Raw genomic sequence first — 116,695 nt, 5'->3', positions numbered from 1 at the left:
TATGACATTGTCATTTTCAAAGCGCCACTGCACAGACCTCAAACAAACTGGATGCACTGCAAAGGAACAGTAGTAAAAGCAGTCCAATAGATTTGAGATGGGGCTGTAAAGTAACCCAGTAGATTAAGATTGTTTTTAGCAGCTTTAACAAGGATTTCACTGCTAATACCTATTTGTAATGTGTCATTCTGCATTACCCTAACCTTGTTGCATTATACATTGTTGAATAACTCCAGCTCGGATGATGCAAGGTCCTGTGTCTGCGGCTGTTTTATGTATTAGAGAAATCGGAGACCCTTATGTAATATTGAACAGTTTCCCATGTGGTAAAAAATCCAGACCTCTCTCTATTATAGTTCACAAGGGCAGCGTCTCCCCACCTGTTCAGCAGGACAGACTGCAGCTCAGGATCATTCAGACTTTCCTTGCTCTCACTGGAAGGTATTTCTTTTGAATTGGCTTACAGTAGCCCCTTTATTTGCCTCAAACAGGGCTTTTGGTGGATTTTTTTTTCTGCCTGCAGTTTGGATGAAAGAGAAGACGAGTGGATTCTCATACAGACCCGCTGAGGATCACCAAAAGGTATGGTTGAACAAAAAAGGGATGCAAATGGCCATATAAACCAATGATTTTATTTTGCAGAATGTTTTTTTTTTTTTTTTTTTTTTTTTTTTTTTTTTTTTTGTAGGCTGACAACAGAAGGGGCAAAGAGTTGAATGCTGAATTCACTGAAGGTATTGATTTCTGTTGTCTGCCTCAGCTTTTCTTATTCAGCACCAAGTTGCCTGCATAATAAAAAGCTAAAGCTGCATTTTGGCAAGGGTGGTCCAGTGTGGCAGGTAGGCTTGAAAACATCATTCCAATAAAGGGATCACAAAGCCATTATGAAAAGCAAGCCTGACTCATTCAGCTTGTTTTTATTAATCATGAGCACAACAAAAGGTGCTTACCTGGATCTTACACGGGGCCAAACAGGTAACGCATGCAAGTCAAGCCAGCTATATAAATATATTAAAAGCACTTCAATCAAACAGGTTCTTTAGGTTTGTGAACATGGGACACAAATATATAACATATAAAAAAGGACTGTATTATAGTGCTGCACTTAAGGAAATGAGGGGGGACTATGATATAGGCTGTGTCGGTCCTCCAATCCAAAATTTCTTGTTCTTGCTTCTTTCTCTCCAGTTTCCCAAACTTTTAAGGGCCAGGACCCGCAGAAATACACACTACACTAAATCACACACATCAGTTTAATAAGATTTGTGCTGCAACTGAGAATATTTAAGCTGTACATTCAAGGCCTAATATTATGGCCTCCCTAATATTCCCTTTAATTGTGCTTTATTCTAAGTGATGGTGAAATAAAACCTCTGAGGGGGTTCAGCCTGCCTGGGATTCCCTCTCATGGGACTCCTGAAGGTCCTTGAACCCCCAGTTTTGGGCATCTCCAGGCGCACTGGCCCTTTAAGGAGCTCCACTTGCGCACTCGCTTTTTTTTTTTTTCTCCTCCTCACCAGTGTGTCATTTTTCACTATGGCGAGGGAATAAACAAATAGAAAGAAGCGCGTAGCAGCAGTAGCGGTGAATACATCTCTCCTGTGCGCTTGGTGACTAACTACGCCATTATTAATAGTCCGTTGACCGGCGGTGTTTCAGCAGGGTGTGCTCTTGTTTTTCTCTTTTTTTTCTCGTCAGGACATGGATGCTGTCAGAGGGGAATAGCGATGAAAAGAGCGAAAATAGTTTGCCCGTCCACAGCCAGCACCTCTGTTGTAGCAGCCGGTGATACAGGCTAGCCGTACCCGGACCTCTTGCTCTTTTAACGGGGTTTTTGTCGCTAGAAAAAAAAATGGAAGAAGGCGATAACCGTGCGCCCCTTCGATAATAACACACTCCAGCTGCTTTTTTGCTTTTCCATATAGTTTTCTACCCTTCATTTCATTGTTTTTTTTCCCCCGAGCAACTCGAGTCGGCTATCATCAAAGATGCTTACAGGATCTAAAACCACGTTCAAAGTGAGGCAAATGGTCCCAGATATGAAGGTAAGCTCAAATTTGACACATTAGCCATTCAGCAGGGCTTTTCTTATATTGTTATCACTGTCACTGTGAAACCCATTGGTGCTTAACTTTAACAAAAAGGGCAACTAATTCAATATTGTGGCTCATTCTGGTGAAAAAGTACAGCTTTGATGAGCCAGCTTTTACAGTTTTTTTTTTTTTTTTTTTTTTTTTTTTTTGAAAATGCATGGCTGTTTTCTTCACTGTCTCTATTTATGTGCTGGAGGTTTACTAAAGCCCCCTTGTCTTCCTCTGTTGAGCCACCAAAACACCCCAAAGCGTCACCATGAAGCACACACAAGGCAAGTTATGATTTGTAAGGAAGTGGAGTGAAATGTCAAGTGTATTAAGTTTTCCGTTTTGTGATAAACTGTGTAACTCATCAACCACTCCTCATGTGATTAGAAACCAGGGTGGCCAGGAAGCAAGTAATGATACAGGAAGCAGCTACCATCATTCACTGTGCAGAGCTATAAATGCAGACAGTGAATTCAGGTGGTTTGCAGCGGACAGGATTAGAAACCTGCGGTCTCTCACCAGAGATCCTTCATAGAGAGAGTTTTTCAGTGTGGTCTCTCTCACTGTGGACTTCCCCGTGATATTTTTGTGCCCAAAACAGAATTGCAGCTTTACAAGGGAAAAACTGGGCCATGTCAGGCTGGCTGCAGTTTTATTTTGCCTGGAAAATAAAGGAGAAAACAATGCCACCACTATGTAAATGGAATCTTTGGCTCTATGGCATATTAATAGTGAAGGGTCGGTGAATGTCGGTCACTTCCTGTCACCTCTGATGGCCTCACTTGTATGAAAAGGTGGTGAATATTTTTAGCCAGTTTGAGCAGTTTCACTTCCATGAGCTTTAAAGGTTGCAAAATGTCACAGTGTGTTGCTCTGAAATGTCAATACGACAAAATATTTCCGCTATTGAGTTTCAGATGACTCTCCTGGTTGAACAGCACCTGAAAGGATACAGGTTAGGGCTCATTAGTTTGATAGACAGCACAAAGCAATGTGTGTTATGTGAATTCTTTCAGATCTGCCAATTCCTCTGGGCTCTTAGCGCTGTCTTTGTGTTGCCTGGATTTTTTTCCCTCCCTGGTTATTTTCAGCAGCCTCAGGGGGAAACGGTAACAGATGCGTCTTTACTCCACCCTCGGGCGCTGCTTGCATGTGGAGTTGGGGTGATGTGCACAACATCTGGCTGTCGCCATGGAGACAGCAGCGGGGAGGTGCAGGAGCTGTGAATGTGATTACGTCAGAATAAGATGTGCAGGTTTGCCTGCCCGCCTGAAATCATCACAGCCCTCCTGCACTGGAATCCCAAGTGCCCCGGTATGAGCAGTATGGCTGTGCCTATGATATGGAAATGTGGAGTGCTAGGCTGCACATATGATATGCATGAGCCACCCACACACTCTCCAGAGCTTCACTTTCATGAGCTTGTGTTGCTTCAGAAAACTGAATACAATCATAAGCTGAATTCGGACCAGACGACTTTGCGTCTTTCATGTATTTCTGGATGTTCTGTAATGTTGATCTCAGCCCTTTTGGGTGGCATAAACTGTGATCCTGAGAAGCGTAAAGGTAAAAACAAAACAGCAGTAATGCGTAAATGTAGAACACAGATGGTTAGGCCTAAAATTTGACAGTACAACCAGGCTCATTCAGGCTTATTCTGGCTGTTCCTATCCCCTCGAGTTCACTCTATCTGCATCTTTCAGCTGCCTTTGAAGCAGTCGGCATGAAAGGCTCCCAGCACAAAGCTCTACAGAAGCAAAAATGCCAGAGGAGGGCTCAGCTGAGCTCCATTCAGAGTGGCTGGAGATCCAGCCCTGATAGGAGTGGGCCAAAATGGTACAGACACCCACACCCGCTCCCACAGGACCTAGACGTCACATTCAGTACCGGCCCCTGCGCTGCCGAAGCTTCCCACACTGAAACTGACCACAACAATGGGCTCCTCTGAGCGCCAGAACGGATTTATGTCCCTTTTAGAGGGTGTATCGATCTTGGCGTTGGCTGATAATTAACCAGCGGCGCTATTCACTAGAGAAAGGGCTTGTTCTCACGGGGATAGGCTGTTTATCTGTTCTGAGTGTATGAAAACCCAGTTTACTGTAACTGTGCTGTCAGAGTGACTGACTGTCCAAACACAAATAATATCTCCAGCCTATTGTTAGCCCCAGAGGATGTCAACCTTTAGCATTAGATTTACATTTTACCCATTTAGCTGACACTCTCATCCACACTGACTTACAATTAGAGAGCGAGTATGCCCGTTTAGGCACAGAATGGTCTCTTTAACCACCGGCCCTCCCAGCTACGCTTTTAAAACAAGAAAGTCAGTGTCAAGTATTTCTGGACTCCACGAACAGGCGGCATACTGACTGACTGACTGATGAAAACTTGCTGTCAGGCCACTTTGTGTGTGGATTTGAGCCTGCGTGTGTGTGTGTGTGTATAATGGAAACAGTTCAGCAAAGTTCCAGTTGCGTTGCACTGGTTTCTTCTTCCTTGGCTTTTTCAAATCCAGTCTTTACAGTTCTACCCTCTGTTTAGACTACGGTCCCAACGTTCATCAAACACTGACACACCTTTTCAGCCGTCAGAGGTCACTCAGTCGACCTTTGAACCCTCCCTGCGCTGATGTCACTGCATCGGAAACTGCACAAACGCTCATTTCATTTTAGCATTAAGGGGAAAGGATAATGGCAATGCAGATATATAATCAGACATGAATTTTAGATCATTCAGAAGGGATATCATTAAAGCTGTTAATTATTTGTCTGTTGTGGGCCAAGTCTAGACCAATGCAGTTATAATGAATGGCTAACAGTATGGGAACTACTATAAATATTCCCCTGCCAAGCATTCAGAATGGGTAAGAACTTACAGTAGGGAGAGTTATGCAAATTGCTGCAGGGTACTTTGGAAAAGAGGGTTAAAAGCTGCTTATTCGCATGATGCAATAATTTTTACATTAAGAATTATGCATTAACCATAAGTATTCCCGCTTCATAAAACATTGATGCATTACTTTCCACTATACAGTATGTCTAAATCTGTTTCGGTCCTTGTGTTTTGCTCATATTGAGTCTGAAATGCAGCCCGTGGTGGAATGCAAGCCAATTATTGCATTTTTTATGCAGCTAGTAGGTAGTTACTTGTATATTTCCACTGAGTACCTCATTCCATTGTGAACTGTTGATTACAATCAGGCCTTTTTTGTTCTGTCCTTGGGGTTTTAACTCTCTGTGCAAGAATCTAGGCTATTTGATGTCAAGTTTACTGTTTCTGTTCTTGCAAATGCATTGCATCACTGGAGGCTTTCTTTGAGAGGAAAGAGAAGGACTAAAACCAAAGCCACAGGTCGCAGCTATCCAAAAACAGATTAGGGTTTCACTTCATCTTTCAGAAAAGAATTTGCAATATTTCAGAAGTGGCTCTGAAGAAAACGCTTCACAGTGAGCCCATCTTTAGCAAAACTACCTCATATCCTTATTTGTTTTTCTGAAGTCAATTCACAGCACAGCATGACTTTACCCATTCATGTGAGGAAATGAACAGCACAACACAAATAAACAGGCTATGAACCTTTTCAGTACAGCAAACAGCAGCTAAAGGCGCATGTGTACTTTACAAGCCCCGAGGAGAGCATAACTCTCTAACTAGCTTCCAAAACAGGCTCATTCTTGTCCTTCTGAACAACGGATGCTAAACCTCCACTATGCGCGGTTTATATGGTTTTGGGATTGCACTGCAAAAAAAAAAAAATGCCCTTCTTTTGAAGTCACTCAGCCTTGTTTGGAGTTTGAAACAGATCGGCCCAATTTTACGATATTTCCTCTGGAAAATTGTTTAAAAACTGATTTGTGGTGAAAACAAGTGCAATTATCTCACATTTTTGATTTGTCTCAGGTAGAATCAGATTTTAAGACACAATAGGAGATTAAATTATGAGATCGGGATGCAACACGAGACTACAATTCCTGCTGTGTGCCACAGAAACTTGGCCTAGTTCTTGGGGAAAGAAAGGTATGTTCCAGACCCAGGAACATGCACGCTTACTGCAGAAGTCTGGCCGCAGTAGCGAGGGGAAGCCATGAGCAATGGAAACTGCAATAGGCCTTGGCTGCCGTCCCTGAGGAGGAGGGGGTTGGCGAGTGGAGGAGGAGGGCAAAAATGAGGCAGGCATAGGGGAGAAGGAGGCAGTGAAAGTGATAAGAGCGGTGCAGCCAAAGCTACACAATGAAGCAAAAGTCAAATAGTGAAACCTCAGCAGAAACACAGCCCGAAAAATGTGGTTGTTTAGTGCTCTGGGACGGTGAGAGGTTTGGGGACAGCCTGGTTTGACTTTGGCCTCAGTTTTAGGTTTTGTCTAGACATTATCTCATTCCCCTTTCCTTATCTCTCTTGTCTGCTTGTCTGTTTTACCTGCGTAACGGTTTTAATGTCTTGGAGGAATGCCTGCAAGTCACCTGGATCATTCTACTCCATCCCATTTACTGTTCACAAGTATCACGCTCACTAATTTCACTCCTTTCACCCTTAACAAATTCAGTATAGCCTGATCTTCAGCCCTTCAGTGGTACTTCAGCTGCTATCTTGCGGTGTTATCTGGTCTGCTCACTTACCACCCAAAACCCTGAGGCACAGGTTTGTCAGCCTTGGCAACTTTCAGAGGACAGATCCAAGGAACTTGACTTATCAAAAGGAATAACAGCACAACATCTGAATCACCTCTGATGTTCTGAAGAAAGGGGATAAGGAATTCAGCTGTGGGTTTTCTGTGGGTGTTGATGGAGAGAAGGAGGGAACGCATGAGGCATTTAAAGCCAGATGGAAATAAAATGAACAATGCTCTGGCAAGCAGAAGCTAAGCCTTGTAAAACTTTAGTGTCCTGCCTTTATAATTTGAAAAAAACAGCAGCTTGTTTTTCACCGACGAAATTGCTAACTGAGTTCACGGGGCCTTTTCATTTGGTCAGTAAAATTGTTGGGATCACAACCCTATCCTGACTGGCTCGGGATAAACACAGCCTAATGTCTTCAAAGTGTATGATTTGAGGGGGAGCTGCACAGCTAGGATTGGCTAATCCCTGTAGTTTTATTACAGACTTTGGCGTTAGTTGACAGTTTGAAACCATTTTACCATGAGGTATTGAGTCAGATTTAGAAAATTGCCCTCATGACTCCATGTAGGAGAGCTTGTTCGTATCATCCGAGTGTAACTAATCATTATGATTGACTAAAACCCCTCATAACTGGTTTTATTGATTTATCCATGGCTTAGATAGCCACATGGGAAGGGGGGGGGGACCTTTTATTTAACTTTGCTTCAGCCAAATTCCATTGCATCAGCATCCAATTGAAAATGAAAGACGAATACAAGCTGACAGATATATGATTTCTGGAGCTATTCTCTAAATTATGCTAATGTGCTATTAAGAGAGCGTCAGCAGCAAACTGAAGAGTCTCTTGGCTCCTTTTATGGAGCAGCCAGACACTTTCACATGCAAGGAAAACAACCAGCTCTGAATGAGTGTGATTTTACTACCTTTTCAAGGAGCAAAGGTCCTCTTTGTTTAAATATAGCCTGTTTTTTTTATGTAGAGAGAACAGGCTTACAGTCTCAGGTTTTTCATTTGCATGCTGCTAACACAGAATTCAGTGCCGCCACCACTAAATTGGTAGGATAACATAGGCTTCTGAGTGGATTCATTATTGTGTTCACACATCCTTGCTGACTCAAAGAAATACCAGTATTATATGATAAATCGGGTGCCTGAAATGAAATATAATGATGAATAGCTGCATTGTGGGCCCAGAAGAATTGCTGAGAGAGTAGTTTGAGTCTCCGTAATGTACACTTTTCTTGGATGTGAACTCAAGGCCGTGTCTCTATTTCTGTACAAGGCTAAAGCTTGTTGACCACCTGTATAATCACACCCTCTTTTCACAGTGCATGTCTTGGCGTATTATGTGATTTCAGCCCGATAAATGTAAATGGCGTTCAGCGGGGGGTCGCTGCAGAGCTAAGTGGATCCATGTGTGCCAGTAAGCTCGCAGTCTGGATATCGTAACCTCTGTGGTTCTGTGGGATTGGCCTGTGCCGGCAGAACAGACTGAAGTACTTGAGACTTCATGGCCATCATACAGAAATGAGCAGCAACATGGAAACTGCGAATCATGGAGCATTGTGCGGTCGGCTTTGTCTTTGGGAACGGGGCCGCTGAGAAGACCTAGGCTTTGATGAGAGAAGCAGGCTGGGACGACGAACTCGATCAACAAGAACACATATGACATGCATATGGCTTTGACCATGTACTGATTTAGTTGCACAGTCAACCTCTTGCATAAACAGTTTGACGTGCTTGTGACATAGGTTAAATACTTCATTTCAAAAGACCCTTGCTTAAAGATTCAGGGCAAGATTGCACAATTCAGCGAACTCACTCAAGTTCCATCAACTCTGTCTCTTTTTTGGTACTGTTACAGACTTTGCTTTTCACTGTCAGCAAAAGTTAACTTGGCTACTTTGTATAATGCACTATCAGCAGTATGTAATTTGCTGTGAAGAACAGGATGGCCCCGGTTTTCATATGTAAAATATGATATGTAAAATGGAGGAAGTCCATTCTGAAATGAGGGCTTAGGCAATGCTAACCTCAACTCTGTTTCCGTCACAGGAGAGGATGCTGAGTCAAAGTGGGCTAAACGCAAGGAGCCGAGACATGTTCGGACTACGCTGCCTGCCTGGTAGGAATACACATATTTGAGCTGACATATTTGTGATATATGAGTGTTTTTAAACACACCCTTCAGATATAGTGTAAGTCCTTAGAAAAATTCTTTGGGTGGTAAATAACTGTTTTATATGTTTACTCTGCAGAAAGGTTAATAAACTATTCAAAATGGCTCTAAAGCACCTCTACCTCCTAATTCTCAGTATGTGTGGATCTATAAATATGTAAATTTGCAATACCCTCCCTGCTCCCTACATCCCCGACTGCCTCCCCTCAGGTAAACTAGCTGCTAAACACCACGTCACCCCGTGATGACAACAGACAACATTGGTGAAACACACAGCGATATGTTTGAGCCTCAGTCAGACTCTGACTCAGGCCGTGTCCACACTAAGCTGGTTAAATCCAAAAATGCAGTTTTGTCCTATCCACATCACAATTGCGTTTTCACACTTTTGCAGACCTTTCCTCAAAAACCCACCATCCACACTGAAACACCTGAAAACACATATGCATAAGCATTCACTAGATCACATGATGATCTAACGACATCGTTTTCAGAAAACCAGGCCAACATTTTCAGATTTGTACACTTTGGAGACCATTTATGAAAAGCTGCGTTTTCATGGGCAGAAAATGACGGTTTGCTGTGGATGGAAGATGAAAACAGAGGAAAAAAAGACATTCGTTTTCAAATTTGCCCGGCTTAGTGTAGCAGCAAAACACAGCAGAGATTGATTGATTGATTGATTGCTTGATTGATCTTTATTGTCATTGTATCACAATACAATGAAATTTTGTTTGGAGAAATCCACTCCAGATAGCAGCAATAATAAATAAATAAAGTGCCATAAATATAAATATAAAAGGTGAAACAGTGAAAAAACACAGCAGTTATTACACAGAGTCCTGCAGTTATTGCGTTATTGAGTCCGGTGTTGTGCTGAGACATGATAACTGTGTGTGTGTGTGTGTGTGTGTGTGTATGTGTGTGTGTGTGTGTGCGTATGTCAAGATTTCTGCAGTGTGTCCACGGCTCTGGGGAAAAAGCTGTTGTGGAGTCTATTTGTGCATGTGCTGGGGGTTTTTAGACGCTCACACTGAGCTGAAAGCCTTTTGTCTTTGCTTTAATGCCAATCAGGACTCAGACAAACCAAATATTGTCTTGACATTAGCAAAGGCGTTGGCTATTGGGGATCCCTCTGAACATCAGTGATGTCATCATCTGTCGGCACAAGCCTCGTAGATGATGATAGGTTCTAGGTTCATTTGTGATGTTGTAAATTGTGCTTGCATGTGCATGGCACAATACCAGATTTCAGAGAAGCAAGGACAGGCCTGCCCTTCAGTGGAGGAATGTGAAAACCGTGCTTAAGTGGCAGATTTGGCACCAGTACCAATCTGTAAAGTCAAGGCCGAGCTTCCAAGAGTATTAAAACAAGAAAGAAAACCCATTTTTGAGTAGAGACGGCCTTTTAGTAAGAATTGCCGTGCCGTATCATTTACTGCTCCACAAATCCACACACTTTGGCCTTGTGTTGACTAAACTGGCTGTTGCCGGCGTCACTTTTGATGAGTCTTTCTTAATCGGTGTTTTACTGCTTCACACCACATGAATCCAATCAGACTCAGCCAAGGATATCAAACATGTCTGGAAAAAAAATTGCATCTGGCTATAATTTCCAGTCTTTAGCTAGTTCACATTAGTTTTACACCGATCTGAAATCCTGCTACCATCCGGGACTTGAGCTTAGCTTAAAAAACCCAAAATTTTAGTCCTGTGCTCTGGGCTCTGCAACCGTCCCAGGTAATTATCGACTTCGGCTCCGATTTGCAGAGGTGTGAACGGGTCAGCTGCTAAGTTGCGACCTGTAGGTGCAATGCTACAGAACATGTTCTGGATTTTAGATTTTAAACTACCAATAAATCACAATCTCTTGAATTGATTCTGCTCATGCAAACCATATCAACCATATCCTGTCATTTTTAAGCAGATAGTCCCAGGTTTAAAAACAAAAACAAAACAAGAATAACAATATCGATAATAATAAGGGGCAAAATCCACTTTCTAGGTGTACACATGGTTTAAAGGACAGTTTGGATTGGCATTAAAATCATCCAGTGTCATCTTAGCTGGCACCCGTAAGAGACCCCCCCCCCCAGGTTTGGCTGCCTTAAAAATCACACCTCCTTTTGCCCAACTATTAATAACCCTGCTGCAGAGACACTGTAGCCAGCGAAGTCTGCCAGAGGTTAGCCTTCTTAGCCGAAGTGATAATCTGCAGCCCGTGTGAGAGCAGTGCTGGTTCACTACAGAGTGCAGGGTTACAGATATTCGGTGGCGCTGCAGTGTAGGCCGGGTCCTCAGTCTGGCTCAGGTCTTACTCTTGTGTCAGCAAGACGCTGCGGCGGGAGCTTTACCAAAGAATGCCGGCAGACCAGCGCGCCCCGTCCCGAGACAAGCTAATCTTTAACGGCGCATATCAGCAGTTATTCACAGCACTCCGCACCAGAGCTCAAGTGTTAGATTATGTGCAGATTTGAGTGTGTGTTTTTGGTGGAGGACTGGGTGTGAGGAGGGGTTGGGGATGACTCTTTGACTCTTTTCACTTTCAGTTCACCTCCACCTTGCGGCTGCTCAAACACTCACTCACACACACGTACACACACACACACACACTTCCTTCCCTACTTCATTCACTTACCCAGTCTGATTTGTTTTCCAGCAGTGTGTTTTTTATCGAATATTTTCCAGCCTCTGGTGGACCTTGACAAGGCACACAGAGATCCTATTCTTAGCTGTTAACATTTCCCTGTGAAATTTGGACTGTCTTTATTTCTCCTCTTTTCCCCTGCTGGCTTTCAACTCCATCTGCATTACTCCTCTGTTACCTCTCTCTCTTTCTTTGTGCCTTTCTCTCTCTCTCTGTTTCTCTCTCCCTCCATTCCAGACAGATTAGAAACACAGCTGTCCATGTGAACCTGTCTTAAATTAAGGCAGAGAAGAAGACAGATGTGGATCGGCGGCTCTGTCATGCTTTCTCACAGTCCTCATTGCCAGTATGCATTGAGAGTTAATGGCACTGTGATTCGTCTGTGAGATAAAATGCATATCAGTCTGTTGACTGTGTGTTCCATTTCATTGTGTTGGATGCCGATTCCTGGCGAGCAAAGCCACCCTTTGCCTCTGAGCACATTTTGTACAGAGGCGAAGTCAAAGTCAGAGTGTTGTGGCAATTTGTGAGAACACGTTCACTTTCACAGACACAAAGGAGCCGTGGGTCATTATTACCGCACCGGGCGAAAGGGCTCACGTTACACTACCTGTGGACTCTCTCCCTCGGCCTCTACTAAATACACACATGCACACGCACATGTAGACACTGTTAAAAGGCATGTGTCATGTGTTTACTCTGTGGAAACACGCGTATGTTTGTATTTTTCACATTAACAAAGACTCTTATCGACAGTGCTGTTGTTGACATATGGTTTGACGTTGCCGGTAACGTAAGTTGTGTTTAAAGTGTCCCAAACGTCAGCTGTCCCAGACTGCTTGCACGGATCCACTGAAAACAATTATTTAAGAATACACGTGCAAAAATATATATATGTGCTGAGAGTAGCTGCCGCCCTCCCGGTGTGTATGGGTGCTGCCTGACGTTTACCGCGTTCTCAGGTGACATCGGGACACAGGACCGCAGAAACCGAGCCGGGCTGCGGGAGGGCAGACGGGTCAAGGTAGCGCAAGCAGCCATAGGTAGATCATGTACCTTTTGAATGCTGCTGAATGGGTGGGGGAGGGGGTATACTGCCAGGACCCCCTTCGGAGCGACTTCACAATCCCCTTTCGCCGCAGTCTTATGTTACCGCAGGATTTAACGGCTGTCAATCACTTGTTTGCCTCGTCGAGTGATGGACATGAGACGCGAGCATCAATGTATACTTAGGTTTCGATTTTGACTTTGAAAGTGGTGTTGGATTTTCTTCGCCGTTTAGATTTTGAATGGATTTTAAGGCTTTGGAAATGTATAGTTCACAGAGGGCATGACCCTGCTGTTTGGAGCGTCATTTGAAATGCACCGTCCAAAGATTTACAGCTTAACTCAATGACCTGAGCAAAAAAATAAATAAAAAAATTAAACTAGCGAAGCAAGTTGCCAGCAGAGTGATTTTGAAATAAGTTGATTGATGAATCTCATTCTCAGATATTTTCAGCGAGATGTCTCAACCCACTTGAAGATTTTTTTTTGTCAACTTTTTTAAAAGAATACTTTGGCCAAAAACTATTCTTTTGCATCATTTGCTTGCACCGAGTTGTCTTGAGTGTCTGATGAAAAAGGGGAATGAGGATTTCAAAACCGTGGCCACTTTAGTTAGCGTGGAGCTGACTGGTGACTTCGACGAACAGCAGCAGAAAGGATATGAAAACATCTGTTTCAACTTCTCAAACTGTTTTTGCGTAAAAAAAAGACATAATATGAGTTGAAATGACTCGAGACAGGCTTTTTTTTTTTGCAGTGTATATATATGACTTGACCGTACATAACCTCCTCCAAGTCGCCACTCTCCCTCCCAATCGGTCGAGGAGGGCAGAAAGCTCCAGCTCTGCACGCATCCCAGATGAAAATGAGGACCAAATGTGGACGAAAACAAATAAAACGGAGTCTGAGAGCATGTGGTTCGGATCACACTCATCTGTATTCGCTCAGGCTGATTCTCCAGGTCGCTCACTCCTCATTTCCAACAGCCACTGACCACAAAATCAACAGGAGAAACTGAAATGCTGAGGAGGAAACTCAAACTGAAACTTAGCCATTAAAATGAAGAAACCTATATGCAGACCTACAGTATATAGGAATGTTTGGTAATGGCATTTGAAATAGTGTTGACAATCAATACATTGCAACTGGTTTTCATAGGCACATATGCTAAAACAGTTAATTGAATCCTCAACGATATTTGCAATATTTGACCTGACAGGCCCTTTACTCGGCACGTTTACGCAATCTGAACTGTGACAGGTTCTGTCTCACTGCCAGGGTCCTGCTCTCACTGCACACAGCCTTCAAACTCGCTCAAGAAAGACCAGCATCATTGTGTATTGATTTATGTCTTAAAGCTACAATATCCAGGATTTCAACTTGACACAGGAAGTGTCCTGTCATTTCCGCCCTCTTTCCCACTAGTTGGACAGCTTCCCAGCCCGGCGCTTGTCAGTCATTTTGATGAGCCGTCTACCTTGAAACAGCTTCTGTCCTGAGGCTGAGGGAACCTGCGCGTGTAAAGCCACCGCAGCTGCTGAGGGAGCACACAGCAGACACAGGGAATGCTGATGCTCACCTGTGTTTTTGAATGGGTTTTGTCAGCTGCATGTTTGGCTCCACTCTTTGTCACCTCTCGCTGTGCTTGATATCCTTGTCTATATGACGCACACACACACTCACACAACAAAAGGTGTGGGTTTGTGAGTGCGTGATCAAATTGTTCCAACTGTGTGAGGCACATGCAGTCCAGCTCAACTTTAATCACCGCTGTAAACTCATACGCTAGCCATTACCAAGGAGCCAACCTTTGTAACTATAGCAACAAACAACTTAGGCATTAACTTGTGTGAAGTGAACTATATCAACCATTAGCCACCACACCCTCCTCCATTTCTAAAATCCCAGTTTCTTCAGAACTGTTTTCCTAGAAATTAACACTGGCAGAACATTAACACCAACGCTGAGCTGAGCCAAGCAAATTTTTGTGCAAACAGACGTATTCGATCCATTTCTGCAAATGCACAATCTCTGCTGCTTGATTTAGGGGAGCATAGCACTCCCTAAATTAATTATCTCTCCACATTTTTTTATTGTAGTCAAGTGGCCATGGTATAAGCAGTTTAATCCACTCCAAGCTGTGTGATAAAGGGTTTTATCTCTTACATAATATATCCTATTTATTCTTATTATCAAAAGTTGCTTGTAGCAGCTTTTGATAATGGGAAATCATTATAAGTATACCATAATACGTTGTTAGTGGAGAGCACATTGTCGCTCCCCTGGGATTGGTGCGGTCTTAACAAGATAATAAAACAGTTTCTGCCATTAAAGGACGCCTGTCTTGTTAACACTTGTCCAGCTGACTCATGCTGTATCCAACTACCTGCTAGAACCAGTGCACAAAGTGCCAGAAGTCTCCATTCCACAACTTCCTCCTCCTCCTCCTCCTCCTCTCCTCTTAAGCTCTCTCCTCTGCAGGCTGCGACACCCGAGGAATGTTTTCGGCTCCATCGCACCCTAGGGAGACATTAAAACGAAGCATGCAAAGCCACAGATTGTTTTTTTCTGGAGAAACAAGCGCACAACAAGATTTCACTTGTTCTCTAAGTCTGCTGTAAGCATCTTAAATATCTGTGCCTAGCTCATGTGTGATGTCGACTTTTAATTGATAAGCACAAGCCCAAGGTTGTCTCACTTGGTTTTAGAGGCTGAGGTCGGCTTAAGTATAATCACAAGACACACCCAAAGACTTCTCTTTATGCTGTAGCTGTTTTTCCCCTAGGCTTTACATAAATCTCTCCCTTTCTGCTTCTTGTGTAATCGGTAAAATTATGGTGATGGAAGCAAAGGCTCTCATTGCAACCACACTTCCTTTTTCTCAAACAGCATAAACAAGCTTTTCATGTATAAAATGACTGTTTCCTGTTTGTACTTTCGTTATTCCCCCAAAATAGTCATCTGGGTAAGAGTGAAAAGTAGCAGCCTGCAGAGGTCCAGCTCCGCTCCGAATGGTAATTGAATTTTTCTGTCATTCTCAATTGGAAGGACTTGCTCCTTCCTCCCACATTTGCTGTGAAGGAATTTCATGTTTCTGCAGAATGTTATTTTGGTTTTGAGCCGTTTTCTGGCGTTCCGTGAGTGAAATGAAAACATTTTTCCCTGTCATGCGTCTGGCCAAACACTTCTCTTGTCGGGGACAAAAAGGCCATTTTCTCCACCTCCGCTCTATCCCGGACTCTGTTGCCATGACAACCCCCTGTCTAGCTGGCAGAGGCTTTGTATTCCTGCGGGAGACCGTCACAAATGTGCTGTCTCACTGCTGCGTGCGTGTGTGTGCGTGCGTACACACACACACACACACACACATTTTGATACTTTTTTTCCTTTGAGAATGTTTATGCCCATCTCTGTTTGTGTGAGAGAGATCTGTCTGGGTGAAGAAGGTTTGTTTTTGGAAGCATTGTACTGGAATTCTCAACGCCTCTTCAGTTTTCCTTTTCCACTTTACCAAGTATGAGGATTCACTCTGAGCAGTGTCAGTATTCATGATGCGTCGCGTGCCTACAGTACGTACAGCAGCATGTCAAACAGAGCAGAAACACAACCGCCCCCTTGTTTTGTGGCCCAGGTTGTGAAAGGGAATTTCCCATTTACTCTCTGCACACACATTTCAGAAAATTCCAGATAAAATTTCAATATAAAGGTTGCTCTGAGTGATTTTTTTTTTTTTTTTTTTTTATGAGTCAAGGCAGCAGTGTGTCTCTGCAAGCTATTTCTAATGGATTTCTGAAAACAATTGGAGCGTGTGAATTCTGGGAGGTAAAGCAAACCTGCAGTAAGACAGACTCTTGACCGTAGCAAATACACCGATGGCTTCAGACTCCTCATAGACATTAATGGGTTCACCCTTGAAGTTGCAATGGAATGAAAAACGTGAACGCAAATGAATTGACTAAATTTCGATTTGTCATTTTTTGTAATGGCAAATTTCCACTATTTACACATCCTGGAAAACAGTGTATGTTAAATGGTGACTTCATGCTAAACCAGTAGCAATAAAGCCATCACATTTTCGAACAATCCCACCTCCAGCTATCAAATAAACCTGACCTTTCTCCATAAATGATCTCCTATTAGTTTACACTAATTTAAGGACGCAAGAGCCTCTTAAAAATGCCTTTTTTCATTGATTGACTGATACAGGAACACATATAGTCAGCCTGATAGCTCATGATAAGTCTGCAGGCCCTTAGACCATTAATAATTATGGCTCATAAAAAAAAAAAAAATCCCACAAGAAAAATGAATAGTAGATTTTCTTTCAGAGTGTTGCATTATACAGCAAACATATCATAATATCATACAAACTTTGGTGTAATGTTGATTCAGAGCATTTAGCCCAAGTTACTGTCAGCCCTGAAACGGTGCCTTTCTTTTCTGCTTTGCTTTCCGTTTGTTGTCGTTCTTTGTGAGACCCCGGCCTCAAGTTTCCGACCACGAGCAGCATTCAGTTCTCACAGTCGTAAAACCGCTCATCCACTCGACTTAAGCCACTGGAGGGACATAGTTTCAGCTGTTTAAGGGTGTTTGTTCCACCCACTCCCAATCCTCTCCGTAAACATCCACGCTGAGGTTTGTCTGCATTTACACTTCCTGTTATATACACCCACTAACACTCCCCGCACATGCAGACACACGCTCCACCGCATAGTTTTACACAGATGGTCGTGCAAAAATGCCTTGATGAAACATGCGCCAACCCCAAGCCCACCAGCCGCTCACCGCACCCCAAAACCCCATCCTGTCGCCGTAACCTCTGCACTGCATCTCCCATGTGTCCCCGCCAGGCGAGTGTGTGCTCCAGAGGGCCGTTTTGGTGAGGAAGAAGCTGACTGCCAGGGAGGGAGGAGGCTGGCTGGCCGGTACCCTCTTCTGCACCCATTTCAGAGTGGCCTTCGTGCCCCAGGACATCCCCAAACCTGACGTGAGATTACGATACATGACATTTTGTTATGGTTGTATAATGACTGTCTGTCTGCTTTGTTCTCACTGTCTGTGCCTGTGACTGTGACATTTTAGTGTAAAATACTGGCAGGACTGGTGTGATACATCGATATTATGGCTACAACTGTTTATATATTAATTCATTTATTTATTGGCCAATTAGGATATTATTTTCTGATAAATCAATCAATCATTTATGTGAAGTAATAATAACAAAGGCTTATAGTCCAAAAAAACAACAAAAAATGAATTGTAAAATGATATGGACGGATCTTAGTGAAGCTGTCAGCAACAAATTTTTGGGACATTTACTCAGTAAACAATTAAAACAATTATTAAATTGAGCAGAATTACATTATAATTGGTAAAATAAGTTGGCTAATTGATTAACTGATCTGCAATAATTGATTTTGTGATATTAGACGAGATATCATCTGTGATTTTGGATATCATAATATGGTGGTTTAGTATAAGCACTGTCTCTTTTTGGTTAAATTACAGTAAAGTGATTCAGTTTTCTAAATGTGTAAGGCTGTAGTGTCTGTTCTGCTTTTTGCCTCTTTCTCTGTAATCATCATATCCACATTACTGATGACTGTATATAATATCTTATGAATTGGGAAGGCCCTATGAAGGCACCAGTAATCATCCCTATCATCAAAATATCAATGTTGAGATATTCAGTCAGAAAAATTTGTGATAATTGATTTTGTCCATGAAGCACAGAGTTAAGTCTCTGTACTTTCTTGCATATTATACTAAGCATTGTCAGTGTTTCAGTGTTCATAATCTCAAAACTTATGGATTTATATTCCCTCTGAATAACATTCACGATGCAGGACAACGCCGACCCGGTGCTGTTGGGGGATCATGATGTGGCTTTGGCGTCCATAGAGAAGGTCGTGGCTGGTAAGTAAAACCTCATGCTCACCTCTGTACATGTGACCAGCTGTGGGATTTTCATTCAATATCTGACCAGAGGTTGTCAGCTGATATTGATCACAGTTGCCTCATTTCCCTGTTTGCCAGTGAGTGTGTATTGGCTAAAGCTGAACTGGTGGGTCCGTGTCAACATCCCTATTTGTCCCTCACAATCCAAGAGTGGACATGATTTCTGAGCCTCTACTGGCCTGTTTTGAATAATTGATTTTGACACAAGGGTTTGGTATTATGAATATAAACCTGATTGGTCCACCGTAGCGCCACCACTAGGCCAACAGGGCCCTTGGGTCTTGTTGCAGTATCATTTCACTCAAGGCACGATCAATATCTCAGACTCTGCTGGGTCAGATTTGATGAACTATTGGGCAATATGATGTTTTTACATTGATTTTTAACTTGTAAATGAAACTGAGATGAGGTTGCTTTATATTTGAGATCTGGCTTTTTCCAAAATCACATGCAAAAATACCCCCCCCCCCCAAAAAAAGACAAAGGTTATTTATTTGCCTATCAGCACAGTTAACAAGATTGTGCCAAGTTGTTCCTCCATCATTTTTGACATTTATGAGTTATAATGAAGATGCTGGAATACTGAAGTGAGGCTTTAAATTATTTATGTGTTGTGGTTGTGAAGTCCCAGTGCAGCATAATTTCAGACTGATTGCTTATATTATCAGCGAGTGGTCTTGGATCCGGAAGGGCTTGCTGTTTTTGCCTGGAAATGGTGGGATGGTTAAGCAATGAAAGCACTTCACTTGGATCATGACTGAAATTCAATTAGGCAGCATAATATGAGGATGCTTCAGCAGCACTTCAATGAGAAGGCATGTTGAGTAGTATTTTGGCTCCTTGCAAACTTAATGAAAACCTGCTTAGGCCCCTCTGGCTGCCTGCCCGTTGGTCTCTCTCCAAATGGGTCTTTTTTTCATCCTTGATTAATTAGAGTCTTTAATTCCCTCTGTGTTGCAGTGGGCCCGTCCAGGACCAAGCTGGTCACTCCCAACTCCTCGCTCAAGTTCACTCCGGAGGAACTGGTGCTTTACTGCAGGGACCTGCGAGTCATCTGCTTCCTCTTTGACCGACTCACTCCTGAGACACAGGCCATAGAGGTGTGTGTCCGTCAGACAGTTTTAAGGTTTTATTGATCATGTGTAAAGCACAGCTGGGTCAGGACAAAAGCTTCATCACAGACCTGAGGACTAAGTCCGGGGTTGTTGTTGTCCTGTTTGCTGTAAATATGTGGGCATGGAAAGCCCTCTGTGACTTTAAACAGTGATATTGAGCTTTAAATACACTTGAACTTGAAACTGAACTTGAACTTCACCGTCCCTTATGAGCTGAAGTACAACCTGAGATCCTCAGGCAAGGCCGTCCTGACCGATCTGTCGTCTAGGTTTTAAGTAATTTGCTCAAAGAAAATCTTGCTACTGTCTACCACCGGTTTATAGAGTACATTAATTAATTCATGCCAAATTAATTAAAACTTACATTAGCTGTTCTAAACACCTGGTGGCAGGAAGATGTTACCCAGGAGAAGTATTCTGGTGCACAGGAGGTGATGTGTTATACATCTCCAGCAAAAGCACCTGGAACATCTAGCCGTTTTGAAGGGAATAAAAAGAGAAAGCACTGTGTTAAACTGAATCCCAGCACACTTCTGGGCAAGATATTCCAAGAAGTGCAAGTGGTTAGAAAAATCACTGCACCTCCTGCCCATTTGCTAAAACAGCCTTGGTATGACAGCTGCAATCCCCTGACCCAACCCAAACACGAACTTAACTCTTGTGTGCCTGTCTTCCTCACAGCTGTATGGGGATTCAGGATAAGACAGAAGAACTTGGTAGAAAGCTTATTTTGCAGTGATACTGATGGAAAATGAATGCCTTTATCACCAGAAAATCCAAGCAAAAGTCTGGGAAGAATAGTTCAGAAACATCACAGGGAATGACCAAAGATGTTGTCAAAGTAAAAAAAAAAAAAAAACAGGATTGTGTGAATTACCACTTTGACTGAAGTTAACTTGGGTTTGGCCGTCAGGATACTGAGACTGTTGAACACTCTGCCTAACTGGAGCTGGCTAATTTGGGATTTTCAAATTTACAAAAAAAAAAAAAAAAAACTTTGACTTTGCAATGGAATGAAAAACGTGACTTTATGGTATATTTGATCTTTTTGTAAAGCACAAAATCTGCTTTTAGAAAAATCACACATACTGTACGTAAATAATTTTAGTATTATTGTTGACGTTATACAGTATGCGTGTAGTAGCATCGGGGCTGGTGTGTGTGTGTGCGTGCAAGCCTATCTCTCAGTGTGTTTGTTTAGGCTAAGATCCAGGGCTTTGGTTGCTGTCATACATCAATTCTTTTGTAGCCTGAAGCCATCTGCCCAGAGAAGCTGATCTGTGCCATACGCCATTGATCTGGCATTGGAGGGCCTCGCGCTGAAAGCTGATGACTTTTGTCATGTTGATGGGCTCACTGTCCTGTCCCTCCTCAGATAACCTACACCATTGCCAAGACATACCAGCCTCTCAAGCCAGGGACTGTCCTGTCCTTCCAAAACGCTGCCCTTGGGAGTGTGGGTGAGTAGCTTAATGTATGCACCGACATGCACACAAATCCATCTGATCCACCAAAGCACTGATAGACTATCTGTCTTATCAGTCTGTCTGTCTGCCTTGTCTGCCTGTCTATCTGCAGCACTGGTTCTCAAAGAGAGGTGCGGAGATTCCAGACAAATTAGGGATAGTTTAATTTACAGGCCACATATTATTCTCTTTTCATGCCGTAGTTTTTAAATATGTTAGGTTTTGGTGTAAGAATAATGTTTTTCCATAACATTTTGCAAATAAACAGGTTTATTAGATGAGGGTGCATGGCAGGGCTTTGTGATAGAGAAGAGTCATTTTTGTTTTGCACACGGGACTTTTCTCGTCTGGCCCTACCACACCTACTGATAATGTCTTCCTTATAATCCCATCCCAACAGCAACTATCCCGTTGTCACACTGCATCCCGCTGACAATGGAATTGCTAAACCTCAGTTGCCACACCCTGCGTCCCTGTGCTGGGTGCTGATGGCTGCATTTTGTATTGCGTGCCTTTGATTGATGAAAATACAGCCCTAAGTCCTCACAGGCAGTGGGTGACAACAGCAGCTACTCTTATTCAAAGGAGGTAAACCTGCTGACTGGAGGCTTCCCATTGGATGTATCAGTTCAAATACTTCCCAGAATTGGGGGATTTTAGCAATTACTTAGAGTCAACAATACCATTTTTTAATCAGTGGAACCTTTAAATTTAATGACTCAAGCCAAATAAAATTGAAGCAATTTCCACATTAGCCATACTTTATCATATATGTACATAGAGGAACATTTGCTATAGCAGTGCACCTTTAATTTTGTAGTTATTATGCCAGGCTGAGAATTTATAAGAATGGGTCTTTTAATCAGAGATTTCAATCTCACCACTATTATCTTGCCATATGCATTGTAGGCACTTACAAAAGTCAATAAATCTTTCCATATGGGTGGTCTTTGGAGAAGAAAAGTCATCATATTGGATCTGTAGTCTTATGTGGGTCTGTTTGGTTATTTGTGACATGAAAACATTTCCACAGTACCCATGAGTCAATCTGCCGGTCTGTCTTTGCCGTTCTGTTTATTTATGCGCATATTTTTGATCTGTAATAAATATTCATTGAAACAGCAGAGCTCCTTGAATGTGAGGACCAAATGTCCACATGAGTCAGAGATGCAGCATGTATCTGTGAGTCATGCGCCCTGCCTGATTTCTAAAGCCTTCATCACTTCCCCATGTGAAAGCAAGTGCAGAAACTGCAATGCCTTGCTCCAAAAACAGTTTTATTTAATACAGAATGATCACTGCTCTCACTTTAGCTTTCACCCAATCGAGCTCCAGAGATGTCCCAGAAACTCTACTCATTCAGCATTCATCATTTCTCATGCCACCATCCCCTCTCATCTATTTTTGTTTCTGTCTGTGTCTCTCCTCCCTTTCATTCTGGCTTATCATCAGTATGCGATCTTAAAACTTTAAGGCAGGGGAGAATATTAAACAGGAAATATCTTGGTTCCTTTGTAGGCCATAATGAGCTGTAGAGCTTTCTGGCTGGCAAAATTAGAAACATTCACTTTCATGATGACGGCATGAAAATGTTCTCCTGGACTGAAACCAGGGCCAGATGTGAGAAAATCTCTTTATTTATGCAAGCTTATGAAATCCAGGCTCACAAAAGGCTTCAGTGGATGATCTTGACAGTAAGTGAAGGGCTCAGTGTGGGGGAAGAAAATCAAGCCATAATTAATCATTTTAACTGTGATGTCAATCATTTGGTGAAAGGGGCATTGTTGAAACTCTGTGATTGCAACAAATAGGACACGCTTAACCAAAAATTTCTCTACAAAGAAGTCAGGAGCTTAACCTCTCACCCTTACAGTTAGTTTCAAACAAGTCTCTTCACTGCTCACTGTTCACCTGGATCATATAGAGAAACGTGATCCTATCCGTACAATGCATTATGCTATGTTAAAGCTACGATCAGGCTGTCGGTGGCTGTCAGCTGTTGGATAAATAATGCAAACCTTTCTCTGAAACATGTCGCCACTTGACCCGCAGCTCAACTCTGCCCGGACGGTCAAGTGTGTCCAGTGTGTGGTCAGTGCTGAGCATGCAGAATATACACGCTGCATCGCCGCAAGATATTCATTTCCAAAAGATTTCATACTGAGAGAAGCAGGCACCTCAGATGTGATTTTGTGCGTCACTGTGTCACTGAGTATTTGGCAAGTGTGTATCTGAATATATATGTATACATCTGCAGCAGCAACACAAGAAAACTCTTTAACATTTAGTGTATTTAGCGAATAAAATGACTCTGGCTGTGATTTGGCTGGATCATACCATTTTCATCTCCACCCAGATTTTGTGTCAACGAGATGGAAGTAGGAGCTCAGACTTGATTTGGCAGCAGCATCTCACAATCTGCTGCGCCTGCATTTGGTGGTAGTCTCTTAGTAACATACGGGAGCAATATCCAGCAATAGCAAGCTTGCTGAGCTTCCCCTTGGACGTTTCATTGTTATTTCACACATTTTATGAAGTGCATCTTCCTCAGGGTGCACAGGACTAATCACTGGTCACTCGCTGATCTATCTTTTACAGCTGTAACCAGGCCGTATGCCAAGCTTACTCACTGCTAAAGATTATTGAGGTTATGAATCATCCCAAGCTCCTTCAGTTCAACTTTTTTTTTTTTTTTTTTTTTTTTTTTTTTTACCTAAAATGGATAAATTGTATTTTGGAAAGACCCTTAATATGCTATCATGCAGGAATGATGGCATAAGAGCAGATAAAAAGAGAAACCCTACAAATGTAGGGCTCACAGTCAAATTAACTGGCCTGTTTATTCATTATAGGGTAAAAACTATCATCAGCCTCCAGTGGATAAGACTTTATTCTTTCAGAAACTAGTGAACACAAATAAAAAGTCTCAAAATCACACCAGCGTAACCGTCTCCTCGGTGCTGTGTTAACCAAAGCAGCAGTCACACTCTGACTGCACTTTCCTTTATTTACAAAAACCTCAGTTGAAGTGTTTCTGAATGCCTGTGTATCGCTCTCCTCCTCGAGAAATGAAGCAGTTCCTTAGCAACCGTCGCAAGGACACCCACATGAACTGGTTTGAGTCTGCTGCCGACTGGGAGCAGGAGCTGGAGAGGTGCGGGGCCGCCGGCTGGAGAGTCAGCTCTGTCAATGATCGCTTTGAGATGGCCACCAGGTAAATTCACAGCCAAGCATCGGACCTGTTCTGACACGTCGTAATGACACAGCTGTCTTTTAGCCGCTGGCATTCCCTCCAGGTTTGCCTTGTGGGATTTTAGTCCGAGGCTTGAATGTGGGTTGTTATGGTATAATCAGTATTCTCCAGTGTGGGATGTCTCCTTTCATAGAGTTGTGTAGTGTGCCCCCATATGAAGAAAACACTTTTTGGTTTTTAATTGTCCTATGTCATAGAAGAAAGGTGTAAATATGGCTCTTTTGATCATAGATCTCCCTCTCCTAATGTTTTATCTCTCAACCAAGAGCATTAACAGACATAAAGTTATGCACTAAATCACTCCCTCACACAAATCCTATCAAAAGAAGTTCCTTTTCAAGTGTACATCAGTTTGAATATCATTGACGTTAGAAATTTCAGGAAGCCCTGTTATAAAACTTAAAAAAAAAAAAACTGTTCAAAGCCAATAGCTAAGTCCCCATAAAAACATTAAGGAGACTATCAGGTATTCAGTAAATGTGCTCTGTAAGGTCAAAAATGTCTGCATTTTGACCTTTCACTGCTCCTGCCGCTCTGTTTATACTAGCAAGAACTGAACATCATTTTTGTTTCTGTTTCCCGTCAGTCTGCCCAGGTTCAACGTGGTGCCACAGAAAGTTCTGGACACTGAGCTGAAGAAGACCTTCGCCCATTTCAACGAAGGACGCATCCCTGTGAGTGCATTTGTTTTAGAGCGGGCCTTATTTTCACGAGGCCATGTGGCAGCCATAAAACACAGTCAATGGCACAGGGCGCACAGGGTGTGGCGGCTGACTTTTGGTATTTCTGTGACCAGAGGCGTGTGGCGCACAATCAAATCAGCTCCTCTCATTGCCTTTAAAAGCAAACACACTTCCTGCCATGGCACACTGACAGTTTTGTAATGGAGAGGAAAGTCAAAGCAGCTTCCACCTCAGGGAGTTTTTATGTTGTGCACATCATCCGAGTGGTGGACAGGCTAGATACTATTTGTGAACTGTGTCCAAACCAGAGATCTAAGATTCAAGTTTGTAATGTCATCTGATATAAACTCTGAAGCTGCTTCATAGTGAATGAATTCAAAAAGCAAGTAAAGGTGCCTGAGGGAGCAGTCCGATGTTTTTTCTGGAGATAAAATCTCATTTTTTTGGTTTGGAACTGAAAATACAGTCATAGAGTAAAAAAAAGCACATTTGTGTCTTAAAAACTCAAACAAATATTCTGACAGTCTACAAAATCAGTCTCACGTTTTTTTTTTTGTTTTTTTGTTTTTTTTGTGTATGAAGCAACACACGACTGAATACCCGGTAACATCAAAAGTGTGACTTCTCTGATTTTTGCCTTTTGGAAAGAGATGCTCTCATTCAACAGCAGTGGGGCTGTTGGGAAAACTGAAAAGTCTAAATTTATGAAATGAGTGGTGTTAAAGTGTACTGTAGTATGCGTCAGATCATGACCTTTCAACTGCACTCGTCTCTGAGAGGTTGTGTGTTCACTGCTTATTATCATTCATCCGACGTGAATCACAAGCTGAGCACGTGCCTTCGGGGGATTTGGACTGTATAGAATCTGCTCCTCCAGCAGCTCCTGTTGGAGCCGCGTAAGCTGAGACTGTGTTTTGTGTTCCAGCGCTGGTGTTGGCGACACCCTCGAGGCAGCGACCTGCTGCGAATGGCCAGCTTCCAGAATAATATCTACCACGAGAAGGACGACATCAGGTGTGTGTGTGTCTCCCGGGGTCCAAGCAGATTTGTTTACACGTGTCTGTTAGTGCGTGTTTGTAAGCGTGTTTTGACATGGTGTAGGACCACGCTCACATTATCACCCATACCACAGTGTTGACTCTGGGCTATAATCATCACAAGGCAAACCATGGATTACATCACTCTTCAGTATACCCATAATGTCTGATGTTTTGTTTCATGAGTTAATGTCGGCTATCCACAGGAAGTGATGAATCAAAACTTAAGGGTGAAATACAAATAATTTGCTAAGTGGCAGAAAATTAGTTAGCCGTTAATGGAAAACTGGATTCCTAAACATTAGATTTTCTTGCCTCCAGTCACTTTGATAGATCTTGTTGTAAATCAGTCACACCCTGGTAAACATGAGTGTGCTGTGTGTGTGATGTCATGTATGATTATTGAAATTTGATGTTTTCAAACAGTGTAAATGAATGAATGAATGAACCTTTACTGCCCCAAAGGGAATTTGTTGTAGCACCACTGAGACAACATGGACCCACCAGGTCACTAACAGGTCGTCATGGTGTCAGACACTGTTGCTGCCACATTGGAGCCACGAGTGTGCAGAGTTACTCGATGCAGCTTTATTTGCAGCTCGCCTCAGTGTGTGCTCACATCACCACCCACAAGCCATTTCTGGAAGTCCAGTCATTTTCTGCATTAAAAGAATCATCTGCTGATGTGTCTCCTGCGAGTATTGTTGTGGATGAACTTTCAGAAGACATTGCTCATCAACCATCACTTTAACACCCTTTGCACTGCAGCCAACAATTACCATACTGAAATCATGCTCTGCTGTAGGGAAACGATGCGTCTGATATCGGAGCACAGGAGGCCTAAAGTCCAAACTGTCTTCCACTGAAACAGAAGTTAGCCTCGGGCTGAAGAGGTTTGGTACAGCAGCTTCAGGCTCCAGTTAAAAAGTAATGGAAAGTGAAGTTTGGACAGCAGCCATGATTTTTCAAGCAGTGCAACAATGAATTTTTACAAGAAGCATTTTTCACATTTTTCCAACTCTGGCAAGTTTGAACCCATCTAGTCTATCAAAGTTGATGTTGTCCACTTGGATAATCCTCCCAAATGCTTGTGATTTTTGCTCTGCTGAAATGTCCTGTTACCCATTTCAGACTCACCCTGCAGTGGTCAAAGGCAAAAATAACAAAGCTGACATCTCGCTGGAAGCAACACACTAGCAAGTTTAGGATGAAAACTGAGTTTTGTCCTTAAATCAAAAGCACTTTCCCCTGCAGCACTATGGTAGTGATTGGTTGCTTGATAAACTCACACAGGTCCAACTGTGTCTCTATTCACTATCTGCTGTGTTGTGCAGTCTTAACAACTGTCTGTGCTGCTGTGCAGGAACCTGGAGCTGATCCTGTTTGGCGGCCTGTCGCTGTGTGTGGTGGTGGAGCTCGGGGAGGAGATGCCCTCACCTGCTGACATCCAGCTGGCACACAGCCGCCTGCGCGCCCTCTGTCTGGGAGGTGGGAATAAAACACATACACACACAAAAACACATGTTATAAAAAGAAAATGCCTGACCGCTAGCTAACAGCAAAGTAACTGGGGTTGAAGCTGCGGCAATCAAAATTGCTGATGGATGATTTAAGTGAGGACTGTTTACACTCAGCTGACAAACACTTGGAATAAGCAAGTTTGCATTATCTGTGTCACGCGACAGACTCACCAAAAGTGCAGGAAATGACCAGAAAATTAGTTAAATCTAACTGACGGATGGTTAGAAAATTACACAGTGATGCTTTAACTAATCACACACTATGATTAGCTCGCTAACAAGCTGCCATGATTAAAACCAAAAGCTGATCCAGAGCGTTTGTGGTAAAATGTTCAATTCACAGTCAACTGAATCCTGTTGAGACAGCCTCAACAGGTTAATATGCCTCTCTTCCACACACCTGTGCAAGCTCTTGGGTTGCTGACAAACCATTTAACTTCAGCCTGACCTCCGGCCTGCATGTATGCACTCACCCTGAGGGCTGGTGGGCATGGAGGGCTCTCCAGCTGATATAAAACAGCGTTAATCCGCTGCCATGTGGTCCACATTACCGTGCCTCTGGGACAGAAATGGGAGGAGAGAAGAGATCTGAAATCACAACCAGATGACAAGACCTCACAGCGATGGGCCTCGTCTTATCACCGGTCTGGATGGAAGCCAGATGGATCATAAATCAGAGGAATTAGCTGCTATTAATAAACTTTAATAAACTGCTTTATTTTTTATGGCATTTACAAACAATTAAATCATAATAAATTAAATGTAAAGTAATGATTAACATGACTGATTTGATTTAAAAAAAAAAAAAAAAAAAATAGGATTACATGAGAAAAAAGAGACTGAATCTAGTTTCAGGGTAAGGGTTCCCAATCCGGGATCAAGGGACCACCAGGGGTCTTTGAGGCAGGCGGAGGGGGTCCCTAGCAGAATGAAGACTGATTTAATTTCACTGTTATTTCGTTCACTAGATTTTAGCTTAATTATAGAAGAAGAAGGCTATTATGCCTTCCTTCACCTATACACACACAGACACAGAAACCCTTTTTAAAGTGCTGAGGTGTCGTCTCTAGTCCATTATCTCGGCTGGCGACGAACCCAGTTCTTTATACTCACTTGAGATGCTCTAAAATCATTACAGAGGAAGAAAATTGATGGGTTTTTTTTGTCTTTTGTCTTTTATTTTTGAATTGGGTCTATTATTTCCGAGCGTGTAATTAATCTTGCCGGGGCGTTCAAGCACCCCCTCCTCCCCCTTCCTATTGTGGCAGGCCAAAACAGGCTTTGAGAGGTGCTCTTATTGTTGTTTTTGTTGCGTAGGCACACACAGCACATTCCACGGCTGGGTAAGAGCAGGGTAGACAAAGCCCGCGGTCGCCTGCTGCTGGCCCTGAAACTGTGAAAATGCTTGTCCATCACACACACACACACACACACACACACACACACACATTTGTCAGTTCACACAGGCTGACACAGTTAGGGTCACTAACTATCACGGCTCACACATTTCTTTCTTTCTTCCTCTCACGCTTCATGTCACACTCTTGCTCTTTCTGTGTCTCTCTCTCTCTCTTTTTCGCACAGTCGCACGCTCACACGGTTTCAAGGTTATCAGTTCTCGTGGCTCACACATTTGTCAGCCGTTGCTCACAGTGTTTTGTGTTTTGTGTGTCAGTCCTGGAGGATTTGGCCTGCGAAAACACCCGTTCAGATGTCTTTGGTCAGCTCTCTGGCAGGGGTGCTTTGTGTCATCCTAACAGTGGAGTAGAAAATCAAAACAGAGATCGGGATTCTATAAATGGCTAATCCCACCGAGATCATGTGGATTTCACACTTGACTTCTCCTTCAGGGTCTGGATCAATTCATCTTTAATTAAGTCTTTTCAGTTGGTGGCTGCTCTTCAAAATTCAATTAGAAAATCTTTCGACATAAAAACATTGTGCAGTTCAGCTTTTTAGTAAACGATGGAGACTTCTCTGTCCTTAACAAAGAAATCACAATTTCTGTTTCCTTGCCAAATTTCCTAAAAATGATTTCTGGGGGGGGGGAGCAGTTTGGATGGAGGGAGATGATACCTATTCTTTCAAAATGAGTTTAAAGTGCATTAACATGTTGTTATGTTGTTTGTTATGCTCACAGACTGGCTCCTCAACATTTTAGACACTGAATGACCAACTTAATGTCATGTTTTTTGTTGTTGTTGTTGTTTTATTCTTAGCAAAATGGTCATGCAATATTTCCTAAATCACCTCTTTTGCTCTCTTTCATTCACTCATTTGCAGTGATGATGTTTGAATTTGATCTGATAAGTGTGCTCTCTCTGGGTCTTGTTCTGCAGATCTCTCCACGTCTGTGTCGGTGCCTGATGACAAATGGCTGTCTACCCTGGAGAGCACCCATTGGCTGGACTACACCAGGTAACAGCTCTGATTGGCCAGTCTACGGCCAATTAATCATCCATTCAGAAAATCAATCAATTAGGTTGTTTCTATCCTATATCTGTCTCAAGTGCTGCCTGAATCCATTAACCATGAGGACTAACAAGTGTCCTGAGCAGCGTTCTTACAGGCCGGTAATACAGCCTTGTGTGAGTGGCTGTGAAAGTACTTCATATATGAAATATGGCAGCTAAAATATTTCACCCCAAAACATCAGATTGCCTCTGAAGCTCTCTCCACCCCCAGAGAAGCACTTCACATCTTAAAGAAAACCCTCCTGCAGATTTGTGTTGATGCAGCAAATGATTTCACCACAAATTTTTGACTTTACAAGTTCATTTCAGAAACTTAAGAGTTGAGAAATCTTGCTTGACTTCTGGCTTAAAGAGATATTACACTGCATTTTTCGTAGTAGGAATTGCCACCATTTTTTGCCAGTATCCAATATGCCGTTTAAAGTCTGTATTGACCGATACCGATGTCATGCCAAGATTATCGTGCATCCCTAATCTATATCATACCAACATGCCACAAGGGTAAACCAAATTGCTTTTCACACACAGTGTACTATTTATCTATACAGTCTTGATGGGTAAATAGAGACAGATGATTCATTTTTGCCACTTCAGTGTCTCTTAAAAGAATAGACCAGAGCCATTCATATTTTCCAATCCCTGCACGTCATAAATCAGACAAAATTAGATCCACACGTAACGGCACCCAGTGTCAGGTCAGCTTTAGGCCTCAGTGACACACTGGGATTATTTTGGGTTGTTTTTGGGTGCTTTTGCATACCTCCAAAATCTTGAAATATGCTGCTGGATAAGTATTCCCATTAACAGACTGTAATTATTATACAGGCATTATCATTAATTATGTCTTTTATTACAATGCTGTTTTTCCCCCCAAACCTAACTTTTTACCAGCGTGCCTGTCTGTCCTCAGGTGCTGTCTGAGGAAAGCTGCTGAGGTGGCGTGCCTGCTTCGCAGTGGTCACCTGACCGTGGCACTTCAAGGTGAGTCACGTGAACCCCCTGCCCCAGCTCAGATTATTCTGCCCATTCATTATTCACACCGTCTCCCTCTCATTAAAAGCATATTAGGGCTTGCCCTGAAGGAGCTTTGCACTGAGGACAAGTACACTCCAGTGGGCTTACATGCACACTGTCAATAAGCCTCAATGCAACACGGCTTTAAGGACGGCATTACAGCAGACTGCCACTGAACTGTTTCATATAGGATTAGAGAGAGGTACCATTTCAAATATGTGACGCCTGCTCTGAAAAAGTGAGCATGTTAAAATGTCTAAGCCCGTCAAATGTTATTATGTCATTATTGAATGTTGTTGGCTTATTTTAAGGTGTTTGCACATAAAATAGTTGCATTTTAGGGGATTTATTCTTCTGTACATACTTGTACTTGTAAAGGAACAATGATTGTCTGAAATGGATATGGAGTATTGTGCAGTGAAACCTTTCAGCCATTCTGTTGGTCATCTCCTGGTTAATGCCAGCAGATAAGTTTCCACTGCAGGAACTGTCCATATAACACAATAACATTTTGAGAGAAAAAACAGGAATGCTTAACCCTGTTTCTGCTGGGAGAACCAGTCCCTCTTTTTGATTGAGTTCCCTGTTCCCAAAATGGTCCCTGCGACCAAGCTTCTCCAACTTTCTCCAGTTTCAGCGCTGAACATCCCTGATCGATTGAATGTATGATGCAAGAAACTTTTAAAAGCAGTGCACTCGACCATGAACTCAAATTATTAAAAGATTGTTCTGTCAAGAGATTCTTCAGCTGGTAATTGAGAGAAAAGAGAAAAGCATACCGCTCATCTCCGTTTGTGATTGTAAACCATGTCAGAATTGATCACCATTACTCTACATAAAAGTACTTTCCTCTTTACTTTTTTTACTCTTTGTGTCTTTTTTGTGTCTTTGCATCTTTTTTGTGCTTCATTGTGGCTGGCTGTACCAAGTAGTGCCTGACCGATATATCAGCTGGCTGATATTATCGGCTCATATTAGCCTATCACAGATCTATCGTTATCATATCTGTATTGGCGAATGTTGGCTGGTATGCTCTGATATACAAACAACTGAAGCGGGCTAAGGAACCCATTGATACCAAGCATGTCAGGCTTAGAGGCTGGCAAGGAGGCTATTTTGCTTAACTCCAAAGTTAAGCCAAATTGTAGCGAAGGGACAACTGCTATTTTCAAAGGGGTCCCATGACCTCTGACCTCACGATATCTGAATAAAAGTGGGTGTTATGGGTACCTGTGGGCCTCCCCTTTGCAGACATGCCCACTTTATGCTAATCCAATGCAGTTCGGGATGAAAGCCGTGCAGCATTTTGCATGCGGTACAAATGCCATATTTTTTATGCAGTTACTTGCTGTTGCCTGTTCTGCCTGTTGGGCCCTAAACAGCCTTGGAGTTGCATAAATTGGGTCTGACTGGAAAGCTGAAACTCATTTGGATTTAATTAGCCCAGTTTTATTCATGTGTGATAATGATGGCCTCCCCGGTAGCAATTTCATTGTAGTGAGCTCATTGTTTTTACTTTCATTGTATTTAAATGGTCAGCAATTGACCGATACTGAACAGTATTGATGTTAATTTGGCTATTTAGTTAATCTTCATTTTCTCTGTTCATTTTAATAATTGGTTGACAATGTATAGTAACGTTGAACATTCTTTTAATCAAGTAGCCTTTGCACAGTCATATCGGTGCAAAATATGTGCACAATCCACATAGAAAAGGTCTAATTTCATGCCAGCTGAAAAAAGTCACAGTATCAGCTGCCATATTGGTGATCAGTGAATTGTTCCCCGGTATCAGTATTGGTCTCAGAAATCCCATATTGACCGTGCTCTAGTGCTAAAAGCAACATTCAGAGTCCAACTTGTTATTCAAAGGTGATAATGCCATTGCTGCTGCGTCAGTGGAGACAGGAGATAACAGTTAAAAGACAGCTGATGTTAGACATGTAAAATATTTTGCAGTACTCCTTAGCCGCAATGGTGTGACTCCATTTGCAGACAGTAGGCTGTTGTTCACCCCTAATCATCTGTTCCTGGCTGCCTGTTGGGCATGCATAAACACGCAGAGGAACAGAGCGAACACTGCATTACTCAAACAAAGGCCGTTTTCAGCCAAGGATGTTTACTGCTCGCTACTGGCCTTTGATTCTCTCTGCCACTCTCCAGCTGTAAGTGAGTAACAGCAGGCCGGCCCTCACAGCGCCTGCTTGGCCGAGTGGCTCATATATCAGGCCTGCTCTCCGTCTCCTCCAAGCCGCAGAGCTGCCACCGGCCTGACCAGCAGTAAATAACCCTCTGCAGGAATGACTCACTCGCACAGCAAAGCCCTCTCTCTCTCTCGCCGACTCCCTTTCCCTCTCTGTCTTGTGGTGTCTGGCGCTGAGGTTCTGTCTCTGTCTCCATCATCATTTCTCTCAGTTGTTCAGTCTCGCTGTCGCTCTCTGTCTCTGTCTCCAGCTGCTGTCTGTTATTGCATCATGTATTCTTGCTTTGTTGCTTGTTGTATTGTTGTGCTATGCTTTGTTGCACTGTTATGTCGTGGGAGCGGAGAGATGGATTGTAGGGGTGTGAGCAAGTGTGTGTGTGTCTGTCTGTCTCTCTCTGTTTTTGAAAAGAAAACAATGTTAAATTAGAGCAGGTCACCCGATGCTAGGCTGTGAATCTAAGGGTGGGGTGTATCAGACGTGCCATAAAAATGAGAATTGCATGACCTGAACAGGCAATGAAAGCATGTGTATCACATTACTTATCACAAAAACATAAAAACATGAAAGTGTTCACACCCTGTGTATTTTTTGGGCGATGCAGGAAAGGTAGCGCCCCTACCAAATGTCACAAATGTGTTCAAATCTTTTGTAGATTTAAGCAACAAACCTGAAGAAGCTCGTAAATGGGCACGACTGCCCATTTACATTCAGCAAAAAAGCTTCCTTATGTGTGTTATAAAATACTGCAAAAGCATGTATTGTGTTTATTCAGTTTAATGGTTTGTTCCCTAATGCGATAAAAACTAAAATTTTGTTTTCTCTTGGCTGTGTCTTTCAGAAACCAGGAAAAAAACAATCTGATATTTTACAGCTTTAATAGTGCAACAGATGTATCTATGTCAGCAGTGTGCTGAGAAATATTTAAATGAGAGTGAAATTTTTGGCTACATATTGTCAGTAATGTACATTTTCAAAGCTTTGACTCCTAGACACAGGAATCAAAGCTACAGCTTCCAAGACGTTGGATGTAACATATATTCCTGCATCCTTGGAAAGTGCGTATACGATAAAAGAAGTAAATCGGCTGCTTTTTCTCTCTTCCTCTGGTCTCCCTCCTTCGCGGGTGCAGAAGCGGAGGACCGGGACATGAGCTGCGTGGTGTCCAGCCTGGTGCAGGTGATGTGTGACCCGCACTGCCGCACCCAGCTGGGCTTCCAGGGCCTGGTGCAGAAGGAGTGGGTCATGGCCGGCCATCGCTTCTACAACCGCGTCAACTACCACCGCGACAACGACAAGGAGGAGGTGAGCGGGCCCTGTGGGATGGAGAACGGTGTCTGTGCATGTGTTCTGTGTGCGCCTGTAGGTACTTTATGTTTTGTGTGTGTGTGTGTCTATTCTGGGCGCTGAGCCCCGGCAGCGTCACATTAACAACCTGAGGCACAGCTGCAGCGCGCTCCCTAATGGCCCTCGCTGGCAGATGCATTTATCAACCCTGTTTGTGCATAATGATGCTGACATTTGTGTGGGGGTATGTGTGTGTGTTTGTGTGCACATTTGTGTGTGTAAGAGAGATCTGCAGGCATTACAAACATCCGAAAAAGTCTTAAATTACTTAAATTTAAGGGCTTAAATAATAAAATGTACTTAATCAAATACCTCGCTTAGAGATTTTCTTTTTTCACCATGGGATGTGGATTTATTTTTTAATTAAATTTAATTGGAGGTAGAGGTGGAATTCAAGGCAGGTGAAATAAAGCAAATGCAGCTGATGATGTTTTCACCAAAATACATGAATGGGACCGACAAAGGTGTTTATTTTTTTAACAGAACAGGTTAAAAGGGATGCTTCAGCCATAATGTATGATTTTTGGATGAAGTACTCACTGTGTGGCAGCAAGATATGAGGGAAAATATGTGTGTTTGGGAAGAACTGAGCATACAACTGGAAACCAGAGACTTGGATGATGCAGCATGACCAGTGTGAGCTTAAACAGAAGTTTTTCTGTTGTATAATTGTAAAATTACAGATAGAATTTTTTTTTTCCATTGCATCAAACGTGGCTAGTGTCATTTGAACATCAGTTTACCATGAAGACTTGCGAGTAAAACTTTCTTCATTGGGGATTGAAGGCAGCACACAGTGAGCACTCGATAGAAAAATTATGCATTATAGGTGAAATATGTCTTTAACACAAAATGCAATATTTTGGACATCATGTCCCTAAACATTAAATTTCCTGGAGTAGTTTCAGGTCATTCATTGGCTGTGTTCAGTCAGAAATTGCCTGTTTTTTTTTTTTTTCCAGCTTTCTGATTTTTTTTTTTTTTTTTTTTTTAATTGTGGTTGTTAAATTGGTCTCGTCTGAATCCAATTCCATTTTCAAAGGCTCTAAAACATCTTACATTTGGCTTTCTGAAGCTAGCAGATCGTCTGGTGCAGGTGCTTGTGTGTGTGTGTGTGTGTGTGTGTGTGTGTGTGTAGGTGTGTCTTTATTGTCCTTTGTATCAGCACGGCTTTGATCTGCAGTTGCTGCAGCTGTGGTTGCCTCCAGGCTAAATCAAACAAAAGCCACCTGCCTCAGTGTTTCAGTACACTTTGTACATCCACCACCATCATCGTCATCCATTCTCTCTGTCACTCGATCTCTCTTTTTTCCCCCCAATCCCTTCTTTTCTCCTGTTTTTCCCCATCTCTCCTTCTATATTCCCTCTCTCACTGCTCCAATCCTCCTCCTTCCCTCTTTCCCTCTCCCTCCATCTCTCTCATCTCCTCTGCCTCAATCCCTCCTTCATCACTCCCTCCCTTCATCCCTTCCTTTCCACATTCCCTATGTTCATCTTTCCTCTCTCCTTCCCTCCCTCTTGTTCCTTCCCTCCCACCTTTCCTTACATTCTTCCTTCCTCCCTGCCTCTAACCTTTCTCTCTCTCTCTCTCTCTCTCCCTCCTTCTCTCCCTCCAGGCCCCAGTCTTCCTGCTCTTCCTGGACTGTGTTTGGCAGCTGTGGTCCCAGTATCCCTCTCGCTTCCAGCTGACAGAGGACTTCCTGCTGGCTCTCCACGACAGCGTTCACCTGCCGCTTTTCTCCACCTTCCTCGCCAACTGTCAGCGTGAGAGATGCAAGCGCACCCAGGTACGGGACGCCTCGGGGGGCCTTCGATAGATCTAGCCTGGCATGAGGAGGAAATGATTTGGTGACTACTGTGATCACAAGGTGTTCTTGTGTCATCCTTACAGTAGAAATACTGTCTGGGCGTTTGTATTCACCCTGAAAATTCGATCAGTCAATCATTTGAGCACATACAGCAGTTTTACGTGGACTAACTTCTGGGTAATACACCTTGAAATTAATTGGACATACAGACTGAAAAGCCTGACTGTGTGTCTGCTGATGCTATAATTAACTAGATACTATAATAACTTTGCAAACATATAATGGAAATGTGTCTAAATATGCTGACGACATTGCATTATTACATCAACCGATGATTATTACTATAAAACGAATATAACGGGGATCTTACATTCTTCTGATTAGTCAGGATATCATTACTTGTAAGTGAAAACTACACTATAACTTATGAAGTAATTATATCGAAGTATAAATGATAAAGGGATGTTATCACATTGTCTGTGAATTTCAGGTATTTACAGGTTTTATTACATTTTCAACCTATTTAGAGGAAGAATTTCTCACATTTTATGACATTATCCAGCATTTAGTGCATTATCATTTGCTCTGTGTCTGTAGGGACATTTCTGGGTGAAGAAACCGAGAAATCTTGAGGATACTGGATGTTTTGATATTATATTTGCTGAGTCTCCTTTCATTGCTTTAAGAAGGGAAAACACAGCAAAGTTTTTGTATTAACTAACATTTTTACATTAATGTTATTAATATCATCTTTTATGTAACTGAGTTGATAACCAATAACAGGTAAATGATACTGAACTCAACCTTCTGTCCTGTTGTCCCCAGCATTTGTCCCAGTCCTACACGCCAGTCAACGGCTGGAGGGACGTGCTGCCTCGGGGCTCGTCCCCGGACCCGTCAGACCCCACCCTGCCCCCGGTGTGGGACTGGGCCCTGCAGTACAGCGGCCAGAGACAGGCCCGCTTCACCCAGCCCATCCCCCCGCCCCCGTCAATCAAGCCGCTGCTCAACGGCAACCTCAACACCAACCCAGACGCTCACAGGGTAGGCCTGCCACCTCTCTCTTGGGGGAACGGTGGCCTGTAGAGGGCTTTTTTTGGCGATACAGGGCTCCCTCTTGTGGCCACAGTAAATATCCACAGCTCCGTGCTAACAGTGAATAGACGTGGATGATTTCTTACTGGGAAGTGATCATTTCATTGTGATACATCTAATTGGTTTTGTGGTTACATGTCAGCTTAAATGGCTATCCAAAATAGCATCTGGTCACTTAACCATCACTATCCACTTGTAAACACATCTGATTTCTGCACTAGCTTATATAGTAGAAACTAAATTTAGTACTGGTAGTGGCTTATAGTTGTATATTAAGATTAACATTAGTTCTCAGGCTGTAATGTGTTGTGTGTTAGAGAGCGGACCAAGAGCATATACCAATACACCAATACATGGTAGTTCACTGTGTAACACTAACTGAGGTTTGGAAGCAAATCTGTCATGTTGGACTATTCACTTTTGCATTACTCAACTGATCTACACCCACATATCGTCAGTCTTTATTCATATCTCTTTTTCTAGCTCAGTTGTATATTCAGACGTTATTCGTGCAGCCTGGCTACAGCCAGATGTGGTTGCTAGGAGATTTGTGACAAAACTGCAAAGCCTCTATATGTTAGAGAGGCAGGTCTGTTTGAAAGCCTTGACCTTAACGTGGGAAGTAAATGAATGAATGTTTGATGTTCCCCCAACAAGTACTGTTGAGGTGTGAGAAAAGCACTTAAACTGCAGTTGCTTCACTGGAGACGTTCAGTGGCCAGAGGGACTTTACTGTAGCTGCAGAGTAACATGTAAAGGTGTGTGCACATAGGAAAATGAAGAAGGCTGTTGGTTGATAATAGCGATCTGTATGTATTCTTGAGATATTCCAGTGATAAATGAGGGCACAAACTAATCATCTAAGTAGGGATAGATCATCAGCAGAAGTGCCTCAGGGTTGTGGAGGGTTTTGTTGTTGGGAAATTGTCTCACCTCCTTACCAAACTGAGCTCTGACAATGCTGAGAACTTCTGAAAGGCCATTGCACCCTCTTGTGGTGGTTATCAATAATGCATATAGTTCAGACTGAAGCACAGACCATAAGATGACCATTGTAGGCATGTAAATCATTAATAAGCTTTAATGACACATGCCTGAAAATCACTGTACCATACGGTGACTTGTTACCATGAATTAAGCTATGAATCTGTTTTTTTAGTTGAGTCGGTATATTTATAACTAGCAGGTGGAGGTGCCATTAATTAAAAATTCCTAATAAGAAACTGTGTTTTGTCACACCCCCTCCCCCTCCTCCACGTCCATGCATCAGCTGAGCGACACCACCCCCGTCTCGGTGTTCCTCCTCTCTCGAGGCGCCTTCTCCTGTCCTGCTAACCTGCTTCCCTGGCGCAGCAGCAGCTCGGGCGTTTACAAGAAGAGCCACCGGAGGGCGCCGTCCTCTGAGAATGTGCAAGCCCTGGAGAGGCTGCTGAAGGCCTGGGCCCTGACTGAGTATCCCCACGCCCTTACTTCCAACTGTGGGCCCCAAGGACCCCTTGACCCCTACGAGCCTTTACTGCCCCTCCTGCTGGGGCCCTGCGTGGGTGTGTGGAGAGAGTGCTACCTCCGGGGGGCGCTCCATGCACAGGTATGTGGGATGGTGTCATCTAGGTGGGTGGGGATAGTTCATAAGAAGCAAGGCATGCAAGAGTCACAAGATCCACCAGAGTAGAAGTGCCTAAAATGTCTAACAACAGGCAACGGACAAAAAACTGATGTTGGTTAATGTTAATGTCAGTATGCCTTTTTACAAGCAAGTATAATGAATAGCACTGAACAGAAAATCCAGTCAGGTCCTGGAAACCTTGTCAGCATCAAAAATCCCTCCCTTTTTTGGCAGCTATGGACAAAAATAAAGTACTTGCTTGCTGTTCCCACTGTTTTAACAAGCACTGTGTGCAAAAGAGGCAGCAGCACTTTAACTCTTGATATGATTTGACTGAAAATATAATCAAATTTGTGATAACAGGCTCCACTTCAGCCTGAGGGCCATTGCCTGAAATCATTTCACATTCAGAGTAAGAGCAGATGTGCCACTTGTGCTAACACTGACCAATAAACAGGATGTGATGTAATAAAGACGAGCGTTCAGGCAGAAGCCGCGATGATTTACTGCTATAATTGGTGACTACACACCGTCATAAATCTACCGGACCATCAAACAGGCAGTGTCATTTACCAGCAGCTTAGTTTAAATGTTCCAGGGCTGAGTGTGTGGGTGCGGACGTGTCACGGGCGCCCTCCTCCATCAGTGTTGTGTTAAATTTGGCCGAGAAAGCTCACAGTATCCGCTCTGAGCAGACGTGGTGCTGCCACCTCAAACCTGTATTTCTAACAAATCTACCTGCTCGATACAACCACGTTACCAGAAAGAGAAGTGCAAGTGTGTGTGTGTGTGTGTGTGTGTGTGTGTGTGTGTGTTAGTGTGTGAGAGGGGTGAGGAGTGGGATAGGGATGCCAAGGTTCCTGCAGGAATTTCTGGAAAGTCTATCTTAAACAGGAAAAGTCAGGGAATTCAATGAATTAATGAGATGTTTAAAAAAAAAAAAAAAATCACTAACAAGTTATTTAGGAAATGTAATATTTTAGCACAGCAACTTTTTTTTTGTTCAGACAGAATTAAACGGAATAATAAAATTAACTAAAACCTCTGAATCTGAAGTAGGTTTAAAATTTTGGTTGAAGAAATACATCAAATTTCACTTATGTAGGTAATGGAAAATCTACATTTTAGTGGTGGAAAGTCGAAAATTCGATAGATTATGGACACTGTGAGAGACGAGGGTACAGGAAAGTTTAGAATAGATTAGGGTATCAAACCACTACACTAACACAGGAACAAAACCAGTATACCAGCAAACAAACATCTAACAAACAGGAAACAAACACCCCACAAGTGGTTTTGGCTTTGACTGCACACGGCCTGATCGTCTGCTTGGTGTCACATCCGTTCACATTACAGCTCCGTGCTCGATCGATGACGCTGACTCCTCTATGTGCAGATAAGCCGGGGCTGCTGATTGACAGGCCCCCGTGATGTGTGGTGCAGCCTCTGTGATGCTGCCTGTGTATTCCTGCCTGTAACACTGTCACTGTGGTGATGCTTAAAGCAGTCTGGTGGTGTGTGGGTGGGCGGGGGCACTCATCTATTTCGGTCAAAGCCGAGGGAACTGTACAGGGGTATTTTGGTAAAACAAGAAAAAAAAAATTCTCAAAAAACTCAACTAAAACAGCAACAGAGACTGAGAAAAACAATGTTTTTCATGCAAACAAATAAGGCTGCATGTTGGCACTGATTTCCCAATTCAATTCCATTCTGATTCATGTGGCACCGATTTGATTTGATATAGATTTTGATTCAATTCAATAAATATAATTACACCTTGCAGTCATTATGTATGTGCAGATTTGTGAATATACAGATTCAGCCCCCACCCACCGCCCTGCCTTCTGGCACACTGGATTATAACTTGTATCGTTTTCTGATATAATGGATGAATGTGATAAACGAGACTGTAAACAGTGATATCGAACTTGAACTTGAACATATTTGATAATCTAACCATAACAAAAAATGTTTTTTTTCAGCGAATCTCAGTTACAATAATATTGTTCATGTGAAGCAGCCATTTCGTCCATTTGGCCGTGTTAATTTTTTGAAAATAAAACACTGATCTGAAAACAGTGAACCAGGAAGGCCTACAGCAACATTTGTTGTATCATATTTGATAATCTATCCAAATAAAACATTTTTTTCAGTGTATGTCTTAGTTACACAAATATTGTTCATATGAAGCAGCCATCTCGTGTTGGTCTTGCTGTTTTTTTGACATTATTTTCCACTCCTATAATTAATTACCTGGATGTGTAAATTATTATTGCAGTAAAATGTCTTGGTTTATAATCTTCCATTTAGTTTGAAAAGTTCCAGATGTCTTAACTTTGCCCTGTGACTGAGTCTGATCATGGTATTGAGGGAAACTGACCACATTGCTGATCGTTCCCAGGCGTTCTCCCACCCCATCTCCTCCAACCACCTCCATCCTGTGGAGCAGCTAGCCTGGGAGGTGCAGCAGCTCAGGGACAAGTTAGCGTTAGCGTCCTCCAAAACGGATGCTAACCCACCTGCCAAGAGAGCCGAGCCCCGGCGGACAGACACCAACCTGAACCAGAACACCAACAACGGCACGTTCCTTTTCCCAGCGTCGAGGCCTCAGGGCCTGGGTGTGACCCGAGCGGCACCCCCACCTACCTCCATCAACCACCAGACCTCCAGGGGCGCTCCGCCCTCCTCAGCGCCCCAGTCCAGACCCAGCCACAAGGACAACGGTGGCAGCAACAAGCACACCTTCCTCTTCGGGCACCCTTCAGCAACAGAGGCCCGGCCTGACCAGCGCTACTACCCAGCGCCCAATAACACAAAGCTGCCTAAGAGCAACGGGCCTTCGATAGGGTCCTGAGACCTGACCAGCCCCCCTTTTGCTGCCTTCCTCAGATATGATACAGACCATTCCACCCAGGACTCGGGACGATAACGAAATCACCTGCCTCCGCACTATGAAGCTGACCAATCCTTTTGCTGGTATCAGATGCTGAGGAGACCCAGATGCTTCCTGTCAGAGCCCATTTTGACTGACAACAGGGTGATAAGAAGCACATCTGGGTGGGGGCACGATGAACTGCAGGTGGAACAAAATAATCAGTGCAAAGCACTGGGCCGCGAATAGTGCTTTAGACTCTGCTTCTTATCATCTGTGCTGTAAAGTATTCAAGAATGTGACAAATATAGTGTATATTTGTGAATTTCACAAAATTTTAGTATGCAGTATTCCACTTATGAAATATATACAATAACATTGAGACCCAAAATGAAAAAAGGGCTGAAGATACTTAATATATGATATGAAATCTTCATAAGCACATCTTGCAGTATCTTAAAATGCAGTAGAGACTGTCTTGACACATTTTTGTGAACATCCTGTCATTCTTCAAGGAAGAAAGCTTTTCAATTACTTTTTTTTTTCATCTCTCAGATGACACACTTATCCAGAACAACTTAGAACCAGTAAGCAGGGCAGGGGGTCGGCGTGTCGCTGTTTGACAGACCAGATGGCTGTTCATCTACGCTCCTGCTACCTACGGGACTGTGTCATCCATTAAGCCACTCTAGCCTAGTAGGCCTAGATTTGTTTTTACATATAGTTTCTAAATCCTCCTGATATTTCATGCTGTTAAAAAAACACATTGAACCCTCTTGTTTACGGCTCAACTTAAAATGGAAAAGTACAATATTGTTCAGCAAATGAACATTAAGAGGGGGAAAAAATGCATTCATTTTTGAACTCCAGGCGCTGTGACCAGTGATTTTTTTTTTTTTTTAATGTGGAATTTAGGGCATGAGAGCTATTTTGGTACTGTTCTCATATCTCCCCACTTCCATGGGTGCTTGGGAGCTGTGAGGCCTATATTCAGTTCAGTGTGTTATATTAGCCTGCACGTGTCAGAATCTGGCTGCACTCACTGAATATTGCAGGATGATTCGGTCCGTGCATGACTGAGATAAACGTGGGCCCACAGCTTTAGTCATATATATATATATATATGTATACACTAACCTGATTTCAAGTTTATTTATTTTTTTATCAAAGTATTTTTGACTGTCGCTCCATTTCTGATATAATGGATGAATGTGATATCTGAGTAGCTTTTCACCAAATTGAGAGTATTACTTTGCTTTTTTTTCCCCATCCTTCTGCGGTGGAATCAAAACAAACTGTCATTTTGCTGATTTATCACCCGACCTTGAGGAGGTACCATGTGTTGGAAGTGAAGGGAAGCTTCTTCTGTTCTCACTGTTTACTTTCATTCCGTCACTTTTCCTGCCTGATGGTGTTATTAGTATGCAGCTAGCATTTAGGTCAAGGGCTTGGAAAGTGCCTGACTGTATTTAAAGCATAGAGGGAAGAATTTGGTCCTGCGCCTTTAAATCCAAACAGGTTGTTGTTGTTTGCATGATGTGGGTGTCAAGCAGATACACTGGCGTCATTCCTGCAGATGAATGAACTTGCGTCGTATGTAATCGACAAAAAAGAAGCATGTTTTGCTCTATTTTTTAAAGTAGGATATTAGTTGACATAGCTGAGACGTATGCCTGATGCTTACCTTCTCTCACGTCAAAAAGGTACCTCACTTGATAGCACTATGAATTATTGAATTGTTGTAAATATTCATTGTTGAATATCAAGGCACATTGATATCGATTACAACTGCAGAGCTTTCTGGATGTGATGCCAATGCATTTGCTTGTCTTCCATGGAAAAACACAAGGCCATTATTATCCAGTTGCATGGACTGTCAAGATGTGGCTCTAAAATTCATGAGAATTTAAAAGCATGCAAGCCTGTGTACTTTATTTGTAGGTCTGTATCATTGTATATTTTAATGTTTTTTGGTACAAATATCACAAATTTGCCAGATGTACATATTTTTTTTTGTATCAGCATGTTATGAACCGGAGTAATAAATGGCAATATTAGTTGATCATCTCTCATGTCTGTATCTGCTGCATCGCTTCAATCAAGCGCTCACTTCTATGAGTCATACACAGCTCACAAACTTTATTTTTTAACAAAATAAATATTTACAATATGATCTGGAACACTTTACAAGTAGCATGGCACTGTACAATAGGACTTTTGAATTAAAACCCACCATCTTGCATGTTATGTACACTCAGCATAAAACAATTCAAGAATAAGGTGCAAATGTCCAATACTTTCACAGGAAATAATACTTCAACTCACAAAGTAAGAACTGCCTGACAGGAACTGTTAAAAATACAAAATGTCTCATGTTAAGTCATGTAAAGCTCTGGCTTGGCCTCTCTGGTTTCCATGTTCTGTTAAGGTAGATTGAAACTCACCATGCGTTAAGGGATGTCTAAACTCAGTTTGTATGTATGGAGGTGATGAAAACAAGGAAACCTGCATGCTATCAAAAATAAGAATGAGCTCTGGATATGCTCTGAAAATATTTTTTTCTTGATGAAAATGTTTGCTTCACTGCAGTCTGGGACAAAAACAGAAGTAAGAAACCTCTCATTCTCATTTACTGATCATGTGCAAGTTTCCTACAGTTTTATCCTGATGGGCTCTGGCACTCTTTAAAACCAGTGGACATTAGTGTCATGCATTCCCACTAGTTTCACCTCACCACCACTGCTGAGAGAGTGAAAGAGACAGCGTGAACTAAAATGGCCATTCGCTGGAGTCCAAAGTCACCACATAGCTATCATGGCAGTGGCAGTGCATAAAAAAAAACAGCCAGGTTATAAGTGAACAAACAACTGCTCAAAACCAGAAGGAAGCTGACAGACTGTGACTGTACATCCCTCCCGGGTTTACTCCCACCGACTTGCATACTCCTTGCCCATGCACTGCTGCTGCAGGATGCTGTAGGGCCCGTAGAAAAAGCCGGAGGAGGACGGCCCCAGGCCCCCGAGCTGACGGATGGACTTGCACATGGGGCAGGGGTAGTCGGACAGGCCCTCGATGTCCTCGAAGGCCAGGTTGACGATCTGGTCGCTGCAGGGGTCGCAGTAGAGGTGGCCGCAGGAGAGGCGTTTGAGGCGGGCCTCGTACGAGATGCAGCACTGGCAGTGGGGCAGGTCGGGGCCCAGGGACAGAGAGCCGGTCAGGGAGCTGCTCTCCAGGCTGCCGGCCTGGCTGGAGCTCAGCTTGGTGGGAGACCTGAGGGGGAGGAAGATGGGGGAAACGGAGGGAAACAATTAGGGTGTGATGTGTGTACTGTAATGAGGATGCTGACGACTAACATCCCCTTGCTGAGAAAAAACCCTAAAATGCTTCTCAGTGGTCGATAAATGGGGATTTATCGTTCAGGGAGCAGTTTGGCTGACATCTTCACAGCTGCAGTGTCACTCTTGGTTACACAGGTTCTGCCCTACAAGCTCCGTCTATAGTGTCTTGTGCCTCATTTCACCTCATTGTGTTAGATTTTGTCCACACACTATTGCATCATTTGTTTTATGACTGATTGTTAATTAGATTTAATGAAGCTTCTTAAGTGTCCAGACCTTTCAGATGTTTTGTGGTGAAGGGGTATAGCTATATCTTTTAAGTAATAGGGGAGGTACTTTATACATGCATAAGACCCCTGATTTTTAAGCTCCCTTTCACATTTAGATTTGTTTACTTCCTTTCAAGTTATACTCGTGTGCAGGTAAATGAAATTAACTAAACTATACAAATAAACCTGACTTGACATGAATGTAAATAAAACTTCCTCAAAAATATACAGCAACTATCTATCTTAGACACACCGAAACAAGGCATGGCAAGTGCTGTGCACAAAACATCAAGAAGGTAACAAAAAGACATTTAAATGCAATTAAAAGACATATAAGCTAAAAAAAAAAAAACAAAAAAAAAACAGGAGACTAAAAGTTACATTGCACAATAAGACAATAATCAAAAGCTCCAAATGTGATTTAATAAAAGGCAGTGGTAAACTGAAAAATCTTAAGACAGCAGACCTGTCCGAGACAATCTGAGACGTCTGCATGGTTCATAAAGTAGCAGAACATCAGAACTAAATTATGGCCCTAAACCACTGAGTGCTTTATAAACCAAGAGCAGTGTTTTAAAATCAATTCTTGGCATACAGGACAGCATTCTGAATTATCTGCAGCGGTCTGATTTGTTTTTTAGAGACCTGTAAAGACAACGCTACAGCAGTCGAGTTTGACTAAACCTCAGTGAGACACAGGTCCTTTAACTCTTGACATATTCTCCAAGGGGGTAGCAGTTTTACTTTGTAATTATCTTAATGTAGCAACTGAAATTCAGGTCTGAGTCCAGGACTATATCAAGATTTCTGGCTTGGTTTGTGGTTTTTAATATTACCGGTTAGCCGCAGGCTGACTTTTAATCATTTTTCCTTGGCTCCAAAGACAGTCACTTCAGTTTTATCTTTGTTTAATTAAAGAAAATTCTGCCACATCCAATCATTGATGGGTTCAGTGAACTTACTCAGTGCTTGTGTGGAGTAAAGTTTGACTTTTCCTGGTTTTCCTGTGCTTACTAAAATTTTGATTAGAAATGTTTCTGATAACTGATCAGTAAATGAATAGGTGGAAGTGTGTATTAGTGTGCATGGGTTAGTGAGGTGGTGTGTGTGGAGTGAAGGGGGCCACAACCACCTCATGTGCATGTAGCCCATAATTCCTTTCTATGGCCCTTCTTGCATACTTGTGTCTGTCTTTGGGGTTTCTTTGTAAAAAAATAAATAAAGAAATAAATTTTAATTTTAATTAAAAAAAAAAAAGGATATCTATCAAATCTACTGCCTGGGCGCTGCTTTTTTTTTTTTTTTTTTTTTTTTACCCTTAACACCCATTAAGGGTTGTAAGCTGCTTGTAATGATCTCAATCAGGAAAATAAGCCTTATTGATAAACTGCATGAGAGAAGCAGATACATTTCTTTAGTGTGAGGTGCATGTTCCAGGCTGCTTGTGAGCCATTTTAATGAGCAGGAAAATCGTTTATGGTAATACTCATTGATCCCCACGACGTTTTCAGATATTCCGTCTCTCGGTTGTATAACATAAATGGCCTTCATTGAGAGAATATGAATGCAAATAATGACTCAGAAAACCTGTTGTCATAACAACTGAAGTGAAGGCGGATATTTTCCCTACAATGCATGTGGGGTGAAAAAAATCTATTGTTGCTATTATTTTACGCAAAGAAGCTGTGGGCACATCACAGCCCAGACTGATGAATTTTATTTTATTTTATTTTACAGCCCATTTCAATTCCACCCTCGTTAAAAAAAAAAAAAAAAAAAAAACATAATTCTTTAATTCTGCGTTAATATTTGCAGTAAGGATGATCAAATTAGGGATTGTGTTTACGAGACGGAGCTACAATTATAATGTATATTTTAGAGAAATGCCATACAAATATCACAGTAAACCTGTTGGAATATTTTATGAATACTGGAGTGACAATTTTGGAGATTAAAAGAAGGTGAGGAGGGGATCGGTGTAAACTCATTGAGAATCGCAGACACGCCGTGAGCCCCCGTAGGAATTTTATAGTCATTTTTCATCACACAGTTGAAGCCAATATGATGCAGAGGAAGAAGAAGAAGAAGAAAAAAAAAAAAAAAAGATGCACGATCACTACTCACCTCGAAGACGACGAATCTTTAAAGCAGTCGAAGCTGAGAGCTGCTAGGATCCTCCAGAGCAGATCCATCCCGGTTCCTCTCATGGTAAAACCACGATCTCATCAACCTGCTTTGTGGGGAGCGTCATATTTTAAAGAGCACGACACCACAGAGTCTCTGCTGGCTGTGGAAGACAAGACAAAAAAAAAAAAAAAAAAAAAACACACACACACACACACACGCACAAAAGCCTCCCCTCCCACCAAACCCTCACACACCATTTACATATGCGTATGAAGTGGAGGTGCCGTCCGGAGGCGTCTGCAGCGGGGTAAACAAGGCGCTCGCATGTTCTCCTCCTGCTCGCTGTTTGCTCGGAGCTGCGTCGTCTCCCCGGCGGAGCGCAGCGCGGCGCACAGGAGCTGAACGCGGCGAGGCGCAGCTGAGGTGTTTAATTTGCATCAATCAGAGGGAGAGACGCCTGACCAGACCTCACCAATGAGCGGAAAGTGGAGCACTAGATTGGAAATAGCCCGGAATTACTCAAATCCGGAGACAACAACAGCGATGATAATGTCACAGCAAGCTGGCCTTTTTGTGCCAGCAGCGCCCTGATGATGACATTAATGAGAAAACACAATAATTTGATTCCTTTAAGTTTCAGATTGCAGTACATATTCCTACACATATTCCTCTAGGCCCTACAGCGCCCTTTCCCTTATTCATGTTTTTAATCTCCTATAGTATCACGATATTATTCTATACAGGGACTTAAACCATACTTCCAATATCAGAACTTTGAGTGCGTCAGTGGTGATCAATACTAGCTTTTACTGACCTTACCTTCTGCATTTTTAATCTTCTAATCTGTATCAAATGAATATATTATTCCCATAATATTATTGTAACACTCCTTGTTTAGCGTTTGGAGACTTTTGATGTCTAGCCTAATGTTTCCATAATATCCTAAAATGGGATTATAGTGTGTCTGTGGCACTCAGTGATGAGTAAATAGTACAAAGTGCAAATATAGTACAAATTCACTTGAAACAAACGGGAATAACCTTCCCGCTGCCTACCTTATTCTATTCTTATACATCCTATGATATCACCAATCTGTAATGTCTCTAAAGGCTGCAATATCCTAATAGTGACTCAACAGTGTGTCTGAGTTACACAATGTTTCCGTGGAGATTTGTAAATTTTGATTTGTGTATGTGCACGTCAAACCGTTATTTCGGGATTCGACTACTCAAGGCTCTCAGTCATGATGATTCGTTTATTTTATTTATTTATTTATTTATTTGATTTATTATTTAACACGCCATTGCTTAAAATGACCACCAGGTGGCGACATGCATCTGTTCTGAAAAAGAACAGCAACCGGGCGATTCAGCCCTCAGACCTTGAGACAGGCACAGGAGCTGACAGTAACATCTTTTATCATTAATTTTATCATTTTTCCATATATAATCCTCGAGAAGAACAACCACAAGGTTCCATGATGAAGTCACTACTGAGTATAAGAAGGAATAGATAATATTATCTATCTATCTATCTATCTATCTGGCTGGCTGGCTGGCTATACACACACACACACACACACCCTTTCTTTTAGGGTCCTGTTGAAATGAAATGGGTTTATGAGTCATATTCTGCGGTGGCTGATATTCAAGGCGATTTTAATAGACAGTAAAGCTACAAGCTTAATTGAGCTGTTCAACACATGTGGCCTCTACAGTTTTATGTTTACACAGAGTAAAGCCTGTGTCTCCGTTTGTATTACACCATTTACGCCTGAAGATAAGGGCATCATTAAACTGGCCCAAGCTTCCTTATTGTGCCCAGGAAATTAAATTATGCGTTAACCAGGCACCGCAAGAGTCTGCTTTTGTTGAGGCAGGTAGAGCGCGCACAGGACATTTTCATTTTTCACAATTAAGAGGCAATTAGAGTCAACAGCTGCAGATAACAATACACCCACCGCCCTCACAGACCTCTGCTCACACACATAAACACACCTTTCATTGTCAGCCACTTGAGGACTGCCTCAATCTGGGCAATTTATTTCTAAGGTACATTTTGGTGTGTTGAGATGATAATCTGGCGTGTCAGGCCTGCAGCCGGGCCAGCTGCCGGATGCTGCAGGGGGAGAGTGTGCAGCTGTGTGGGAGTGTTGATCTGCTCTGTCACTTTAACAGGTTACTCTTCAGGGCTGTGGATGGATAGGTGTTGCTCCTCCTCCTCTGTCTTAGCTGGAGCCCCGGCCATCTGTGGAAAATATCTCAGGGAGTTTCAAGATGGCTAATTTTTTTTTCTCAGGGCAATGTCAAAAAACACCTGCTACCTGTACCTGCATTTGCAGGTATACGAACCACAGTGTCGGAGGGTTATGGGGAAAAGAACGGCAAATGTTTCCACCTTCCGGTCGACTGTTGTGTGTTTATGCACTCGCTGTACACAGCAACATCAGCTGTGACAGTGTGCACACAGCAGCTCCATGCCAGTGTTTATACAAATCCACAACCATCAGAGCTCATTTACACTTTAGAAAGTGTGAAACAGCCACCCTAGAGCCATAACAGAAGTCAGAAATATTGTCACATATGTAATTTTCAGTTTGACTTTAATCTTTAATCCTCACTTAATAATTTCCACATGAAACAAAGTTCTATTACTGTACCTTATACTCTATCTGAAATGCTGATTTTAATGCTTTGTTGTGTCTAATGTTGTATTCATAATGTTTTTTGATCTGTAAGCTATTTGCATGTCACCATTGCCTGTATTAGCTTCTAATTATTTCTGGTGCAGTATATTCATTATATATTGTTCCTGTCAGATAAAGAGATATATACATGAATAAAAACAGACAAACAAATACATACATATTTCTGTGACGTTTTTTTTTAGTCGACAAGTGTTGATTTGAGAGCTGTTTGTCCTCTCATGGAGCTGATATGGCTCTGGGTCAGCTGTTCAAAACCACCTAAAAGTGTTAAATTAACTCTGGTGGGTGCTGAGTTATATAAAAACACTGTATTTTCAGTGTGTTTCTCAGCTATTTGAGCTGCAATTGTGGAGCTACAACTGCTATAAAAGAGAAAAAAAGCCCCAAACTGACACCATGGAGGATCTGATGAAACACACAGTAAATAACTGTGCGTGTTTACGCTCACGGTCCTCTCTGACTGTAACTGTGTGCTTTCTAGCAGCTAGATAGACATGCGAGTGCAAAGTCCTAATGTGAATCTCTCACATCAGTGCCTATTGTAGTGGGTTAAATACCCAGGGAGCCCGGATTTGTTGACTTTCTTCCCCCCTTGCCAGTCAGATCCCTCACCCATGAAAAACTCAGATGTGATTGGAAGTATCAAGTGATGCATATGAACTGCATCATGTTACATAGTAGTAGAGAATCCCTCGTTTTGCTGCTGAAGCTGGGGGAAGGGTGGGGCTGTAACGTGATGCCGAGCACCACACCGCTCCACAGATATTTTTGGATGCAGCAGCAGATAAAACATCAATAAGGTCAGGACACAGGCCATCCTGTCCTGCGCTGGGCTCTTTGTATTTCAGAGCAGCGGTTTTCACAGTGGGGTCTGCGGACCAGTAGGGGGTCCATGAAGGGCCTCCAATATAATCTAATTCACTAGAAATGGTTCTGATACAAAAATGTATGAGTGGTCATTTTAATTTCACCACTTTGAATCTATATGTTAGTGTTTAAATATGACATTTATACAATTTAATACTTGACAAAAACAAGATGTTTTTTCATATCAGGGTCCCTGTGGCAAAGTCACTTCAAACAAATACATACATATTTGGGTCTGTGGCTTAATGAAAGTTGGTTTAATGAGCTGAAGCATGAAAAAATCAGAAAACTCCTCTTTTAGGGCACTTCAGCTGCAGTTAGGAATTTATTTGTGCGTTGTTCTGTAAACAACATATGCATACCTGATTTAACACGAAGGTCAGAGTGCAGGAGCAGGCATGAGTGACACCCGCTGACAAGGAAGGGCTTCAGCGTCTGGTGCAAATACAGTTTGACGGAGATGTTTTTGCAGCAAGCCTTTTTGTATGAAGTGACATAATATCCAGTGACTGACATGGGAGCCCAAAAACTGGAAAAAAGGACACAGGATTTTCTCATTCACCTACATATACCTGGCCCAACTTATTCAGCTGGTCCAACATCTCATGTTCATTTTTAAACATCATATATTACATTTTAAAGAAAGGTGGATAATAATATAGCAAAACTAAGCTACATAAACCATGGCCAATAAGTCATTTTTTTTTTTCAGATATCTACAGCAAATCTAACAGCAAAGGGTGGTTTATCTTATAAGAGATGCTTGATTTCATAGTCTCTATTAAGACCTCTGGGGGATAAAGTCTGCAGGGTGTAGATATAACAAGCCCCAAGATTCATTGTGAGAATGCTGCATCGTGCCCAGACTGTGCAAATCTAAGATGGTTCATCTCAAACTGCGAGGATGCTTCGACTTGGCACTCCTGGATTTGATATTCATCTGCTGGGCTGTCGTGGTCTTTCAGTTCTGGTTATTTGACACCCGCTCTAATCACCAGGCAACCTCATCTCTGTCACCTAAATCCCGGTGGGAAATTAACCAGCCGTCATCCACGAGCTTATCAGCTGCCACCCCAACTGTACCAGCATTTGGATGCTGGCTGATACTGTGTGTCTGCCAGTTCCACCAGTGATTTAGGCGATCGATGTTGTTTGTTTTCAGGCTCCTGTGTCAGCTCAGTGCCCAGATTAAAGGAAAACTGAAGACTTTTATACTCTCAGGTATCATCAGTCTGTACGGTTCAGTGTATTCCTGGAGTTACTTTGAGATCAAGTGTTTCTTTTGGTATATTCACTTTCCCTCAACGTGCATCACCTATTTTAGTCACTCATTTCCCACATTTCCCAGAATTCCTTGCCTCAACCCCCAATAAAGAGGTGTGAACATGAATTCAGCTCTGGGATAGGCTGCATCAGTGGGTGGAGTGAGCGATCATGATGGTGATGGTGATAGTGAGAGCAAGAGAGCAAGATTTTTTTTTTTCCAGCTGACAAAAAGTGAGAATCGCACCCAACATGTCTTGCAGCTGCACTGCATTCTGGTCTAGGAAGATGAGAGAAAATGGTGTTTTTGCTTCTTGTGTGATGAGTTTCTCCCTGTATGACTGTTGGGTGTTGGTGTGAAATGGTAAGTCTAGAAAAAGAAACACTGAATCTTTGATTCTGATCGACTGATCCAAATCAAAAACCTGTTTAATGATCATGTTGTTGATTACTGCAAAATTCTGACTATTAAATACCATTGTTGTTGGACTTATCTCAACATGATGTCACGTCATTACATCTAGCAGGTTATCCACTGGAGTAAGGACATTTCACATAATGCAGATTCCCTCCTCGCAAATTATCTGCCGCTTTGCCAGTTCTGATCGTGCTGATTTATCTCTCCAAGGTGAGGAGTGACAATCTGTTCTGAGCTGGGCCATAAACTGAGAGGAGAGGAGAGTCAGTGGCACTGCTGCCTGAAGATACTGGCCTGCTGATCAATAGATTTCCCAAACACACAATGGCAGCTAAAAGCCTCGAGCTAAATGAATGGCCTCATCTGGCCGTGGCTGATCAAGATGGGGAGATGCCAGCTGGTGTGACTATGGAAATTTGACTCAAAGCCAGGGGAAGCAGCGGCGGTGTGTTTAGGAGCATAAGGCAGTAAAACCAGGCATCTTTCATGATACTTAAATGCCTTGAGGTTATATTAAAAATTCAAGCTCATTCTCTGGGCTACAGAGGTATGATATTCAGTGGTACAAAAGGATCAAACAATTTTTGGCGTATGTTGTGTCATTTCAAGCTTTTATTTGAGTTCAATACATGCACCAGTCACATTTTAAGGCCAATCACAAAAATATTGTTCAGACTCTGTATGTGTAAATTCAAATTTTAGCAGAACAACATTATAAGGCAAAAAAAAAAAAAAAAAAAAATGAATGCATAGTTTGTTATGATATAGTGAGTTTCCACTGATCTAATTGTAGGCTGCTTCATGGTATTTTCAAAAAAAAAAAAACATCAATTCAACATTTCTATGATATTCTTATGGAACTTGTTTACTTTTGTGATATTATTCTTTGCAAATGTATGATATGGCTGCAGTTCTGTTTTATGAGGATATACTGAAGATTTTTTTTTTTTTTTCTCGTTTAATCTTTTACATGGCCAATTATAGGCACGAGCCCCAGCACGTGCGGGCAGAGGCACATCGTGCACAGTCCATTGCACCAACCATTTGGTGCATATGGAGAAAATGACAGTCGAATCCACTAGACAAGAGATGCACTGGATGCGGATGAAAGCCCGGTTTGCATCCGCTGCCGGTGCCTTTTGACCTTGCACAACACAGAACAGACAAATGCCGAGACTGAAAAAGAAAATAATTGCAGTCACTGAGGAGGAAACTGACCCCGGTTTAGTGTTTCTGCTGCCATGCAAACCAGCAAACCCCCCCTTTTTTCTGAAGGGAATGGTGTCTGCGAGAAAAGGGATGGAGAGTGAAGGGAGAGGGAGGGGGGGGCTCCAAGAAGGATGCTGTGTAGTAAGTGGGGAGGTGGGTGAGGAGGAGGAGGAGGAGGAGGAAGAGGAGGAGGGGTTGGGGGGTGTAGCGCTCTGCTACTACGTCAGTGCACATCACAGGGACACACCACGGACCAATTTCCACTGAACCGGATTGTATTACCTTTTTTTTTCGCTTTTTGCCGGGGTGACTCCCTCCAGGCTTCAGAAAAGCTAAATTTCGGTCACCCTAAGACGCGCCGACCTTCCCAGCCAAAGGTGAGCAAAGATTAAAAGGCTTTAATTAAGGGATTTTATCATAACCTCCCTCTTATGCATGAACTGCCTTGCTTTCCCTGCTGCGGGCGCATCAGTCGTGCATTTAGGCTATGAGATGTGTGAATACAGGATGAGGTTTATCTATTTTTTTTGTGCGTGTTTATGATACAACTGGATAAACAATCGTTAATAACGAGTTTATAGGCCCGTACTGCGCAACGCAACGACCCCAAGGTGTACCCAAAAGGAATTAGCGGGTAGGTGGAACTGTTAATTAGAAAATAAAGTTGAAATATCATAGGGAGCTGTGTTTATAAATGCATGTTAAATGTCTATTGTGTGTAATGTTGTGCACATATTTGGGCATCGAAATGCGCCCTTCATTCAGTCTTGCGCTGGCCGAGGGGTCTTGTTGAGTGATCCTCCATCCCAGTGCCTCATCTGAGCTTTGTAAGGCACAAGATCCACTCCGGGGGTGGGAGGGGACAAATATGAATTTAATGCAATGAACAACACACGTATGAATAGCTCACGTCCCATGATGATCCAATTTGGTGTAGCTGGCGATGGTTTTGGCATCGAAGCCTTTGGCCCCGCCGTCTCCTTTCGCCTTAGTGCACGGTCCAAAATTTGCAGCTCTCTATTAACAACACTCTGTCCTTTGAAGTTGTGCATTTTATATGCTGCTGCATTTAAAATGCACATTTTTTCGGCAAATATGAAGAGGGTCGCTGTAACCGGGTGTCCTATGCGCGTCGTGCGCCAAAATGACCTTGTAGAAACCCAGCGGGGAGGATGTGACGGAGAGAGAGTGATGAGCGATATTTCTGCTTTCCTTTTCATGGTGTCTTTGCAGTGGTCTGCCTGTGATGCTAACATGACTTTGCCTTGAGAGTAACGTGGTTTGATATTGAGAGTGTCCTTTGAGTGCGTTGCCTCTTGTTTGAAGGTGGCCTGTTGGAAACTGAATGTCCTTTTGCATGAAATGAGGTCTGTCAGTGCTTCCCCTGTTTTGTTTTGTGCCAGTCACCAGCCAGCATCACAGGGCAGTGAGGTGGGACTTACTTATGATGCATCATGCCTACATGTCAAGTAGTGTTGAGTTGAGCATTTGCCTCAAATCTGTGGGGGTACTCACTGTTGACATTTTAATGTTGCACTGTATCATTGGTTAGGTTGCACTCTGACACTGTTGTTTGTGTTTCTAGAAGGAGAACATGTGAAGAGCTTAGCTCCCAAAGCAAATATGCATCTTTTTCAATGGTTGTGGTTTTCTTAGCAAATGACTGTTGGCAACGCAGATGAAATAAAGTAGCTTGTTCAATATCTATAATCTATACACCTGTTTCCAAAAACACTTTAGCAGATGGAATATTGCATTTTTGAAGGTCTTCAATATAAGCACTGCCAATGTTTTTATCCTCAGAAATATAAGTAAATACAAGATTCAATCAAAGCCAACAATTCTCAGCATGAAATATGTCCAAGGCTCTCAAAAGTGAAAATGCCCTTATTCCACCTTGGAGAAATAGATGAAAACATTTATTGCACCAACCTGGCCTTGTCTGGTCCTCATCAAGGAACCAATGACTATCTGTGCAAAAACTCAAAGAGCCTTGTGAGTTTTTGTTAATTAAGGAATGAATTAATTTTGTTTTTTTTTTTGGCTGGGAACTTTTGCACAGGTTTAGTCTGGAGCACAATGTTCAATTTCATGTTGATCTACAGCCCTTTGTCACTATTTGCAGTCTCAAAGACCACAGTATATGGAAACTAAAATGACACCCAGTGCAAGAAAACCTCATAGCAAGCAAGAAATAAAGTCAATTCAGTGTTTAGCATAATCATCTGCCTATATGCCCTGCATGATTTATAAAGTGTTAGACAGTAATCCGAGCTGGGCTGTCACTCATGATCTGCTGCAGCCTGCAAAACTTTGTGACTCTGACGATTTGTAGCTGTGTTTTGCTTTAAGGTTCAGTTTCCACCCATTTTGCTGCTCTGCTGGTGCTGCAGTGGCAAAGAACTCCTCTGTACGTAGTGTAGCTTTGAGGGCGGTTGAGAACCTGTAGAGCTGAAGGGGCGTATGGTAAAGCACAAACAGTTGCTGAAATGTGTGCACACTGAAATGCATGAAGGTGCACTGTGCAGCACGGTTTGGTGTAGCAGTCTTTGCAGAGATGTCGCGGACTGAAGAAAGGAGAAAGACAGTGCAATGTGGAAGATGTGGCGTCTGCAGTTGAAGGCAAAGGGATTTTATGATGTCAGCGGTTTATAGAAATAGCACGTCATAATCTCCTCTTCAGTGGACGAATACCTCCAATGAAAAATCTCCCCACAATTGTTTAGTACTGAATCGATTGTTCAGGTTTTTAAGAAGTCTCTGAGTGTCATAGCTCATTCAAAATCATTTGAATCCATTGAAAAATAACATTTATCGAGATACTGGAAGCAGAGGTTCTTTGTGTTCATTGGGTAGTTTGTTAGAATTTCTGTATCTAATTTGAATCCCTCAGTACCATTAAGCATACCATGAAACAGAAAGGAATGCTGCTGGAATAATGCAAGCAGAGTAGGCCTTGAGGGCCTGAATGCACAAAGTGTAAGTGGTGTTGTGGGAAAAATGAGATCTAAAACATTAACCTATTAACATTCCTGAAATTAACATGTGCTTTATAGACTTTTTTTTTTTTACTCCTAATTATATAAACCAACACCAAGTCGCTACGCTCAGCCATTTTGCTGTTTTCCTCCTCTTTTCTCTCTGTTGTCAAGTCCCAGCCCAGAGTGTAGCTCCGCCCACTTCACCCCTCACCGCATCACCTTCATTCAAAGTGCCTCTAAAACATATAGATAAACCTGTCCAAATTTCAGATCAGTTGCTTGAGTCCCTCTGTTGCTGCGGTCGGTACAGTGATGACAGGATAAAGTTCATTCAAAGTGGTCGTTTACCTTGTCACTGAAAGTCTGCAGCTTCACCACATTTTCAAATTGGACATCAGGCACAAAATAATTCAAGTAATCCAACAAGAGCCTTGTGAGAGTGAAATGTATCCCTCATTTCACATCCCAAAAACACAATTTTGTCTTAGCTTTCAGTTTTGTACAACCAAGCTACCAAAACAGGACTGATTGTGTGTGTCTGCAAATGGGGTTTGAGCTCTCAATACCCTCTAGTGGTCAGAAATCATAGTGCAGCTTTAGCGATCGTGTTGAAATCTATCTTGGACCAAAACGTCTTTCTTAGTGATCAAAAATGAATTGAGGGCCATTTACATTACTGCGAAAGAACAAGGCTGTTAGACTCGAAATACTGAAAATTACAGTGTTGCAGCCTGTCCTGCACATTTTGTGGCACTAATTTGAAAACCAGTGAAGAACATAATTTTAGTTCATTAAGTGGAATTGAGATTAATGAAAAGGGAATATGTATTTTGGCTGTAGTCTAGTCTCCTTAGGCCCCCGGCCCTCGCTCTGGACATGACAAAAGTAGAGAGAAAGGACACCCACACACATCATCATTACAGGCTGGCTTCCCTATTTGACCGACCATTAAAGTAGCTTAACACACACGATCTCCACTCTTAAGCCAGGGGAGAGCGAGGGAGCTGCTCCGTTTGGTGTTCTCATTTTCTGCCTGGTACCTCTGCTGATTGGGCCGCGATCCGGGCTGTCCGCTGAGATTAGCCCTGTCACAAGTTACAACATGCCTCTGCAGATGCCGGGAGCAGTGGTGCTGGGAGCATTAGCATAACACCTAAAATGGGCTGGGACTCGGCAGAGCAAACATGTGTCTTTAAGTTTTCCACCTGAGCTGGCCCCCATTATTATAATGTAAAGATCAGCAATTAGCACTGCTCTGTGTCAAGAGCAGCAATTAGCACAGTGTCAAGGAAACAGTGGTCCATTTGTGCTGCATCTTTTTTTCCATCAGATTTTGTTTGTCCTGCTAGATTTTTGGTAGACGCTTAAAGGGCCAAACCATCGATTTTGCATCTATACCCTAATACCTACAAAATGTATAAAGTTTGAGTTTCTGCTAATATTTTCCGAAAGCAAGCAGTCATATTTTAGAAAAACAACACAATTTCTCCTGCCTTTTCTCCTGCCACTGGTTTCCATTCACTCCACTACAAGGTGATAATTAATTTTCAGAGACGTCAAACTCTCTTCACACCAATTTTTCATCACCAGAATAGAGACATCATGGTTGTTTTTCCTAAAAGCAGCAGCGCTGTGGTGTTTTGACGACTTGAATCGGTTTAAATTGGGCGGAGTGAAGCGGTCCCTCCACCTGAAAATAGTCCCTTGTGCTTATCACAGTGAATTATCAGTTTCACTATTTATCATTGTAATTACATCATTTAGAAGCAGAATATTATAAGGTGGATGTTTCAACCAAAAAATCACATGTAATTATATTTTGTGAACTCTTCAGTGCCTCCACATGATTTGCAAAATATTTTGTTGCAATGTAACTCGTGGATAAATTGTATTAAATGGTCCAAACATTCAAAATCACTGGTGTGGTCCTGTATGCTGTCGAGGAATACCTCTCTGCCCAGGATTTGCTGCACAATTGAGAGATAATCGATGGCCTTTCCTCTTGTCTCTAAACGATATGGCAGTGGGGGGGTTGAAGCCGTGATTAGTGTCAAGCACAAAACCATCCATCAACTTCTTACAGCAATTTGATTTTTTTTTCTCTCTGCCAGAAGAGGTGTCTCCCTCCAAAGCACACAGTGTGGTAGACCAAACCCACCGCAGTCGCGACACGAGGCACCACATACAGTTCCAGCTGCGGAAGAAACAGCTTTGATGCACAGGAAGGCGTGAGGGAAGCTCGGTGACAATTTCATTCACACGAGCATGAAAAATGTTGCTTCCGGTGTTCATTGAGAGAGGAGAGCACCGCTAGAGCATCTGCAGAATGCACTGGTGAGGAATGGGTATGTGCGTAGTGAGTAGGCCACAGCAGCTTTATAATCTCCCTCTAAAAACCCTGCAGCATATTCTCCGGTCTCTAGGAAGAACTCACTTCCTCCCTGCAAGTTCTGGCTTTACAACATGTAATTTACTCGGTGTGGAGCCTGTGAACCTGACTGTAGGTTGTCTGCAGGGCTGGCTGATATTGCTGAAATCAATATCCCCATTCTCATAAGGACGTTTTAAAATATTGATGCATATCACAATATGGCTCATTTATGCAAATTCTATTTCATGTTCATGCCGTTGAACCGAGAAACTCCACAGCTGTCAAATGATATTCCATAAAAATATTCCACACCTAATTTTTCCATTCATTAAATAAAAATTTGCTTGTAAATCATTTTTATGGCACAATATCCCCAAATCACCATCACATCGTGGTACAATAAAACGCCAAATGATAATATTGAATTATCGCCCTGCTCTAGTTGTCAGGCCTTTACTTCATTTGGCAATTATGGGTTAATTTGTACACATAAAAACCATCAAAGTAAAAGCTCATTTTTGCAAATTGTGTGTGTTTCTTCTATAGTGGACTTCAGTGCATGAGGTTACTGCAGCAGTCTGTATGTTGGTACTGATGGCATTTATGACTAGAAATGGGCACTGTGTTGCATTTAAATTGTTTTAGTGCTTCATATTTATTTTTTTTGATGGACAGCATCTCTTTGTAGGTCAGTCATTTCCTTAACAAAATAAATTCAAGAAAGAGATTCTCTTCTGGCACAAGGGGAGTGAATGCTGCAGCTCACAACTAATTTAACCTATTCAACCTAATTTCTCTATTGGCTGGTGTTTACTAATGAACTGAACTTGAGCAAAAGTGACCTACATGAGCTCCTTTATGTGCTGTGAAAAAGCCCTCTTGTGCACGCAGCTGCATTGCACCCATGCCAGCAAATAGCTAAATATTTGTTCCAGTCAATACCAGGTTATTCAAGTGCAGCCCTCAGTTGTCCTCATTCTGACTTCTCCTCAGTCCATTTTGCAGCAAGCCAAAGCCAAAATGGATGCAGGGAGCTGACGTCACCATGTTTGACGGTGTTGCTAGCCGCCTTGGTGCCACCAGGGTGACGGTGCACGCTGAAAGCCCACGCAGGGGGAACAATGACGTGACTCATGTTAGGCTGCAAATTCTCCCAAAGGGGACTCCTGTATGCTCAGCCCAGCGTCTGGGAGGAGCTATGACCTAGGAAGCCTGACAACCAATCGTCACGCCCTCCTCCCAGTCTGGCTGCGCGCTGTTGTGTGTTTCCCAGTGGCAGCCTCGATGGCGTTCAGGGTGGCAGGAACACAGTGCAGCTGAATAAAGCCTGTCGTTTCCTGTGGGGCTCTGGCCAGACATCACTTTGGACCAACAGGAGCGCACCGGAGCGAGGGCAGCGTGTGAACAAGGGTTTTATCAGCCCACCACACCGATATATCACCGCTGAGGGCCGAGACAGCTGTGGCACCTCTGTCCTTGTGGCCAGAAAGCCGGATATGAATAATTGATAGATCCTTCAAACGGCCCCAAGCAGGACAGTCCTGGATGCTCTGACAAAAGCAGCGTGTGAAAAAATGATAAACTTAAAAAAAAAAAAAAAAATCAAGAGATAACTGGAGATTTAAAAAAAAAAAATATATATAAAACATGAAATTCTCTGTAGTCATGCCTCATTATTCGTATTCTTTTCTGTCTGAGCAGGACCATTTGGTTGAGGTGGGCTGGTAATGAGTAAAGGCAGCGTGTGTGTGTGTATGTGTGTGTGTGTGTGTGTTTGGATCCTCAGCGGAGTCTCTGCAGCCTCTCTCAATTTACTTCACCTCTTTACCTCAAAAGAATGCTAAGTTTTCCTACCGGCCCCCGCTGATGGGAGCTCAGCCTCGGTCTAGAGGGCAGTTCAATGACGCGGCCCCGTGTGTGTGTGTGTGTGAGCCAGCTCCTCCTGGGAGTGTGTATTATTTTGATTAGATGGTATTGATTTAACCTTGGACCCCAGATACAAGATGTACACACTTTGCAAGAAGCCAGAATAAATCGCCTGTGGAAGTTAAACGACAAAATTGCTTTTTCAGAATTTATTAAACATTTCCTCTGTAGAATCGAAGTATGTGCTGAAGCTCGCGGTTTACAATCTGGCAACAAATTAGGAAGACAGATTCCCAAAGCTGACTTTTTCTGAGCCATCTGCATGCAGATTTGCAGAGGAAACCTTTAAATAGATGTATGATTAGTCCTCATGACACTTACAAATAAGAAAAATTAAAGGGATAGTTCACCCACTTCTAAAAGTTTGACATTATTTTCCTTGCACTGTAAGTTGTATGTAGGGCAGCAGTGATACTCTCATCATTCTTTCTGTGTTGGACTCAGAGGCTAGCTGTTAGCCTCCTCTCTTTGCGTAGATTTCCCCCCAGTTAGCAACCAAAATCCATTCAAACAAGGTGTAAATGCACTTGCACAAGTCTTAGTCTAAAGTGAAAATAGACATATGATTAGTGAGTTACTCAAATTACAGTTTATGATTGTACTCTTGCTTTGTTCTGATGAATTATGCCGGCGCAAGCCAACAGAAAATAAGATTTCTGGCTTAGGTGTTCAGCCTTCACAATGAAAAAGTGAGATTTTAATTGATCATAAATACTGCTGTATACTGTATACTGCAGTGTATTGTAAACCAATGCATTTCTATTTAGTTGTGAAATCCAATAAAAGCATTTTTAAAGAAAAAAAAGAAAGTGTTATTAAAAAATGGGCACACTGTAAGGCCTAATTATGAATAGGCAAATAGTCTTGTCCTGTTGGTCGTCCTCATTGATCAGATATTTTCATAATCACTATTCCACAAAGGTATCCTGCTTCTTGGGGAACATTTTCCTTGGGTTTTCTGTCGGTGAAGTTTCTGTAGGTGGGACTGTTTGTTTGTCTGTTTGTTTGTCTGCCCTTCTGTCAAACAAACTGTTGCTGCTGCTGGAAACACATTGCTTCCCACGATCGACCTTCCAGACACTGTGTGTTTCAAAAAGCAAACATAAAAGTTTTCATAAAATGGATACAGGCTGGATGACTGTGTTGTGTTGATCAGAGATACAGAGTGGAAAGACAATTGTTTCTGCCATGTTGCACATTATTACTTTAATTAGCCCGACACACTGCTATCTCAACAATGTAAACAGATCCCACCGCTTGCCGTATTGAACACGGCAGCGATTATCTATTGCTGAGCTCGCCGTTCCTCCTCCCACGGCTGCTGCTGGACGACCCACTGGGCTCATCGACTGTCTGGTCTCCCTGCTCTCCGCTGGTGAGCTGACACGAACACGAACACGAACATGAACACGAACATGCAGCTGGATCTGATCGACCCCCGTGGGCTCCCGTCTCCAGTCGGACTCCATCATGGCGGTGTTTGTTGACTCTTGAGTCGTCAAACAGAGCAGGCGTGTGGGCCGTGCTCTCACTACCCAGCATGCAGCACTCCAAATGCACCCATGACACCAAGGCAAGCCTGTTTTTTTTTTTTTTTTTTTTTTTTTTTTTTTTTTTTAAGAGCAGAGCCAAACTTGCAACTCTGGAGCTGCAGCACAAAAATAACAGTATTGCACTTGTGTCTTTGTGTTTCTCATGAAAATAAAATTTCTCCCGTGGACTTGATTGTTTGACTATAGGCTAACATGCGACCCACTTTACCAGCCAAAACTAAAATTTTACCAGTTGTACGTCCAATTGAAGACGTCTGCAGTGATATATTTACTAGTAGAAATTCACAAATTCAAGATATTTACTATACAACTTTTACTCATCGTAGGTCAGTGTATCCACACAGCAGTTTTGACTCATGATAATGCCATAGCAATATATCCACAATGCAACTTTGACTTGTTTTCATGTGTTATGATTGACTGACAAGGAACCTAAATGTCTCTCATTTACAGTTTTACAATCTGGGATCTCTCTAATTTAGTTATGAAAAGAATTCAAGATTTCAGATCTCTAAAATGAAGCTCTATATATGTAGGATTCTGCTTTGACCAGCCAGAATACACATCATTGATATCCAGATGTGGAATAACTGCTGGTCTGAATAGGAAAATTGATATCTGGAAGTGCAGTTGGACCTGTATATTTCATGAGACATTTCACTTGTTAAAACTGAATTGAAGGTAACAGGGGGTGAGATTACATGTAAGTCAGTGGCAACACAGGATTGGTCAAAATGACTGTATAGACATGTAGATCTAGTATTATAACAAGTCAAACACAACTCTACAACACGGCAAAAACAAAACAAACAAAAAAAACTCCCTTTTATCTCATATTCATATTCATTTGTAAAATCTTGCTTTTCTTTAAACAAGTGAAAAAAAAATGCAGTTTCACTTGTTTCAGGAGTTTTTATTGGGGCAGACAAGTTTTTAGTTCTGAGGGAGTTCTGGCTTGTAAAGACTAAAACAACTTGCAATAGACAGACAGATGAATAGAGAGATTTTGCTGCATGTCATCCCCTCCTCTCTCTCTCTCTCTCTCTCTCTCTCTCTCTCTCTCTCTCTCTCTCTCTCTCTCTCTCTCCTGTTGCTGTCCACCGACAAACAGGGAGCATGTAGCTGTTGTTGGAGCTTTGTGTCTGACAGCGCTGCAGTTAAGCAGTCATGACGTGTGAGTCACGCTGCTGCTGCTGCTGCTGCTGCTGCTGCGGCTGAAGTGCTGGACTTTTACTTTGCCTGACTTTTGGAGAGGATGAGTCCATCTCTCAGTGCGAGGAGTGCACTGCCTGGTGTTGCTAAGAAACTATCCAAAGAGTTTTGTTCCAACATGAAATATCCATAATAAGACTGAAGAAAATAGCCGCCTACTCAAATCACATCACCAAAAAACATGCACAGACAAAATGATTAAGAGCACAATTAGAATTTTTTTTATTATTATTATTTTGATGGCTAGTATGTGGCTTGAGAGAGCACTTACAAAGATCCTTTATATTTTAGACATATTTAAAATTAAACCTAAGGCGATGATGTTTTTTTTTTTTTTTTTTTTATGTAGGCGATTCAGGAATGAACTTGCCATATTTAATTCAGCATCTACACTCTCTCGGCAGCGCTGTGTCTGATCTGACATTGTTTTTTTTTTTATTCTTCATTTTTTTTTTTTTTTAACACCATGTCATCTTGATCTGGATTGCGATGAGCCTGGAGATAATCTATCAGAGGAGGAAATTCACTGCGTGTGGCGCGGCGAGAAATCAAAGATGTCAGGAGAAATGTATTCAGCGCTGCGTGACATTAGCAGCCATCTGCAGCACTGAGGATTCACCACTGACCTAATAATACCTACACACACACACACACACACACACACACACGCCTGCACACGCACATCAACTCCTTTTTCTCACCCGCACATGCACAAATCTCTCTCACACACACAGCTCTCTCTCTCTCTCTCACACACACACACACACCTTTCACTTTTTTCCTCACACACTTACTCATAAAGTACATACACACAAACACGCACAAGAACACACGCAAACACACTTCTATCACACTCCATCTCTCACACACCCCTTTCTCCCTAACACACAAACCTCACGCTGACACATGCACTTCTCACTCTCTCTCTCTCTCTCACATGCACACACACACACACACACACACACACACACACAGACACAGACACACACACAGTGTCATCTGTGATGCCCATCTCTGTCATGCTTGCTAAGGACGGCGTCTGTGCCGTCAAATGAGCAGCAAGCTTTAATTCAGTGTGTGTCCATGCAAATGAGTGTGGAGAAAGCTGCGTGTGTGTGTTGTGTCGGTGTGTATTTGTGAAGGTGTGTGTGTGTGTTTGTGTGTCCTCAGCATGAAAGCCGGGGTTATATTCAGAGATGGGAATGACTCATCCCGGCTGCAAACGAAGGGCTGTTAATTGGATGCAACTTTAATTTAGTGCGTTTACCCGTCTTTGATCGTCGTTTCACTTCCACAAACTGTTCAGCTTGAGCCGCTGCGTTCCCAGCTGCAGTCCGGCCGGCATCTGTGTGTGTGTGTGTGTGTTTGTGTGTGTGTGTGCGCACAGTTAGCACATCATCTCTCTGTGACGTGACAGACCCACACAGGAAATAATGTGCCACAGGGCCCGGCTAGTCGTATTTCAGAGGCTGTTTGCGCTCTGCGAGGTGTGAAATTGTGAAATGGAGGTAGCCCACAATGTGTGCAAATTTAATATTTGCTGTTTCGTTGTGTTGTCGCACCATCATGTATGACGAGGTGCTACCATTTTCCTCATTTGCTTGAACACACTTGTCCAAAATGACACATTTTGCGTGTTTGCAAGATACTCACAGAACACTAAAAGCATTCAACAAAAGCAAATATTTCAACAAACAACACACCTCTGCATTCATTGGTTCACTAAATCATAAAGGTATACTGAACCGTGATTTTTTTTTTTTCCACCATAATTCTTCCATGGGATTTTCTTTAGCCATCATGCAAAATCACAGCTTTGACGTTAGTAGTGTAGGATGTTTCATTGCTTTTGATTACAGTAATGATAATGTTGGGATGTTGGGCCTAGTAATAACTGACTGTGACGTTGCACAGCCTTTTCGCAACATTGACAAAAGCAACATTCATCTTTTTGTGTTCGATGATTGCTTTATGTTTAAAATGAAAAGAAACAGCTTTAATTCAGAGTCAGTGCATTTTTTCTTCAAGTGCACATACTTGCATACAATGTCTTTCTTTGGGTAAAAAAAAAAAAATCAATATATCTGTCAAATGAATTGCGATGCTTTGGTTTGATTAGAGTAAACAATACGTCAGTGGTTGTGAGGATCGGTAGCCCCTGTCTCATGCCACTTGTATATTTCGTGCCGCAGTTTTTCAAAATTATTTATTTCCCTTAAGCTCCCTCCACTATCTGCTGTTGCAAGAATTTCTGCAAACAAAAGATTTACCTCTTGCACTAGAAAAACCGTGACGTCCTCTCGACCACACAAAGATTATGTGACAATACCACGATTGTTATTTTGGAGAGACCCTTTTTTCATGCATACCAGCTGAAAATATTACATAATGATAAAGTTAGGCAAAACTTTGGTAAAGGTTAGGGTAAGGTTTTAGTTAAACAATAAAAATGTTACTATTAAAAGACAAAGAAACATTTCTTAACCTTGAATCATCACATTTTAAGGGAAATGTATCTGCCACCTCAGGCTTCATGCATTATTTCTAGTGGCGTCTCCTTCCTGTGTTCCTGTTTGAAACATTTTCCTCTCGCTTTTTGTGGGCGGAACAAATTGTTCCTCTTGTTCCTGCGTCTCACGACCTGCAGCTCACTTGACAAAACTTTGTGCGAGCTGACTTGTTTTAAGTGCACAACCTCATTATGTATCTCATTTCGCCACTTTGGTTTACGCTCCCCAAGTAATCTTTCGCACCTTTCCACATGACTTAGTTTGGGTGTTCAAAAGAGAAAAAAAAATAGAAACAGAAAGCGTAAGAAAGATAGCAAACTGTCAGCAGCACCATGCTGCTCGGGAAATGAATAATGCCGGGGTGGTGATTGAATTTCATCAAAGCTAGTTTATTCCGAGGATGTGTTTTCTGTGAGCAGAGGGGTTTAACACTGGCAGTTGCAGAGCTATCTATGAATGGTTTGGTGTTTTTAGTCGCCCTGTCATCCATCTTCCATGAGCCTGTAACAGCTTGTCTTCTCCACTGCCAGAACCTGCCAGCTGCTAAGCGGCCCTGGTATTTCTAGTAAATAAAATGTCCCCTCCTCACTTGGAGTGCATCTCTATCATCGAGTGCCAAGGCCTAGCTAATATAAAAAGGGAAATCTATTTTAAGCAGCCTAGTTTAGCAGATGAACTTAACGGTTGCGTTGAAAATGTGCAGTAAAAAAGTAATTGTTAAGCGCTCAAGGCTATCAGCAACGGCGGTAAATGGCAGTTATGCGTCGGCGTTGAAAGAAGAGCCTTGTCAGAGTCTGAATCGTGTGTTTATAAGGTTGTACCCCCTTCAGTGGCGGCTGGGAATCTCTAGTGCTCTTATGGAAGGTAAACAGCGTCGATGTGGGCGGCATACTGAAGATGAACTCTCCTATTCCCAACACACTCCTCTACGGAAACTGAGCGAGACAATGTTCATGTACATCAGAGCAGCTCGTTGCCTAAAATAACATCAGACTGCCCTTGTGCCGCTGCAGGGGGGAAAAAATCATACGAGCGAAAACATCTTTCACAGTTGTATTGAGAAAACGGCCAACTCAGCTGTGATCATGATCACACATATGGGGAAAATAAAAAATCACCATATCTTTGACTGAATTTTGTGATATTGATATTGTTAGCATGGTGTAGGGATGACTGTTGGTGCTTTTATAAGATATTTACACACAAGAGACTTTTGATAAACAATGAGATCATGTGGATTTGATGACTCTCTTTTGACAACAGTTCAGAAAATTGTATCCCCTCACTGAAATGCAGGATGTAAAGCCAGGAAACACTCATGCCATATCATGATATTATACAAAATCACAGACAATACCTAGTCTCACTTTCATATTACAATATTGATAAAATGTTGGTATATTATCCAGGACCAGCTGACTTATCTTCATGGCAGAGAAACCAAATTTTTCAGTTTAAATTTGCCTTTGTTGATTTAGATGTAGATTTTTTATTAGCAAGCTTTCATGATTTCAAACAACAAATAATGCCTGATTATGTGAATCTCATCATTCGATGACTCTATAACACAGAGGATCCAGTCTGTAGGTACAGTATGTGATCATTTGCTCCACCAAGGACTGAAGGTTAATTGTCTGTCATGATTTCTTTCAGTGTTTGTTTCATCATTTCTTGCACTGCATTTTGCCAGTGAAAGTTTTCATTTTTGACCAAAAATTTCTGAAATTGTTGGCAGTTTCTATCCAGGGCGCTGACACAAACAGCGTCAGCAGGAGCCCAGGCCTGGCCACATTACTGCAGCACCTCAGTCGGGCCAGTGTGTGTGTGTGTCTGAGCTGCAGGGCAGGTCATTTCCTGTTTTTGCCTGCTCCCTTTTGTTAGCAAGCTTCTAGCCTGCCAGATTGTGTGTGTGTGAGTGTGTGTGTGTGTGTGTGTGTGTGTGTGTGTGTGTGTATTGCTGCACATCCCATCCCTCTGGCATCTTCTCTGCTCTCTAGAAGAAAATGGGATTACATAATTAAGTCTTTCATCACAGGCAAAATGACAGCCGCCCTCCCCTCCCTTGGACTGTTAATTTATTATCAATTTGCAGTTCATTAGAGATGCCAGAGGAGTTTGGAAAACCATTTCATTTAAAAACAACTCTTTGCACAGTGAGCTTATCAATTTCCCCATGATTCGATACGCACATCACGTTCATCAGGATCAGAGGAGCGCTGATTTCTTGATCAGGGTCAGATTCTCGCTGCTCTGGAAATTCGGCTACAGCTGCGCAAAACAACCGAGGGCAGCATTTGCATACGGCAGAGTATGGACGTCGCCACATCCTTGCGTGGTAGCCTGGGAACCAGAACTTATGTTGTGGTTGCTGTTTACATTTGTGCACTGGTCTGGCTTCTTGCGTGGCACCAAAAATGTAAAAAATCGAGGTTAAGATACAAATGTGTACTCCATTTCTTTTTGAACGCTGTGTGATAAATGGTTAATTACGAGCTACAGCGAATTGGCAGATTTCCTGGGGTCAGTGATGTAGCACAGGTGCCCCGCTCTCATGCTAATGGGTTACCATGGGAACCGCTGTGACGTGGCATTACTCTTTGAGTGTGAGTGCTCAGCGCGTGCACTGTTATCAGTGAAAAAAATGAGAGGAACGCGGCCACATAAGCATTCATCTGTAGACTTTTTTTTTTTTTTTTTTTTTTTTTACAAAAAAGTTGATTACTGAGCAGCAGGACGCTGGGAACAGCATCTGAAAAAGGAGACAGAGACGGTTTTATCGGTTTCTAATTTTTATGCACCGGTGCTGTTTTCTTATGGCTTGTGTCTCTTTTATCCAGCTACAAGTTGTATACACTGAGTTAGATTTGAGCATACGTCTGGCGTGTATAGGCTTAGATTATGTAATTTTATGGTGCCGTTATGAAGGTTCGGCGCAGCATTCTCATGTGAGGCGCACACTGACGCTGCGTTTTGTCATCACTCTCTGCCATACGCCATGTTTTGGCGAAAAGCTGCCGCTGGAAACAGCCTCAGCCATATGCGCACAAGTACTTGTTATTCATAGAGTCAACCGACACCCACTCCCATCCTAGGATCTGCAGCTTGTAAAAGGGTAATCGGATGGTGATGGCTGCCTCGTTGCATTTAGATGGGCCTCAAGAGTCTCCCGGTACAAAGGTCGTGACCATGGTGACAAAGGATGATCAACCAGTTGGCTCGATCCTCAGAGAGAGACAGAAAACTGATTGAGTCACCGTGCAGAGAGAGAGAGAGGCTCAAAGCAGACGTGTGTGTCTCGGATCTCAACCTCTGATCTGTGCATGTGTGGCTGAAAAATACCACAAAAGCACGTAAGAGCAGTGTCTTTTAAATGCTCTACAGTGTATTGAGTTATTTAAAGGGACTGGAAATTGAGCTTTATTGGCAAAATCTCTGCACAGCATAGCATAGCAGTTCCCCAAGTCAAGTTCCAGTTTAGTTGTACTACTTATGTATTAAAGTAAATCTGGTTGTGTTAAATCAGAGATGGGAGGGCAGAGGTGAGGTCTGTACTGGAGGAAAAAAACGCCTCAAACATGAATCTACAGTGTAAATTGGTGTTTTGAAGCTGCGGTGACCCTTCCTAACCCAGATCCTTAAAGAAATCAGTGCCATTTTGCCTCATTTATTCTACATTGGCACAACTTAGCTTTGTCCTCAAGCTGTCTTAATTGAAATGTCTCACAGCACAAGATGGCTCCCAGAAGGGCCATCCACTCTAAGGAGGCTTTTATACCATAGACCATTAACCACTGACAGCACAGATGCAGGCTGCAGCACCTTACATGGCAATGATTGTTAGCAGTACACACACATACACCCACAGACACACACACACACACACCATTGCCTTACACTTCTGCACTGGCCCACTATCGTCTTAACTGTGCACCTGCCTGGACTACAGCATAATAATGTGTTGTTTCTCTGCACAAATACTTTTACATACATTAGTAGTACCACCTGCCCATATTCCAGTCATGGTATTTTCTTTTGATTGGAGAAAAACAGAATAAATGTCGAAATTCATTTATCAATCAATCAATCAATCAATCTTTATTTGTAGAGCACTTTTCATACATGACATGTAGCACAAAGTGCTTTACATGTTAAAAACACCCCCCGCCCCCCCTCCCCACCCCACCCTCTAAACCCCCACCCCACGATTCTCTCTTATATACACACATAGATACACACACACACACACACACACTCGCACACACACAGACACACACACACACACACACACACACACACATATAATGTTTGTTTGGCTGAGTACAGAGGAACCAGGTCAGGAAGCGCTGCCATCTGCGCTGGGGGCTGCCCACGGCCCAGGCCAGGACGCCACAGCTCAGGGGCCCACCATGACTGATTGTTTTTCCTAGTCACACTGGCTGCTGTCATTCAAAATGAATGGATTTTTACCCCTGAATATTAACTTCTGCCATCGGTTTCTGTGGAGCCTGTCTAAGAGTCAATCATCATTTTCGGCAAGAACTATCAGTCAGCATTTAATCGCTGTATTTTCACTCGGCTGCAGCACTGCCTGTCCACCCGTTCCAGTGTGTTCATGTGAAAACAAGGTTATTCCTCGGCTGCAGAGGCTCCATCTTTCCCCAAAACCTGCAGATCTCATCTGGAATGCATCCTACCTGCTCCATAGTAGGTTTGCTGAAAAGAAAAAAATAACATGCGAGTCAAAGCTTAGCACCTAAGCACCTAGTGACCTACAAACAAACTTGCCGTCTAGTAGGGATGCACTGATACCATCTTTTCTATGCCTACACTCATACCGAAAACTGGAAGAATTGATGTAAAAATCCCTCCTTTGACCCACCATTTGAGAAATACAGGCTTCTGTGTGCCAAAAATGCACAAAGTCAAGACAGTTTGCTTTACTGTATTTCTTTATTTAACCTTTATTTATTGAGGCAAGTTATTAACATAGACCTCCAATACATTACTTCCAGTTTAGCTCAGTACTGATACCAGTACCAGTGCCATATATCTTCTAAGATATTTAGCTGTTGGGTGGATGAACCTCATCAAACCTTAACTGATGTTCAGTCTTGTCAGCTGTGCAGGCCTGTCTAGCTGCCAGTACACAACAAAAAAAAAAAAAAACTGACATGATTTGTTGTCTCAGTATTTTCTTGTCATCAGGCTTTGACAGACGAATAATCTGCCCACATGAATGTGTACAGTATACCACGACTCCAGCACAGGATAGAGCACTCTGTTGTTTTTCTCCTCTCATGTTTCTTTCTTTTTCTCATACCAGTGAAAAAAAAAAAAAAACTCTTGTGCTAATGGCTCTGGCTTGAATGCAGTTGCCCCCGAGGTCACTCTGGTACAGCCCAACGTATTCAAATCTGCTGCACGGTGGAGCTAACCTCGCTATCACGGAGAAGCATCACATTCTCACCCAAACTGTGTATTTCAGGTTGTCTATCTATCTATCTGCCTGTGCTGTTTTGCTGTATAGCTGTAATTTATCTATAAAATGATGCAATAGTGCAGAGCGCCCAAGTGGCTGCTGCTTCAAACTCTGTGAAGTGGACGAAGTCGACACTCACACTCCAAGGTGAACAGGTTCTGAGCTGAGAGAGGAAAAATATGAAACACTTAATGCTGAGTAATTCTCCCTCCAGCCCTGATGTTGACTGTGCTGTGACTCCACATTCGTCAAGGTTACTCTAAGCGTTGGCTCTCAGGTTTTATCCACGGAGCGTATTGATGGTGTTGGGTAACAGGACTTATTAAATGCAGCTCACACTGTAGGATATAAATGTTAAGGATATCGTGTTACAGCCACAGTGAAATGAAGGATGACTTCTTCAAATTGTTCGCTAATTTTCCAATGCCAGATTATCTAGCAATTTAACAATAAATGCTAAAGTCAATTTTTATTCTTTTTTTAATTCTTTTTTGGGGGATTTTTTTGATCAACGACCCATTAGGGGAGACTGGGGTAAGTTGAGCCAAAGGGTAAGTTGAGCCACCCCCTGTTGCTAGGAAACGGTAAAAAATATTGATCATGTGACCAAATATTTAGGAGGAAGGCATCATTTCATGGAGTCTGTGAAGGTAAGAACCACATGGGTAAAGTGGTTAGACATTTATTTCCAAAAAAACATTTTTTACTCTTGAAAGTGAATTCAGTCTATCATCAGTTTCATGAGAATTGTGTTAAGACCAAAACAGATCATTTTAAATTTGTTTTATACATCAGTTGTGGTATCTATGAGCTACAACATGAGGTCATAAACCTAGCATAAAAGTGCACCATTTTAGCTGTGGGGACTAAAAAGGTCAAAATGGTAGCTCTGGGGTAAGTTGAGCCTTTGGCCAGGGGTAAGTTGAGCCACCAGCTCAGGCCGTTTTGACCCCTTAAGCATTTACGAGGGTTAAATATTAAATCTCTAAAACTCCCCAAACTTCACAGAGTTGGTGGTACAGCAAGGAGGTCTGAGCAATTTGTGTTCCCCTGCAACCTCGACAGGTGGAATATTGAGTGAAAGCCAGGGGCGGAGCTATGTGGTGGCCAACAGTGGCCGCGGCCACCAAATGTGTTACATTCATATGTTCATAACTGACCTTACTGTCAGCAAGGACACCAAGAAACTAGTGTTCTAGTGTTTTCTTTCCAAAAACACAGCTGTTCATGTTCTCTTCCCAAGCGCACTTTAAGGCATGTTAGAACAGCTGTTTATTGTACCTGTTGAATTGTGTTTAATAAATAATAATACACATGAATGTGAAGAAGTGACTGTTATTTAGGGAGGGAGAAGGTGAGGGAGGGGTGGGATGGAGGTGGGGAGTAAGGTGGGGGGCGAGTAGGGATACGGCTCAACTTACCCCGCTCCTAGGCTCAACTTACCCCATACACGGGGTAAGTTGTGCCACGAGACCACTTTTTTTGGAAATGCTATATTATAGAAACAGTTATGATTACACTCATTCTGTTTGTTTGAAGAGATGTACAACATCCTGAAATATATGCAGATATATTAGTTAGCGACAAAACTATGATTGCCTTGATGTAGTGATCCTAAATATGAAAAATGGCTCATCTTACCCCAGTCTCCCCTACCTCTATGTCAGGAAAACAGTCTGTCTTCAGCTGTGATGTCCTGAACCAGGAGGTGTGAACAAAAATTTCAACCAGTAAAAACATGATATTGTTTGAACAGTCCCACTACTATTATGAAATAAAACTGTCTTTTTTGCTTTAACTGATCTCCCACTGGTTTGCACCATTGAAAGATGCCTTTTTAAGTTATGCACTGGCCCATTAACCCCTTTAAGCAGGACATTTTAATTTTTTTTAGTATTTTTTAAATTTTTTATATAACTTTTATTTAATCTTCATTTAGCCAGGTTAGTCACACTGAGGTTAAACTCTCATTAAAAAAGGACCTGGTCAAGACAAGCAATAATCTCTGTAAAGAGATTATGTGTTGAATCATAAATTAAAATTTACACTTCCCAAGAGTTGACAACAGCTTTACATTTAGTGAGAGGGAGTAGAGCCTGAAAATTTGCCTTCCTATTCCAGGTAGACAGTGCAGAAAACTTGAAAAAGAAAGAGAAACTGAAGACTTTGCAGTGAAATTTGGTTTACATTAACAGAGTGAAAGAAATTAAATGTAACAAAAGCTTGGATGTCAAAATAAAGATGAGAAGAAAACTGACTGAGCGGGGAAGTGGGGTGCAGAGTGTTAGCATTACTTCCTTTACTTAAGAAACTCGGGCTGCATCTGTCTCATTGTCTTCGCTCATGGTTTAATGGCCTGGCTGAAGCCTCGTGGATGTGCCATGTGGTTATCACAAAGAAGTCAGTGAAAATTCAAATGAGCAGTTTGTGGGAGTGGATCCAGGCTGATGAGTGAGTGAAAGCGACGCACCAAATGTCTCTCACAACATTTGCCAGTGATGTGATTCTGGCTTTCAGAGTGAAGCCACCGGCTCAAACAAAAGAGCTGCACCATGTCTTGGTTTGTTTTTGCAGTCCTAAAGAAATGATAATTAGATTGGGTCTTTGCTTTAGCCTGCAAGATATACGCCCAGTCTGACAGTCCATATTTCTGTGGGCTGAAGAGTTGTGAGGCCAAGCCCAACTAGCATATATGTTAAAAAAAAAAAAATGCAAATAAAATATTAACCTGAACAATTAAGAGAGAATTTCATAGAGACCTGGCCCAGTGACCAGTCACAGTCAAGTCACATCCACTGATATGCCTAAGAAACCAATTTAGCCAAGACTGTTTGTTGTCACACTGCAGCCTGAAGACAGTTTGGGCTCAGTTTCCTCATCATGGACTCATTCCACTGTGCCCTGTTCCTGACATGTTGAGCATGCCAGCAGAGGACCTGTGGTCAGCTCTGCCAATCAGAAGCATTGTTTATTATTTCTGGCTTAGTCCAAGAGCTGAATTACACACTGCTGCCCAATTTAATTTCAGGCACTGAAATGTAAAACCTCAAATAGGATTAAAACTTCATGTTACGCTGCACTCACATCCTCATCAGATGATTTGGAAGTTCCTACATGTGGGTTTTTTATTTTTTTATTTTATTTTTTTTTAACTGGTTTACAAAAATGACCATAGTGGAAGGCAAACCTTTTTGTGACTGTATACACTGAGTGGCCACTGTGTTAGGTCCACCTCCACGGTCGAATACAATCCAATCCAACTGTTGAGCCATAAGGTTTCCTTTTCTGATGCCTATAATGCTCAGGTTTTCTTGTTGTCACAGTAATAGAGGTGTTCATTCAATTCTATGTTTGGCATTGAGCTCATAGTTTGTGCCGCTGTTGGACTGGACTGTATTTTACAGAGAGATGTTTCCACTATTCTGTCCCCCTCATTGTATATAAATAGGGAGGACAAAAAATCTGAAACACCTCTCAGTATAATGTAGTCCAGTACAAGACCTCTACAAACTACAATCTCAATAATAAACACAATTAAACATACACATTCTCCACAAAGTCAACAAAAACTGAACATTATGAACTTAAAAGGTTGAGTTTTAAGTTTAAGTTTAAGTGTTAAAAGGTAGAGTATATAGCAGAGCTGTTCCATTGAACTGCATGAGACTGTGCGGGTAATAGAGTGGCCACTGAGTGTATATCAGTCATGACTTCACAGAAGACTTTGTCCCCCCTGATTTACTAAAGGGTTATAGAGGCTCTCATTTCATTGTGTGCATAAGAAGCAACAAATTGGATTTTGTTACTGCCTACATCATGTAGTTCATTATGTCCTGGTCAGGGATGCATCAGGACTCAGAAGGTTTTATATTACAAATGATATGCGGCTAAATGTGTCTCAGATAACTTCTGCAAATGGTTTTAGAAATCAAATTGCAATGAGTCCTGGCTGTTGTGTACATTTATGGCGCTGTCCATTTGTGATCCGATCATCCAAAATTGTTGTAACCAAGTGTAAACAGAGTCTAAGTCCACAATCACCTTTAGACACAGCCCTCTTTCCAGCCACCTGGATGGGTTTGAATCAGCAGCTCTTGAAAAAAAGATCAAGGTTAAAAAAAGATCAATTTGTCATAGTCCCAGAAAGTTCCCTTCGGCTCTTTACACACCTACAGTACTGCTGATTTGTCCTGGGCCTGTTGGTTGTGTGGAAACAGGATTGGAGATGTGACATGCAGCTGCTCTGTTCGTCTGACAGTGGAGGAGAGCAAGGAGGGAGCCTCAGGGATCCTAAGATTACATTTTAAAATCTCTGTTTCATAACATCAAAATCTGAGTATTCATGATAACAGCATTTTGAGGCAACCTGAGAATGTGAGTGCAACTCTAATCTAAGTTAGATTTGAAACAGATATCCCAGGCTAAGGGACATTGATTTTTTTTTTTTTTTTTTTTTTTTTTTTTTTTTAAATATGATGGCAAAATGCAATGATTGCAGTCACAGTCACTAAACCTGCAGTCATTACAGACTGCCAACTGATCAAAGGGATGGGAGGGGAGGTTTGAATCATGCACCTGTCGAGGACCAGATGTCGAAAGAGAGGGGAGGTCTTAGGAGACCACAAATGAAACCGTCTTCTTCCTTGGGGGTTTTAGTTTCAGCTGGCTTTCTGCGAGCGCGTTCTTAGAAACTCGGTCTTCCCAGCAGTTCCCTGTGATGTTGGCTTGGCAGTGGTCTGCCTCTGTCTGCTCAAAGCCCCCCGAGGCCATGAAGGAGGCTTTAAAAGCTTCCCTCCCTGCTAGTTTCTCTCTCCCTGGACATTTCTCCTCCCCTCCTCCTCTCTCATTTCACCTGCTGTTGTTTCCCAGCCAAAATAAAGCCAAAAAAACAACAAGGGATCACTGTGTACTTACAACACTTTCACAAAGGAAAAAACTCACACTGCAACAATAATGATAAAATTATTGTTGTAACTGTAGTTATTCGGCACCCATGCATTGTAATTTAATGCAGGCCCCCCCTATGTGCCTGCTCTTAATTACATGGCTCATCAGTTTATTGATCACCAAACCATTGATGCTTCCTGGATAACAACAGCAACAGATGCACAGCAGTCGGGGGGCAAGTGGTTACTGTTGACTGTTACACTGATGTCTTGATAAAGAGCAAGAGATAATAAACATGAATATATAACGATGTCATCTCAAGTGTAATTATGCAGATGGAGCATTATTTCCTTTATCCAGTGGATGTGTTCCAGGTGGATCCAATCCTAACAAGGCATTTTTTTTTCAAGTACTTTAAAGACAAGCTGTTTCATCATGATGATGATCTCCATCTGGGAATCAGCACAGTTTTCTCCCCACCTGTATTTTTTGTGACAGTTAAGTTTAGTTACAGATGGTTAAGGGGAGAGTTAGGGAAGAGTTTAGTGTTTTTAGGGTTAGGCAATGATCTTAAGGTTAAGCTGTGGGAAAATAAGGTGGCAATAAGATCATTGCAGCTGCAAAAATAACATGATTTAGCATTGAGAAGTACCAAATCTGAGGTTTATTTATTTAATAGGGGCAATGTATAGTCATTTAATGAACATTTAAAATAAATGTAAACATGCCGTGGGCAAATTTTCATTGGTCCATCTTTTGGTTGATGTTAGAATACAAGACACAGATTTGAAAGCTTCATACAAAGGCATAAAAATGTTAAACAAACAAACAAAAACAGGACACAGTGAGAAATAATGGTACTATACATAACACAGGTTAGTGTTACAGCGTAAAAACACATGTTGGAAGATGACCAGAAAAACCTAAGTTAGTTCTCAGTTTATAGTTTCACATAATCATGACAACATACACATAGATCAGGACCAAGGAGATGTATTTTTATGTGAAGCTGTAAAAATATTCTTTATTATCCAAAAGCTGTCTATGATTTTTTTTTTTTTTTATAAACAAACCAAGAGTTGGCAGGGTCCATAAGTGATCTGGTCAAGTGCATAATAAGCAATAAAAAGCACTCAAGCAGTGAATTAGAATCTAAACATTAGTGTTAAAATGTATGCTGCTACAATTTAAACACATGCAGTGGATTGCACTGGTGGGAAATATGAAAAAGGAGTATTTATTACAAAGATACATGCGTTTATTTATAGCTGTTTCATAAACGAGTCACTAGAAATCACAATTGGTTGCTTAAATTTGGACATACTTGCTATATATAGAAATATATGTAAACGGCATAATACAACATAACGATAATAATATAATCATAATAGTCTGTGTATTTTCAGCTTAAGCAGGATGACGAAGCTAGATTTGTATGTGTATGTTTGTGTGTGTGTGTCTGTGTGTGTGGGTGGGTCAGTCAAAAGCGTGTGAAGGTGGACTACAGCAAACATAGAGAGTGACTCAGAAGAACTGGATGCTAGCCTGCTCTCCTCCTCCGACACCTTAGTCGCCCTCGCTGAGATCGCATCAAGTCTTCGAGGGAGGAGAGGAATATTTTGTCCCCAGAGTCGCCACTCATTTTACTTTGAAACCTGTGAAGCGGCATGGTTTGTGTCAGGGGAGGCTGGAGGAGGGGGTTGTTAAAAAAATGAAACTTATTATTAGTTGGAATTTTAATGTACCCCTGCTGATATGTGATCGAGCAACCACGAAAGATATGCTATTTTCCAGGAAGGAGAATTAATGGGATTTTGTAAGAATTTTTTGGTGAATTGTTAAATAGTGAAAAGCAATTTTGTTTCACCTTATCATTTCATTTTGCCTTTAGCGTGATGTAACAAATGCAGTGTTGTTGTATGGTGTTATTGTCTTTGACGAGGCGGTGCTCTGCAGTACATTTAGCCAGTGTTTGTGCTCAGAGTTGCGTTGTTTGGCCCTGCAGGCTCCCTCAGGCCGAAATTTTCTCTCTCCCCCATGCTGAGCTGCCTATGTTGCTCTCCTTAAAGAGGCCAGGGGAGCTACATTCACTCCACTGCTGGCTGCAGTCGCAGTTGTTCCCCGGGGCTTTCCTCTCCAGGGACACATCATCTTTGCTCGGTCTCTTGAACTCGTACATATCACGTTGGATGCATGTTTTTGCTGCAGACAAGCAGTAAACAATACCTTGGGGACATTTTAGGTAATACTTGTCAGAGGTTTGCACAAATAGAGAGGGAGACTGACAATATTTGTATATTTTGTGTCATTTTGGTATTAGCACAGGTAACTAGGTTGTTCTGAGCATATGCCTGCAGGGGACTGGATGACATTTAAAAACATGATTTTGCACGTATTGAATGTGTGCATTACTGAAGCTGCAATTCAAGTAGTGGTTCATACCCAGCATTTCATATGGACATTGAAAAACATGCAGTAATGCTGTTATTCCTGCCACATTTGAAGTGTGCACTCTCTTCTCTTCTCTTCTCTTCTCTTCTCTTCTCTTCTCTTCTCTTCTCTTCTCTTCTCTCTTCTTGTTTGGTTTGGGCCTCAGTTTACCTTGAATGGCAATAAACAGCACCACTAAGCAGCATCAGGTTAGCAAGTCGTAGCACAGAGCCCATCGGGGTTTGGCTTGAGAGTGAGAGGAAATGAAACGTAGGATGGACAAAAGAGCACATTTGCAAAAACAAATTATCCAATCTCATAACAACACAGGGAGAGACCACCAGGGCGAGACAGAGGGATGAGGAAAGTAAATAGAGTTGGAGGGAGGAAGGTAATGGAGAGGGGAAAGGGAAAAAAAGTGAAGAAAGGGGGCAGGTAAGTAAGTCGGGAAAACGTGGGATGGTTCAGGATGGAGGAGAGTCGAGACTGAAAAAGGAAAAAGGCCCTATTGTGAATCAGACCCCATAATAGGGCTGTGTGATATATCTGTATTATGTTGATATCATGTTATGAGGCTGTCGTTTGATTTTGGACATCATAATATCTTTCTATTTCTTGGTTTTAAAGGCTGCATTGCAGTAAAGGGTTGCAATATTCTGAATGGCTTAGCATGTTCTAGCTCTTGTATTATTTACATCTACCTACTGGTCATCATATCCATGTCATGTCACTAATGAATATTTATCAAAACTTTGTTGTGAGTAAATATCTTATATGAAAGCACCAATAGGCTAGTTTTCCCTCCAGTCCTGCCACAGTATTGATAATGGGGTATTTCCGTCAGAGGCATTGTGGTATTCTGTCCACACTATCTGGCCCTAATCCCTAACCGCTCCAGCAGTGGTGCAGTGTGTTATCCATGGAGCTATTCAGCGCCACATTGCAGTTAAGCTTTTTAATAAGTGATGTCAGTGTCGCAGTATGATCCATCGAAGGTTTGATTCATGCGGTGGGCTGCTGTAAATGCCACGCTGTGGCCTGCACTGGACTGAGGAGAGAGCTGTGACATAACTGCTGCTCAGTCAATACAGGCCACTGAGCTCAAACAAGGAGTCATGGCTGGCTGCGCTCCTGTACTCAGACGCCAGCCCCTTAAAGCTGTTGTGTCCTGTCTTTTTGGCCATTAGAGCCAAGCTAGATAATGTGCGGTGTGCATGCCAATGTGTTGTAAATGCCAGTGGTCCTGTGTGTTGTGATATTAATTGGCTCGGGTGTAGAATATTTAAATACAACCGATACTTCTGACTGACATGCACTATACTGCTGGTATAATGAATCATGCTAACACAACCCTCCTTTCATCCACAGGATTCAGTACCCAAGTGCAAACTGGCCAAAGTCCAGCAGTAGCAGGGCACTGGAACAGGGAGCTGTCCGTGGTGCTGAATTCCACAGCCAACAGAGATCTCCATTGCACACTCATGCGCTTGGGCCACTCCTGATAGCTTCCGATCCTAGCAGCAACTGACCACCACCTCTACATCCAAAATGGACGACGATGGACGCTACCGAGACGGCCGCACAGACTTCATCCGTGGCGCCAAGGATATCGCCAAAGTGGCGAAAAAGCAGGTAGGCAAGAAAGTGGGGCGCAGCGTGGACAAGATGGCCGATGAGTACACCAAGCGCTCCTACAAGCGGTTTGAGGAGGAAGACGATGACGACGACTACGCCGGCGTGCCCAGTAATGATGGTGGCTACTACCGCAACGACAGCCGGGCCAATGACGATGAGGGCCACAGCGACTCCACCGAAGGACATGATGAAGATGATGAGATCTATGAAGGTGAATACCAGGGCATTCCAAGGGCTGATTCGGGCAAGGCTGGCGGCATGGATGGCGTGACAGCCGCCCAGGCGCAGCAGTTCAGGGATCTGTCCGCCTACGAAGGTGAGAGGCGGAAGGACCAAGAGGAGTTGGCCCAGCAGTACGAGACCATCCTGCAGGAGTGCGGCCATGGAAAGTTCCAGTGGACGCTCTACTTTGTGCTGGGGTTGGCGCTGATGGCGGACGGTGTGGAGATCTTCGTGGTGGGTTTCGTGCTGCCCAGCGCCGAGAAGGACATGTGTCTGTCTGAGCCCAACAAGGGCATGCTGGGTAAGGCGGCTTCTAAATTTAACTCTATTGCCTCCTAATGTCCTCCCTCTCCCCTTGTTCTTTCTTTCAACCCCTCATCCATTTTTATCCTTTTTAAGCAGGAAAATTGGATAGGAAATATTCTTATTTATATAGAAAAATGTCAAGGTTAGGAACTGTGGAGTTGCAGACTCGCATGTGGGAGCTTCCCCATAGCACCACAGTCCTGTATTTTTGGCCAAGAAGCCGAGTGTATTTTGTTTTCTTCACTATGCAATCATAATAAACATAATAGGTTTGCAATCAAAAAATATATTTGAGAGCAAAACTGTCGACCAGTTTTGCTTGCCCACAGAAACGTGTCTCACATCTTTCAGCGTAGGTCCTGCTCATGAAACTCAGCTCAACAGCAAGCAAAACTTTTGGATTTGCAACCAAACTTTTGGATTCACAAACCAAAGTTTTTGATTCACATTTTAATCACAAATTTAATTGATTTGCAGTAAACCATTTTTGGATTGCAGTGTTGGTAGTTTTCCTCTCAAATCTGTTTTTTGATTGCAAGCCTTTTCTGTTTGACTTCATAATAAAGAAGCAAGAAAAAAACAAAAAACACTCCATACAAAGCTGTCCCACTGTGCATTTTACCCATGTTTTCCTTCATCTCCCCTTCTACTTATTCATCTTTTGTTGTCCCCTATACCATGCCTCTGTTAATCTTTGTTTCTCGTATGCCACAGCTTAGCATTTTATCTCCCTCTCTTGGCGGTTACCTTTACAGCTTACCCCCCAGTAATTGCTTTTATATAGCCTGTTCAGCAGTGGAGCTAGAGGTATTTAAAATTCAACTGCCCATGCAGTGTCTCAACGGCACTCACATCCTAAATCAAACCCTAAACCAAAGCCAACATCACTTTCCCCCGCCTCAGTTCAGTGTGCACACAAGAGTTTCTATGTGCATATGTATTTTGGTCTCTTTTGTGTCTGTCCCTTCACAGTTTATGCATGTCTCTCACTGTGTCTTGGCGTTTGTGTGCAGTACAGTAGGCAAAGTACTCGTGACCATTTCCATTCCTGGGGGCCAATGTCCAATTACAGTCCATGCCTAGCTCACCATCTGTCATTGGCTGCCCAGCAAGGACACCCTGCACAAGGGCTGGAATCCTCATGAGGATAACACAACAAGTTCAATGAACTCAAATGTTAAAAGCACTCAAATATGTTCCTGTATGACATTTTTAATGTTGACCTTCTGTGGGAGCAGGACACCCACAGATTTCCCTCATGGGACAAGAAGCACTATAGTCAAGTGGAGGAGAAAACGTCCCGTCAAATACTTGATTTGAAAATTGATGGAAAAGTCCACCCCGACACACTTTGAAAAGTGGTTCATTGAATGATTCAAATCTAATTCAAAGCCAATTGCAAAACAGTGGCTTCTTTCAAGGCTCAAAATGTTGCATCAGCGTCAAACAGGTGTAAACCACAGCTGAATGCAACAAGCTCATTTCCTTCTGTAGTGGTTGTCAGAAGTCATGCTAATGAGGCAGGTTGAGATAGAGTGGGTGCACCAAAAATACAGACTATAACACCCAAAAATACCTCAAAGATTGATTTGCAACATCATAAGAGCATGTGAGGTTGGATTTTCCCTTTAGTTTAGTGTAACTAACCTTAACCCTTAATCTGACACTATCTGAAATGCTCTCATATGCTAAAGCCAAACAGTTTAGTCTTGAAAGCGGCTTAACACAATAACAAGGATAATTTGTAACAGTATTTGACCCAGGTTTGACAGTAACTTAAATTAGATAATTCAAAATACTGCTGGGTTAGATGGATCCAAATATACTGTTAGGTTTGTTTATCTCAAACATACTGCTGATTAAGCAGAGCTCATTTAAAATACAGATGAATTAGAGGGAATGAAATGTATAGTTGAGCTTAGTGAAGTAAAATACGTAGTTAATTAGATAAAGTCACATGTACTGATGCCCGAGATGGACTCAAATGTCCTCACAGGATTTTGATTTCACTGCTGTATGCGCTGTTGCCACACTGATGAGCATTGTTTCCCTGCAGAGCGGGATGCCTGTGTGCTGAGCAGCCACACTGTTTTAAAACTGAACATCATGTAACAGTATTTGGTGGAGCAGGACAGAGAATGGATTCAACATTAACTCTGGCTGGACGAGAGCTGTTGAATAACACTTATTGCGACTGTGGCCTTGAAGTGACCCTCGCTGTTGTGATTCTCTCGCTTTATGTGTTGGCCAAATGATGGTTCAATTAAAATTGATTAGGTCACACAGTTCATACCCTCAGTGCTTAGGTACATTAATCAGAAAAGGGGACATTTTGACTTACCTTTATTTATCCAGACGAGGATTTAATGATCATGTACGTTCTTTGTCACCACTTAGTTGCCTTACAGTAATACAATTATGCATAATCACACCTGGGAGCTTCCCCGTGCAACCATAGCTTACTGTTGGTCACGGAGCAGCTCCGGTGGATCAACTGGGGTTGGGTGCCTTGCTCAAGGGCTTCTCACAGTAGGGATGTCACAAGAACTGATACTAAGGCACCACATCGATACCAAAGTCACTGTTTTTAATATTGGTAGTATCTCCTCAGCTTGATAGCTCACTCTGTGTTTTTAGTCTAATGCTGCCTGAGCCTCTATGTTTAAACACTTTAAACACATAAAATGTCTGTTGACTTTTTAATGTTTATACAGTTCCTAAATAACATAATATCTGCTGAAAGGGATTCCTGTTCTGGTAGGGGTATCAGATCACCAATTAGGAATTTCAGTGGTGTTAGTATCAATTACCATTTCCTTTACATCCCCACCTCACAGTTTTTGTTGAGTTGACTGAACAGCTTTTTCATGCACTTTCCCCACCCACGCTTTGGTGTTTCCACTTCTCTAGCATATACTAGCATATTTTGCGGTTCAGTATTCTCCCCAGTGTTGTCATATACTCATAAAAAAACCAATGGAATAGATATATACTTACATGTGGGTGCTTAAATCCACATAGATAGGAATCCATGCCTGTAATTGGTTAGTGGGATGTGTGCATTTATTTACAGTCTGTGCAGATGTGTTGGTCATTTTTTTTCTGCACAGGACAGCACACAGCAGAGGTGTAGACTGCAGTGCTGACATGCACGGCGACCAGCTTGTATGTCAGCGAATATGTCTCCACTCTTGACATTCATTAAGCGGCGGACCCCCAGTTGAAGTCATTTTGCCTACAAGACCTTGACATGAAACAATATTTTAGTTTGTGTTATATGTTGAGATGCCTTTCTTTAACAATGACAAATAGATTAAAAGCGGTGAGATTAAAATTGAATGTTAAAATAATACATTACATTTTTTGCAATACATTTTTGCATCGTGACAGTTTCTGGTATTTCTTATACTGAATGTTGAATGGCATCTGGAAACCCCATGCCACCGCTTTGAAAACCACTGCTCTAACAAAAATTCACAAGGAGTTGTGTTGTGCATTAAGCTTGCATATGTCAGCACCTCTTCCTGTGTGTTCTTATGTTCTGACTCTCTTTGAGGCTGACATACACACTATGTTCATGTATCTCTCTCCTCCCTCTTTCACTCTCTCTCTCTCTCTTCTCTCCCTCTCTTTCTCAATCTCTCCCCCCTTTGTGACTGGGTTCGTCATGCCAGGGGGAGCCAGTAGGGAGACACGACCGGCCCCCAGTCTCTCCCCTCTCCCTGTTACACAACACGCCTGACTCATGCTAGAGAGCCTCCCTTGCTCACAACACTCAGCCACCCATGGGTCCTAGTGCCCCCCTCCTCCCCCCGCCGCTCCCATTGAAGCACAGTCCAAGTAGAGCTCGCTCTCTGCTGTCATCGCGCCAGACGCTTTAACCTGACGCACTATGGCAGAACCACATAGTGTGTGTACATATGTGTGAGAGTGTGTGTGTGTGGGCAGAGATCGCCTGGAGAATATTCTCCCTTTGCAGCAGCAAGCATCAACATTCAACCAGAGCGAGGAAGTCAGAAATACAGACCCTCCATTGCCAGAGAGTCAGCCTCTCTGCAAATAGGAAAGGAATTCTCACTTCCTATTTGGCTTGTGTGTGTTTTTGAAATTACCAGATGTGTGTTCAGTGCAGCTAATAGCTCCACTAGTCGTTGCATTTACCCAGCAGGCGGGACTCTAAAATTAAGCGAGCAAATGAAAAGCACAAAAAAACTGGTGCTGTGATGGTTTTGCTGCTGCACAGCGATGCGCCTGGTGCAGTGGTTTTTGGGAGACGTGCGAGTCAAGACATTTGCACAGGCAACAGAGAAGCGCAGCGTGGTTTGTCATTGATTTGCCCTTGTTGTGAAGCTGCGGAGGTTGCAACTGCAGTGTAGCTGGTGTGTCATAATGGGAGGAAACTGGGGCTGTTTAATGCAGCAGCTCTGCCACACTGGAAGGAGATTTCTGGAAAAGTGCTGGATAAGCGGAAGTAGGCTGCTTATACTGTCACGTAGATTTCACACTGTCAAGCCGGGTGCCTTCAGCGAGCTCTGCCTGTGGCCTAGCGCAGTCACAATTTTAGGGACGAAAACAAAACATGAATATTCAGTGTTTTTTTTACCCACTACTTAGAATTCATTTCGATATCCCAAGCCAAACCTGTCTGAGTTTGATTTTTATGGGAGGTATTTTGCAGGCTCAACCATTGCTTCCTTCAGTTGCTGTGGCTTCACGTCCACAAGGCTGTTGTTTTGTACGTAGCCATAGCACATTTTGTCCTGAGGCTGAAACGAACCTTTCTTTTCCCTGGTGTGTCCTTGGCCTTTTGATAAACATGGAGGCAAGAGCTCAGAGTGAGGAAGGAGGGCGGAAGAGGGGAAAAGAAGATGGACCATGTTGGTGGAGCTCGCTGGGTGTGTTTGATTTATCAAAGCTCCCGTGGGAGATGCTGGCGGAGGATAAGTGATCCAGGTTGCATGGTGCAGTTGGTTATGGTATAAACAACTATTTTTAACAACGTACTGTAGCTTTTGGTGCAGATGGAGGTTATTTTAGATAGGAATAAGTGTCTAGGAAATAAATTAGGCTTGGATATTAGTATTCAGATAGAGTATCAGGGGACAAATGAATATTTAGTTTTCAGTCTGGTGGTAACAGGGTTTTGATAGAGTTGCTGTAATGAACATGAATTGGGTGATATTTTAGTAATTCAAATTTTACCTTTCATTAATAATTCATAAATATATTTAATCAAGGCTCTTTGCTGATATTTGGATTTGTTTGAGAAGTGGCTAGATTTGTAGTTATTTCTTTAACATGACAAGCAAACAATAGTAAGGAGTGTAAATGTCAGTGCTCTTAGAATAAATGTAATAAAATAAGAAGAAAAATAAACGCAGCAAAGAAAGAGAGAGAGGGAGAGAATTAGGATTTTTTTTTAAAAATGAAAGCAGGTGGTGCCACCAAAAGCACCACTATTGAAGTTAGACTGCCACCCAGAGCCGTGTACCTACAGGTTTTTTCATTTCATCCAGCAGCTGCTTATTTCACCGATTATTTCCTCCCCTGTGGTTGAAGGTGTGCTAACCGGTGAAACCTGCACTCACATGGCTCTCGCTGGCACATGGTAGGAGGCCGATGCGGTAAAGCAGGGATATCAGTCAGTATTTCAGCTTTTGGTGAGAGCTGACTGGCTAAATCAACTGATGAGGAACCGCATTCTCCTCCGGTGCAGAAGAGCCTCGGCCCCCGGCTCGTTCACAAAGCCCTGTGCGCTCTGGCAGAAAGGGGAAAACTGGCTATTAATAGTGGCCCTCTTGCCCTGCCCCCTTCTTCATGCACGTAAACACACATATATACACACACGCATGCATGCACACACACGCACACACACACACACACACACACACACACACACACACACACACACACACACACGCACAGACAAGCCTGCAGGAGCACACACATCCATGCAAGTGTAACTACACACACACACACACACACACACACACACACACACACACACACACACACACACACAGGGCCCTGGAGCCTTGAAGGGTTGTGTCACTGTGCTGTGGCTTGCAGACTGGCCACCGTCCTCTCTCTCTCTCTCTCTCTCTCTCTCTCTCCCTCTCTCTCTCTCTCTCTCTCCCTCTCTCTCTCTCTCTCCTCCATCCTCCCCTCCCCCCACTTCCTCTCCAGAGTGCTGTGGTGCTCAGCTGGCTGGAGTCTCCTCCTTCCTCTCTGTCTCTCTCTCTCTCTGTCTTTTACCCTTTAACTCCTTCCTCTGTTCATATCTATTTCTTTCTCTCGCTCATTTTGTTTCAGCCTAATCCCTCTCTCTCTCTCTAACTCTCTCCTTCTCACTCTCTCTCTCTCTCTCTCTCTCCCTCTGTCACACACACACAAGTCGGGATTCATTTCATAATATCACATATCAGTTACTGAGGAACTGGAAGGAAAATAGCAGCTGTGCGATCTCGTACAACCCCCTTATGCCAAGTGAAGTCTCAATTTTGCCACTTCTCACTGGAAAATGTAGCAGTTCCTTTGAAATTGTCAGAGATCATAAGAAAAGAACAGAAAACAAAGGGAAAATTAGATGGTGAGAAGTGAGATTAAAGCCTTCAGGGGCTTATGAAGACATCTAGTTTCCAAACCAGACAACAGAAATTAAATCACAACTGAACTCCACGAGGAGGAAAATGGTTTAGCAAAAGAAAGTGCACAAATTAAAGCTATGCGTATAACTCGCCAAGGAAACTTAACAGGAACAACAGCTTCGTAGTTGGCATCGTATTACTACTGCATATTTTAAAATGCAAAAGCTGTTGAGAGTGCAGACACTGTCGGCAGAATGTTCTGGCCTTTGACCTTGCTCTTGTCTTTGAATCATCACTTTGCTTCAGTACACAGAAAACAGACAACTGCAAATCCAGAGCTGCAGTATGTACGCCTGCTGAGTTTGTGCCACACTGTTGCTGCTTAAAAACAAGAAACTCAACACACTGTGTCTCTCGTTTATGAACTTTTCACTTCCTAAGCCTCCAAGTCACAAAGCTGAAACTTGTTGACGACAAAATTCCTTTTTATCTCTAAGATCAGGTTTATAATTAATAGTTCATAGTTCGGTCAAAGTTGGGTTACATCTTCTTACATCACCTTACATCTTCAAAGCTGCGTCATCCAGACTTTCACAGGTATTGTCTATTTTCTCTCCTTCAAACCACAAGACATGCACATTGCACATGCGTATTTTCAAATGGCGCAGAGATGAGCCATTTAAAAATTATTCTGACATTAACTTTGTAGATATAACCTTTGCAGTGGCAAGAAAGTCTGCAACAATAACCTGGAAATCAGATGCACTGGTTACCATTAAGATGAGAAGATTAAAAAAAAAAATTATGCATGACTTGAAAAATAAAGCAAAGCACTTTTTGATAATTTATTGATTACTTAAAAAAGGGCAACCTTCCGATGTAAATATGCAATTGTTACTGCATGTACACTGTATATCCAGTAAGTACATGTGAGAGCATTTATATACTCTGAAAAGATGTAACTGCTTGGAAGCCCAAACAAAAGTGTATTGGCCTTAGAGTCCATACATTTCCATGTTAACCCATCTTGTTGTACTGACATTCTCTACTGTGAACTACTCCTGATCGGACTCAAAATAAAAATATAATATTTAAAAAAGCTCAGAGCTTTCATTAGGCTCATAATCACCTAGTTATCCTCCTGGCAGACCTCCGGCAGCCTGACAGCACAGGGAGAAAGGGAGGGAGGTTTAGTTAGTCATTTAGTTGGAGTGGCTGCTGAAAGGCGTGGAGGGTCCGCTCCCCGGCCTGTGGTTTGCAGGGAAAGCCGAGGCTCCGGGAGAGAAAGTAATGAACATCCAGGTCACTGTGATGCCTGCCTGTCTGCCTGCCTGCCTGCTTGCCTGTCTGTCTGTCTCCCTCAGTCCTGCTGCATTGCGGCGATGGCTATTGAGCCCAGTCATCATCACTGGCTCAATGTTGCTGCGAAGGACCTTATTGTCAGGAGCTGCAGCTGGCAGCTGCCTCTCTGCCCTGCTGAAACACATTTATACTGCACACAAAGCAAGACAGAGAAATCCACAGACTCACACACACACACTCACACACACACACACACACACACACACTCACACATGCATGCAGAAATGGAAATACGCACACACGCCTGTCACAAAGGATCATGAGATACACTCATAGAAGCACACAGAAAATCTCCTGCAATCAATAAAACAAGGCAGAGAAAGTCACCTTCCCCAGTCTCAGCACTGCAGTGTGTACACAGGAATACAAACAAAATATGTCTCACACACACACACACACACACACACACACACATAATCATTTAGTGTCACCTCAAAGGTCTTTTCAGCTGAAAGGAAAGGACACCCCTCGAAGTCAACAAAATTTGTCATCAGTGCCAAAGCTGGCCTTTCCTCCCTCCCTTTCCCTGTTTTAACTGTAGCTAATGCTAACTCCCCGTGCACCTCAGGCATCCCAGCAGCTAGCTTGTTAGACTGCATGATGGATTAGTTTGGCTGATTCAACAGATCTCTTTAAGCCATTGTGGGCTCCTTGCCCTGTTTTCCTGTGTGAATGACTCTATGGTGGCTTATCCGCCAGGCCAAATAGCACCAGTTAATGAAATTAGAACCGGGGCTCCTCTGCCGTCAGAGGCAGCAAACCCCGCTCAGCTGCTGAGCTTTGATTACCGACAGCTGGTCAATACTCTGGCACAAAATGGTTGCTGCTCGGCGCCTTGAAAGGTGCTTAGGTAAGGGAGAAAGTACGGGTCAGAGAATAGATTTGCATTCAGTGTCAGGATCTACATCTGCCTGCTATGCACTTCATACTTAGTTTGCTCATTAAACAGAAAGAAACATCCCCTAAAACAGAATTAAACACCATGCGAGTGCCTTTGCTTTTTTACATCCATGAAGCTGACAGTGTCGTACAGTTTGAGGCAATCCATGCTTCGACCTGCGAAACAGTTTTCAAGTAGATATCAAGACCAAGCGTTGAAGGCCGGCCCGCTCCTCCTTGTTCATTCAGAGCGATCTCACCAATATCTTGTTCCACTGGAGGCTCAGCCAGCAAGAACACTGGTGACAGGAAGTCAATGGGGCCGTGACTGCAAACGAGAAACCAGTGTGTGTGTGTGTGTGTGCGTGTGTGTGTGTGTGGAGACATCAGTGCTGAGAAAGAGAGAGAGAGAGACGGAGGTAGAGATATAGAGAGAGGCTGCCTGAGATAAGTGCCGTGGATGTGAGTCATGTTAGCACCTCGCATCACGAGGCCAGGTTGACTGAGGTGGTGTTTGTTTCTGTTATCGGCCTGTCTGCTCCCTGGCAAAGGTTTCCTGACACCGGGGGGACGGCTCTGGCTTCGACCGAGATGTTCAGTCCAGAATGTGCAAGGATCGAGACCAACGTTTTCCACCACCATCCCAGAATTGTCCTGAAAACATTTTTTTTTTAACCACGCTGACATGAAAGTGGACCCTCCCTAATGAGTATTGTAGTTTCTCTACATCGACATGTTTTCGTTATTCGTAGACAATGATAGTGATTTTTTCCATGTTAAACCATTACAATCAAAGGATGAATTGGTGAATAACTGTATTTAATTTATGCAAATTAAATGTATTTTTTAACTCATTTTTTAACTCACTGGTAGTACATTGTCCTGCATCCAAACAAATCAGGTCTCTGAGTTAATTCACTTTGTTTTCATAACAACTGGAGGCAATAAGTAACATTTGCTGACATGTGATTTCTATCAGTTTTCTTGGATTAGGCATATAACAAATCAACATGATCTGCCAAAAGAAATACATAGAATTAGGCTGACTTCTTCCTGAATTGATATGAAATGCTGTGAATCGAATCGTTTGCAACTGTTAAAAGAAAAAAAAAAGGCCACTACTAACAGTTGCAATCCATATAGTATTCTGCATATTAAATGGTCATCTTGCATTTATTTACTGGATATGAAATTTTGGGTAAAAGTACTGAATTAATCAAATCGTGAACTTGAATCGGGGTTGCCAAACATGAATCTGAATCTGAACTGAATTTTTCCGAAAAAGAAAAATTGTTTGGAAATCAAGTCACCAAGTAATGAATTGTGAATCAAACTGAATCTCTATCAAGGCAATCCAGATTATCTAACAAAAGCGAATGCAAAAGTTGTATCATGAAGGGTTGACCCCACCACCACCTGTCTGTTGTCATTGGAGAATCAGAGGATGAGATATGCTGTGTATCTCTCTCCCTCTCTCTCCCTCTCTCTCTCTGTCATATTTGATGCATAATACTTCAGCAGTCTAATAGGGCTGCTAAATTAGCTGCTTTACTGGACAGTGGAAATCTAATGAGAGTCGAAGTGAGGGCTGACAGAAATATCAACGAGTTTACCGATGAATAATTTCTCATTATCATGCCCTCTTTCTCTCCTCCCTTCCTCATTATCTCCTCCCATCACATCTTTCTTGCATTATTCTCGCTCTCCTCTTTTGAAACCCTCTTTGAAAACTCTTTCCTCTCCTCTGCCCGCTCTGCTCCTCCTCCTCCTCCATATTTCGCCCTGTCTCCCAGGTCTGATCGTGTATTTGGGAATGATGGTCGGGGCCTTCGTGTGGGGTGGCCTGGCTGACCGGATTGGCCGACGGCAGACGCTCCTCATCTCTCTCTCCATCAACAGTGTCTTCGCCTTCTTCTCCTCCTTCGTCCAGGGCTACAGCTCCTTCCTCTTCTGCCGCCTGGCCTCTGGTGTGGGGTAAGCGGGGGGATGACTCACGCAGACGAACAGCCGGGGCTGCAAATGAACCAGTCACGACCGCTGTAATGCTTGAGCACATTTGACAAGCAGAGTGATGCTGCTTGTCAGAGAATTCGTAAAAATGCTGCACTTAAATTACTATTAAAGGAAAAATCCCCCCCCTGCTGGATGCTCAGCCGTCATCAGTCTTTGATGCTCACTCCGGGAGTCATTTTGTGATGAAGTGTTGTAATTTCCTTCCCACTCTGCGTCCACTCGACTCCTTTACTGCTACTTCAGTCAGTGGTTACCTACATTTCCCAGAATGACAACTTCCAGAGAATGGGCATGAACTTGTTGCTTTCGATCAGAGTTGGATGTATGGGCATATGATGATAGCTAACTTGCCAACTAGTTTGCAAACACTGTGACAACATGCCTTGCTCAAGAGCACAAATGCTTGTGGTTAGGGGTGTAACCATTTGTACCAAAACCGAAAGCGATGGTTCTGCAGTGGAGCCGCCACAACTTGGTCTGAGGAAAAGCGCTGGGCTCGATCCAGATCTAACTGAAACATGGTTTGGTTCATTTCTAGTATGAAAACTTTTTTTTTTGTTGTTTTTGTTTTGGATGAGTCCCACTTTAAGACTGATCATAGAAAATTCAGGTAGGCCATCGTCAGAACTGGAAAAAGGAAAAATGAGAAGCAGTAGCACATGGGGAGATTAGGAGGCCAAGTCTTTATTTTAGATATGGTCCAGTGATGTTGAAAACAAAGTCAGCTGGAAAAAACTCATAAAGATGTTGATACTTTCCAGATATTTTTGGAGATGATGTTAGAGAGGGGATATGGGAGGATGGGAGAGAACTTGAAGTTACCAGTTTCCTCTCGGGGATCAATAAAGTATTTCTGATTCTGACTCTAATTTTGATTCTGAAGTCGGTGCTGCTGGTCATAAGGACATAAAGACATAAGGACATAAAGACACAAGGACACAAGGACATAAGGACATAAGGAGGTTTATCGTCATTGTAATTTCTACAATCAAATTGAATTTGACATTCATGAAAGCAGCAAAGCACATGGTACTAATGCCATTCATTTTATTGCCACTGTTTATTATTATAGTGGCAATAAAATGAATCTGTTCATTCATTTTTCTTTCTCTACAAACCAATCAGTGTCAAGTATAGGCAGATGCAGGATTCTACAAAAAATGAAAAGTTAAAAAAAAAAATGACAGTGAGATCTGGCAGTAAAAAGATAAAGTTGGCATCACTGTTTGTATTTGTAGATGTAAATATTAAGGGTGAATGTAAAAAAAGATCAATAAAAAAGGCACCTGTAAATGTAATTGTCATAGTGAGCAACTCGATTGGTTCCACTTAATAATAATAATTCTCTCTCTCTGATTTGTGTAGAATTTAACTTTACCAGTCAAAAAATATTCTTCCTCCTTTTCCTCCAAGTATCCCGGGGGCCCCTCATTGCCTTTTGCAGTTAAAAATAATTTTTGATGTCGTATGTTAGTGAAGTGTGCATAGAGGCCTGTTCATTATGGATAATGTCATTTGCAGCCTGTTGAACTGTAAACTTTACCAAATGAGTGCAACACAAAACTCCCCCTGTCTGACTGCAAGGCCCCGAGTGTGGATGTGATCCCGGCCCCGCTTCCTGTCAGAGTGTAAATTATTTTGATGGAGTGTGTGCGGGGGCCCATTCATAATAGATGGTGCTATCGCTTACAGTCAGCTGGGCGATTATTGCTGGTTTTTAGGAGTCTGAATAAACTATAAGGCTGCTCATTTGTCTCTCATATCTCACTCTACACTGCTGCTTTGTCTTTCTCATCCTTTACCCTCAGTTCACTCTCTCCTTCTCTCCTTTCTGCTTCTGTCTTCCTCCTACCTTTTTTGCTTATTTTGTTTTGTTTCACTTTTTCCTTTCTTCGCCTCGGCGCTGCCTTTGTTTTGATTTCCTTTTCCTCTCTTCTTCTCTCCCCTTGTTGTTCTTTTCTCCTCCTTCTCCCTCCTCTTATCTTATGAAAACTCATCCATTTTGATTCCCACTCCTCTTTAAACCCCTTCTCCATCCTTCCCTTTCTCCTTACATTTTTGCTTCTCTTTACTCCCCAGTATTGGCGGCTCCATCCCTATCGTGTTCTCCTATTACTCTGAGTTCCTGGCCCAGGAGAAGCGAGGAGAGCATCTGAGCTGGCTGTGCATGTTCTGGATGATCGGCGGCATCTACGCCTCGGCCATGGCCTGGGCCATCATCCCACACTACGGTGAGAAAAAACATAACACTTGACCTGTCAGCAGTCTGTGATTTTATCCATTTTTTCTCCAGCAGGAAACATCAAGATAAGATGCTGTGATGGGTTTCATTTGATGCATCATTATTAGGGAGAACTACTTTAGTGGTTTGCAAAATGGGGTCCTGGGACAGCCACAGGTGATGGGAGGATGATTTGCTTAATTTCATTTTGTTTTGTCAGCATTAGTTAGCACATTGAGGATATGTACATTAAGAGTTGATGTGATCAGGGGTTTTGCTTTTTCCACCTGCTGTGCCGTGTAAACAGACTGCAGAAATCACTGCACATGGGACGAAATTTGATTTAACCAACACACACTGTGCTCTTGCATTGCTGCTGATAATTTTCACCAGCAATTCATCCTTTATCTATGATCTGTGGTTTATTTCATGCATTTTTAGGACTTTTCAACATGAAAATTTTGGAAACATGCATCAACTGCATCATCATGAGAGCCATTTATATGCCTCGATGGTGTTTTTAGTTGTAGTCAAGGCCATTTTAGTCATGCTCAGGTCATTTCAAAGACAGTTCAAGTCAAGATAAAGTCCAAAGGTGGCTCAGAGCATGCCAAGGCTGAAACGACCAAACTGGGTCCAAGACCAACAATCAACACCGATACAGACAATAAACAGAGCGCCTGTCTGTAAAGTTTAAGTTTATGTTGAGTCCCTAATCGCTGGCCCGGGCTCATAGTTTATAGAAAACAAAACAACACCCACATACCTTAACTCTCATAATGGGGGAAAGAAAACCTCTCCAAACACAACTAAAGCCCAAACACGAGGAAGTAGAAAAAGTCTTGGGAAAGAGATAAGGCCCTTCCAGGATGGTCAGGGGTTCAATTAGTGCCAAGAGGGTGATTATCAGCTTAAATCAAATCCAGTAAAATGAAATGAAATGAAGTCAAAACAAATATAATGAAAGAACAGATTATCAGATGACATGCATACAAAGCAGGAATCGGGGGAACCAGCAGCAGGAGCAGCAGAAGGCGTCCATGCAGGCGGTCAACACAGCAGCACAGGGAAAGACCATCAGCCTCCGAGCTGCAGCGACAGCGAGGAAAAGGAGAGGAAAAGGAGAATCCAAATACTCTTACAAGATGTATCTTTCCAATTATGATGTTTGAGGAGTTCAAAAAGAATGAACAGAGACATGGATTTATCTCCAGGAGCTCTGAACTATACCCTTCAGTATTCAACTAATCATTTTATCAGTTTTAACTTTGCAAACATGTTTCTACAGATTAAATCCTTCAAATTGCTTGTAATGCCGGGCAGAAGATAAACCAAACCTAAATAAAATTGCCCATGTTTTCAATGTTTTTAGAGAAGAAAAGTTTATTCAACATGTAGCTGTGGCTTAGACAAGTCTGACTTTAAATAGGCCAAAATGTACCGAATGTACCAAAATGTCAGCAGTGATCTTAAAACCAGATTCAAGGCTGATTGAAAGCTGATTGTAGGATCTCCTGCCAGACGGGCTACCTGTTGGATCTTCTTTGGTATTATTTATTTATTTTGTTTGTTATATGGCAGTTGACAGACAGGTTGAGGTTAGAAAAACTGCTTCATAATCCGCCGGGAGTGTGTGCTCTTTCCATCTCATTAACTTGCCTTTTGTGTCAAGCACCTTTCAGGATTGTGACACATGCATACAATTCGATTCTGTTCAGCTCAGTGCAGTTCAACTGTATTTGTCACAAGCGCGTAACGAGACGAGAAGGTTTTTGGGAGGGTCAAGACACATTTACAACCAGAATAAAAACAAGAGCGGCTTTGACAACACAAAACAAAAAAAAAAAAAAAAGGAGGAGAAAAGGGCAAATCACTGCAATGCAATTTTAACATTAGCAGTTTAAAACTAAGTGGTGCATAGAATCAGCGTATCGCAGTGTTAATTACAATAAATTGCGCATTGAGATTCAAATCTGCCTGTTATTTTTGCTCAAGCCTCCTCTCTCTTCCTTTATGCAGGCTGGAGTTTCCAGATGGGTTCGGCCTACCAGTTCCACAGCTGGCGTGTCTTTGTGCTGGTGTGTGCCTTCCCCTCGGTGGCGGCCATCTCTGCCCTCACCACCATGCCCGAGAGCCCCCGCTTCTACCTGGAGGTCAGCCAATCAGCTGTCGTCATAGACAAACTGTTACTGCCTGAGTACTCATCGGGGCTCAAAGCCAGATAGCAGCGGCGCACTCGCAAAACAAGATGCCATTTTCAGAATATATAAATATACACATATATGCATACATAAATGCTTGCGCAGGCAGATGCATTTGCAAGCTAAGATAAATGATGCATTGCCCAAGTTTATTCTTTTGCAATACATTTTGAATACTGAAGCAGAATCACAAGAAAACAGTCTCCCTCGCAAGGTAAGAGTATTTAATAAAATAAAACACACGTTAAATATGTAGGTGACGGGAGCTTTACTTACCCTATTTTCCAAGTACTATGTCTACTTTTGAAAGTGTCTCTTTTGCAGGATCATTAAGCATTTAACCACATGTCACTGTGTTGTGCAAAGTCCTATTAAATGCGTGCAAGCTGCTTGCATTTTCGGATTCTACAGAAAACACCGTGTTATGAATTTAAATTACTCTGACAAGCTGCTGATGATCTCTAGTAGCAGTGGCAGTAGTCTAAAGGTCAAAGGAGTGAGCTTTTGTCTTGTTTGAATCAAAGTGAGGGAGTAAAACTTTCCCTCAACAACTCAACTTAACATCGACAGCTTCAGCATAACCCACACCTGGACAATTAGGCCTACAAGTCTTACAAACTGCAGGAAAATGTCACATTCAGAGAGTCTAGAGAGAGATTTTAGACTTGCCGCTGTGCTTCACTATCACACTACCTACTGTGAGCCTTTCATGCCGCCTGCTGCTACTTTAATTTCCAGGAGGGCTACAAAATAATACGCTCTGACTAACATATTCATGGGAAATGTAATGTCACTGTGTTGCCTCTTCAGAACGGGAAACATGATGAGGCATGGATGATTCTGAAGCAGGTCCATGACACCAACATGAGGGCCAAGGGCTACCCAGAGAGAGTCTTCTCTGTAAGTCACACCTGTTAAGTCCTTATGGTGCATGGTGCATACATTTGCATATTAATGAGCAGGAAGATTTTCTCGAAACGACTTCCAAGTCCTTCGTGCTCAGACACGGATTTAATGTTAATGCTTCTCATGTTTTATGTCGAGTACAAGTAGCTCTGTGTCTGTTGCAGGTGTGTTGACACAGAAACATTTGCTCATTACTAAATTAATTCGCTCAGTTATTGACTTTGATTCATAACTGGCTATGTTTATTAATATGTCATTGTGATAATGGCGGACATCAGGCTCAGCTTTAGTGCCTGTGGTCATACAGCTGTTAGATTATGTTTAACTTTTTTTTTTTATTGTCTCAAGTTTTGTGTACCCTGATGACTTTCGGCTACTACTCAGTGTTTTCCATTGATTCACTGATATAGTGATCTTTTTTTATCTGAGCACCACCCAGCATCTGTAGTAGTTCAAAGCAAATAACCTGCATTTATGACTCAGCAAATCAGGACAGGATTGCAGTCATTTCACAGTGACAGTGCAAAACTACCTTGTCAAATCCTAAAAATTGCTTTGCAAATACGGTACATTTTGAATACGCAAGGCTCTAACAAAATTAGAATTGAGAAATTGGGATATCATTTATTTATTTGTTTTATGTTACATATATTATAGCATTTGTTTTTCTCATGTGTGCACAGCCAGTATTCAGTGCCCTCTAAATACTTGACTATGCATACTTTGGCTAATAACAATAAATATTAAGTTCCAAGTAATTTAACCACAGTGATTTAATCAAAAGGAATCTAATAAATAATGCAGTGAGGCTGACTGAATGTTAATGCTATCGCTCCCAGGTGACCACCATTAAAACGGTGAAACAGATGGACGAGCTGGTGGACATGGGCGACAGCGCCGCCTGGCACCAGAAATGGAGAATGAAGCTTACATCACTTTTCCATCAGGTGACATATGCTGCGGTCGCTGTTTGAAAAAGCCAAGCTTGTACACAATCTCACCATGACGGATACGGAGTGTTCTGCTAAAAAAAAAAAAAACTGGCTGTCCCTACGATTGAATTCCACCGTTTTACATTTAGGAATAGAATAGACTGTTCTGCTGAAATGGAGACATGTTGCCACACTTTAAGAGCACATTATCAATATTATCAATAACCCGTGGATGTCGGTGAAGCTGCTTATGCCAGCTTTGATCTAAGTCGGCCAGATTTCAGTCCTTTGAAGTTCTGATCCTCTCTTTGATAAATGAAAATACAAATGGTCGCTCGCCAAAGACTCGTGTACATAAGAATGTGCGCTATCCCCAATAAAAATGTAGTCATGCCAGCTGGGATCTTTCTCTCACTCTAATTATACTTGGCCCTGCCATGTAGACGACTGACTTTCATGAATTTTCATCGATTTAAAATGGGTTATTTAAAAAGTGTGTGCCACTGGCCCTGCACAGCACCATGTTCTTGGCTGGGGCTGCAAATGGATGCAAATGTGCAAAAAACTCACCCAAGTAACACATTAATCCTGTTACATTGTAGATTAGGTATAGAAGGCAGTTCCGTTTAATTATAATTATAGTAAAAGACTCCAGGACACAAACTTCAACCAGTCCTCCAAAAAAATGCGCAGAACTCTACTCAGACTTGACGTCCATGTTTTTATCTCAATGTATTGTCTTAGCGGGCGGTGTGTGCTCAGTGACGGGACATGTGGTTTGTCTCTGAGTCCCTGCTGCTTGTGTTTACCACGGCTTTGTGTGCTGCTGAGGCTGACTCAGTGTGTTCAGTCTAGACTTGGAAAGGGATTCTGGGACTTGGTGTGGGCTTTCATGCTGCTGAGACTTGCACTAAGATGATGATGAAATGTGTGGTGCTGTATGTTTACTTGCTCTCTGATGTATTGTGGGTTTGTTAATATTTTTGCATGCTTTTTTGTGTGTATGTGTTTTTTTTTGTGTGTGTGTGTGTTTATCCATATGTGCTCCCCCAGGTGTGGAGTAACTTCCAGACTGTTTTCTCCCCTGAGTATCGTCGCACCACCTACATGATGATGGCTGTGTGGTTCTCTATGTCCTTCAGGTAAGGCTAGAAACAACAGAGGAGCACTGCAGGTTGTTTTCCGGGTCTTAATTTAACTTGCACATCCCACGAATCAAGTTACTGGAAGTCCGCCCAGCTGATCACTGAGCCTTAATTGTTTCCTCGTTTGATGGCACGGCATCACAGCGATCGATCAATCTGCTCTTTTCTAACAAGTGAAAATTAACCCAGCACTTACTCAGTGTCAGAGTCTTGAAAAATGATGCAACCAAATAGACTCACCAACATTAACTTTATATTACTGTAAATATGCACATACCAAGCCCTACTCTCCCTATGGTAGTATTACATCTTACACAAAGCTTTAAGCCCAGTTATGACTAAAAAATGCAACAAACAACAAAATCAAATAATCTATTGTTGGAAAATGACACAACTTACCTGACTCTTCTACCCAGCAGACAAATGCCTCTATTAACAAACTGAATTGAAGGAAAACACGAAATATGAAATACAGTGGTCCCTCGTTTATCGCGGGAGTTACGTTCTAAAAATAACCCGCAATAGGCGAAATCTGCGAAGTAGTCAGCTTTATTTTTTACAATTATTATAGATGTTTTAAGGCTGTAAAACCCCTCACTACACACTTTATACACTTTTCTCAGACAGGCATTAACATTTTCTCACTTTTCTCTCTTGTTTAAACACTCTCAAAGTTCAAACCTTCGTAGAAAAATAAGTCCAGTATTATAGAATGAACGCATTCTGGACTGTACAGGAGACACGGCACGTGACAATGGTCTACAGTCCCTTAGCCAATCAGGACGCAGAACACAATGCGCTGCAAAAAAAAAAAAAAAAGCATGCAAAATTGCACTAAAAAAAATCCGCGAAACTGCGAGGCCGCGAAAGGTGAACCGCGTTATAGCGAGGCACAACTGTATGATGTGTTAAAACAGTTTCTACCACAGGCATTGCAGACATACACAGTTCAGCAAGGACCTAACGCAAATCGGGGGTTTTGATGTCAACATAATGCTGGTAGTTAAGAGTCTCTTCTTAGATACAGAATAAAAAAAAGCAAACGTCTGAAAAGCGGAGGCAGAAAACACAAGAAGAAGCCTTGGTGACCCAGAGATTCTAGCTGACACTGTTATCCAGAGCAACTGACAGCAAGTGCACAATAATCAGGAATTCACTGAACATCAACATTATATCCAGCCAGCGGTGAGGAGTGTGATGATCAAAGCTATAGTGTGCAGACAAGAGATGTAACAAATTTGTCTGTGCTCCTGGAATATTGATGCACATGGAGCCACTGCCTCTGTGACACTTTGTCAGTTACACGACACATCCACTTCCCTGACTGGGCTCCTCTTCATCGTGACAGCAGCACCCTTTCTCTCTCTCTGTCTCTTTCCCTCTCGCCATCTTTCACTCTCTCTCTCCAGCTACTATGGCCTGACAGTTTGGTTCCCGGACATGATCAAGTACCTGCAGAAGCAGGAGTATGCCTCGCGCACCAAGGTCTTCATCAAAGAGGAGGTAGAACATGTCACCTTCAACTTCACCCTGGAGAACCAGGTCCACCGCCAGGGCAAGTACTTCAATGACAAGTGAGTCGCTGCTCCTCTCCCTTAGTGCCAAATGATCTTGAACTGGTTAATTAAATGGGCTACAAGATGGTCAAGTGGAATTCCTGATGAACTGAAGTATTGTGTGTGTTTGTGTGTGCGGGATTTTTATTTTTTCCTGTAAGTTGTGGATGATTAATACACTGACTGACAGCAGCCCTCAGAGCGCAATAAGACAAAATAAAATAATTTATTCATAAAACGTAAATACTTATACTATCATTTACAAAATATATGAACTTCATGTTTCTGCTGATCTTTTCCCAAAGCAAGCAGTGGTATTGGAGACTTCCCATGTCATTTTCCAATTTCATTTTTTGGTTTCCACAGATTCCCCCATGATATGAAAATTAACTTGCCAAAACATCAAACTTATATTCCACCACCGTCGTCAAGTCCTCCACATTAGTTTTCCTAAAAGCAGCAGCACTGTTGTGTTTTGATCGGCCCCTCAGCCGGAAAATACTCCCCAGGGAAAGCAATTACTAGTAGGAAGTTTTTATGAGTTTTGATTACTTTGTGAGCCACTATAGCAGAACATTATAAGGTGGATGTTTCAAAAATTCATATTTAAAAATGAGTGATTTTACATGTTAATATTTACATGTTATATGAAATCTTTAGTAGCTCTGCATGTTTTGCAAAATGGTTTGTTGTGATGTAAAATGTGGGTAAAACATTTTTAAAGATTTGTCTCGCCATCTCTTTCTCCTTGTATTCCTCTCCCTGTCACCCTGCGCTCCACCTGTTCATGCCTCCTTCCCTCTATCCCTCCTTCCCTCCCGTCCCTTAACAGGTTTGTGAACTTGAAAATGAAGTCTATGGTGTTTGAGGACTCCTTGTTTGAGGAGTGCTACTTCGAGGATATCACCTCCAGCAACACCTTTTTCAAGAACTGCACCTTCATTGCCACCCTCTTCTACAACACAGGTTGGCCACACACACACACACACACACACACACACACACACATTCAAGTCAAGAGTATATGTTTGCACACATGTGAAAGTCTGCTCCTGCTATGACTCTTTGTAATAAATCATACTTTCACAGGCTTCCTTAAACAATTCAAGCACAGCTGTAGGCATTATCACAGCTCTTCAAATCTGCAAACATGTATTGTAGTACTTGTATTCAGGGACTGATGTCATCTACAGTAAATTCAGGTAGATTATTATTTGGGTAACACTTTACAATAACAATACAACAATTAATGTTAGTTAATGCCGTAATAAACATTAAGTAACAGGTAATGAACATTAATGAACACAGTTAACTAACCGTTAACTAATGTGTCTAAGAATCGTTTACTAATGCTGTTCATGCTAAGGTATGAATTTATATGTTATTTAAGGGTTATTGTAGATATTATAAACAATAGTAAATGCCATAATAATCATTAACTAACAGTTAATTAACCATTACGGTATTAACTAACGTTAACTAATGTTAATTGTTGTACTGTTATTGTGAAGACTCGTGCATAGAATATACATCTGTCTTTTATATATTCCTTGGAGGGATAGGCATCTTACATTATTCTTCAACTTTTCTTTGCTTCCTCTACTCAAAAATCAGCTCCAACTGCAGAAGTGTTTTATCCTAATCAACATGGTGCAATTACTTTCTCTTTGCCTCTCTACTGACTGACCCCCCACCAAATGTAGCATTGCGGAGTGATGTCTCCTAGCAACGCAGCTCAAATCCTCCATTACTTCAGCTGTAAAATTGCAGAGCTGTCTCTCAATCTCGACCTGTGATTTTTGCCCACCAAAACAACGACAAAAAAAGCAATACGTTCATGGCGCTGATGAAAAAAAAAGATTAAACAAATGTATTAACATGTGTCAGGATATATGCTGATGTCGTTTTTTTATCTTTGTTCTTTGTGGAAAAAGGTTGTTATCAGCTCGAGATTAAAGCAGCTGTGTGTACACACACTCGCACATACATACACACACACACACACAAGTTATCAGGACCGTATAATAGATATGTTAGCCAGTCCTTCCTCCCGCCATGTTAGCTGTTTGCCGTCTTAAGGCCAGTCAAGCAATCAGTCAGAGCTGCTATCAGCACAGGGCAGGAGTTCCTCGTTCAAATGGGAATTAGAAACTTGTTTGCTTATTATGGTTTAATCCTTCTTTGGGCTCCCTCCTCTGAACTTCAGGCTGGCAGATAGTTGCCATAACGCACCTTATCACAGAGAAGCGTGACAAAAACAAACCACATGACAAATTCAGGTGGGATGTACAGGTGTGTGAGGCATCATGTTACTCGGTGTGCCGAGTAATTTGATATAGATGCATGTTTTGCAGTGTTAAAGCAGTATTGCAGCCCTTTCACGTTCTGGGTGTTATTCACTTTTATTGAAGTTGAGCATAACTGGGCAGATTATAGGCTCAGTTATGGCCTGAATCTGCACCAGGCAAGGTTTTTATGTGGGACCGGAGAGGGATGCTGCCTTCACACTACATGAAAAAAATAGATGCAGGTCTAGCAAAAACAATGGTCTTTTGTTTCATAGTGAAAAAAATATGCAGGATGCAAGACCACCTGCTCAGTTTTTGTGTTGTCACTATGAAATAAAGGAACATTCTTTTGCTGGACCTGTGTCTGGTTTGCATACACAGTGTGCAGACAGTATTTTTCTCCAGTCTTCGGCTTTGTTTTTGCTCTGCCCATCTGCACCAAGCAGTTAGTCTGAATGCACCACTCTTTATGTACTCCACTTAGATTTTTATGTAATAAAACACTTATCTTATCGGCCTGAATCACAAAGTGGAGCTACAGCAGAGAAAATTGTCCCATTGCTGTGAAGATTCCCCCCAATTTTGCTCAACTGAAATCCCAACGTGGGGCATGTACACTTCTCTGCCCACGGGAAGTCACAAATTGACATTCCAGGATGAAGTACAGACTGTCTCCCAGCCAGTAGTCAGCAAACGCTCTGTCCAGAGAAAGCTGGATTCTGAGATATTAGATTTTTGCGCCTCTCTCTCTTGTTATAAAGTGCTCACTGACCAGGCAGCCAGGTTGAAAAGCGCAGTTTAATCGGGTCACGGTGCTCGATTTATGGGTATTGAAGTTCAGTTTCTCAAACAGTTATTGCTCATTGCCTAAACCACCAGTGTGTGAAGTTGCCTAATGTAGCCTTACCAGCAGATTAATCAGTGTTCTCTATAGCAAGAGAAAAAAAAAAAAAAACAGCAACAAACCACTGGGCTTTCTAATGCAATCAGTTTCTTCTCTCTCCAGCTCTCTCAGGCGCCCATCCACTCAATCTCAGATTCCACTAATGAATCCATTCTCTTGTTTCCGTCCATCTCCCCGTTCCTCCGTGACTCACTCTCTCTCTTTCCATTCCTTTCCTGTTCTCTGCACTCTTCTCTCTGTCCTCCTCCCCCTCTCCTCTGTCTCTCTCCTCAGATCTCTTCAAGTACAGGTTGATCAACAGCCGGCTCATCAACAGCACCTTCCTGCACAACAAGGAGGGCTGTCTGCTCAGTGACGTCAGCGATGATAATAATGCCTATATGGTCTACTTCGTCAGCTTCCTGGGCACCTTGGCCGTGTTGCCCGGCAACATCGTCTCAGCGCTGCTCATGGACAAGATTGGACGGCTGAGGATGCTCGGTAATAAGTGGGCGGGGTCGCAGGAGGGGTGCGCGTATCATAGCGTCATCCTGATCAAGAGTTATCCTGAGCTGTGTTTTTACTGGAAAGTTTGAACGTTGGTGTCCAGCAGGTTGGTCGATAAACAGAACTTGTAACCGGAAAGTTTGCCTTTAATATCAGATAAGCTGGTCACCCTGGGTGGGAAAACGTAAAGGACAAACACTCTCATCCTAGCTGACAAAGTCACTCTAGTAGCTATCTTGCTTGTGAGTACATTACATAATATTGTCAGCATAGCAGTGGGAAAAATATTTTCAAAATGTTCATGTGGGAGAAGGTATTCCACAATCGTTCACATCACGTCACACCAAAATCACATCCACTTTTTCCCACAAAGACAAGCAGGTCAGCTGGATTGTAAAATCTGGCTACAGGTATGAATGTAATTGTTTGTTCATCTGTGTCAGCACTGAGACCAAATGGTGACCAAGGTGTTTTCTCTGCTTGCTGCTCAATGCATGCTGAAATAATCTAGTTCCATGTGACCCTGAGTAGAAATGATTGAATAAAAACAATCGAAAGGATAAAAAAAATCAGTGAGAGCTTCAAGTTCAAGTTATCGCTGATGGACTCAAGGGGATCTACATAGTTACAAAAAATGATCCCCCCCTGGCTTAAACCCTAACAGCAGGCAAGAAAAAAAAAACCCTCAAAAAAACCCAGAAGCCAAAAAGGAGGGAAAATGTAAAAAAATATTATGAAGGATCAGAGAGAGGAAAGACCCCTCCAGGCCAGTCAGGAGGATAACGTCTGCCAAGAGGGCAATTATTAGCAAGTAGTTAAATCAAATCATATCGAAATTAATCAACTCAAGAGCAGAATGAGATTTTTATTTTAAAGGGAATAAACATCAAACAAGCACAAAAAAGCAGCTTCCCCTTCCTTTCTACCTATTTCATCAGCCGGTATGGCCGAAGGTCTGAAACAGATGAGGTGACTTCTTTTGATGACGACTTCTGATGTCTGAATGACTGCAAAAATATAGATATATTTCTCATTTTGTTGGAAATAAAGGATTTGTACAGATCACCCTGTTGGGCCCATGTTCATTACACTTTCCTGGGAGGATTGTATTGTGCAGTGTTACTATACCGTAACTCTAAATACACTTCCTGGGATAATTGCTGGTTGAATTATAAATGATTTCCCCCTCTTCCTGCACTTCTCACCTCTCTCCCTCCCCCTCCCTCTCTCTCCAGCGGGCTCCAGTGTGATTTCTTGCATCAGCTGTTTCTTCCTGTCCTTTGGTAACAGCGAGTCGGCCATGATTGCTCTGCTCTGCCTGTTCGGGGGCATCAGCATCGCCTCCTGGAACGCCCTGGATGTGCTGACCGTCGAGCTCTATCCCTCTGACAAGAGGTAGGCATTTTAAACATGCACTGAAATCTCAGTGATACCATGGAGGCGAGGTCAGCGGAGTTGGATACGTGTGACGTCAAGAGTGGTGCCCCGTCCTGATTGGCTGGCTCGGAGGGATGGATGAAACAGCATAACGAACTCATCGGTGGTGTTGTGTGATGTGAGGCGTGGAGGCGTCTCATTGCCACCACATGGCTGGAACAGGATGTGCTCTTATTTCCTCTGAGCTATCTTGAATGACAGTGCATGAGTCCTGCTCTCTAAGGCTGATTGAGTGTTTTTTATAACAACAAACAACAATACAACACAATATGACTATTGTGTCAGAAATGATTCATGAATCTTATGAAAGCACAAACGTGCATCTTTTGTGCTGTTCGTTTGCATTCATCAGTAGAGCTTTGATTTGATTTTGTGAGATGTGACTCCACCTTGTGGCCAAATTGAGTCCCTACAAGCTCCACTTTGGATCACGTGTGAACATCAAGATTGCTTTTGAGACCAACAGTTGATTTAAAGGACCATATTGGTCCTATTTTAACTTACTAACTTTAACTGTCTGTCTTAAATATCCGTTGCATAAATGTGTGTAGAATATGCTATAACAGCTTAGAAACAATGCGAACTTAGCCCAATTCACTTCCATTAATGTTCAAAATAATATGAAAAACTGCTGCAAATTCTTCTGCAATGTACCTTTGCTAAAATTAATGTTTTACTTTATTCTAATCATTTATAATGTGTGCATTAATACCAAAAGTGATTCTGGGATCAAAGATCAAAGGGGTTTTTGGGTCCACTTATTGTGAACTCCCAACTGGTCTGGTGAGGCTTAATTTCGGCATACTGTGGGCTGAATAGCAAGCACTTCAATCACTGACCTCCACTTCAGTTGGGATATGCAGCTATTCACAACAAAGCTGACAAGAGCCCTTGAGTGGATTTTGAACATGACTGGAAAACAAATTGTCCCTTTGAAGTGCACGGATATTGATGAATTTACAGCAATTTTAGCAGAAGTGCATGTTGGCCCTGTATTTACTTGACATAATTACCTGCCAGCTTTAAAGTTTGGGAAAGCATTTTTTCACATTTTTTGAGCAAGAGCGAGACATCCTTGACATTTAACCTACAAAGGCATATTCTGTACACACTTAATAAAAAAATGGAACTGAATATGAAACTAACTGTAAAGAAATCTGCTATATAAATAACTTAGGTGGGAGCTCTTTATTTTTTCGAGCATTTTTTCCCCCTCAAAGTCAGTAATTCCACTTGAGAAGCCTGATATTATAATGGGGGAAACAGAGCTTGTCTGCAATGTTGAGCTTTACAGGAAAAAAAATATTTCACCATCATATTTTGGACTTTTGCAGAGTTAAATTAGTTATTGTATAGGATTATTTCATTATTGCTTACAGAACTTAAACTATTATGTTATTCAAATGTTATTCATTTGTTTATTCATATGTGAAACTTTTAAGTTACTTATTCATGTCTCCTTGCCTAGGGACAAAATATTTTTTGTGTAGGATTAGTAATTTTAGTTCCCTACCTGTCAGGCATCAGCCACTGTCAGAGCCAAGTTCAAATGATTTACAGTTACTCTGATCTCAAACATTATATTTCAGCTTTCCAGACAGGCAAAAACGTGCATCTGTTTCCTCTATAGGGAGTGCAAATAAAAGGAAAAGGCCCCCCTTGTAAAAATTAAAGCCAACCAAGTCACAAACAGTAAATGAGCATACAAGCAAAGCAGGCTGCAGAGTCAACGATGGATCAACCATTGCTTTTCTTTTCCTGCTTACTTGGTATCAAAGGAAGAACTTACTCTGCTCTCTCTTTCTCTCTCTCTCTCTCTCTCTCTCTCTCCCTTCCTTCCTTCCTTCTTTCCCTCCTTTCTCCCTTCCTTCCTCGCTCAGAACCACAGCATTTGGCTTCCTCAACGCCCTCTGTAAGCTGGCGGCCGTGTTGGGCATCAGCATCTTCACCTCCTTCGTCGGCATCACCAAGGCCGTGCCCATCCTCTTCGCCTCGGGGGCGCTGGCAGCAGGCAGCTTCCTCGCCCTGAAACTACCGGAGACGCGGGGCCAGGTGCTGCAATAGTGTGGCGCCGACATCAAGGGGCGGAAGAGTTAGCCACACTGTGAACAAGCAGCCCAAGAGCCCTCGAAATCCTACCCTCTAACCCCTCCCCCTGTAAAAATAGTCAAGTTTGTTCACATAACCCAAAGCAGAAGTGCTGCACAGATCTGCTTAGCTGTAAATATTGTGGAGTGTCTAATGTTTGGGATTAGCGATTATCCAATTGATACCTTCATGCTATCAAGATCAGTGGAGCTATGAAGCACCAGAGAATGCCTGAATAAGCCTTGAGCCTATTGAGCCAAATTATCGATGCTTGCTCAAAATTGGTGCCATTGTAAACATGAGGCAACCTTAATGTTGATGTGTTCAGTGAGTGTGTTCTTTCATTTCCCTGGAATGCATAGAAAGTGAAAAATGAAAGTGAATCTACATGCGGTTCCCCCAGTATGAATACGTAAGCCTGGGGTTGGAGGTCAGGGGATGGGGGCTCTTGATAATGAGCCATGCAAATAGACTCATAGAAATGACCACTAGCCATTCGCTTCAGAGTTCTCTGTAGTCACCTCCATTCTCCTGAGCAATTCAACTCACCTCTGAAGTCTTCAGTACATTGCCATTGTTGGACATGAATCAAAAATGCAACATCTTATGCCTTGATTTGACGCATTTTTGACTTTATGGGGTAAAACCAAGACACCACTCTCTTGGCTTTCTCATTAACCAAGGCCTGTCGTCATTCTGTATCTCCTGAGGTCTTGTGTTGGTGTACAGACTAACTGCCATTTTATAGATTATAGAACATTCCAGGTTTGCTTTCATTATTGTTTGAATGTGACAAAGTGATCTATTGAGCCCTTTTTCCCTTTAAATCATTGTTTTCGAAACGCATCTAAACAGTCATGAGGTCATTTAAATCTGTGGAAGTCTCCCTTGACGGACGATGCTGACATGACGTGCTGCCCCGTTCGCCATCTCGTCACAAAGGTGAAGCGCAGTTTGTTCACGCTAAATTTTACATTCAAAGCACAACCATTTCCCAGTGTGGACGTCCCTCACATTTTCTTGTCTCGATGAAAATGCCGAGAGTCTCACACTGTTCAATCAACATTTCTGAATCATGTGTCCCTTTGTAAGAAATGCCTTTTTAGCACCCGTCCTCCCAGACTTGCAGTATGTTTTTTCTCTTATAAATTGTGTTTTGGAGAGTGTTATGCATGTCACAAAGTACGTTTGTAAATTTATGAAAATTGAGAGTACAACATGTAAAACAGCATTTTGATGTGTTGCATTTCCATATCAGGTGGTGGCCCGTATTCGATTGAAATTTCAGACCCACAGAGGACAGCATACTGCCTTTAATCTGCTGTTGTTGGCAACAACACCTGGACATTAACAAACCTTTCCACATTCTTAAAGCACATGCCTCAAAAATATTCCTACATAAACTTGCATCACTCACTTATTCATGTGTGGAAGAAAAACAACCAATCAATAGGGAAAAGAGAGATAAAATGTCTAAAAGTGTGATACATTTCCTTTGATGGGTATATATATATATATATATTTTTTTTTTTTGTTTTGGTGGTTTCAAATCAGGCACAAATTCTTTAAGAGATGACAGATGAACTTAAACCCTAATCCATTTTTTTTTTTTGTGTGTGTGCGTGTGTGTAAATTGAATGTTTATATCAACGTGAGTGTACTTCTTAGTTAGTGCAATATTGAACCTCTATGTGCAATATTGAGATTTTATGTTGTTTTCACCATTTCACATTCAGCACAGGCTAATTTGTTGAATGATGCTGGGTAGCTGTCTTATTTGGATAAGTGGTGTGGTTATACATGTTTAAGATGCTTTATCGATCCAACGGCCAAGACAGTCTGAAAGATTAGAGCCTGGCCACGACAGAATAATTATTAAACCTGTTTATGGAAGATATTGCACCCAAAACAGAAATAGCTGGGGACTGTGGGGGGTTGTTCTATTTTATTTTCCTTATTTGTGGTGTCTGTTTCCTCGGGGCATAGCACACACTGAACCGTGAGGATTATCGCAGTTGGAAAAGATCTTTCTGCTAATGAGAGTATGAATTTGGGTTGAACTGGGAGCTGGGGCTTGAATTTACTTTAATTTCATCATACAAATATGGCCACATATATAAAATATCACACAGAAGATCCATGGTGGGGAATACACTCCCAAGGGCTGACTAAAATATCCCACACTGATAACAGCACAGAGTGACAGTGACAATTATTTCCAAATTCACCTAATATAGAAGATTGACCAATAGTGATATGTTCACAATTGCATGTTTAAAAATAAACAGCATCCTCTCACATGCCACAGATTTAAGAAAAAAATATATTTTCGTCCAAACTGCCATTTTGTAGGATAGCAGCCATATGTACGTAGACTCAAGACAGTTATAAATAGACAAACCCACTGCACTAAGTGTACACTGTTGTACATGCACAATTACGATTGCCTTGTGTTCCTTCAAGACACATCCCGATGCAGCCTTGCTAGAGATTTGACGAGGAGCAAGGTGAGCGTTTAGCAAGAGCACAAAGACCAAATGCTACCAAATGACAAGATTGTGAATATGCATGCAGTTGTGAACATAGGAGCTTCGAGCGTTACCGTGACCTTCTGCAAACACAGATGATCTGCCCCGTACATTTCACGCCCCGTAATCTGACCCAAAACTGGACATCCATGGTCACGTGACCTGTTATCAATGAGTGTGCCATGAGTACCATCTCTCATTAATTATTGCCAAATATTTTGTATGGCCTAAGTTTACACATTACACCATCAAATCTATGTTATAGATATGAATATATGTAAATAAAATGAACTATAATGTAACTAATATCATAGCTCCGTGTGCCCTTTGACCCCTTGGAAAAGCTATAATGCAGTCAGTCTCTGTGGATCGACTTAGGAAGCCTCATGGCTGGCAAGTCAGAGAACAAATTTGCCCAGATCTCCTCTCAAAAGCACATTTATAGCATAGAAATAAAAAGTAACTGTGCAAATAATAATCATTTAAAAAAAAAAAAAAAAAAAAAAAAAAAAACAAAGCCTCAGCAGTACAGCATGTTCCTAATCTGTCACTCCATGTCTTTTCTCTCTGTACGTTGTCCTGTATCATCCACAAAATTATAAACAACGATGTCAAGATACTTGTTGTATAGTTCGACATGGAATGCTGTGAAAACGCGAAATCTATCTGTCTAATCTCAGTGACTCAGTTCAGGCTCTGTTCAAGTCAAGATTGTCTCTCGTAGATACATATCTTCGCTTCTGTTACAGGGTTATTTTGTATAATTAACTTGTTGCCTGAGCAACAGTCAATTGTGAGTGCAAAAAGTTAACAAAGCAATAAGTATTTGGGTATTTGTCTCTTTTTCTCTCCCTTAAAGCCCTCATTGGGAATTGGAGCACATTATATGCTGGCCTTGTCTACTGATATGCTGAGTGTTGGCTTAACGAAACAGGACTGAACAGCTGACATTCATGTGTTCTCTCTAAAATCCACCCTAAGTCTTGAGGCTTTTGTCGATAAGATTGCATTGCCATTAATTAAACATAACAAAATTTATCACATTCGTCATTGTACTGTGCTGTAGAAAATGTAGTTGTTTGTTTGTAAGTATAGAAACTGTTTGTGGAACCATAAATATAAAAAAAAAGTTATAAAAAAAAGAAGACGTGTAAATGAACAATACTGTATGTTGTCTTTGATTTTGTGTATTTTGTAAATGAGAATGGAATATAGGTAAATACATCAATGTTAAATACCGGTTATGAAGCATAGTTAGGCTAAATGTTACAACATCAGTTCTGTTTCAAGGTGTGTGAGAATTTTTTCTTATATTTTGTCATTGTTGATTTTTGACGGGGTTTGCACTTTGTTGTGCAACTGACCCCTTAGAACCGCAATGGATAACAAAGAACCATGAAGAATAAACAAGTGTCAAAATTACAAAAATAAGCAAATGTCTGTTATTTCTTTGTTACAAATACAAAAACGGTGTACTATGTATGACACTTTAAGGATATCATTTGACAATAATATAAAAGACTGACTACAGGTGGATTGAAGCCTACAACTACCAAGGAAGATGCAAAACACTACAAAACGCAAAAAAACTACAAAACCCAGCTGTGCGCGCACTTCCGGTGTTGCGTAAAATACGTCATCGAGTACGCAACCAACAACCAACGGTCGTACCTGCAGGACGGTTGTACACTTGTTAGGAGGTGGGTAAATTCACAAATTTAACATGTTAGCCATATAAATTATTATTCACGGGTACTTCAAAACATGTAGGATTGTATTATATCGAGTGACGTTATGTGACTGTCCAGCGTAAATGCGAACAGGTTAAGTAATGGGGAAGCTAAAGGCTAACGCTAGCGAGCAGGCAACATGGGCATTAATTGGTGTTATAACAGCTGAGGCCACACTTGGTTTGTGTTTAAGGACAAAAAAAAAAAAAAAAGAGCGCTGCCTGCAGTTCAGTGGTCTTGTAAGTAAAATTAAATCGTGTGATAGGCAGGGTTGTGACACAGGAAACTGTAGTCCTGCTCCTTCGCTACTTGAATGCCCTATGAGTTGTAATTTGAAAAGTTTTTGCTCGGTTTACTTGAATAAATAGCTGTTCTTTGCTCTGTTGGCTTGATAATTTAACAGCAGGCTAAATAGAGCATGCTACAGATAACACTACTCCTAGGACGAGACTCAACTAGCTGTGATGCTTAGTGTTCAAAGCAGTTGTTAACAAAAGACCCGCAGCAGCTGATAGTCTTATACTGTGGTTACATAACAAGCTACAGTATTTCAGTAAAAAAAAAAACAAATCAGTCAGCTGTTGATCTTGTATGTATGATGCTAAAAGAACCATTGTAATCCTTAAAATAGCAGTTGGTTTGTTGTGAGGATCTCCAGTATGGCTGCCAGAGGGTGGTGTATGTCACCCTTAAGCCCTATCAGAGATGCTTGTCAGCACTTGAGTGTTTTTCAAATCATATGACAGCACATCACCCACATTTGTGTGCATCTTCCTGCCTTCAGAGGTCTCCTGCCGCGACATCTGATGCTGCCCAGTGTCCTCCGCTGTGCTCGGCCCGTCTCCACCGCTCTTGCCTTAAGCCGGCCTCTGGCCCACTTCAGACCGCACATGGACCCAGACCCCAGCCGGCCCGTTGAGAGGGCCATCAGAACTAAACTGACCGATATGCTCAAGCCTGAGCACTTGGAGGTCCACAATGAAAGCCACATGCATGCTGTGCCCCCGGGCTCCGAGTCCCACTTCCGGGTTTTGGTTGTCAGCCCGATGTTTGAGGGCCTGTCTTTGATACAGCGTCACCGGTTGGTCAACGAGGCTTTGCGCGAGGAGTTGAGTAGCTGTGTTCATGCGCTGGCTATCCAGGCAAAGACCCCTGAGCAGTGGGGCAGCAACCCCACCCTGGCCAAGAGTCCACCCTGCTTGGGAGGCTCTAAGGGAGATCACACCATGGAGGAGAAACTGAAGGCCGGACGAGAATGAATTGTTGGACTACAGGACGGGGTTGTCCTGGTCTGGACTGTGAGAAATGGAATGGGGTGCTGTAGAAAAGTTTCAGTAATGAAATCTCTGTGTTTCTTCTGTAAATTTATGCAGTAGTGATGCTTGGAGATTTGGGTGTTCCATCTGTCATTCAGGACCAGTTAATAATTCCATCACAGATTGTCATGCAAGAATGCTTTTCTTTTGATATCATACCTTATCAAAAAGGTAATAGTAAATATTAAGGCAACTGTTTTATTTTAGAGGAAAATTGGATATTCTAATCTCACATTTTTCTAGAAGTGGTTGCAAATTTCTTGCACTGTTGTTTCACAACTGCTGAACAAATACAGAAAACTTAGCGACATCAAATAGGTCAATCTGATGATTATATACTTTATAAGGCAAAGATATTTTTTTTTCATCAGATGAGTGCACTGACAAACTAAAGCTGCTGTCTTTGAAGCTCATTAAGACCATATTGCCCAAACTTTCAAAACCTGATGTAGACTACTCAATATTACCTCCGGCTAAGGTGGGGTATAACACTGTAAAATAATTCTGTCATGGAGGTGTGTATGTGTGCATTTATATTTTTAGCTTTGACCTTTCTCTCCTGTGTCAGTATAGCAGGGTAGAAGTCAGAGCGCAAAGCTATTTTCATATTTCTTTGAAGTGACTGGACATACTCAGTATTGTTGAATAAAATGTAAATAAAATTCTGAAATTCAGACATGCACATTTCATTCATTTGGTTAACCTAGGCAAGTCACATGTTAAACATTTTAGTTTTACAAGCACAGTTGGTAAGAGGGAATTTGTGAGAGGCAGGGGATGGAGAAATGAGTTAAAACAGCAGCAGGGTATACGTCATATGAACAGAAGTGCTTTATATGACTAAAACAAGCAGGCAATGTCATTATAAACACCAGTACTCAATCTCATCTCCCAACCTTCATTTAACCACATCTACATGATACAGAAGATACAAGATCCCCTCTACATTGAAATAGTCTGTACTACAGGCTCTAATAAAAACAAGGGTGGCCCTCACATGAAATGGAAACAGTGTGAAGGGGCACTATGCTAACTGTAACTGTTAAGATATAGACATAAGATAATAGCTTAATTCAATAATACATTCCTTTCTTTGTCTGTTCTATGAGCATACCTTTATTAAAAAGACATCTTAACTATCTACATTATAATTTGAAAAGAATGGCAACGTTGTTGGGAAAACACCAATGATTCCTCAGTGACACGATTGAATGTCAACTAAGCTTTCAAGAATCAGATATTTTCTGCTGGCATCCTCCTGGAGGGCCCGGATTAGCACTCATAATAACAGTGCTGATTATTTATTGACCATTATCTTACATGCATATATATTGCGGGTATGCTTTACGTCAGAAATATCCTACTAAACAAATCATTACCATAAAATCTGATTAGAAGTTGCTGTTAGTAGTAACACAGAACATCATCAGAAGCTGCTTTATAAAAACATTTTATCAATGCCGTTGTCTCCGGATGTGTTTGCAGTAACATTGCCTGTGCCTGTTAGGGTAACAGCGGTATCACCTGCTCACCACATGAGGGCAGTGTGTGCAAATGTTTTGACAAACTGGAAACAGGCGGGTGGGCTGATGAATACAAGATGTCTTCATTATTCCCCCATAAGACTGATCATCAATGTTCCAGTCAGCTTTCTTTCTTTCTTTCTTTCTTTCTTTTTTTTTTTTTTATTATGGCTGTACTTAAAAGTGAAGACATTTGATAACGTAATTCAGGGGTAATCTAAGGTTGGTTTGGGAATAGGCAGAGTGAGAGAAGTTGGCTTTTGGCGTAATATGAAACACCTCATATGTCTTTGGAACATTAAAAACACAGCTATTAATTTATCACCAACTATTGGTGTAGTTAATCAAATAAACTCACCAAATTCCCTTTTTACCCATCAAGAAAACATCATTGTATAAATAAGTTTGATATAAGTCCTTTGTTAAAATGAGATCTGTTGATGAATAATGACTGTTTTGTATTGTATGACCTGTGGCCCTTTTAACCCTTCCCTTTGATTGAATAAGCAGACCAGAGGACAAAAGTACAAAATGTTTGGCAGTTTACGCTTGTTCTCAGAATGAGACACTCCAACCGAGTGTGTGCGTGTGTGTGTCTATTTTTGTCTTGGGGTTGTGTGTGTCACTGTGAAGGTCTTCTTGTCCTGCCCTCAACCTCGGTGACTGCCAAAAATCACTCCTCAGGCCCGTAAGAGTAATGGGACAAAAACATACGTGTCACAAATTGTTAGTAGGAGTCTTAACACATGAGGAACAACCCCTCTTTTACCCTAAATATCATTTATCTGGTGGATGAATTAGCTTTCAAAGAGAAATTTCAAGATTCAAGGCAAAACATCCACAAAGATTTTGTATTAACAGCAC

General features: G+C 42.1%; 3 protein-coding genes across 4 annotated transcripts; all 3 read left to right on the top strand.

Moving 5' to 3' along the window:
• Positions 1 to 1,556: 1,556 nt before the first annotated feature.
• Positions 1,557 to 44,091, top strand: mtmr11 (myotubularin related protein 11). The gene is made up of 17 exons (XM_030072745.1): positions 1,557 to 2,045; positions 8,753 to 8,822; positions 17,421 to 17,557; positions 18,417 to 18,486; positions 19,489 to 19,628; positions 21,019 to 21,103; positions 24,176 to 24,323; positions 24,949 to 25,036; positions 25,971 to 26,059; positions 27,446 to 27,570; positions 29,942 to 30,020; positions 30,987 to 31,057; positions 34,424 to 34,596; positions 36,255 to 36,425; positions 37,272 to 37,490; positions 38,812 to 39,129; positions 41,549 to 44,091. Exons 1-17 carry the CDS (start codon positions 1,989 to 1,991, stop codon positions 41,999 to 42,001), a joined length of 2,493 nt encoding a protein of 830 aa, XP_029928605.1. The 5' UTR covers positions 1,557 to 1,988; the 3' UTR covers positions 42,002 to 44,091.
• Positions 44,092 to 54,450: 10,359 nt separating this feature from the next.
• On the top strand, positions 54,451 to 112,417 carry sv2a (synaptic vesicle glycoprotein 2A). Of its 2 annotated transcripts, none has more exons than XM_030072249.1 (13): positions 54,451 to 54,594; positions 80,942 to 81,724; positions 92,351 to 92,531; positions 94,650 to 94,801; positions 96,811 to 96,944; positions 97,803 to 97,892; positions 98,738 to 98,845; positions 99,884 to 99,972; positions 101,385 to 101,549; positions 102,364 to 102,497; positions 104,997 to 105,203; positions 106,445 to 106,604; positions 108,527 to 112,417. In XM_030072249.1, the coding sequence occupies exons 2-13, from the start codon at positions 81,115 to 81,117 to the stop codon at positions 108,708 to 108,710; spliced, it is 2,214 nt and encodes a 737-aa protein (XP_029928109.1). In that variant the 5' UTR covers positions 54,451 to 54,594; positions 80,942 to 81,114; the 3' UTR covers positions 108,711 to 112,417. The 2 variants fall into 2 exon arrangements, with proteins under 2 accessions (XP_029928109.1, XP_029928108.1); XM_030072248.1 differs by having other exon boundaries at positions 80,935 to 81,724.
• A 482-nt stretch (positions 112,418 to 112,899) lies between these two features.
• bola1 (bolA family member 1) lies at positions 112,900 to 114,982 on the top strand. The gene is made up of 2 exons (XM_030073451.1): positions 112,900 to 112,962; positions 113,777 to 114,982. The coding sequence occupies exon 2, from the start codon at positions 113,799 to 113,801 to the stop codon at positions 114,249 to 114,251; it is 453 nt and encodes a 150-aa protein (XP_029929311.1). The 5' UTR covers positions 112,900 to 112,962; positions 113,777 to 113,798; the 3' UTR covers positions 114,252 to 114,982.
• The last annotated feature ends 1,713 nt before the right edge of the window (positions 114,983 to 116,695 follow it).

The sequence above is a fragment of the Myripristis murdjan genome, chromosome 16 (genome assembly GCF_902150065.1).
Source record: "Myripristis murdjan chromosome 16, fMyrMur1.1, whole genome shotgun sequence".
Taxonomy (NCBI): Eukaryota; Metazoa; Chordata; class Actinopteri; order Holocentriformes; family Holocentridae; genus Myripristis; species Myripristis murdjan.
This window is presented reverse-complemented; position numbering and strand designations above follow the sequence as displayed.

Excerpts from the sequence above, each read along its gene's own strand:
- mtmr11 (XM_030072745.1), top strand. The coding sequence starts at position 1,989 with ATGCTTACAGGATCTAAAACCACGTTCAAAGTGAGGCAAATGGTCCCA. Across the intron at positions 36,426-37,271 it reads AGAGATGCAAGCGCACCCAG|CATTTGTCCCAGTCCTACAC; the intron begins GTACGGGACGCC and ends TGTTGTCCCCAG. Across the intron at positions 37,491-38,811 it reads CCAACCCAGACGCTCACAGG|CTGAGCGACACCACCCCCGT; the intron begins GTAGGCCTGCCA and ends TCCATGCATCAG.
- bola1 (XM_030073451.1), top strand. The coding sequence starts at position 113,799 with ATGCTGCCCAGTGTCCTCCGCTGTGCTCGGCCCGTCTCCACCGCTCTT.
- sv2a (XM_030072249.1), top strand. The coding sequence starts at position 81,115 with ATGGACGACGATGGACGCTACCGAGACGGCCGCACAGACTTCATCCGT. Across the intron at positions 99,973-101,384 it reads TGGTTCTCTATGTCCTTCAG|CTACTATGGCCTGACAGTTT; the intron begins GTAAGGCTAGAA and ends CTCTCTCTCCAG. Across the intron at positions 101,550-102,363 it reads GGCAAGTACTTCAATGACAA|GTTTGTGAACTTGAAAATGA; the intron begins GTGAGTCGCTGC and ends GTCCCTTAACAG.